This window comes from Tachyglossus aculeatus, chromosome 5 (assembly GCF_015852505.1).
Source record: "Tachyglossus aculeatus isolate mTacAcu1 chromosome 5, mTacAcu1.pri, whole genome shotgun sequence".
NCBI lineage: Eukaryota > Metazoa > Chordata > Mammalia > Monotremata > Tachyglossidae > Tachyglossus > Tachyglossus aculeatus.
This window is the reverse complement of record NC_052070.1, coordinates 23,085,030-23,202,606: the sequence shown is the minus strand read 5'-3', so window position 1 is coordinate 23,202,606 and position 117,577 is coordinate 23,085,030. Positions and strand designations below refer to the sequence as shown.

The 117,577-nt window shown below is 44.9% G+C and overlaps 2 protein-coding genes across 4 annotated transcripts; one reads left to right on the top strand and one right to left on the bottom strand.

The window, feature by feature from the left end:
- Positions 1-16,950: 16,950 nt before the first annotated feature.
- On the bottom strand, positions 16,951-63,761 carry RNMT (RNA guanine-7 methyltransferase). The gene is made up of 11 exons (XM_038746326.1): positions 63,493-63,761; positions 42,947-43,438; positions 39,843-39,978; positions 37,768-37,893; positions 35,417-35,532; positions 32,076-32,257; positions 30,835-30,999; positions 27,958-28,075; positions 21,542-21,643; positions 20,213-20,246; positions 16,951-18,083 (listed from the first exon to the last, which is right to left on the bottom strand). The coding sequence occupies exons 2-11, from the start codon at positions 43,376-43,378 to the stop codon at positions 18,046-18,048; spliced, it is 1,449 nt and encodes a 482-aa protein (XP_038602254.1). The 5' UTR covers positions 43,379-43,438; positions 63,493-63,761; the 3' UTR covers positions 16,951-18,045.
- On the top strand, positions 63,659-114,582 carry FAM210A (family with sequence similarity 210 member A). Of its 3 annotated transcripts, XM_038746328.1 has the most exons (5): positions 63,666-63,792; positions 88,743-88,891; positions 92,763-93,271; positions 107,158-107,269; positions 113,675-113,908. In XM_038746328.1, exons 3-5 carry the CDS (start codon positions 92,796-92,798, stop codon positions 113,906-113,908), a joined length of 822 nt encoding a protein of 273 aa, XP_038602256.1. In that variant the 5' UTR covers positions 63,666-63,792; positions 88,743-88,891; positions 92,763-92,795. The 3 variants fall into 3 exon arrangements, with proteins under 3 accessions (XP_038602255.1, XP_038602256.1, XP_038602258.1); XM_038746327.1 differs by lacking the exon at positions 88,743-88,891 and having other exon boundaries at positions 63,659-63,792; positions 113,675-114,582; XM_038746330.1 differs by lacking the exon at positions 88,743-88,891 and having other exon boundaries at positions 92,768-93,271.
- Positions 114,583-117,577: the final 2,995 nt, after the last annotated feature.

The following is a 117,577-nucleotide window of genomic DNA, read 5'->3' as shown; positions in this document are numbered from 1 at the left end:
AGCGCTTAGAATAGTGCTTTGCACATAGTAAGTGCTTAATAAATGCCATTATTATTATAAATCAATCAAATCAGATTAATCAGAGAAGCCACGTGGCCCACTGGATAGAGCGCGGATTTGTGAGACAGAGGATCTGGGTTCTAAACCCCACTCTGCCATTTGCCTGCTGTGTGACATAGGGCAAGTTACCTAACTTCTCTGTGCCTCAGTTCCCTCATTTGTATTATAAGGATCAAGAAGGTGACCCCATGTGGGACATGAACTGTGTCCAACCTGATTACTTTGAATCTACTCCAGTTCAGAAGCAGCGTGGCTCAGTGGAAAGAGCCCGGGCTTTGGAGTCAGAGGTCATGGGTTCAAATCCCGGCTCCGCCAAGTGTCAGCTGTGTGACTTTGAGCAAGTCACTTCACTTCTCTGTGCCTCAGTTACCTCATCTGTAAAAAATGGGGATTAAGACTGTGAGCCCCACGTGGGACAACCTGATCACCTTGTATCATCCCCAGCGCTTAGAACAGTGCTTTGCACGTAGTAAGCGCTTAATAAATGCCATCATCATTATCATCATCACATAGAACAGTGCTTGGCACACACAGTAAACACTTAACAAATGCCATAAAAAAAAAATCGGACACAGTCCCATCTCCACACCGTTGGGAGAGGGAGGGATCTTGGGAGGCCCAGAGAGTTTGTGACCATTTTAATCCCAGGTCCCCGAGCAGGTCAGAGGCAAAACTGGTTTGGAATTATTTCAGCGCCCACTCTGACGGAACTCATCAGCATCATCATCATCAATCGTATTTATTGAGCGCTTACTGTGTGCAGAGCACTGTACTAAGCGCTTGGGAAGTACAAGTTGGCAACATATAGAGACAGTCCCTACCCAACAGTGGGCTCACAGTCTAAAAGGGGGAACTCGGCCCCGGCCAAGACTACCGGGGCCGTGGGTGACAGGGGCTAGATCATTTTTTATGTAGGTAGAAGCAGGGTGACCTAGTGATGATGATGATGGCATTTGTTAAGCGCTTACTATGTGCAAAGCACTGTTCTAAAGCAGTGGGGGGGATACAAGGTGATCAGGTTGTCCCACGTGGAGCTCACAGTCTTAATCCCTATTTTACAGATGAGGGACCTGAGGCACAGCGAAGTTGAGTGACTTGCCCAAAGTCACACAGCTGACAAGGGGCAGAGTCGGGATTAGAACCCACGACCTTTGGCTCCCAAGCCCAGGCTCTTTCCACTGAGCCACGCTGCTTTGCCCCACAAGCTGCACTTAGTGTTTAGGTTTCACATATCGGGGTTTGATTTTGAGGAGCGAGATCACTGTGTCTGGAAACCCAGTGGTCATGGATTCAAGTCCCGGTTCCGCCAATTGTCAGCTGTGTGACTTTGGGCAAGTCACTTAACTTCTCTGGGCCTCAGTTACCTCATCTGTAAAATGGGGATTAAGACTGTGAGCCCCACGTGGGACAAAATGTTCACCTTGTAACCTCCCCAGCGCTTAGAACAGTGCTTTGCACATATTAAGTGCTTAATAAATGCCATTACTATTATTATTATAGTAAGTGCTTAACAAGCACTTGTACATCTTTACTATTCTATTTATTTTGTTAATGATGTGCATCTAGCTTTACTTCTATTTATTCTGATGACTTGACACCTGTCCACATGTTTTGTTTTGTTGTCTGTCTCCCACTTCTAGACTTTGAGCCCGTTGTTGGGCAGGGACCGTCTCTATATGTTGCCAACTTGTACTTCCCAAGTGCTTAGTACAGTGCTCTGTACACAGTAAATGCTCAATAAATGTGATTGAATGAATAAATGAATAATCCTGGCTCTTGTAATAATTGTAGGATTTGTTAAGCACTTGCTATGTTCCAGGCACAGAACTCAGTGCTGGGGTAGATACAAGATAACTGGGTTGACACAATCCCTGTCCCTCACAGGGCTCACAGTCTTAATTCCTATTTTACACATGAGGAAATTGAGGCACAGAAAAATTAAGTGACTTGTCCAAGGTCACGCAGCAGACAAATGGGGGAGCTGGGATTAGAACCCAGGTCCTCTGACTCCCAAGCTCGTGCTTCTTTCCGTGGCCTAGTCAATGTTCGCATCGATGGAGTGCTTAATTGGGACATGGTGCAGAATAGGACCTGGTGACGACTTGGCAACAGCAGCTGCAGCTTGAGGAAGGAGGGGAAGGTCAACTATCACTAGGATATTTCATCGTGGTAAAGAAAACAAGGTAAAATGGGGACTTTGGTTAGGAAGAAACTGAAAGAGGGAGTTGAAAAAATCAAGGGGCTTAAAAGACACAGAGCAAAATGTGGACCACAGAGTGTAAGAGCCAAAGAGAGAAACCTTGCCTGGATAAATGGTAACCATCAGGAGGGGTGCCCCTCAGAATCAGATGAGATTATACGTTGCCAACTTGTACTTCCCAAGCGCTTAGTACAGTGCTCTGCACACAGTAAGCGCTCAATAAATACGATTGAATGAATGAATGAATGAAATGTCATCATTATTATTAATATATGCAGTTATTATACGTATTATTCTCTTTTAATAAGGTGAACCAATACCGTTACTAATGAATCTAAACATTGAAGAGGCATAACACTCAGAGGATACCACTAATAATAATAATAATGGCATTTATTAAGCGCTTACTATGTGCAAAGCACTGTTCTAAGCGCTGGAGAGGTTACAAGGTGATCAGGTTGTCCCACGGCGGGGGGGGCTCACAGTCTTCATCCCCATTTTACAGACGAGGTCACTGAGGCCCAGAGAAGTGAAGTGACTTGCCCAAAGTCACACAGCTAACTGGCGGAGCCGGGATTTGCACCCATGACCTCTGACTCCAAAGCCCATGCTCTTTCCCACTGAGCCACGCTGCTTCTCTAAACTAACCATACTAACCATACAATCTGAGCGGCACCGATAATTGCACAGTGCTACCGCAAAGCAGGAGGTCTATAAAGAATCCCGGCCCAACTTTTGTTCAATTGAGCCACGCGTACCAGAGGCAGGCTGAGAAGGTAAGGCTTGCAGCTGCTTTCCTGATTTCAGATAGTCCGAGAACTTGCAAATCCAACTCCGCGGAGGAGCGTTAAATTCCCGGCCGAAGCCTTGCTCTGAAATCCCAACCCTTACAAGGAAGGTCCGGCAATCACTGCGAACGATAAAGAGATGACATTCCGGGATTCCTCAGCTCCTTTGAAAAAGCGGGTGGCTACTGGCCTCACTGCGGATGTCAGCTCAGACAAATGCACCGAGACAGTGAACCGTCATTAACCATCAGAGGTCATATTGTCTAAGCGTCCCTGCCGACGCTAGCATTGCAAAACGGTTGCTTGGTAGCACAAAAGAATGAGATGGAATAATAATTGCTCACTCCCTAATTTTAATATAGAATAAAAACTGCAGCGGGTCATATCGTGGAGGGCAGGTGGACCTCTCGTGGTTGACCTTCTTGGCTGGCGGGTTGGCTTCGGGTTATGGATTTGTCCAAATGGTCTGGCAGAGGAACCAAAGGTCTGCAGATGGAAATGAATTCGTTCAGGAACAGCCAACCCTGACCTGATAGTTGAGGGCTGGAGGCTGAAAATGTTGAAAAGAAAAATTAAACAAAACGAAGGAATTATTGGATCAAAATAAACTCGCATGTTATGGGCGGCGGGGAGTGAGGATGGGCTAGAAGAGATAATACACAAGCAGGAGCTTCTGGTATCAGGAGATCTGGGTTCTAATTCCAGTTTTCCCACTTGCCTACTGTGTATCTTTGGGCAAGTAACTTCTCTCTCTGTGTCTCAGTTTCCCCATCTGTATTCTCCCTCCCACTTTGACTGTAAGCCCCATGTGGGACAGGGACTGTGTCCGATCTGATTGTTTTGTGCCTCTCCCAGCACTTATCCCATAGTAAGCATTGAAGTTCATCATTATCATCATCAATCGTATTTATTGAGCGCTTACTATGTGCAGAGCACTGTAAGAAATCTGTAACTGACTGTGATCAATTAATTATAAATTCCACTGCACTCGGTCTACCAGCTGTCGTATTGTACTCTCCCAAGAGCTTAGTACAGTGCCCTGCACACAGTCAGTGCCCAATAATAATAATTATGGTATTTGTTAAGTGCTTACTATATGCCAGGTACTGTACTAAGTGCTGGGGTGGATACAAGTAAATCAGGTTGGACACAGTCCCTGTCCCATGTGGAGCTCACAGTCTCAATCCCCATTTTACAGATGAGGTACCTGAGGCACAGAGAAGTTAATAATAATAATAATGGTATTTGTTAAGCGCTGTGTGTCAAGCACTGTTCTAAGCACTGGGTGACTTGCCAAAGGTGACATAGCAGACAAGTGGTGGAGCTGGAATAAGAATCCATGACCTTAAATAAATATGATTTATTTATCAAGACTGAGCCCCTTCCTCCCAGACTGAGCCCCTTCCTTCCTCTCCCCCTCGTCCCCCTCTCCATCCCCCGCATCTTACCTCCTTCCCTTCCCCACAGCACCTGTATATATGTATATATGCTTGTACAGATTTATTACTCTATTTATTTATTTATTTATTTTACTTGTACATATCTATTCTATTTGTTTTACTTTGTTAGTATGTTTGGTTTTGTTCTCTGTCTCCCCCTTTTAGACTGTGAGCCCACTGTTGGGTAGGGACTGTCTCTATAAGTTGCCAATCTGTACTTCCCAAGCGCTTAGTACAGTGCTCTGCACATAGTAAGCGCTCAATAAATATGATTGATGACGATGATGATAAGATTGACTATCATTATCATATTACTACCTTGTGGGAGCCCCAATGTGCCCGGGCCATGGATTAATCAGAGGAAAGGATTATGAAAGCATAAATGGAGGAGAAATGGACTAGGTGTAAGTTCCTTACAAGCAAATATCATTTGTCTATAACTTGGAACTTTATTAGGCTTAAAACAGTACTCTGCCCAATGGTATTTATCGAGCACCCCTTCATTCATTCAGGTGCTCAATAAATATGATTGAATGAATGAAGTTGATAAATACGACTCATTAACCTCGGACATCAAGGATATCAAAGACGGCAACAATCCCTTGGGGCCGAGGGTCCTGCTGACACTGGCAGGGACACAATTCCGGGCTGGATAATCACGGTCTGTGCCAAGATCATCATCAATCGTATTTATTGAGTGCTTACTATGTGCAGAGCACTGTACTAAGCGCTTGGGAAGTACAAATTGGCAACATATAGAGACAGTCCCTACCCAACAGTGGGCTCACAGTCTAAAGATAATAATGATGGTATTTATTAAGCACTTACTATGTGCAAAGCACTGTTCTAAGCGCTGGGGAGGTTACAAGGTGATCAGGTTGTCCCAAGGGGGGCTCACAGTTTTTAATCCCCATTTTACAGATGAGGTAACTGAGGCCCAGAGAAGTTAAGTGACTTGCCCAGAGTCACGCAGCTGACAATTGGTGGAGCCGGGGCTTGAACCCATGACCTCTGACTCCAAAGCCCGGGCTCTTTCCACTGAGCCACGCTGCTTGAAGATGGCACATTCTTCCTTGATCAAAACCCACAGTGGTTCCTCCTCCCGTGAACCTCCTACTTTGCACCTGATCTGGCTCACCAACTCTAATAATAATAATAATAATAATTGTATTTGTTAAACACTTAGCATGTGTCCCGCGCTAAGCACTAAAGAAACACTGAGTACTAGAGAAGCAGCGTGGCTCAGTGGACAGAGCCCGGGCTTTGGAGTCAGAGGTCAGGGGTTCAAATCCCAGCTCCGCCAATTGTCAGCTGGGTGACTTTGGGCAAGTCACTTCACTTCTAGACTGTGAGCCCACTGTTGGGTAGGGACCGTCTCTATATGTTGCCGTCTTGTACTTCCCAAGTGCCTAGTACAGTGCTCTGCACACAGTAAGCGCTCAATAAATACGATTGATTCTCGGGGCCTCAGTTACCTCATCTGTAAAATGGGGATTAAGATTGTGAGCCCCCGTGGGCCAACCAGATCACCTTGTAACCTCCTCAGCACATAGAACAGTGCTGATATATTTATTACTCTATTTATTTATTTATTTTATTTGTACATATCTATTCTATTTATTTTATTTTGTTAGTATGGTTGGTTTTGTTCTCTGTCTCCCCCTTTTAGACTGTGAGCCCGCTGTTGGGTAGGGACTGTCTCTATATGTTGCCAATTTGTACTTCCCAAGCGCTTAGTACAGTGCTCTGCACATAGTAAGCGCTCAATAAATACGATTGATTGATTGATTGCTTTGCACATAGTAAGTGCTTAATAAATGCCATCATTATTATTATCACTAAGCACTAGGATAGATAAAAGATCATCATAGTCCCTGTCCCCCGTGGAGCTTACAACCTAAGTAGGAGGGAGAACAGTATTCATCCCCATTTTACAGATGAGGAAAGAGAGAAGTTAAGCGACTGCCCAAGGTCACACGGCAGGCAAGTAGTAGAATCAGAATTAAAACCCAGATCCTCTTCTTCCACTGTTCATCCCCCACAGTCCCAGCCAGGTGAATCAATCAATCGTATTTATTGAGCGCTTACTGTGTGCAGAGCACTGTACTAAGCGCATGGGAAGTACAAGTTGGCAACGTATAGAGACAGTCCCTACCCAACAGTGGGCTCACAGTCTAAAAGATAGAGACATCAGAGCCCTGGCCTCCCCCTTCCGCCTCTTCCCCTCCTCACCCCATCCTCCTGCTAGGAGAAGCAGGGTGGCTCAGTGGAAAGAGCCCGGGCTTTGGAGTCGGAGGTCATGGGTTCAAATCCCGGCTCCGCCACTTGTCAGCTGCGTGACTTTGGGCCAGTCACTTCACTTCTCTGGGCCTCAGTTCCCTCATCTGTCAAATGGCGATTAAGACTGTGAGTCCCCAGTGGGCAACCTGATCACCTTGTATCCTCCCCAGTGCTTAGAACAGTGCGTTGCACATAGTAAGCGCTTAACAAATGCCATCATTATCATCATCATCAATCGTATTTATTGAGCGCTTACTATGTGCAGAGCACTGTACTAAGCGCTTGGGAAGTACAAATTGGCAACATATAGAGACAGTCCCTACCCAACAGTGGGCTCACAGTCTAAAAGGGGGAGACAGAGAACAAAACCAAACATACTAACAAAATAAAATAAATAGGATAGCTATGTACAAGTAAAATAAATAAATAAATAAATATGTACAAACATATATACGTATATACAGGTGCTGTGGGGAAGGGAAGGAGGTAAGATGGGGGGATGGAGAGAGGGACGAGGGGGAGAGGAAGGAAGGGGCTCAGTCTGGGAAGGCCTCCTGGAGGAGGTGAGCTCTCAGCAGGGCCTTGAAGGGCGGAAGAGAGCTAATTATTATCATTATTATCCTCAGCCAGGGGGTCCGGTGGGCACTAGACGTGTCTGTTCAGCCCTGCAAGTTGCCATACGAGGAAAACGCTGAAATGATCACCCTCATTGAAGTGGTGGGACGCTGGAGGCCCAGTCATTGTGTCGAGCTCACAACCATCCCACCAGGCTACACATACACACCTACATACACTTCCGTTCACACATCCCTTCCCTGCACAACCAATTCCCTCACGACCCCCATGCCCATTCACCTCTCCATATCAATAAGCATATGCTTTTATATACCGTCACTCACACCCTTTCCCTTTCAACCCATTCAGAAAATGCTCCCAAAGACAAAGAGCAGCAAGCAAGCAAAACTACTTCTCCTGGGGCTGCAGGGTAGTGAGCAGGACTCTTTTCCCATTTGTGTTCCCATTTTTTTTCAATGGTAACTGCTAAGCGCTTACTATGTGTCAAATACTGTTCTAAACGTCGGGATAGGTAACAATTAATTAGGTTGGACACAGTCCCGGGCCCACATGGGGCTCATTCATTCATATTTATAATAATAATAATAATGATGGCATTTATTAAACACTTACTATGTGCAAAGCACTGTTCTAAGTGCTGGGGAGGTGACAAGGTGATCAGGTTGTCCCACGGGGGACTCACAGTCTTCATCCCCATTTTACAGATGAGGGAACTGAGGCCCAGAGAAGTTAAGTGACTTGCCCAAAGTCACACAGCTGATAAGTGGCGGAACCGGGATTTGAACCCATGACCTCTGACTCCAAAGCCCGTGCTCTTTCCAATGAGACACGCTGCTTCTCTTATTGAGCACTTACTGTGTGCAGGGCACTGTACTAAGCGCTTGGCAAGTACAAGTTGGCGACATATAGAGACGGTCCCTACCCCACAATGGGCTCACAGTCTAGGAAGGGGAGACTGACAACAAAACAAAAGTAGACGGGAGAACAGGTATCCATTCATTCAATCGTATTTATTGAGCGCTTACTGTGTGCAGAGCACTGTACTAAGCGCTTGGGAAGTACAAGTTGGCAACATCTAGAGACGGTCCCTACCCAACAACGGGCTCACAGTCTAGAAGGGGGGAGACAGACAACGAAACAAAACACGTAGACAGGCGTCAATATCATCGGAATAAATAGAATTATAGCCATATGCACGTCATTAACAAAATAAATTGAATCCCTATTTTACAGTTGAGGAAACTGAGGCATAGAGAAGTGAAGTGATTAGCCCATGGACACACAGCAAACAATTGGCAGAGCCAGAATTTGAACACAGGCTTTCTGGCTCCCAGATCCAGACGCTTTCCACTAGGCCTGCTGGAGAAGCGGCGTGGCTCATTCATTCAATCGTATTTATTGAGCGCTTACTGTGTGCAGAGCACTGTACTAGGCGCTTGGGAAGTACAAGAAGCAGAAGCAGCTTAGAGAAGCAGCGTGGCTCAGTGGAAAGAGCCCGGGCTTTGGAGTCAGAGGTCAGGGGTTCAAATGCCGGCTCCGCCAATTGTCAGCTGTGTGACTTTGGGCAAGTCACTTCACTTCTCTCTGCCTCAGTTCCCTCATCTGTAAAATGGGGATTAAGAATGTGAGCCCCCCCGTGAGACAACCTGATCACCTTGTAACCTCCTTAGCGCTTAGAACAGTGGTTTGCACATAGTAAGCGCTTAATAAATGCCATCATTATTATTATTATTACATAGAGACCGTCCCTACCCAACAGTGGGCTCACAGTCTAGAAGGGGGAGACAGAGAAACTTCTAGTGGGAAGAGCCTGGGCTTCGGAGTCAGAGGTCACGGGTTCAAATCCCGACTCCGCCAATTGTCAGCTGGGTGACTTTGGGCGAGTCACCTCACTTCTCTGGGCCTCAGTTCCCTCATCTGGAAAATGGGGATTAAGACCTGATCACCTTGGAACCTCCCCAGCGCTTAGAACAGTGCTTTGCACGTAGTAAGCGCTTAATAAATGTTATTATCATTATTATTATTACTATGCCACCAGAATGCTGTATATATGTATATATGTTTGTACATATTTGTTACTCTATTTATTTATTTTACTTGTACATATCTATTCTATTTATTTTATTTTGTTAGTATGTTTGGTTTTGTTCTCTGTCTCCCCCTTTTAGACTGTGAGCCCACTGTTGGGTAGGGACTGTATATGTTGCCAACTCGTACTTCCCAAGCGCTTAGTCCAGTGCTCTGCACACAGTAAGCGCTCAATAAATACGATTGATGATGATGATGATGATGAATGCTGAAAAGCCTCGGCTCCAACAGCTCTACCTGGCTAGAAGCCCGTCTTTGCCACATGTACTGGACGGATCCCGGGGCTCAGAAAGCAGGCCTGGGTAAGGATGGTCTGGTCCCAGGTATCCCATATCCCAGGTATCCCAACCACTCCGCTTCCGGGTCAGGCTCGCCCAGAGGAAAAACTGGGAAAAACTCCTTGAGGCCCAGGTCCCCCGGATTCCCGACTCGGTCGATCCCTGTGCCGCTTGAACAGCGGCTTTCAAAGACTGCGAGAGGCAAATGGGTATTTTCCAACCCATTCTTGAGTGTGTACTATGTGTAGAGCACCGTACTAAGCGTTTGGGAGAATACAGCACTACATCATCATCATCATCAATCGTATTTATCGAGCGCTTACTATGTGCAGAGCACTGTACTAAGCGCTTGGGAAGTACAAATTGGCAACATATAGAGACAGTCCCTACCCAACAGTGGGCTCACAGTCTAAAAGGGAGAACAAAACCAAACATACTAACAAAATAAAATAAATAGGATAGCTATGTACAAGTAAAATAAATAAATACAGAGTTGTTAGACACGTTCCCTGCCCACAGTGAGCTTACGCATCCATTTGGGGAGTCTGAAATTGTGTCCACCAACGCAGCTGTTACCTTCAGCTTAGGGTTGAAATGGGGATTTCTGTATTTGGACTGTCAGCCCTGTTCAGATGACCTTAGGAGGTGATCTACCTGTGCTCAGTACCACTTTAAAATGTGTTAAATCACTCAGACCCCAGAGCACCTTTGCCTTCCAGAAATAAAAATAATAATAAATAATAACTGTGGTATTTGTTAAGCACTTACTACGTGCCAGGCAGTCTACTAGGGTGGATAGAGGCTAATCGGGTTGGACACAGTCCCTGGCCCACTTGGGATGCAGCCTCCGTCCCCGTTTAACAGAGGAGGCAACTGAGGCACAGAGAAGTGAAGTGACTGGCCCAAGATCACACAGCAGATAAGCGGTGGAAGCAGGATTAGAACCCATGACCTGCAATCTCTCTGACCCTCACCCAAACTTGAATAACATGAACAGGGCTGACTGTCCAGATACAGAAATCCCCATTTCAACCCTAAGCCGAGGGTAACGGTTGTGTTGGTGGACACAATTTCCAACTCCCAAAATGGATACAGAAGCTCACTGTGGGCAGGGAACGTGTCTTAACAACTCGGTAGTGCTGTATTCTCCCAAGCGCTTAGTACAGTGCTCTGCACATCGGACACACTCAATAAATACAACCGATTGACTAATCCCACCAAGAAAATGGATTTTTCCCTTCTATCTAATGCAGAGCACTGAACAAAGGCACTTCACAGAGGACACAAAAGTAGACCGGGTCCCTGGCTTCGATGTGCTTCCAATCTAACGGATGGGGTCTCACCCCAGATGGCGTCTTGCCCTCTCTTTCACTCTCTTTGACTGCTTAGGACGGTGTCCTGTGCACAGTAAGTGCTCGGTAAATCAATCAATCAAGCAAGCAATTGTATTTATTGAGCGCTTTCTATGTGCAGAGCACTGTACTAAGCGCTTGGGAAGTACAAATTGGCAACATATAGAGACAGTCCCTACCCAACAGTGGGCTCACAGTCTAAAAGGGGGAGACAGAGAACAAAACCAAACATACTAACAAAATAAAATAAATAGAATCGATATGTACAAGTAAAATAAATAAATAAATAGAGTAATAAATCTGTACAAACATATATACATATATACAGGTGCTGTGGGGAAGGGAAGGAGGTAGGATGGGGGGAATGATCGATTGTTTTCGAAAGGCTATGAAACCACAGGAGAGAGGACTTCAGAGCCAAGTTGACCTCACTTTCTTGCCAGGTTAGTCAATCGATCGTATTTATTGAGCGCTTTCTGGGTGCAGAGCGCTGTACTAAGCGCTTGGGAGAGGACAATATAATACAGCAGACACATTCCCTGCCCATGAGCTTACAGTCTAGAGGGGGAGACAGATATGGATGTAAATAAATAAAATTAAAGATATGTGCAGTATCTTACATGTAACAATATTTTACATAAAATATGTGAAATAAGTGCCGTGAGTCGGGGGGATGTTTAAATAGTAGCGTGGCTTAATGGAAAGAGCACGGGCTTCGGAGTCAGATGACGTGGGTTCGAATCCCAGCTCCACCACTTGTGTGATTTTGGGAAAGCCACTTCTCTGTGCCTCAACTACCTCAGGGGATTAATCAATCAATCAATCATATTTATTGAGCGCTTACTATGTGCAGAGCACTGTATTAAGCGCTTGGGAAGTACAAATTGGCAACATATAACATATTGGATTAAGACTGTGAGCCCCACGTGGGACCACCTCATTTCCTTGTATCTATCCCAGCACTTCGAACAGCGCTTGGCACATAGTAAGTGCTTAACAAATACCGTAATTATTATGAAGGGAGTGGAAGGTAAAGAGGGGTTAGTCAAGGAAGACCTTTTGGAGATGTGTCTTTAATAAGGCTTTGAAGCCGGGGGGGTAATCCTCTGTCGGCTATGAAGAGGGAGGATGTTCCAGGCCAGAGGCAGGACGAGGGTGAGGTGTCAGAGGTGAGAGAGACGAAATTGGGGTAAATCAATCAATCAATCGTATTTATTGAGCGCTTACTGTGTGCAGAGCACTGTACTAAGCGCTTGGGAAGTACAAGTTGGCAACATATAGAGACAGTCCCTACCCAACAGTGGGTTCACAGTCTAAATGGGGGAGACAGAGAACAAAACCAAACATTCTAACAAAATAAAATAGAATAGATATGTACAAGGAAAATAGAGTAATAAATATGTACAAACATATAAACATATATACAGGTGCTGTGGGGAAGGGAAGGAGGTAAGATGGGGGGGATGGAGAGGGGGACGAGGGGGAGAGGAAGGAAAGGGGTAAAGTGAGTAGGGCTGGATTATAGTAGAAGAGTAGTGAGGTAAAGTTGGAGGGGGCAAGGTGATTGAGTGCTTTAAAGCCGATGGGAAGGAGTCACTGATTCATTCATTCGTATTTATTGAGCGCTTACAGTGTGCAGAGCACTGTACTAAGCGCTTGGGAAGTAAAAGTTGGCAACACATAGAGATGGTTCCTCTGCCAAGTTAGCTCTCTTCCTCCCTTCAAAGCCCTACTGAGAGCTCACCTCCTCCAGGCCTTCCCACACTGAGCCCCCTCCTTCCTCTCCCCCTCCTCCCCCTCCCCACACCACCTGTATATATGTATATACATATTTATTACTCTATTTTATTTGTACATATTTATTCTATTTATTTTATTTTGTTAATATGTTTTGTTTTGTGGTCTGTCTCCCCCTTCCAGACCGTGAGCCCGCTGTTGGGTTGGGACCGTCTCTATATGTTGCCAACTTGTACTTCCCAAGCGCTTAGTACAGTGCTCTGCACACAGTAAGCGCTCAATAAATATTTATTACTCTATTTTATTTGTACATATTTATTCTATTTATTTTATTTCGTTAATATGTTTTGTGGTCTGTCTCCCCCTTCCAGACTGTGAACCCGCTGTTGGGTAGGGACCGTCTCTAGATGTTGCCAACTTGTACTTCCCAAGAGCTTAGTACAGTGCTCTGCACACAGTAAGCGCTCAATAAATACGATTGAATGAATGAATGATGCGGAGGTGGATGGGCAACCACTGGACGTTCTTGAGGAGTGGGGAAACATGGATTGAACGTTTTAGTAGAAAAAGGATCCGGGCAGCCGAGTGATGTATGGACTAGAGTGGGGAGGGACAGGAGGTAGGGAGGTCAACAAGGAGGCTGATTCAAGTTGTTGCCAACTTGTACTTCCCAAGCGCTTAGTCCAGTGCTCTGCACACAGTAAGCGCTCAATAAATACGATTGATTGATTGATTCAGTAATGGCCGAGTAGGACGTGTATGAATTAACATGGTAGTTTGGATTGAGAGAAAAGGAGTCTCAGGAGATGCGGTCAAGGAGAATTCTGGTCAAATAGCCCGGAAACCATGAGCAAATCTTCCCTTTGGCTAGAACATTTTAGAGCCTTGGTTCGACCCTTCCTGACACTGAATATCCCAAGTGGGAAAGCATACTGGGAATGTCAGTATTACTAACTTTAGTGATACGGTAGCAGTTTGGATTGAGAGAAAAGGGTGGATTTTAGTGATACTGTGATGACGCTAGGGCGACCAACATTCTTACTGGGGAACCAAAGAGTGCTGCTTATCGTTCTCGCTCTTTGTCCCCAGAGGAGTCAACGGCCCAAGCACGAAGGCGTGTGCCAAAGAGATGGATGACGCTAGGGAGACCAACATCTCCCCCTTTTAGACTGTGAGCCCACTGTTGGGTAGGGACTGTCTCTATATGTTGCCAACTTGGACTTCCCAAGCGCTTAGTACAGTGCTCTGCACACAGTAAGCGCTCAATAAATACGATTGATGATTGATGATGATTCCTACTGGAGAACCAAAGACTGCTTGGCTATCGGCCTAGCTCCCTCTCCCCAGGAGTCAATGGCACGAGCACGAAGGTGCGTGCCAACGAGATGGATGCCCTGTGTTTGCTTTGATAGCTGGCACAAACCAAGTGGGCACTCCAAGTTCATTCACTCATTCAATCGCATTTATTGAGCGCTTACTGTGTGCAGAGCACTGTACTACTACTACTACTAATAATGTTGGTATTAAGTGCTTATGTGCAAAGCACTGTTCTAAGTGCTGGGGGGAATAAGAATAATAATGGCATTTATTAAGCGCTTACTATGTGCAAGGCACTGTTCTAAGCACTGGGGGTATACAAGGTGATCAGACTGTGAGCCCACTGTCGGGTAGGGACTGTCTCTATATGTTGCCAACTTGTACTTCCCAAGTGCTTAGTACAGTGCTCTGCACACAGTAAGCGCTCAATAAATACGATTGATGATGATGATGAGGGGGCTCACAGTCTTCATCCCCGTTTTCCAGATGAGGTAACTGAGGCCCAGAGTAGTTAAATGACTTGCCCAAAGTCACACAGCTGACAAGTGGCAGAGCCAGGATTCGAACCCATGACCTCTGACTCCAAAGTCCGGGCTCTTTCCGCTGAGCCACACTGGTGATGAGGTTGTCCCACGTGGGGCTCACAGCCTCAATCCCCATTTTCCAGATGAGGGAACTGAGGCCCAGAGAAGTGAAGTGATTTGCCCAAGGTCACACAGCAGACTTATCACTCTATTTATTTTACTTGTACGTATCTATTCTATTTATTTTATTTTGTTAGTATGTTTGGTTCTGTTCTCTGTCTCCCCCTTTTAGACTGTGAGCCCACTGTTGGGTAGGGACTGTCTCTATATGTTGCCAACTTGTACTTCCCAAGCGCTTAGTACAGTGCTCTGCATACAGTAAGCGCTCAATAAATACAATTGATTGATGGGGGGGAGGCGGGATACGAACCCATGACCTCTGACCCCCAAGCCCGCGCTCTTTCCACTGAGCCATGCTGCTTCTCTACTAAGCACTTGGGAGATAGATATCCATGGTCTCAGGAGATGCGGTCAAGGAGAATTCTGGTCAAATAGCCCGGAAACCAAGAGCAAATCTTCCCTTTGGCTAGAACATTTTAGAGCCTTGGTTCGACCCTTCCTGACACTGAATACCCCAAGTGGGATATATGTTGCCAACTTGTACTTCCCAAGTGCTTAGTACAGTGCTCTGCACACAGTAAGCTCTCAATAAATACGATTGACTGATTGATTGATTGATTGGGAGAGCGTGGTGGGAATGTCAGGCTCTGCCCCTCACCGCCCCCACCCTGGTCACGACTCCATCCCGCAAGGCGTCAGTCACTGCCACGGACTAACGATGTGCCACACTCCGGAGCGTGGCTCAGTGGAAAGAGCCCGGGCTTTGGAGTCAGAGGTCATGGGTTCAAATCCTGGCTCCCCCACTTGCCAGCTGTGTGCCTTTGGGCAAGTCACTTCACTTCTCTGGGCCTCAGTTCCCTCATCTGTAAAATGAGGATTAAGACTGTGAGCCCCTGTGGGACAACTTGATCAATCAATCAATCATATTGATTGAGCGCTTACTATGTGCAGAGCACTGTACTAAGCACTTGGGAAGTACAAATTGGCAGCATATAGAGACAGTCCCTACCCAACAGTGGGCTCACAGTCTAAAAGGGGGAGACAGAGAACAAAACCAAACATACTAACAAAATAAAATAAATAGAATCGATATGTACAAGTAAAATAGAGTAATGAATATGTACAAACATATATACATATATATCAATTACTCATATTTATTGAGCGCTTACTGTGTGCACAGAATTGTACTAAGCGCTTGGGAAGTACAAGTTGGCAACATATAGAGACGGTCCCTACCCAACAGTGGGCTCACAGTCGCAATCTTAATCCCCATTTTACAGATGAGGTAACTGAGGCCCAGAGAAGTAAAGTGACTTGCCCAAGGTCACACAGCTGACAATTGGTAGAGCCGGGATTTGAACCCGTGACCTCAGACTCCAAAGCCCAGGCTCTTTCCCCGGAACCACGAGCACTTAGAGCTTAATCTGACTGGGCTCACAGTCTAGAAGACTGATCACCTTGTAACCTCCCCAGCGCTTACAACAGCGCTTTGCGCATAGTAAGCGCTTAATAAATGCCATCCTCATCATCAACCACCTGAATATTTCCGCAGTGCCACTTAACCCTCAGCTTGCCGCTGCTGCTGCTGGGCAATCCCTGGGGTGGCGTGGAGCAGGGGACGCAGTGCAGGGTTTGTTCTGCCAAACCTGATCACCCTAAATACCACTCCAGGCCTGGATCTTCTCCTGGCCGGGAATTCCCGGGCCCAAACGTGCCCTTTCCCATCTCCATGCTAGTTCTAGGGAAAAGCCATAGGAAGGGATTACCTGAGGGCCGGCACAATGAGAAGACTTAAGGTTCTCCCAACTGGACTATGCATGGAGGCATTTTGTTTAAAGAAGTGTCTAAAGACCCTCTTTCCCAGGGAGGAGGGAATTCAGAGGCAATTGCACGGCCATTCGCGTGGCGGATGTGATTAAGGTTCTCCCAACTGGACTATGCATGGAGGCATTTTGTTTAAAGAAGTGTCATGAACGTGCAAATCTTCCCGCAGCGAAGGATGTCCGCTGTGATGTGGTCCAGCATGGATGGTTCTCATCATTTATTACTGCTTAATAATAAGTATTATCGCTTATAGCATGGAAAATCAACTTCCAAAACTCCGTTTCCAGACCAGAAGAAACCGACCTTTTCTGATAAAGCCCTAACAGCCCCAAACAGACACACACGCACAAAAGCACGGCACGGCTCCAATGGGTTTATGCCAAGAGACATTCTTTTTAATTGCTATAAAGAAATGAATACGGCATCTTAAATCCACACAAGAAGGATAAGGTTCAAATCACCGCCACGGGAGCGAGACAGTCACAATCTTTAGAGATAAAGGAGGAGACTACTTTCAGCATAACCATGTTTTCTCCACGAGGGGAATCTATAACCCATTATGAGTAACAGTTTGGAAATAATTATTTTGGTAGTTCCACTTCTCAAAACAAATTTAGAAGGCAGTACACATTCCACTCAAAATTACCGCTTTAAAAAAAAAAAGTCACAGACGGTACTGGAGAAAGCCTACAAATTCTAAATCAACTCTAATCTATGCAGCTAAAATATTTTTTAATCCATTTTCAGTAGCATAATATGTCAGCGAACAGTAACTATTTCTCAGCTTGAATCTAAATTGCACTAAGGAAATGGCTAAATGGCTCACCTAGAATTTTAAGACTTTCTAAAATTTATATTTGAAAGCATTCTACTTTTAATCAACACATCCAGAATAACACTAGCTTTTAATTGTACAGAACGCAAATTCATTTAATCTTGAAAACACAACATAACAAGACTACTCCACACCAGCGAGCGCACGTCCAAAAAAAGCGTGGAACTTCCCCCCCGCCGCGTTCAGCAATTTCAATAAAATGAAATACTGTGAACGTACGACATTTCTGAATGAACTGGAGCTTCGTGGTAATGGCTCTCAGCTGGTTAAAAAGTTAGACTAACGTAAATTTTGGAAACTACTGGGTCGATGTAAAAAAATCAAACGATGTTTTCTGAACACTTCTGAAAGCAAGCAGATTACTTAAAAATAGGCTTAAAAAGATGTAGATAGGCCCAGACTCGTTCTTATATATACACACACACAAAGTCCATCTGTCACAGACAGGCAACTGTACCTTAGACACATTTGCTTGCCCTAGTTTTTTTTTGGCAGTGTCCTGCACGCTTGTAGTAATTAAAAAAAAAATTAAAATAAAATAAAGTTGCCACAGCTGATTTCTGAATCATTCATCTCTGTACAAGGATGGAATTGAACTTCTTGTGACATCAAGGATGCCAATATTCACGGTTGCTTTTCAAATGCAAAGACCAAGTAAATACCTAAAAAAGCAAAGAAATAATAGTAGTTAGGAATCGGTCATATTTGAGTGCTTACTGTGTGCGCACCACTGTACTAAGCGCTTGGAACAGTACAATAAAACAGACATATTCCCTGCCCACAACGAGCTTACAGCCTAGATAGAGGGGAAGACAGACATTAACTTAAATAAATTACAGGTGTGTAAACCTCACAACTCCATACCCAAACAGCCCAATTTCAGCCAACTCTACAGCGTGGCTCAGTGGAAAGAGCCCGGGCTTTGGAGTCAGAGGTCAGGGGTTCAAATCCTGCCTCTGCCAACTGTCAGCTGTGTGACCTTGGACAAGTCACTTAATTATTAGAGAAGCAGCGTGGCTCAGTGGAAAGAGCCCGGGCTTTGAAGTCAGAGGTCATGGGTTCAAACCCCGGCTCCGCCAATTGTCAGCTGTGTGACTCTGGGCAACTCACTTCACTTCTCTGTGCCTCAGTTCCCTCCTCTGTAAAATGGGGATTGACTGTGAGCCCACCGTGGGACAAACTGATCACCTTGTAACCTCCCCAGCGCTTAGAACGGTGCTTTGCACATAGTAAGCGCTTAATAAATGCCATTATTATTAACGATAATTTCTCTACTCCAAATAAATTCTGGAAGAGGAAAAAAAAAGATAAACGTTCAGCTTCTTCTGTTTACTAGCACGAACATAGTAACAATCTGCCTTGGACAGAAATTTCCTGGTAGTGAATTTTTCATTACTGAAACATGTAACGTCATCACATTTCAGAATACAATAAATCAGTAGACTAACAGAAAACGCTCCAAATGCAGCTTTTGTGTTTGTGTGCGGCGGGAGGGAGCCTAAATCGCAATGGAAAAGGGACAGTATTAACTGCTTGGGTCTACATTTAGAATCCCTAGAAGGCATCATCACATGGCTACGAAAGTAGGCAAGACACGGATGCAGCAACACCGAGGGACTGTCTCTATATGTTGCCAACTTCTACTTCCCAAGCACTTAGTACAGTGCTCTGCACACAGTAAGCGCTCAATCAATACGATTGATGAGAAAAGGTCCTCAGCACCTCACAACATCAACCCTGAGACCGAGCCTCCTAAGAGGCGTTTCTTACCAGACCAAGCTGAAGCGTCCGGAGTCAGGACGGACTTTTGGCTGGTATCAAATCTATCCATTTTGAGAGGGGCCGAGGACCTCGGGAAAAGCGCGTGGCAGAGACACAAACCCGCGTGCGGAAATAAAGATACTACAGCGAACTGCTCTTTAGCTAAGAAGGCCGAGCCTCCCTCTGAGAACTGCCGTTCCCCTGTTTGAGGGGACCCAACTGATGGCACCAGTCAGAACGAAAGAATAAAGATTCCCGTAACAAAGGGGCGGGAATCAGGGAATCACCAAGTCGATATCGGGAAAAAAATATCAACCTGGAAATTGCGGCTGGTGTGATTAAACCGGTCCTTCCACGGTCAGGTTGAGGCCGAGGAGACTGGATGGAAATCAACAGTCTAGAAAACCCTAGCCTCAGAGGGAGAGGAGGATGGCTAGGCTGCATTAATAATCGGGGCTTTTGTTAAATGTTTATACTATGTGCCCAACAGTGCGCTAAACGCGTGGGTGGATAAAAGATAATCAGGTCCCACCTTCGGTTCACAGTCTCAGTAGGACGGAGAGTGGGATCTGAATCCCTTTTTTGGAGAGGAGGGAACTGAAGTACGCAGAAATTAAGTAAATCGTCCAAGCAGGCAAGTAGCAGGGCCGGGATTAGAGCCCAGTCTTCTGACTCCCAAGCCTGCGCTCTTTCCACTTAACATGCGGCTTCTCCAAAGCATTACTAGGGGATTTTTGAAAATAAACTGAAGATACGACAATCATATTGGATTACTAGTTTTTCAAAGCTCTAAATGGAGCCCCTTTAGACAATTCAACCATTTGTTAAAACGATGGTCACTGTCGACAGCATTTCATAATCTGAAGGGTGGTTAATTGGACATATATCTAGATCCCTCAGACAAGGCAACGGTGAGGCAACAACCTTCAATGGGATGCACTGGACGTAATAGATCAGAATGCTGCTAAGATTTTGATTGTGTCCCCATTTTCAATATTTGCGAAATAAACAAGTGCCCCTAATGACTTACTTGTAGCTTCCCATTCTGATTTGCTCAAGGTACCCTAAAAGATTAAAAAAAAAAAAATTAGGATGATCAAATTGTGAAAGATAAAAGTCAGAGTTTTACAATCTTTAAAGAACCATCCTTTTTCAATCAATGATATTTGAGTGCTTATTGTGTGCGGGCACAGACATCTTAAAACATCTTACAGACTTATCTACGGTGCAGAAGCCGAGAAATAACCGTCTCACTGTGAGTAATCCAAAGCTGAGAGTTAAGAGGTTCTACCGTCATGTGTCCCTACCCTACTGCTACTTTCTTACGCCGGGAAAAAAAATTGGAAAAATTGGAAGAAAAAATAGCTTACACCAAGGAGGTCTCGGTATTTCACTCTCCCGCCCTATTTTCCCAAACCTAGTTCTGATCTGCTTAGCACCACACCAAACCCAGGACAACCTCTTTTGAGTATGGTTGTCCCCAGCTCTGCTCACCCCCAAAATGTCCCGCTATGGGGACTACAGGGGTTCAGAACTATCCTAGCCCAACCTGAACCAAGTGAGCATGTACTTCCAAGTAATTTGTACTTCCCAAGCGCTTAGTACAGTGCTCTGCACATAGTAAGCGCTCAATAAATACGATTGATGATGATGATGATGCACACACATACATTCAAAAACCACTCACGTTCAGTTCCGTCCCACTTGCTGATCCGTCAGTACTAACTAGGCTTGAATCATGAGAAATCCTGCTCTTCTGGCCACAGCTCCCCTCCCTGACTTTGTTACTGTGTGTACTGCTTATCTGTCATCATCCCTTACGCTGCTTTAATATTTGTTTCATTGCTTCCGACGTGTCCGCACCTCCAGCCGCCCCCACGGCCCCCGCATCTGTATTCGTAGACTGTGATCCCCTCCTTGAGGGACGGGGTCCATGCCTGATTCCCACTTGTACATCCTTGCCCGGTGCTTAGCAAAGTGCTTTGCACACAGTAAGCATTTAGTAAATGCTATTACTACTAGCAGGGCATGGGGAGGAGAAAGGGACCGTTGGGGAGCATCAGAGCCGCTTTGCACAGGGTAAGCGCTTAGTAAATGCTATTACTACTAGCAGGACATGGGGAGGAGAAAGGGCCCATTGGGGAGCAACAAAACCCAGCCCAAACGGGGCCGACGGCTTGGTGGGCTTGGCCTGGCCCAGGAGCGTAAGAATTGGGCTGAAGCCCGTGTCTGCTCAGATTGGTTAAAAAGAAACAGTCAAGGCTCCGTACGGGGAAATGGACAGTGGATAATCTTCTCCTAAACCTCAATTCCTGCTTTTTTCATGCCCCAGACAATGCTCTGCTTAAAGGATACTTACCAAAGGCATTCGGGTTTGGCCATTTTTAATATACTTAACTGCATGTTCATAATCTTCCATATTATCAGAAACAAGTTTGGAATGCTCATTCGCGGGGTAGGGCTAGGAAGAGAAATAAATCAACTTATTGAGAGTGATTGCTGCCGCAAAGCTGTTACTACTCACCTAAATTTCAAGACAAAAGAAACTGATGTTAAAGTACCTGGCAATAAAAAGATGCCAACTCCTCCCCTCACCTAAAGTTACTTTCCAATAGACAAAACCTGGTCCCGTTACTCAATTAGAATGGAGATTTTTAAGAAGCACTCATGAGGAAAGGTTTGTTTCATGCCACACACTAATCATAAAAATGAATTTTCTAATCCAAGACAAGAAAACTGCCCGCTATCTCCTTTCAGAACTTCATCAAAGTTTCTCATAAGAGGGGAGGGCTCTCAGATTATGGAGAACACAAAACGTTTTATCCGTGTCAGTGAAATAATCAGCTGAAATCACCTCTCCCAGAACAAAGCTAGCAATTTGTACTTCCCAAGCGCTTAGTACAGTGCTCTGCACATAGTAAGCGCTCAATAAATACGATTGATGATGAGGAGGAGGAGGAGGACACTGACAATCTTTAAATCCCCTTCAATCTCAACCAACAGAAAGTAGCTGTTGTGTTGTGTACAGTGCTCTGCACACAGTGGGCGCTCAATAAATACGACCAAATGAATGTAACCACAAAAAAAAAAAAACCCAGAAAACCCTTAAAGAAAGCACAAGGAATGCAGTCAGAAGGCAAGGCCAAGAAAAATGTAACTGTGACTTAGAGCCTTCCCACCCAAGCATGACCTGGGAACAACTAATCCAAAAGTCAAAACAACTACCCAGATTCTTCAGAATCAGAGGAAGGAAAATCCAGGACATACTGTCTGCATGCAAACAATGCTCAAATCCGGAGCCACGGTTCATAATAATAATAGTAGTGGTACTTGTTAAGTGCTTACGGTGTGCCAAGCACCGTACTAGAACTGGGGCAGAGAGAAGATAATCAAATGCCCCATGGAGCTCACAGTCTAAGTAGGAGGAAGGTATTGAAATGCCATTTTGCAGATGACAGAACTGAATAATAATAATAATAATAACAATAATGATGATGGCATTTGTTAAGCGCCTACTATGTGCAAAGCACTGTTCTAAGCGCTGGGGGGATACAAGGTGATCAGGTTGTCCCACGTGGGACTCACAGTCTTCATCCCCATTTTACAGATGAGGTAACTGAGGCACAGAGAAGTTAAGTGACTTGCCCAAAGTCACACAGCTGACAAGTGGCGGAGCCGGGATTTGAACCCATGACCTCTGACTCCCAAGCCTGGGCTTGGGAAGTACAGAAGCACAGAGAAGTTAAGTCCTTGCCCAAGGCCACACAGCAGGCAAGTGGTGGAGCTATTAGAACCTTCTAGACTGTGAGCCCGGTGCGGGGTAGGGACCGTCTCTATATGTTGCCAACTTGTACTTCCCAAGCGCTTAGTACAGTGCTCTGCACACAGTAAGCGCTCAATAAATATGATTGAATGCATGAATGCAGGTCCTCTAATTCCCAGGCCTGTACTCTTTCCACTAGACCACACTGCTTCTCTATCAGGTAGCTAAAGACAGAACGAAAATAGGACTGGAGGGATGTGGAGACGTTAATTGAGTGGAGTGGAGCATACAAATTCCTTCTCTCGGTTCAAGACTTTTTTCAGCTCTCATTGCCTTGAAAACATTTTGTCTATTAACCTAAGACACGAACTACTACCGAAGAGACGCCAGAAAACAAATTCAGTCAGAAATTAGTTCTTGCTGACATTTTCTAATGTAAGAATTTTTTTCCCCTCAAGGTACTCCATTACTTCTCTTCTCCCACTACATTCCTGTTCACACTTTTTGTTCCTCAGTGTGCCTCATTCCCGCTACTCCCACCTCCGATCCCTTACTAGCTCCCCACTATGCCTCCCTCCCAATCTTCAAAGCCCTTCTGGGATCCAGTCTCTCCCAAGAGAATTTACTGATTAATTTTTCTTCTCTTTGGGTCATTCATTCATTCAATCACATTTACTGAGAGCTTACCGTGTGAAGAGCACTGTACTAAGCACTTGGGAGAGTACAACACAACAATTAAACAGAAATTCCCTGCCCACAAAGGGCTAAATCTCTGAACAAAAGCTTACATCCTCTATTGGCCCAGGAGCGTAAGAATTGGGCTGAAGCCTATGTCTGCTCAGATTGGTTAAAAAGAGTGAAACAGTCAAGGCTACGTAAGGGGAAATGGACAATGGATAATCTTCTCCTAAACCTAAAACCATCAGCACTTATTCAACCACAAAGACATCTTTTCATTCTTTTTCCTATGATTTGAAACTATTTTGTACTCAACTTCCCCACGAGAGTGAAAGCTCCTTGAGGGGTAGGCCCATGTGTCAACCAAATGGGGCTCGCACTCTTATCCCCATTTTGTAGATGAGCTGGGGCACAGAGAAGTTAAGTGACTTGCCCACGGTCACACAGCAGACACGTGGTGGAGCCGGAATTAGAACGGGCCCATCTCTATCCACTAAGTCATGCTGCTTCTCCAGCACTACAGATTGAATCAATTAGTTCCCTTGAATAAGTATTCTCAGAGGCAGAGGGATGGCAAGGTTGGTAGGTCATTCCCTCTCAGAGGATAGGGTCTTGGTGACTGCAGGCCAGCTTCGAGGTTAGGAGCTGGGTCTTCTTCACCTATGCTTGAAAGGAGAAAGGGGGGGAAAACCCCAAAAGTCTGCCATCATGAAGTCCAAGAGAAGAACCTAAGATATCAGAAGAGAATATGACGATGATGGCATTTGTTAAGCGCTTACTACGTGCTAAGAACTGTTCTAAGCGCTGGGGGGGGGGGGGGGGGGATACAAGGTGATCAGGTTGTCCCACGTGGGGCTCACAGTCTTAATCCCCATTTTACAGATGAGGTAACTGAGGCACAGAGAAGTTGAGTGACTTGCCCAAAGTCACACAGCTAAGGGGCAGTCGGGATTAGAACCCATGACCTCTGGCTCCCAAGCCCGGGCTCTTTCCACTGAGCCACACTGCTTCGCCGTCTTCTAGACTGTGAGCCCACTGTTGGGTAGGGACTGTCTCTATGTGTTGCCGACTTGTACTTCCCAAGCGCTTAGTACAGTGCTCTGCACACAGTAAGCGCTCAATAAATACGATTGATTGATTGATTGATTGATTGACCCCACAAGCTGCACTTAGTGTTTAGGTTTCACATACCGGGGTTTGATTTTGAGGAGCGAGATCACTGTGTCTGGAAACTGGGTGAAGTAGGTAGTAACTCAAAGAGAAAAGAACCAGCCACCCATCCACGTTTGCCTCAATTTCCCTTTCTCCCACTTGCGTCTCAAAGGTCACCTTTGCTTTTCCCTGATGAAACAGGGGAGACAAGCTCCACTACACTAGGAAAGAGCTAGAAGGCCTGACAGTCTTAAACAGAGCACACTGAAAAGTTATCATCTGGTCCCGGAGCGGGAAGGAAGTGGCTGCACTTACTGGAAACTCGGTAATGAAAACATTAATTTCCTGGTTTCCTGAATGTTGCTCAAGCCAGGTTCTACTGTTACGAAGGTTAGATTAGAAGAGCAGGGAAAAGGATACGAAGGTGAGGTGAGGGGTGGAGGAAGGGCGGAGAAGAATTTAGATGTCTTCCTCATAAGCGGTTGCTATGCGCCAAACACTATATGAAGCTCTGAGGTCGATATAAGATAGTCCAGGACAGACACAGACTTTGTCCCACCTGGCCCTCATAATCTAAGTAGGAGGGAGAACAGCTGTAAATTCCCGATTTTGCAAAGGAGGAAACTGAGGCACGGGGAAGTTATATGCCTTGCCCTGGATAATATTACAGGGCAGGGCTGGGATTAGAACTTAGATCCTCTGACTTCCAAGCCTGTGTGCTTTCTACATTGGTTCAAGGTGCTCCTCCCACTAAACCCAAACTAAGTCCCGGAGCCTGAGAAATCCTGGCCGCCCTTTGAGTCTTCCACAGCTTGGCCCTCAATTTCTGGCTCCGGCACCAGGCCCTGCTCGCCAAACTAGCTCTCTTCCTCCCTTCAAAGCTCTACTGAGAGCTCACCACCTCCAGGAGGCCTTCCCAGACTGAGCCCCCCTTTTCCTCTCCTCCTCCTCCCCATAGCACTTGTGTATATTTTTACAGATTTATTACTCGATTTTTTAGTGATGTGTATATAGCTATAATTCTCTTTATTCTGATGGCATTGACACCTGTCTACTTGTTTTGTTGTCTGTCTCCCCGTTCTAGACTGTGAGCCCGACACTGGGTAGGGACCGCCTCTATATATTGCCGATTTGTACTTCCCAAGCGCTTAGTACCGTGCTCTGCACAAAGTAAGCGCTCAATAAATACGACAATGAATGAATGAATGCTCAATAAATACGACAATGAATGAATGAATGAGTAAAGAGAAACTATTCCCCATCAGGCCAGGACAGTTGACTTGCTGCAGAATCCCATCCAAGTGAAAGCAAGTGCACAGAAAATGTCAACTCTCTTATTCAGGGGCCATTCTGTTTTGGATTATCTATGTCTGTTGCTTCTCTTCCACCTCACTGCTACTGTCTTCAATCTGACCTCTTCCTAACACATGGGGTCCATTTTCTTGAGAATAAGGATAAGTTAAACTCAGTCAAGGAACAGTATGCACTGAGGGCTTCCTGGGGTCAGAGTCCTCTACTAAACACTTGGAAAAGTACAATAGTACAGAACTGCTAGATGTGGTCCCTACAACAATATCGCTCACCTGCAAACACTGAATGGAAGAGTAAATGACTGACCAAAGTTAGTCACTTCATTCCTGTCTCCATAACCTAGTTGGCTGTGGTTAAAAACGACTATTTTACCGATCAAATTTATTGAGCGCTTACTGTGTGCAGAGCAGTGCCAGTGCACTAGAGCACTTATCACCAAAACCATCTTCCAGCTAGGGCATCTAAAACACACTCAACACTTGGCTCACCTCATTCTCAGGGATGGTTTTAACACTTTCAAAAACAAAAAAAAAAAACCGCTACGCAATTCAGCCGAGTGCGGCGAATGAAATCTAAGATAAATTCACTACACGCATACGTGATCCAACAGGCAAGAAGCTGAACGCCGAAACTGAACGTGATCATGGACGTGTAAACGTTGGGGCCATTTTAAAATAACATCAAATAAGCTAAGGCATACCCTAAGATGCAAATCGAAACTTTTAAGACGGGAACTCAGGACACTAAGTCACCGTGATCTTCAATAAGGGAATTAAGCAGTAAACCTACCCAATTCCGTGCTGATAGAAAGTACGCTCGGCCCTTCTTTGCCTTTTTATGGCACTCGCTGGACAGAACCAGCTAACGGGGGGACACTTTTCCGACAATGTCTGTAAGACATTGTTGACAGAACGCAACCCGACGACCAAGGAAACTGCTGCGTGTATCCATGCGGGGCATGTGAATTGTAAAAGGAATTTGCCATAATGTAGAGTTTAAAATGTTTGTTTTACAGGATGACTGGGTGCCCTTAGGAAACAAGGCACAGAACAAAAATAGTGGAGATTTGATCTGAGCCTCTGGATTCTATATGATGAATAGGAGAGGATAAAAAAACCTATCAAGTACGCTGAGGGCAGGGAAAAGATCTTCAGAACTGGGAAAGGAAAAGGTTTTGCTCACAAGTCTCACTTTCCTTAGGGCTTGGGACACAATACTAAATGCCTTAAATTCCACTCATGTTAGGGCAGAGGTAAAACAAAAGCCTTGCTAGACTGAAAGACGACTGCGGGCAGGGAACGTGTCTGCTAGTTCTGCTGTACTGTACTCTCCCAGGCGCTTAGTACAGTGCTATGCACATAGTAAGCACTCAATAAATACCACTGATAGATTGAAATATGACTGCTTAGTACAGTGCTCTGCACACAGTAAGCGCTCAATAAATACGATTGAACGGGAACTGACACGGAAGGACCTCTCTAAACTGTAACGTGGCTGAAGGAAGGAAATCTCCTTTAGGCTGCAACCCTACAGACCGAAATACGAAAAAATCTCATTTTTATCAGGCCCCGTTCACTGAGTTTGCCATTTTGTGTGCCAACTTATTAACTAGGGGACGGCTCTTACCTAAAAATCTCAAAAATATAAAAATACAAAAAGTCTCCACCTTCTGTACCCTCTCCAGCTGCCATCACAAAACCACATAGCCCTTAAACAGCAAAAAGTCATGCAAATGCTTCATCTAAATTCTTACTGTTATCCAGAAGGTGCCGGTTAAGTTTAAAGTACATCAAGAGCTTGCAAATAACTTCAAAAACTGGCATTAGTTATAAAAGCCCAAGCAAGTCTGTGGTCATTTTCAAAATATTTACCTCCAATGCCTGCATTCGCTTCAAGAGCATTTTATTGTCCACGTTCTTAATCTTTTCATCATAAAATTCCAAAAATGTCTTCTTGAAGACCAGTTTCATGTTGTACTTCTTTGCCATTCTATCAAGAGATGGTTTGGATTAGTTAGTGAAAATATTTTACCTTCCTTCTCAAAATAATTTTAACTAGAAACTCAGAATCACAGAGTCCTCTCATGGTTAACAAGTCAGCACCACCATTGTGCTTATTACTAATACTTTCCATTCGAATTTCCCGTAACGGGGAAAACTTTCCCCCTTTCCTATGGCATACAAGGATCCCTATGTGGAATCTTAAGATGAAAACTAAATTTTTCTTCTAAAAGGACACTGCACAGGTAACTCAGCACGGCAAATGTTAGAAACCCCAATAAGTTTGGGCATAAATTTCTGAAGAGCCAATGTTTACTGTCTGTAATAATAATAATAATGGCATTTATTAAGCGCTTACCATGTGCAAAGAACTGTTCTAAGCACTGGGAAAGTTACAAGGAGAGCAGGTTGTCCCACGGGGGGCTCACAGTCTTCATCCCCATTTTACAGATGAGGGAACTGAGGCCCAGAGAAGTGAAGTGACTTGCCCAAAGTCACACAGCTGACAATTGGTGGAGCCGGGACTTGAACCCATGGCCTCTGACTCCAAAGCCCGGGCTCTTTCCACTGAGCCACGCTGCTTCTCTAATAATGGCATTTATTATAAATGATACATTATATTATAATAGATTATAAATAATATTTTATAATATGTTATAAATAATATATTATATTATAATATATTATAAATAAATAGTGGCATTTATTAAGCGCTTACTATGTGCAAAGCACTGTTCTAAGCGCTGGGGAGGTTATAAGGTGAACAGGTTGTCCCACGTGGGGCTCACAGTCTTAGTCCCCCTTTCACAGATGAGGGAACTGAGGCCCAGAAAAGTTAAGTGACTCGCCCAAAGTCACAGCTGAAAAGGGGTGGAGCCGGGATTTGAACCCATCAATCAATCAATCAATCGTATTTATTGAGCGCTTACTGTGTGCAGAGCACTGTACTAAGCGCTTGGGACCGACAAGTTGCCAGCATCTAGAGACGGTCCCCACCCAACAGTGGGCTCACAGTCTAGAAGGGGGAGACAGAGAACAAAACCAAACATATTAACAAAATAAAATAAAGAGAACAGATATGTACAAGTAAAATAAATAAATAGAATAATAAATATGTACAAAAGCCCGTGCCCTTTCCACTGAGCCACGCTGCTTCTCTACTGCATTAAGGCACGAGGAAAGCTGTACAGATGGGACACGGATCCTGCTCTTCAAGGGCCGGGTGAGGACTGGAAATGGACCCACTGGGAGGAACTGAACACGATCCCAATTTCGGCACAAAGGCTGTCTGGGCTTTCTGAGTCCCACCGTGGAAGCTGGTGTCACCCAAAGCTTCTTGTGTGTTATATATAATTGGGTTGACGAGGTTGGGGGGGGTCTCCTGGTGTGCCGAAATCCCCCATTTGAGAGGGGCGAGCAGTCTGTGGAGCTCGGGAGCATTCCTGTATATATGCATGTACATATTTATTACTCTATTTATTTTACTTGTACATATCTATTCTATTTATTTTATTTTGTTAGTACGTTTGGTTTTGTTCTCTGTCTCCCCCTTTTAGACTGTGAGCCCACTGCTGGGTAGGGACTGTCTCTCTACGTTGCCAATCTGTACTTCCCAAGCGCTTAGTACAGTGCTCTGCACATAGTAAGCGCTCAATAAATACGATTCATGATGATGACGGTTAGTCCCCAGTTCTACGGCTGGCTTCCCAGCAGCCAGAGGCAACTGCTTCAAGGCAGTCACGTCTCTCAGGATGGCCTGGAATCACTCTGGCAACCCAGCAATCACCAGCACCGAGAGTCAGAATCAGTGCTATTTATTGAGCACTTCCTGTGTGCAGAAACATGTACCAACCGCTTAAAGAATGGCTGAGGGGGAACAGAAGGGAACTAAGGGCAGGAAAGACAGGAGAGGCGGTAACGAACTTGCCCAGGGACGCCCAGTTCCAGCCCCAGACAGGGTTCACTCCCTGTCCACTGCCATTCTTGGGTAATGTGAAGAGGCCCAGGCAGGGTCAGGGATAGGGATACTCAAAACCATGTGGGGATCCTCCTGGATCTGCTCTACACATGTCTCTGGACAACCGCAACCGATATTCCGCTAGACCAGATTGGAATTTAGACCAAAATGGCCAAAGCACTGCTTGAGGAAGTCCAGACCAGAGACCCTGGACCCGCAAAGGAACGGACGAAGCCGTATCATCGGCCGAGAGACTGTGGGTGGCCAAACCACTAAGCAGATTGTGCCACAAGGGATTGCGGTGTTGATGAGTGCCATGAGAACCATGTGAGAGTTTTTTTGGATCATGCTGCCGTGAGAAAGGTTGGTTGTTTCAGGATTGAAGTGATGTGCTAGGATTTGCTTAACCTCCTTGGGTCAGGAGCTGCAGACATCACACCAGCACATGGAAATACACCATGTCAGAATCACACCATTGAGAGAATTTCACTTTCAACGGCGTCTATTTCAAATACAAAGTACAACACACCCTCTCCCTCCCTCTCTGATAGACAGGGAGAATGCATTATCCTCTGAGTTTGTGTGCGTCCCTCCCTTAGACACAGAGTGAGAGACACATACATAGTTAAGCCAGCAAAGAACAGATTTCAACTAGTCAAATATAATTTAAGTCTCTTGGAAAACGCTACACTCAGCTGTCCCCACTTGGTGTGCAGAATTCCTATTTGCAAAGTGAGTCTGGCTTTTCTTTTCTTTTGAAGACAACTGTCTGAACATCAGAACACGCTTACTCATTTAGTAGAGGGAAATAAATCAAAAATTCGGGAACATTCACAACCCCTTCCAAATTGAAATCATATTTGCAGCCGAACAGGGGATATTCGCCCTTCTTCTGAAACTTTACGGTGTATACGTCATTCCCAAATGAGTCGGAATCAGAAGCTTCCAGGCGTTTTCTGCGAAACAGATTAAAAATCGGTATTAGGTACAACTGATGGCCAAATGGATCAGTCTGAAAGTACAAAGGACCTGCAGTGGAACCTGCCACACACACAACACTGACTAAAATTAACAGGAGATTCTAATCTAGAACTACTTTCGCCAAGCCTCTCAGGCATCACGGAATACACACGCAGCCCAAACTACCTTTTCAAAACAAAAATAGCCTCAAAGGCAGGGCAGGGCAATTCAAGCGCTTTGGGGGGTTCTTTGTTTTATTCTAATGGAATTGGTTAAGTGCTTACTATGCACCAGGCACTGTACTAAGTGCTGGGGCACATACAATATAATTGGACACCGTCCATGTCCCATATGGGGCTCAGTCTTAATCCCCATTTTACAGAAAAGGTAACTGAGGCACAGAGCAGACAAAAGTGGTCCTCTGATGCTCTTTCCACTAGGCCATGCTGGTTCCCTTTCTCTAAAGATAAATACCAAGTAGGTTCAATAAGTACCATCAGATCAGGCCAGAACAGGTGTTCGCTCTCCTTGTTTTAGCCAAAAAACTAGTTAGGGAATTGGGGAACCAACCAACCCGGGCCTTTTTGGATTCAGGATGCCACAATTTGGCAAGAAATTGCTAAGAATTGCCACAACCTCACCTCCTTCTGAGAATCGATGCTTAACACCTCAGGGGAGCACTGAAGTGCTTAAGGTTGGACAGAGATAAATCTTAACACACAGTAATCCAGCCATAGTGTGCGCAGAACAGGAAAACCAGATGAACCACAAAATAGTAACACAAAATAGTAACACAAAATAGTAACGTATCAGAAGCATCTACAGAATGCATTACATACATTTCTACTAGTAAGATATTAGAAATTACACCTCAGTACGTACTATAACTCTGTGCATTACATATATTTCTACTAGTAAGATATTAGAAATTACACCTCAGTACGTCCTATAACTCTGTGCAACTTAGCTACCTAAAAACATGGCAATGCTTCCAATAAGGTATTTGAAAAGGGGAGTATGGAGCTCAGGCACTGGGACAGATCACATTTTTAAACACAAGAAGAACACTTACATTAACTCAAAACTATTTGGAGTCGTCCCAATAAAATAGCCTCCTGGGCCAAGGCTCTCACAGGCATTTCTAAGCATCATATCAGCCTGTTCGTATGTCTCAAATGCGTAATGGTAGGCAAACTGACAGCTGCAGATGTCGAAGCGCATCTCTGGATCACTAAATTTGTCGGCCAAGAGCTCCTGAAATAAAGTCACAAATGTCATGAAGTTTGAGTGAAACCAAAGGCCGCAGAAAACACACAACAATCATTCTTCAGAAACGTAATACAGGTTAGCGATTTAGATTTAGCTGTGCATTCAAAAATTGTAATTCCTCAAACTTTTGGTAAAAATGCACCGAGAACTGATTTGGAAGTTAAAAAAAATTTCCCTAAACATAGGCTAATCAAGTTGTTAGAATGCATTTGTAAACACCTAAATTGAATATTTCCGGGATCATTGCTTCTCAGCATGATTTTATTCTCCCAAGAAGTCAATGAAGTGACATGTATTTTATTGTGGTTAAATTTGAAAAGCACAAATTAGGGCATAAGGAACAAATGACTCAAAAAATGCACTATTAGAAATGGTAAACATTTATTCAGTATAGAGGACAGAATAACTGAGAAGCAGAGTGACTTAGTGGGGAGAGCACAGGCCTGGGACCTGGGTTCTAATCCCAGCCCCACCCCTTGTTTACTGTGTGATCTTGGGCACTTAACTTCTCTATCATCCTCATCAATCGTATTTATTGAGCGCTTACTGTGTGCAGAGCACTGTACTAAGCGCTCGGGAAGTACAAGTTGGCAACATATAGAGACCGTCCCTACCCAACAGTGGGCTCACAGTCTCTATGCCTCAGTTACCTCATATGTAAAATGGGGATTAAGACTCTGAGTCTCATGTGGGACACAGATTGTGTCCAAACTATCTTGAATCTTCCCCAGCGCCTAGGACTGTGCCTAGCACATAGTAAGAGCTTAACGAGTACTAATTTTTTTTTTTAAAAAAAAAAGATCTGAAAACTGGCACTCCTCTGTCAAGCTGCCATTTTTTCGAGTCTTAAAAAATCCCCACCTCTTCCATGACACCTACTCTAATAATACTAATAATGATGGCATTTATTAAGCGCTTACTATGTGCAAAGCACTGTTCTAAGAGCTGGGGAGGTTACAAGGTGACCAGGTTGTCCCATGGGGGGGGGCTCACAGTCTTAATCCCCACTTTACAGATGAGGTAACTGAGGCACAGAGAAGTTAAGTGACTTGCCCAAAGTCACACAGCTGACAATTGGTGGAGCCAAAGCCTGTCCTCTTTCCACTGAGCCCCGCTGCTTCTCTGATTAGCATATTTTTTTTATTTAACGGCATTTATTAAGCGCTATGTGCAAAGCACTGTTCTAAGCGCTGGGGAGGTTACAAGGTGATCAGGTTGTCCCACGGGGAGGCTCACAGTCTTCATCCCCACTTTACAGGTGAGGGAACTGAGGCCCAGAGAAGTTAAGTGACTTGCCCAAAGTCACACAGCTGACAATTGGCGGAGCCAGGATTTGAACCCATGACCTCTGACTCCAAAGCCCGGGTTCTTTCCACTGAGCCATGCTGCTTCTCTATGAAACAAATTCCCAGTTTATCATTTTCCTTGTGGATCCAGGTGATCCCATCACTAGGGAAGCAGCATGGCTTAATGGAAAGAGCACGGGCCGGGGGCGCGGAGGTGTCAGAGGACCTGGGTTCTAATACCTGCTCTCCCATTTGCATACTGTGTGACCTTGGACAAGTCGCTTCACTTCTCTGGGACACCTCAACTGCAAAATGGGAATTCAATTACCTGTTCAACACCTCCTAGTTGTGCTGTGAGCCCTATTTGGGATGGAGACTGTGTCTGGCATGATTATCTTTGTATTTACCCCAATGCTTACAACAGTACTTTGATGCACAGTAAGTGCTTAATGAATTATCACTCTTCAAAAATGCCTTTGAGTTGCCACTTGGATAAAAATAAAAAAATCTGAGTTTAGGTTTCCAGTCTCTCCGCCAACAGCTCCCCCTTTGCAGTTTATTAAGCACTTTCTGGGTGCAGAGCAGTTATCGGAGGATGCGTGCACTGCCCCAACAAGAGATAAAGCCCAGGTCTGATTTCACCTGATTGCTCTCCCAGCGCTTTGCAGAGTGCTCTGCATCCAGTCGGCGCTTAATCAATACTGTGACCACAAGTTGCTCGAGGTCTCATCATTCCGGCTCTCCTGCTAAGTTAGGTTTCATGCTCTTCTCCTTACTCCAACGGCTCTCTTTCACAATTCCTACATAGCACCCTCCACAAATCATCATCATCATCAACTGTGTTTATTGAGCGCTTACTGTGTGCAGAGCACTGTACTAAGCGCTTGGGAAGTACAAGTTGGCAACATACAGAGACAGCCCCTACCCAGCAGTGGGCTCACAGTCTAAAAGGGGGAGACAGAGAACAAAACCAAACATACCAACAAAATAAAATAAATAGAATAGATATGTACAAGTAAAATAGAGTAATAAATATGTACAAACATATATACATAGATACAGGTGCTGTGGGGAAGGGAAGGAGGTAAGATGGGGGGGATGGAGAGGGGGGCGAGGAGGAGGGGCGGATTACCTTTCCAAAGTAATCCTTTTGCATGTAGCAACGCTAATAAACTCTAATAAACCCCAGAACCGTACTTTATAAGTTTCTGTTGTGTTTACTCTTCCTGGGCCTGCTCTACGCCTCTGTCATTTGCACTCTGTTCGACTTGTCCGTGCATTTGCGCTGCCCGCACCATTTAATCTGAAAAGGCTGGAGGCCTTGGTAACATCCTATGGCAGCTCAGGGGTGGCCCCAATGCAGCTCAAGGACCCTTTCCAGCAGCCGATCTCTCCGCGGAAGCGCGGGCGTTCACGCCTTGGAGGGTGGCTACCTACCTTTGAGGAAGGCTGGACCTTTGAGGAAGGCTGGGTTGGAAGGCAGCTTGGAGCCCAGTGTATGCAGATATTCTGCGGGCAAAGACGGCTGCCCTCTCCCAGGCTGGCTCCCACCCTGGCCTCTGGAAAGACTCTGCTCTCCACATACCGTAAAGCTGCAAAAGTGATCCCCTAGCCCCGCTGAACCCCCTACAACAGAGGTGGCCAACTGGCAAACAATAAATCTCCCCTCGGTGACCAATCTCTTCACCCGGGTGAGATTCAAGTAAGCTGGAACGGTGGGAGACAACCTGCTTGCACAGCATTTCGACACATAAAAGAAAATAAGCACGGATTTACAGATTCAGATACCTGCCCAGACTAAAATGCCAAATATTGGGGCACATCACCAGACCACACTCGGCACAAGAGAGCAGTGTACCTTCGAGCTGTCCGCTGCTACAAATTCCGCGTCGTACATGTAGTCGTTATCACGGAGGCGACTTTTCATGTCAGAATACCGCTGCTGACACTGCTGAACTGAAACATCGGCAATATCTACGGAAAAAAGCCGAATTAAATAAATGTTGCACAGACTGACGTTTCAGCGTCACTGACATCAGACAGAAATGACACAAATTTAAAATGTCATCATGCCCAGAATACCAGCACTAAAACGTACTCAGTTTTATTGAACCTCAACAAAGAAGTGTTTGTCCTGATGCAAGTGCTCCTAACACTTTTTTGGGAGGGGAGGGGAGAAGGGAAGAAGAGAGGAGGGCGGCAGTGCCTGCTGTGTTCTGATGAAGTACTGAAAACCCTTTAAGAAACGAAGCCAATTTGGCTTTAATGGAAAAAATAGCTATAGAAGAAAGTGAATACAAAATAAAATGTAATGAAATAAACAATTTTAAATTCCACAGAGTCACTGAACTATGGATAAATTCATTTTGGAGGTGGAACTCCAATAAGTCTGTATATATGCATATACGTTTGTACATATTTATTACTCTATTTATTTATTTTACTTGTACATACCTATTCTATTTATTTTATTTTGTTAGTATGTTTGGTTTTGTTCTCTGTCTCCCCCTTTTAGACTGTGAGCCCACTGTTGGGTAGGGACTGTCTCTATATGTTGCCAATTTGTACTTCCCAAGCGCTTAGTACAGTGCTCTGCACATAGTAAGCGCTCAATAAATACGATTGATGATGATGTCCATATCATAAAAGGTCTTCAGGCAGAATCAAAATAAAGAGTACTATCAATTTTAACGAGAGGAAAACTAGCTTGCTTAAAAGATCACCTTACATCCTTTCTTACACAAACTTTTTCTCTGGGAAATGGGATTAATGCACACCTCGTAAATGAAGGAAATAATTATAGGATTGGATTTGTGGAGGGAAAAAGAATCGAGGAAGATGACAGAACGGGATAAGGGTGGGAAAGACAAGGAAGTTTCAGACTCAGGAAAACCCAAGCTTCCAAACTCTGCATTCAACGGCAGAGGAAAAAACTTCTCCCTTCCATCAAAATGTGGCCGAGATAGAGTTAAACCAAAACATCAGGTTGCAAATTGATTTAATTGCAGTGCTCTTTATTCATTCATTCAATCAGTCGTATTTATTGAGCGCTTACTGTGTGCAGAGCACTGTACTAAGCGCTTGGGAAGTACAAGTCAGCATCTTTAAAAACTCATGCTAAACTAATTAATCACCAATTAGCCCACAGATCCTGGGCAAACCTGACTCTTCAAAGAACTCCTGACAGAGATGGGAATCGATGGGACACTACAGACGCGCCTACCACTTCATTCATTCAATCGTATTTATTGAGCGCTTACTGTGGGCAGGGCACTGTACTAAGCGCCTGGGAAGTACAAGTCGGCAACATATACAGACGGTCCCTACCCAACGAGCTCACAGTCACAGGGGGAGATGGACAACAAAACAAAACATGTAGACAGGTGTCAAAAGCTAGAATAAATAGAATTATAGATATATGCACATCATTAATAGAGTAATAAATATGTACAAGTAGAATAAATAGAGTGATAAATACGTACAAATATATACAAGTGCTAGCTTACAGTGCTGTCAGAAGAGGTGCTCTAAAATTAAAGACGGCAGGGACAAACCCTAAAACAGAACCCTCTGGGAAAAGCAGGAGGAGATCACACCTAAAATGTCAAGGCCATTAGGATTTACAACGGTCCCAGGAGCAGCATGGCACAGTGGATAGAGCACGGGCCTGGGATTCAGAAGGATCTGGGTTCTAATCCCGGCTCCGCCACTTGTCTGCTGTGTGACCTTTGGCAAATCACTCGTCTGTGCCTCAGTTACCTCATCTATGAAACGGGGAATGGGACTGTGAGCCCCAACTGGGACGAGGATTGCGTCCAACCCGATTCGCCTGTACGCACCTCGGAGCTCAGGACAGTGCCTGGCACACAGTCAGCACTTAACAAATGACGATGACGGTATTTGTTAAGCGCTTACCATGTGCAAAGCACTGTCCTAAGCTCTGGGGGGGGGGGATACAAGGTGATCAGGTTGTCCCACGTGGGGCTCACGGTGTTAATCCCCATTTTACAGATGAGGGAACAGGCACAGAGAAGTTAAGTGACTTGCCCAAAGTCACACAGCTGACAACTGGCGGAGTTGGGATTCGAACCCATGACCTCTGACTCCAAAGCCCGCGCTTTTTCCACTGAGCCACGCTAACAAATCCCACAATCCCGTGAAGCCAGCCCACGGACGACTGCTTTCCCGGAGCGGTCGGTGTCTGCTTACCAGTACAAACCAGTTTGTTGATTTTGCCCTTCTTCCATTTGAGCAGGTCTCCCCCTTTGCCACAGCCCAGGTCCAACACAGTGATGTCCCGCTTTTTTTTCTGCCGCACCCTCTCTATAAATTCCCCTGAAAGAAAGCAGATACAGACTCTCAGCTCTCCCTTAACGTTTACACCAAAAAACTGGGGTATTTTAAGAAGCTAAACTAAGAATAAGTTCTTCAGAAATACGCAGTGTTCAGAGACCACGCTGTACACACCCACAACAAATATTCACCCCAGCCCCACGGCATTTATTTACAGATCCCCAGTCTCCCCTATCTGTAACTTATTTTATCGCCTGTCTCCCCCTCCAGGGATCTTGCCTGCCAACTCTGTCACACTGCGCTTTCCCAAGCACTTAACACAGTGCTCTGCACACAGTGAGCACTCATTAAATCAATCAATCGTGTTTACTGAGCACTTTCTATGTGTAGAGCACGGAATTAACGCTTGGAAAAGTACCCATTTCCTGCCCACAACGATCTTATCATTGACTGAGCAACCACGAGGAGGCAAGAGGTCTCCACCGCATGCTCCTTCAGAAAGTTTAACACGACTTTTTTTTTGTTGTTTTTTCAAAACAGAAGCAGGAAAAACAGTCCCTTGACTGAAAATCCTAAAATTGAGTGCTGGCCCATCCGGAGGTGGGGCAATCTTCCTGAAAGGTGAGTAGAATCAGCCTGATTATAAGCATGGCAAGCAAATCCGAGTAGGTGGTTCGGCACCCCGCACGGAGGGAGTGCTCAGTAAATGCCAATCGTTCGGTCTGAAGGTGCTGCTATGGCTGGCTTCAGATTAACTTTATCTGATTTGTGCTGTAACACATTCCCTGGCTCATAACCCTGGTGTTAGCACCGCCTTATGTGCACTCGGTGGCTTATGCTACAGAAGACAACGCTCCAAAATCACCTCGGAGAGTTTGGGGGCCGGGGGAGTAGTTGTCAGAAGCCATGCCTTTAGTTTTAGTCCCAATCAGCAGCTGAAAGATCCCACTACAGTCCCTGAATCCTACTTATTCTAGTATCTCTCCTGATCTGCAGGTCTTTGTATACGAAGAGCTTATTCTATTCAACTGGTAAATATTTCCAGGTCTCTTAACTGTTCAAGCTCCTTAGGGGCTGGGCGTGCACCTTTATTTGGGAGATGCCAAGGTCTTAAGGCACCCAAAGCAATGTACTCAAGACCCAGACGGAAGCTGGGAACGGAGGGGGAAAAGCGTGGAATGGAAAGTTTCCTCCTAACCATGGATCTGACCATTAGCTCTAGTCTTCAAGCGCTTAGTACAGTGCTCTGCACACAGTCAGCGCTCAATGAATACGATTGATTGACTGATTCCCATCACAACTGCCACCAAGACCTGAGTGAACACTTTCTGAAAAGGGGAAAAAACAAGCAGCCGACCCGGCCAGCGAGTTTCTTTCCGTTTTAAACGCAGAGCCGTTTGGCGTGGCTGGGTTGATTTTCTGTGTGTCAGATTTCATTGAAAAGTTGCAGGTAGAAATGTCCACGGGACCCAACTACTCCTCTTATCCAATATGAAATGCTTTTGATCGCCACAAAAATGTAAGTGATAATCATAACTTGGGTGAAGAATACTGAGAAAAATCAATCAATCAATCAATCGTATTTATTGAGCGCTTACTATGTGCAGAGCACTGTACTAAGCGCTTGGGAAGTACAAATTGGCAACACATAGAGACAGTCCCTACCCAACAGTGGGCTCACAGTCTAAAAGAGAAAAACTTCAACACCGTACAGATTTCCTCCGATTTACAAGTGGCCCAAGAAAATACTGCACGTTTCTGGATAGTTTCTCAAAAGCTTCTTAGCCTCACAAATGAGCTTTAAAAAAAGCGCTTAAAATGAATGCTAATTTCTCATGTGAAGGAGGCTCCCAGTTTGCAAACTGGGAAAGCGCGCATTCCGGTTTGAGGTTTCTCCAGTTCTCACGCACAAACGATCTCCGCGTTAGAACACCCGCTGGCATCGGCCCACCCGACATTTCGCTACGGGCTTCTCGACCCGGCGGGCCTACCGATGAGCACGCTCTTCATCCAGTTGTTAAAGTTTCGCAGGTAAAAGATGCGACTCTGGCTCCGTTTCTCCAGCCCGACTTCCTGAAGCTCGTTGTAGTGGGCGGCCACCGCGGACCCGTGGCCTTCTTCCGAGCCCTGAACAACACAAAGACGCAAAATGAGTCAGCTGCGAAACCTTCTGGGTCACTAACCCCGTCAGCAACTTTCATTTCCTTGTACCTAGTCCTATTTTATGGAATTCTTTTATGGAATTCTGTAATCATCTGCATCGAGGCTCTTACTTTCTGAGGTATGTTTGATAATGACCGTTCACTTGTCCCTCTGAAATGACACGCACTTTAAGAGAGAACATAACTTTTCCTTCTATTGTGTGTTCCCCAATTGCCTTTTATTGTTATTAATAATAATAATAATAGTATTTGCTAATAGTATCAAGTACCACTTGATACTCACCCCACCCTCAGCCTCACTGCACTTATGTACATACCCTTACACTCAGTAACTTATTTTAATGTCTCTCCTTCCCCCTAGACTGTCAGTTCTTTGTGGACAGGGATCACGACAACCAACTGTATTGTATTGTACTCTCCCACTTACTGTGCCCTCTGCACCCAGTCAGCAGTCAATTAACACCAATAATAATAATGGCATTTATTATGCACTTACTATGTGCAAAGCACTGTTCTAAGCACTGGGGAGGTTACAAGGTGATCAGGTTGTCCCACGGGGAGGCTCACAGTCTTCATCCCCATTTTACAGATGAGGGAACTGAGGCCCAGAGAAGTGAAGTGACTTGCCCAAAGTCACTCAGCTGACAATTGGCAGAGCTGGGATTTGAACCCATGACCTCTGACTCCAAAGCCCGGGCTCTTTCCACTGAGCCATGCTGTTTCTCAATGGTTACCAATGGTTGATTGGTTGATCCCCTCGTCCCCCTCTCCATCCCCGCATCTTACCTCCTTCACTTCCCCACAGCACCTGTATATATGCTTGTACATACCTATTACTCTATTTATTTTACTTTACTTGTACATATCTGTTCTATTTATTTAATTTTGTTAGTATGTTTGGTTTTGTTCTCTGTCTCCCCCTTTTAGACTGTGAGCCCACTGTTGGGTAGGGACTGTCTCTATATGTTGCCAACTTGGACTTCCCAAGCGCTTAGCACAGTGCTCTGCACACAGTAAGCGCTCAATAAATACGATTGATGATGATGATGATGACTGATAGTGCCAGCAGAGAGCAGAGACACCTGGTGAATGTTTCTTCAATTTTTTTATTTTTATACAAAAACCAGAACGCCTTTCTGGGCTCCCTTTGTGTTTCTCCCCCGTTCCCCTCACCTATATTCCCTCTCTAACCACAACGTTCCCTGCTGAGTTCTTCCCTCTGATGAATCTCTTCTATTCCATGTCTCCAAACCTTTCGGCTCCTCCTCTTTCCTCCCAGGTTTCAAGGTTTTGCTTCCACACTCACAGGATGCCTGGAAGGCAATGCTCCCTCAGGCTATTTGGGACCACCTGACCTCAATTTCCCCACCTTCAGGCATTTGCTCCTGATTTTCATAACCCCTACATGCACAGCGAAAGAGCAAAACAAGGCGTGAGAGAACTCAGGATACAAAAAGTACCCACGAGGGGGGGGACTCGATTTGAAAAGAGAGAACTGAAATTTCACATTATTTTTGTCAGCAATAGCAATCGTGTTTTGACAAGTGATATCAATGAAGTTTAGTAATATTGTTTTCTGATAAAATATTATGAGGATAAATTATTTTCCGATAAAACATATGAGGATATCTGAGTCGGCATGAATAAACCTGCTGTCTGCATACCAAATGTGTTGCACTGTACTCTCCCAAGTGCTTTGCCTACAAAAAAACTTTGCTTATAGCAAGTATTCAAATGGATTGAATTGATTCAATATTCAGTATTCAAATTGATTCATTCAATCACATTCACATTTACTGAGCTATTACTGTGTACTAAGTGCTTGGGAGAGTACAATGTAACAACAAACACAATCCTAACAATCCACAACAAGCTCAGTCTACAGGGGGAGATGATGATGATGGCATTTATTAAGTGCTTACTATGTGCCAAGCATCATCATCATCAATCATATTTATGGAGCGCTTACTATGTGCAGAGCACTGTACTAAGCGCTTGGGAAGCGCTGTTACTAAGCACTGTTCTAAACGCTGGGAGATACGACTAATTCATCAGGAAAAAGGGGTTTCCCTTCCTTGACCCATATTTCAACTACAGGAAATACGTTTGCAAAAGCTACGTATTTGTTCCTATGCTTAAAATGTTTACTCGAATACCTAAAAGTCCCATAAACCTATGCTTCTTGTGGGCAGGGAACGTGTCAACCAACTCTATTACTTGTACTCTCCCAAGCGCTTAGCGCAGTGTTCTGCACGCAATAAGCATTCAATAAATACCATCCACTGACCAATGCCAAGCAACTTCTGCACGTTTCAGACAGAAGCCCAACGCGTGGCTCAGTGGAAAAAGCCCGGGCTTTGGAGTCAGAGGTCATGAGTTCAAATCCCACTCCGCCACTTGTCAGCTGTGTGACTTTGGGCAAGTCAGTTAACTTCTCTGTGCCTCAGTTCCCTCATCTGGAAGATGGGGATTAAGACTGTGAGCCCCCCCCATGGGACAACCTGATCACCTTGTAACCTCCCCAGCGCTTAGAACAGCGCTTTACATCTAGTAAGGGCTTAATAAGCAGCGTGGCTCAGTGGAAAAGAGCCCGGGCTTTGGAGTCAGAGGTCATGGGTTCAAATCCCAGCTCCGGCACTTGTCAGCTGTGTGACTTTGGGCAAGTCACTTCACTTCTCTGGGCCTCAGTTCCCTCATCTGGAAGATGGGGATTAAGACTGTGAACCCCCCCACCCCGTGGGACAACCTGGTCACCTTGCAACCTCCCCAGCGCTTAGAACAGTGCTTTGCACATAGTAAACATTCATTCACTCAATCGTATTTATTGAGCGCTTACTGCGTACAGAGCACTGTACTAAGCGCTTGGGAAGTACCAGTTGGCAACATATTAAACGCCTAATAAACGCCATTATTACTGTTACGTAAAGACTCACTTTTTCCTTTTCAGAACCCTCCTCGGTTTCAGTTTTTGGCTTCTTCGACGGTGCGCCATCTCCATCCCCATCCCCAGCGGCGGCTTCTTCCTGAACCTCGTCACCTTCCAATTTCCTCTTCTGCGGAGGGACCTCCTCTTCGGCCCCCGCGGCTCCTTCTTGGGGCTCACCTTCGGCGTCCAACTTCCTCTTTGCCGAAGCAGCCTCCTCCCCCGCTTCCTTTTCGGGGACCTCTTCAGACTCCGATTTTCCCTTGTTTGGCGAGTCTCCCTGGTCGCTGGCTGGCTCCTTCTCGGGCTCGGCCGGGGGCTCGCCGCCCGACGGAGTCGTATTTTCCGCGGGGACATCGGGGAGCGCCGCTGCAGGACGCTCCGCCTCTTCCAGGCAGCTCTTCTCTGCTTCCCGTTCTTCGGCTTTGGCGGGGGTTTCCATTTTTTTTCAGACTGCTATGCTTCGGGGAAAACGAGTCAAGGCTCCTTTCACAAATGAGAGCTGCGAAGAATAAACAACATATGGAGGGTTAAACGTCAGTGCTTTTGTGAGATCCGAAACGACTTTGACACCCACAAAATTTCTGCTTTTAACCTTTACCTGTGAAGTGGAGATACTAGGGTAAAACAGAGGTTAAGAAGTTAACTATGGCTGTGCTCGCTTTTTTAATGTCATTTGTTTTGCGCTTACTACGTGCCATGCACTGAACTAAGGGCAGGACGAAGCTGTGGACAGATTTCAAGGCAGCTTTGAAAATCTTTATGCCCCCAAATTTACAGTCCTAGTCACACCACTGATGGTGCAATTGATGGAATTAAGCATTGGTACGTGGAAAAAAAAAAAGTCCATCAGTCCTACAGTGAGAGGGTCTGATACAAGAAATCAAAGGAATAAAAAAAATACAATTAACCCTCTTAGTTGAGTGAAATTAGAGTGTGAAATAAAAAACTGTTAAAGTGTAGCTTCCTATGGGAAATAATGTAATGGTTTAGGTTGCTCCAAAAATCCAAAATAAAAATATTAATGTCACACTACATGATCCACGCAGCGCAGCTTAGTGGAAAGAGTCTGGGCTTGAGAGTCAGAGGTCACGGGTTCTAATCCCAGCTTTGCCGCTTGTCAGCTGTGTGACTTTGGGCAAGTCACTTCACTTCTCTGTGCCTCAGTCCCCTCATCTGGAAAATGGGGATTAGGACTGTGAGCCCCATGTGGGACAACCTGATCACCTTGTATCTCCCCCAACGCTTAGAACAGTGCTTGGCACATAGCAAGCTGTTAAATACCATCATCATTATTATTATTAGTCATTCAATCGTATTTATTGAGCGCTTACTGTGTGCACAGCACTGTACTAAGCGCTAGGGAAGTACAAGTTGGCAACATATAGAGACAGTCCCTACCCAACAGTGGGCTCATCCAAGTGCAATCATCAACATCATCAATCGCATTTATTGAGCGCTTACTATGTGCAGAGCACTGTACTAAGTGCTTGGGAAGTACAAATTGGCAACATACACAGACAGTCCCTACCCAACAGTGGGCTCACAGTCTAAAAGGGGGAGACAGAGGACAAAACCAAACATACTAACAAAATAAAATAAATAGGATAGATATGTACAAGTAAAATAAATAAATAAATAAATAAATAGAGCAATAAATATGTAGAACCATATATACATATATACAGGTGCAATGTAACTATGTACCAAGATTGAGAATTTAAGCAATTAAATGTTAAAATATACTTTAAAAAAATGGTCTACCCAACAGCTGTGCAAACATTGATTTGCTGCTCACGTGAATCCAGACACTTCCGCCCATCTAATTTGTAAATAGCCACAATTAAGCTCACACTAGGCATGCTGCTGCCAGCACCTGACTGCTGCAGACCAGGCTATTCATCCCTGTTGCTTCCCAGCAACATGCCCCGTTATTTTGCTCTGTTCCATTATTTGCGATTTGCTTGAGGTCTCGCAGTATCTACTTGAGTGGTACCCAACTTCAAAACCAAACCCAGCAGCTGTGTGTTTAGGGGCTGCACAGGGGGCTCCTTCTAGACTGTGAGCCCGCTGCTGGGTAGGGACCGCCTCTATACGTTGCCAACTTGTACTTCCCAAGCGCTCAGTACAGTGCTCTGCACACAGTGAGCGCTCAATGAATACGATTGAATGAATGAATGGATGCCCTTCTGCCACATAGGAGGCAGCACCCCTCATAAAAGCCCTACTGAGAACCCACCTCCTCCAGGAGGCCTTCCCAGATTGAGCCCCCTTTTCCCTCTCCTCTTCCCCTCCCCATCGCCCCCTCCTCCCTCTGCCCTACCTCATCATCATCATCAATCGTATTTATTCATCATCATCATCATCAATCGTATTTATTCATCATCATCATCATCATCATCAATCGTATTTATTGAGCGCTTACTGTGTGCAGAGCACTGTACTAAGCGCTTGGGAAGTACAAATTGGCAACATATAGAGACAGTCCCTACCCAACAGTGGGCTCACAGTCTAAAACGGGGAGACAGAGAACAAAACCAAACATACTAACAAAATAAAATAAATAGAATAGATATGTACAAATAAAATAAATAGAGTGAAAAAAATATGTCCAAGCATATATACATATATACAGGTGAGCGCTTACTGTGTGCAGAGCACTGTACTAAGTGCTTGGGAAGTACAAGTTGGCAACATATAGAGACGGTCCCTACCTCCTTCCCCTCCCCACAGCACTTGTACATACGTACGTATTTATTACTCTAGTTTACTTGTACATATTTACTATTCTATTCATTTTATTAATGGTGCGCATGCAGCTATAATTCTATTTATTCTGACGGTTTGGACACCTGTCTACTTGTTTTGTTGTCTGTCTCCCCCTTCTAGATTGTGATCCCATTGCTGGGTAGGGACCGTCTCTATATGTTGCCGACTTGTACTTCCCAAGCACTCAATACAGTGCTCTGCACACGGTGAGCGCTCAATACAACTGAATGAATGAATGAACCCTAGTACTGTCAGGGAGGCGAGAGCACAGAGAGGAATGCAGGCTTTAAGCAGCGGAGAAGCAGCGTGGCTCAGTGGAAAGAGCACGGGCTTTGGAGTCAGAGGTTATGGGTTCAAATCCCGGCTCCGCCACATGTCTGCTGTGTGACCTTGGGCAAGTCACTTAACTTCTCTGAGCCTCAGTTACCTCATCTGTAAAATGGGGATTAAGACTGTGAGCCCCAGGTGGGACAACCTGATCACTTTGTATCCCCCCAAGCGCTTAGAACAGTGCTTTGCACATAGTAAGCGCTTAACAAATGCCAACATTATGATTATTATTATTATTATTTTAAATGTCTGTCTATAGTGCTAGCTCTGAACACTACTGAGAGGGATGGATGGAACGTGTTAAATTGCATTTCGGGGCTTTGCTGTCATTGCTACAGGGTAATTGTCAACTACCTGGCGGGGATTCAATGAGGGTCCATGGAAACAGCAGTGTGGCTTAGTGGAAAGAGCACGGGCTTGGGAGTCAGAGGTCGTGGGTTTTATTCCTGGCTCCACCACTCGTCAGTTGTACGACTCTGGGCAAGTCGCTTACCTTCCCTGTACCTCGGTTACCTCATCTGTAAAATGGGGGTGAAGACTGTGAGCCCCAAGTGGGACAACCTTGATTACCTTGTATCTACCCCAGCGCTTAGAACAGTGCTTGGCACATAGTAAGGGCTTAACAAATACCATCATGATGATTACTATGATCTTGTACCTACCCTAGCATTTTAGATCATGCTTGGCAGGTAGTAAGAGCTTAACACAATTATTATCAGCTCGTCATCCAGACTAAGCTCGTTAGGGGCAGGGTATGTGCCTGCTAATTCTGTTGTATTGTGCTCGCCCAAGCATTTAGTACAGTGCTATGCACATAGTAAGCGAGCAATAACTGCCACTGATTGATTGATGTTGCCCATGAATTCATTCATTCTGTCTGTGAACTTGATATTTTCTCCTCACCCTGGGCTTCAAGGCTGTCCATCCCCTCGCCCCCTCCTACCTCACCTCCCTTCTCTCCTTCTCCAGCCCAGCCCACACCCTCTGCTCCTCTGCCGCTAATCTCCTCACCGTGCCTCGCTCTCCCCTGTCCCACCATCGACCCCCGGCCCACGTCCTCCCCCTGGCCCGGAATGCCCTCCCTCTGCCCATCTGCCAAACTGGCTCTCTTCCTCCCTTCAAAGCCCTACTGAGCGCTCACCTCCTCCAGGAGGCCTTCCCAGACTGAGCCCCTTTTCCTCTCCTCCTCCCCATCCCCCCACCCTATCTCCTTCCCCTCCCCACAGCACTTGTATATATAATAATAATGGCATTTATTAAGCACTTACTATGTGCAAAGCACTGTACTAAGCAGCGTGGCTCAGTGGAAAGAGCCCTGGCTTTGGAGTCAGAGGTCATGGGTTCAAATCCCGGCTCCGCCAATTGTCAGCTGGGTGACTGGGCAAGTCACTTAACTTCTCTGTGCCTCAGGTACCTCATCTGGAACATGGGAATTAAGACTGTGAGCCTGATTACCTTGTAACCTCCCCAGCGCTTAGAACAGTGCTTTGCACATAGTAAGCGCTTAATAAATGCCATGATTATTATTATTATTACTAAGCGCTGGGGAAGTTACAAGGTGATCAGGTTGTCCCATGGGGGGGCTCACAGTCAATCTCCATTTTACAGATGCGGTAACTGATGCCCAGTGAAGTGACTTGCCCGAAGTCACACAGCTGACAATTGGTGGAGCCGGGATTTGAACCCATGACCTCTGACTCCAAAGCCCGAGCTCTTTCCACTGCGCCACGCTGCTTCTCTTTGTACAGATTTATTTAGACTGTGAGCCCACTAGTGGGTAGGGACTGTCTCTATATGTTGCCAATTTGTACTTCCCAAGCGCTTAGTACAGTGCTCTGCACATAGTAAGCGCTCAATAAATACGATTGATGATGATGATTTATTACTCTATTTTACGTGCACATATTTACTATTCTATTTGTTAATCATGTGCATGGAGCTTTAATTCTATTTGTTCTGGCAATTTTGACACCTGTCTACAGGTTTTGTTGTCTCCCCCTTCCAGACTGTGAGCCCGTTGTTGGCTCAATGGCTCTGACAAGATTTAAGTCTTCTGAGTGGTGAGAACTTAAAATTCTGGATGTTTCCCTGGAAGCCTTCCCCTACAGAGAGGCATCTTTTCCCCCAAGGTAATCAAGTTCTCTCTCAAAAACAAATCATTCATTCATTCAATCGTATTTATTGAGCGCTTACTGTGTGCGGAGCACTGGACTAAGCGCTTGGGAAGTCCAAGTTGGCACATATAGAGACGGTCCCTACCCAACAGTGGGCTCACAGTCTAGAACGGGGAGAGAGAGAACAAAACAAAACATATTAACAGAATAAAATAAATAGAATAAATATGTACAAGTAAAATAGAGTAATACGTACAAACATATTCATTCATTCAATCGTATTTATTGAGCGCTTACTGTGTGCAGAGCACTGGACTAAGCGCTTGGGAAGTCCAAGTTGGCAACATATAGAGACGGTCCCTACCCAACAGTGGGCTCACAGTCTAGAAGGGGGAGACAGAGAACAAAACCAAACATATTAACGGAATAAAATAAATAGAATAAATATGTACACGTAAAATAAATAGAGTAATAAATACGTATAAACAAATATACAAATCACCAACTCTCTCCCCTCCCCAGCCCACACTTCACTCTACTGCCAGGATCGGGGATCATTTTTCCCCTGTGCACATCTCAAACTCCTCAACGGCTGCCGGGCCCTCCCCAAGTCAAACAAAAGCTCCTGCTCGGTGGTTTTAAAGCAATCGGCTCTCTCTCCCCTACTTATCCCCCCTCCTCTCCCATTACACCCCAGCCCACATGCTTCATCTCCCTAGCTGGTCTCCCAATAATTCCACCCCTTCTGTCTGGGAACCCCTCCCTCTTCGCACCCAGCAAACCTCTTCCCATCTTCGAAACACTTCTGAAATCACACTGTCTCGATTAATCTCATCTCTTCGGCCAAACTGTCCCCAGGAGAGCAATTCTTCAGCACTTCTGCATCACCTGAGCACTTGGGCAGCCTCTCCTCCACCCCCAGCACTTAGGCACCTATAATTTACACGTGCTAGACTGTCAACTCTTTTTCCCCTATTTCCTGCTACAGTCCAGCCCGCAGGCTTCCCTTCTCCACTGGACTTCAATCTCACTGCTGTGAGCCCACTGTTGGGGAGGGACTGTCTCTATATGTTGCCAATTTGTACTTCCCAAGCGCTCAGTACAGTGCTCTCCACATAGTAAGCGCTCAATAAATACGATTGATGATGATGACTGCTGACCCCTTCTCCCCGTCCTGCCTCTGGTCTCGATCTCCCTCCCCCTTCCTATATGATGGATCACCACTCTCTCTACCTTTAGGGCTCATTAAAATCATCTTTCCTTCCATTCCCTAGTTAAACCCTCATTTCCCCTACTCTCCCTTCTGTGTCATCTACACGCTTGGATCTGTGACCTTTGGGTATCTGATACAATTCACCCCACCCCAACCCCACGGCACTTACACGTACCTTTAAATTATATATTAGAGATTACTTATTTAATGTCTGTCTTCCCCTCTAGACTGTAAGGTCATTAGGGGCAGGGAACATGTCTAATTCTGTTGTAATATACTCTCCCAGGCGCTTAATACAGTGCTCTTCATATAGTAAGTGCTCAAAAAAACACCATCGATCGATTGATATCCGTAATGTACTTTAATGTCCGTCTCCCCTTCTAGACTGTGAGCTCCTGGTGGAAGGGAATGTGTCCACCCACTTGTGCTGCACTCTCCCAAGCACTTACAACACAGTACAACAGAGAAGCAGCGAGGCTCAGTGGAAAGGGCACGGGCTTTGGAGTCAGAGGTCATGGGTTCGAATCCCGACTCTGCCACGTCTGCTGTGTGACCTTGGGCAAGTCACTTAACTTCTCTGAGCCTCAGTTACCTCATCAGTAAAATGGGGATTAAGACTGTGAGCCCCCCGTGGGACAACTTGATCACCTTGTATTCCCCCTCAGCGCTTAGACCAGTGCTCTGCACACAGTAAGCGCTTAACAAATGCCATTATTATTATTATTACTCTGCACACAGGAAGCGCTCAATAAAAGCCAATGATTTTATTGAACACACCCAAATGCTAAACGCCCCGTACAAAGTAGACCCTCAGTAAGTACTGTTGATTGGATACCTAACAAGGGACCCCAATGCTGCCTTTCTCGGAAACCATCAGCAGGCACACACAAAGAAGGGTTAAAAATGGGGCTGCGTTATGAATAACGCAGACTGTGAGCCCACTGTTGGGTAGGGACTGTCTCTATATGCTGCCAATCTCTTGACCCCACCTCACCTTCTAGTTATCGTCCCATATCCCTCCTACCATTCCTTTCCAAACTCCTTGAACGAGTTGTCTACACGCGCTGCCTAGAATTCCTCAACAACAACTCTCTCCTCGACCCCCTCCAGTCTGGCTTCCGTCCCCTTCATTCCACGGAAACTGCGCTCTCAAAGGTCACCAATGACCTCCTGCTTGCCAAATCCAACGGCTCATACTCTGTCCTAATCCTCCTCGACCTCTCAGCTGCCTTTGACACTGTGGACCACCCCCTTCTCCTCCACACGTTATCTGACCTTGGCTTCACAGACTCCGTCCTCTCCTGGTTCTCCTCTTATCTCTCCGGTCGTTCTTTCTCAGTCTCTTTTGCAGGCTCCTCCTCCCCCTCCCATCCTCTTACGGTGGGGGTTCCCCAAGGTTCAGTGCTTGGTCCCCTTCTGTTCTCAATATACACTCACTCCCTTGGTGACCTCATTCGCTCCCACGGCTTCAACTATCATCTCTACGCTGATGACACCCAGATCTCCATCTCTGCCCCTGCTCTCTCCCCCTCCCTCCGGGCTCGCATCTCCTCCTGCCTTCAGGACATCTCCATCTGGATGTCCGCCCGCCACCTAAAGCTCAACATGTCGAAGACTGAGCTCCTTGTCTTCCCTCCCAAACCTTGTCCTCTCCCTGACTTTCCCATCTCTGTTGACGGCACTACCATCCTTCCCGTCTCACAAGCCCGCAACCTTGGTGTCATCCTCGACTCCGCTCTCTCATTCACCCCTCACACCCAAGCCGTCACCAAAACCTGCCGGTCTCAGCTCCGCAACATTGCCAAGATCCGCCCTTTCCTCTCCATCCCAACCGCTACCCTGCTCATTCAAGCTCTCATCCTATCCCGTCTGGACTACTGCACCAGCCTTCTCTCTGATCTCCCATCCTCGTGTCTCTCTCCACTTCAATCCATACTTCATGCTGCTGCCCGGATTATCTTTGTCCAGAAACGCTCTGGGCATGTTACTCCCCTCCTCAAAAACCTCCAATGGCTACCGATCAATCTGCGCATCAGGCAGAAACTCCTCACCCTGGGCTTCAAGGCTGTCCATCCATCCCCTCGCCCCCTCCTACCTCACCTCCCTTCTCTCCTTCTCCAGCCCAGCCCGCACCCTCCGCTCCTCCACCACTAATCTCCTCACTGTACCTCGCTCTCGCCTGTCCCGCCATCGACCCCCGGCCCACGTCATCCCCCGGGCCTGGAATGCCCTCCCTCTGCCCATCCGCCAAGCTAGCTCTCTTCCTCCCTTCAAGGCCCTGCTGAGAGCTCACCTCCTCCAGGAGGCCTTCCCAGACTGAGCCCCTTCTTTCCTCTCCCCCTCTCCATCCCCCCGTCTTACCTCCTTCCCTTCCCCACAGCACCTGTATATATGTATATATGGTTGTACATATTTATTACTCTATTTATTTATTTATTTATTTATTTTACTTGTACATTTCTATCCTACTTATTTTATTTTGTTGGTATGTTTGGTTCTGTTCTCTGTCTCCCCCTTTTAGACTGTGAGCCCACTGTTGGGTAGGGACTGTCTCTATGTGATGCCAATTTGTACTTCCCAAGCGCTTAGTACAGTGCTCTGCACATAGTAAGCGCTCAATAAATACGATTGATTGATTGATTGATTGATTGTACTTCCCAAGCACATAGTACAGTGCTCTGCACATAGTAAGCGCTCAATAAATACGATTGATGATGAATGCCTAGATTATGAGGCTTGGTTCCGTCTGCATTTCCATGATAACTTAAGATCTATTTCAAAAGCTTTGGGGGAAAAAAAACAACTATTGTTAATCTTTGTTAATTCAAATCAGATCACAATGAATGAGTGCTCGAAGCTGCTGATTAACGGTTTAACTTCAGAAACCTGTCCAGTTTAAATTGAACGGCCTTGTTGTGTTCAGAAAGTCCCTTCAAACGGGCCAGCTCGAAACACCACTGGGTGAGACTCGTCCTCGCTCGTTTTTATACATTTAACGCTCCCGTTCAAAAGGGTGCGGGGCTTCGTCCCACCCTTTTATCGTACTTTCTCCGACTAGCTCAACAATTCGTAACGGTGCACTGGATGCCCCGAGTTGGACGAGTTTTTGGTCACCCACTCAGTGGGCAGCTCCTGCCCTGGCCCGGCCTCATTCAATTCAATCCTCTTTACAGAGTGTTTACAGTGCACAAAACACTGTACTAAGCGCTTGGGAAAGTACGATAGAAGCAGCGTGGCTTAGTGGAAGGAGCGCGGGCTTGGCAAGTCAGAAGGATGTAGGTTCTAATCCCGGCTCCGCCGCTTGCCTGCTGTGTGACCTTGGGCAAGCCACTTCACTTCTCTGGGCCTCAGTTACCGCATCTGTAAAATGGGGATTAAGACTGTGAGCCCCATGTGGTACAGGGCTTGGGTCATAGTAAGCACTTAAATACCATGATTATTATTATCCGGCACTTAGAACAGTGCTCTGCACATAATAAGCACTTAATTAATGCCATCATTATTATTATTATTTGCTTCTCTGGGCCTCAATTACCTCATCAGTAAAATGGGTATGAAGACTGGAAGCCCCACTTGGGACAACCTGATTAGCCTGAATCCACCCCAGCAGTTTAGAACGATGCTTAGCACATAGTAAGCACTTAATACCATGATTATTATTATTATTCGCTTCTCTGGGCCTCAGTTACCGCATCTGTAAAATGGGGATTAAGATTGTGAGCCCCATGTGGTACAGGGCTTGGGTCATAGTAAGCACTTAAATACCATGATTATTATTATCCAGCACTTAGAACAGTGCTCTGCACATAGTAAGCGCTTAATTAATGCCATCATTATTATTATTATTATTTGCTTCTCTGGGCCTCAATTACTTCATCAGTAAAACGGGTATGAAGACTGGAAGCCCCACTTGGGACAACCTGATTAGCCTGAATCCACCCCAGCAGTTTAGAACAGTGCTTAGCACATGATAAGCGCTTAACAAATACCATGACTATTATTATCATTCGCTTTTCTGGGCCTCGATTACCTCATCGGTAAAATGTCTTGCTATGCCTGGAAAAAAGATTATGAAATGTGCTGATGTAACGATTGCCATAAAAATACAAGTCGTCAACTCTATGGCGCTTTCGGTGACAATGTATGGATCCGAAAGCGGGACGGTGAAAAAACAGGACGGAAAGAGCATCGACTCTTTTGAAATGTGGTGTTGGAGAAGGCTTTTGCGAATACCAGGGCCGGCCTGAAAAAATAAACAAATGGATTTTGGAGCAAATTAAACCAAAGTGGTCTCTGGAAGGCCAAATGACTTCGATTGGCATAGTTTGGACACACAATCAGGAGGACTAATTCTCTGGAGAAGACACGAATGCTGGGAAAAGCCCCGGGAAAACATGGAAGAGGCAGCCCAGCGGCTACATGGATAGAGACCGTGACAACGACGACAGGAGAATCTTTAGAAAAGTTGCGGATTAAGGCAGGAGACAGGATGTTCTGGAGAAAATACATCCATGGAGTCGGGATGAATGGGAAGCGACTCGATGGCGCTTAATAATAAATAAAATGGGGACGAAGACTGTGAGCCCCACTTGGGACAACCTGATTAGCTTGTAACGAACTCCAGCGGCTTAGAAGGAATAGATAGTCGCGATGAATGGGAAATGACTCGATGGCGCTTAATAATAAATAAAATGGGGACGAGGACTGTGAGCCCCACTTGGGACAACCTGATTAGCTTGTATCCAACTCCAGCGGCTTAGACGGAATAGATAGTCGCGATGAATGGGAAACAACTCGATGGCGCTTAATAATAAATAAAATGGGGACGAAGACTGTGAGCCCCACTTGGGACAACCTGATTAGCTTGTAATGAACTCCAGCGGCTTAGACGGAATAGATAGTCGCGATGAATGGGAAATGACTCGATGGCGCTTAATAATAAATAAAATGGGGACGAAGACTGTGAGCCCCACTTGGGACAACCTGATTAGCTTGTATCCAACTCCAGCGGCTTCGATAGAACAGTGCTTGGCACATAGTGAGTGCTTAACAAGCACTGTCGTTATTCCCGGTGTAGACTGTGAGCCCGTTGTTGGGTATTGTCTCTTTTTGTTGCCGAATTGTACTTTCCCGAGTGCTTGGTACAGTGCTCTGCACACAGCAAGTGCTCAATAAATACGACTGAACGAATGAATGTTCAACCTGATTAATCTAAATCTACCACAACGGTGAGAACAGGGCTTGACATATAGAAAGCACTTAAATCCAGTAATAGTAAAAAGTGCGGTCGTGCCCTTACTTTCCCGATTTGTTATGTAACTAAATGCTTGTCCAAAATCTAGAGGGAACACACCGATCGCTTCCCCTTCAAGAGGTGGCAAGTACCTACCAATAAATAGCTAAGCGCTTAGTACAGTGTTCTGCACACAGTAAGCGCCTGAGAAGCAGCGTGGCTTAGTGGAAAGAGCACGGGCTTGAGAGTCGGAGGTTGTGGGTTCTAATCCCATCTCTGCCATTCATTCATTCATTTAACCATATTTATTGAGTGCTTACTGTGGGCAAAGCACTGTACTAAGCGCTTGGGAAGTACAAGTTGGCAACGTATAGAGACGGTCCCTACCCAACAGCGGGCTCACAGTCGAGAAGGGGGAGACAGACAACAAAACAAAACATATTAACAGAATAAAATCAGCTGTGTGACTCTGGGCAAGCCACTTCACTGTGCCTCAGTTACCTCATCTGTAAAATGGGGATTGAGACCGTGAGCCCCACGTGGGACAACATGATGATCACCTTGTATCCCCCCAGCGCTTAGATCAGTGCTTTGCACATAGCAAACACTTAAAAAATACCATTATTATTATTATTATTACTGGTGGTATTGACTCCTGTCTACTTGCTTTGTTTTGCTGTCTGTCTCCCCCTTCTAGACTGTGCGCTCACTGTCTCTCTTTGTGGCCGAATTGTACATCCCTGGTGCTTAGTACAGTGCTCTGCACACAGTAAGCACGTGGCTTAGTGGAAAGAGCCTGGGCTTAGCAGTCAGAGGTCATGGGTTCTAATCCCACCTCCGCCGCTTGCCAGCTTTGGGCAAGTCACTTCTCTGCACCTCCCTTACTTCATTCATGTATTCAATTGCATTTATTGAGCACTTACTGTGCGCACAGCACTGTACTGAGCGCTTGAGAAGTACAAGTCAGCAATATCTAGAGAGGGTCCCTACCCAACAACGGGCTCACAGCCTGGAACGGCGAGACAGACAACAAAACACCTGTAAAATGGGGATGAATAATAATAATGACGGCATTTATTAAGTGCTTACTACGTGCAAAGCACTGTTCTAAGTGCTGGGGGGGTTACAAGGTGATCAGGTTGTCCCACGGGGGGGGGGCTCACAGTCTTCATCCCCATTTTACAGATGAGGGAACTGAGGCCCAGAGAAGTGTAGTGACTTGCCCAAAGTCACCCAGCTGACAGGTGGCGGAGCCGGGATTTGAACCCATGACCTCTGACTCCAAAGCCCGGGCTCTTTCCACTGAGCCAAACTGCTTCTCTGAAGATGAAGACTGTGAGACCCCGTGGGACAACCTGACTACCTTGCATTCATTCATTCAATCGTATTTATTGAGCGCTTACTGTGTGCAGAGCACTGTACTAAGCGCCTGAAAAGTACAAGGCAGCAACATCCAGAGACGGTCCCTACCCAACAACGGGCTCACAGTCTGGAAGGGGGAGACTGACAACAAAACAAAACATCCGTAAAATGGGAATGAATAATAACAATAATCACGGCATTTATTAAGTGCTTACTACATGCAAAGCACTGTTCTAAGCACTGGGGAAGTAATAATGATAATAATGATGGCATTTGTTAAACACTTACTATGTGCAAAGCACTGTTCTAAGCGCTGGGGGGATACAGGGTGATCAGGTTGTCCCACGGGGGGCTCACAGTCTTAATCCCCATTTTACAGAAGAGATAAATGAGGCTCAGAGAAGTTAAGTGACTTGCCCAAGGTCACACAGCAGACATGTGGTGGAGCCAGAATTCGAACCCAAGACCTCTGACTCCAGAGCCCGTGCTCTTTCCACTGAGCCATGCTGCTTCTCGTGCAAAAGTGCAAAATGCAAAAGTATTTGCATTTACCTCAGCGCTTAGAACAGTGCTTGACCCATGGGGGAAGCAGCGTGGCTCAGTGGAACGGGCCCGGGCTTTGGAGTCAGAGGTCACGGGTTCAAATCCCGGCTCCGCCAATTGTCAGCTCTGTGACTTTGGGCAAGTCACTTCACTTCTCTGGGCCTCAGTTACCTCATCTGTAAAATGGGAATTAAGACTGTGAGCCCCCCCGTGGGACAACCTGATCACCTTGTAATAATAATATAATAATAATGGCATTTATTAAGTGCTTACTAGGTGCAAAGCACCGTTCTAAGTGCTGGGGAGGTTACAAAGTGATGAGGTTGTCCCATGGGGGGCTCACAGTCTCCGTCCCCATTTTACAGATGAGGTAACTGAGGCCCAGTGAAGTGACTTGCCCAAAGTCACACAGCTGACAATTGGCGGAGCTGGGATTCGAACCCAGGACCTCTGCCTCCAAAGCCTGGGCTCTTTCCACTGAGCCACGCTGCTTCTCTTGTAACCTCCCCAGGGCTTAGAACAGTGCTTTGCACATAGTAAGCGCTTAATAAATGCCATCATCATCATCAGTAAGCGCTTAACAAATACCATCGTTATTATTATTATTATTGATGCTACCGATGCCTATTTGTTTTGCTTTCTGTCTCCCCCCCTTCTAGACTGCGAGCCCATTGCTGGGTAGAGGTTGTCTCTATGTGTTGCCAAATTGTGCTTTCCAAGCGCTTAGCCCAGTGCTCTGCACACAGTGAGCGCTCAATACGACTGAATGAATGGAAAGCTCTGCACATAGTAAGCACTCAATAAATACGACTGAATGAATGAATGCTCTGCACACAGTAAGCGCTCAATAAACACGACTGAATGAATGCTCTGCACACAGTAAGCGCTCAATATGCCTGAATGAACGTATGAACGCTCTGCACATAGAAAGCGCTCAATACAACTGAATGAATGAATGCTCTGCACAAAGAAAGCACTCAATACAACTGACTGAATGAATGAATCCTCTGCACATGGAAAGTGCTCAATAAATATGACTGAATGAATGAATGCTGTGCACATAGTAAGCGCTCAATAAGTACGACTGAATGAATGAATGAAGGAATGCTCTGCACCTAGTAAGCGCTCAATACGACAGTGAATGAATGCTCTGCACATAGTAAGTGCTCAATAAATATGACTGAATGAATGAAGGAATGCTCTGCACATAGTAAGCACTCAATACATACGACTGAATGAATGAATGCTCTGCACATAGAAAGCGCTCAATAAATACGACTGAGTGAATGAGTGTTCTGCACATAGTAAGCGCTCAATAAATACGACTGAATGAATGAATGAAGGAATGCTCTGCACATAGTAATTGCTCAATATGATGGAATGAATGAACGCTCCGCACATAGTAAGCACTCAAGAAATACGACTGAATGAATGAATGCTCTGCGCATAGTAAGCGCTCAATACGACTAAATGAATGAATGCTCTGCACATAGTAAGCGCTCAATAAACACAACTAAGTGAATGAATGCTCTGCACATAGTAAGCGCTCAATAAATACGACTGAATGAATGAAGGAATGCTCTGTACATAGAAAGCGCTCAATACGACTGAATGAATGAAGGAATGCTCTGCACATAGTAAGCACTCAATATGACGGAATGAATGAATGCTCTACACATAGTAAGCACTCAATAAATACGACTGAATGAATGAATGCTCTGCACATAGTAAGCGCTCAATACGACGGAATGAATGAATGCTCTGCACATAGTAAGCGCTCAATAAATACGACTGAATGAAGGCATGCTCTGCACATAGTAAGCGCTCAATATGATGGAATGAATGAATGCTCTGCACATAGTAAGCGCTAAATACGACTGAGTGAATGAATGCTCTGCACATAGAAAGCGCTCAATATGACAATGAATGAAGGAATGCTCTGCACATAGTAAGCGCTCAATACGACGGAATGAATGAATGCTCTACACATAGTAAGCACTCAATAAATACGACTGAATAAATGAATGCTCTGCACATAGTAAGCGCTCAATAAATATGACTGAATGAATGAATGCTCTGCACATAGTAAGCGCTCAATATGACTGAATGAATGAATGAAGGAATGCTCTGCACATAGTAAGCGCTCAATACGATGGAATGAATGAATGCTCTGCATAGTAAGCAGTCAATAAACACGACTGAATGAATGAATGCTCTGCACATGGGAAGCTCTCAATAAATACGACTAAGTGAATGAATGTTCCACACATAGTAAGCGCTCAATAAATACGACAATGAATGAATGCTCTGCACATGGAAACCGCTCAATAAATACGACTGAATGAATAAATGCTCTGCACATAGTAAGCGCTCAATACGACAATGAATGAATGAAAGAATGCTCTACACATAGTAAGCGCTCAATACGACTGAATGAATGAATGCTCTGCACATAGAAAGCGCTCAATAAATACGACTGAATGAATGAATGCTCCGCACATGGTAAGCGCTCAATAAATACGGCTGAATGAATGAACGCTCTGCACATAGAAAGCGCTCAATAAAAACGACGGACAATGAATGAATGCTCTGCACATAGTAAGCAATCAATAAATACGACTGAATGAATGAATGCTCTGCACATAGTAAGCGCTCAATACGACGGAATGAATGAATGCTCTGCACATAGAAAGCGCTCAATAAATATGACTGAATGAATGAATGCTCTGCACATTGAAAGCGCTCAATAAATATGACTAAATGAATGAATGCTCTGCACATAGTAAGCGCGCAATACGACGGAATGAATGAACGCTCTGCACATAGTAAGCGCTCATAAATACGACTGAATGAATGAACGCTCTGCACATGGAAAGCGCTCAATAAATACGACTGAATGAATGAATGCTCTGCACATAGTAAGCGCTCAATACGACGGAATGAATGAATGCTCTGCACATAGTAAGCGCTCAATAAATACGACTGAATGAATGAATGCTCTGCACATAGAAAGCGCTCAATAAATATGACTAAATGAATGAATGCTCTGCACATAGTAAGCGCTCAATACGACGGAATGAATGAACGCTCTGCACATAGTAAGCACTCAATAAATACGACTGAATGAATGAACGCTCTGCACATGGAAAGCGCTCAATAAATACGACTAAGTGAATTAATGTTCCGCACATAGTAAGCGCTCAATAAATACGACTGAATGAATAAATGCTCTGCACATAGTAAGCACTCAATAAATACGACTGAATGAATGAATGCTCTGCACATAGAAAGCGCTCAATACGACTGAATGAAGGAATGCTCTGCACATACTAAGTGCTCAATACGATGGAATGAATGAATGCTCTGCACATAGAAAGCGCTCAATACGATTGAATGAATAAATGAATGCTCCACACATAGTAAGTGCTCAATAGAATTAATGAGTGCTCTGCACATAGTTAGCGCTCAGTACGACTGAATGCTCTGCCCACAGAAAGCGCTCACTAAATACGACCGAATGAATGAATGCTGTGCACATAGTAAGCGCTCAATATGATGGAATGAATGAATGCTCTGCATATATTAAGCGCTCAATAAACACAACCGAATGAATGAATGCTCTGCACATAGTAAGCGCTCAATACAACGGAATGAATGCTCATAGTAAGCACTCAATACGACGGAATGAATTTATTGAGTGCCTACTACACATAGTAAGCACTCAATAAATACGACAATGAATGAATGCTCTGCACATGGAAAGCGCTCAATAAATACGACTGAGTGAATGAAGGAATGCTCTGCACATCGTAAGCGCTCAATACGATAGAATGAATGAATGCTCTGCACATAGTAAGCGCTCAATACGACAGAATGAATGAATGCTCTGCACATAGTAAGCACTCAATACATGACTGAATGAATGAATACTCTGCACATACTAAGCGCTCAATAAATACGACTGAATGAGTGAATGCTCTGCACACAGAAAGCGCTCAATATGACTGAATGAATGAAGGAATGCTCTGCACATAGTAAACGCTCAATACGACGGAATGAATGAATGCTCTACACATAGTAAGCGCTGAATAAATACGACAATAAATGAATGCTCTGCACATAGTAAGCGCTCAATAAATACGACTAAATGAATGAATGCTCTGCACATAGTAAGTGCTCAATACGACTGAATGGATGAAGGAATGCTCTGCACATAGTAAGCGCTCAATAAATACGACTGAATGAACGCTCTGCACACAGAAAGCGCTCAATAAATACGACTAAATGAATGAATGCTCCGCACATAGTAGGCGCTCAATAAATACGACTGAGTGAATGAGTGCTCTGCAAATAGTAAGCGCTCAATAAATACGACTGAATGAATGAACGCTCTGCACATAGGAAGCGCTCAATAAATACGACTGAATGAATGAACGCTCTGCGCATAGAAAGCGCTCAATAAATACGACTGAATGAATGAATGCTCTGCACATAGTAAGCGCTCAATACAACGGAATGAATGAACGCTCTGCACAGAGTAAGCACTCAATACGACTGAATGAATGAACGCTCTGCACATGGAAAGCGCTCAATACAACTAAATGAATTAATGCTCCGCACATAGTAAGCGCTCAATACGACTGAATGAATGAACGCTCTGCGCATAGAAAGCGCTCAATAAATACGACTGACTGAATGAATGCTCTGCACATAGAAAGCGCTCAATACGACTGAATGAATGAATGCTCTGCACATAGTAAGCGCTCAATACGACTGAATGAATGAACGCTCCGCACATAGTAAGCGCTCAATAAATACGAGTGAATGAATGAATGCTCTGCGCCTAGAAGGCTCTCAATAAATACGACTGAATGAATGAATGCTCTGCACATAAAGCGCTCAATAAATACGACTGAATGAACGAATGCTCTGTGCATAGTAAGCGCTCAATAAATACGACTGAATGAATGCTCCGCACATAGTAAGCGCTCAATAAAAACGACTGAATGAATGAATGAAAGCTCTGCACATAGAAAGCGCTCAATAAATACGACTGAATGAATGAATGCTCTGCACATAGTAAGCGCTCAATACGACAAAATGAATGAATGCTCCGCACATAGTAAGCACTCAATAAATACGACTGAATGAATGAATGCTCTGCACAGAGTAAGCGCTCAATACGACAAAATGAATGAATGCTCCGCACATAGTAAGCACTCAATACGACTGAATGAATGAATGCTCTGCGCCTAGAAGGCTCTCAATAAATACGACTGAATGAATGAATGCTCCGCACATAGTAAGCGCTAAATACGACTGAATGAATGAATGCTCCGCACATAGTAAGCACTCAACAAATACGACTGAATGAATGAATGCTCTGCGCCTAGAAGGCTCTCAATAAATACGACTGAATGAATGAATGCTCCGCACATAGTAAGCGCTCAATAAAAACGACTGAATGAATGAATGAATGCTCTGCACATAGAAAGCGCTCAATAAATACGACTGAATGAATGAATGAATGCTCTGCACATAGTAAGCGCTCAATACGACAAAATGAATGAATGCTCCGCACATAGTAAGCACTCAATAAATACGACTGAATGAATGAATGAATGCTCTGCGCCTAGAAGGCTCTCAATAAATACGACTGAGTGAATGAATGCTCTGCACAGGGTAAGCGCTCGATAAATACGGCTGAATGAATGAACGCTCTGCACATAGAAAGCGCTCAATAAATACGACTGAATGAATGAATGCTCCGCACATGGTAAGCGCTCAATAAAAACGACTGAGTGAATGAATGAAAGCTCTGCACATAGAAAGCGCTCAATAAATACGACTGAATGAATGAATGCTCTGCACATAGTAAGCGCTCAATACGACAAAATGAATGAATGCTCCGCACATAGTAAGCACTCAATAAATACGACTGAATGAATGAATGCTCTGCGCCTAGAAGGCTCTCAATAAATACGACTGAGTGAATGAATGCTCTGCACAGGGTAAGCGCTCGATAAATACGGCTGAATGAATGAACGCTCTGCACATAGAAAGCGCTCAATAAATACGACTGAATGAATGAATGCTCCGCACATGGTAAGCGCTCGATAAAAACGACTGAGTGAATGAATGAAAGCTCTGCACATAGAAAGCGCTCAATAAATACGACTGAATGAATGAATGCTCTGCACAGAGTAAGCGCTAAATACGACTGAATGAATGCTCCGCACATACTAAGCACTCAATAAATACGACTGAATGAATGAATGCTCTGCGCCTAGAGGGCTCTCAATAAATACGACTGAATGAATGAACGCTCTGCACATAGAAAGCGCTCAATAAACACGACTGAATGAATGAATGCTCTGTGCATAGTAAGCGCTCAATACGGCTGAATGAATGAACGCTCTGCACATAGAAAGCGCTCAATAAATACGACTGAATGAATGAATGAATGCCCTGCACATAGTAAGCGCTCAATAAATACGACTGAATGAATGAATGCTCTGCACACGGTAAGCGCTCAATAAATACGACTGAATGAATGAATGCTGCGCACATAGTAAGCGCTCCCTGACTGACGGACTGACTGACTGAAGAGGAAGGCCGGCGGTGGGGGTCTGTGAGGGGAGGCGTCGCGCGGCGGGCTCCGCAGCGCGGGAAAATCCTCGGCGGGCGCGCGCATGCGCGGGCGCACGCGCGGTGACCACGCGCCCGCCGCCGACCAACGGCTGCCCCACGCGCACGCGCGCGCGCGCCAGCGCCGACCCCGTGACCCCCCGGGCGCGCGCGTCGAATGTCCGCCCCCCCCCCCCCGTTACCACCACACCCCCCCCCACTTCCCGCGGCCCCAGCAACCAACTTCCACGGCGCGGGCGGCAGCCCTCGCTCCCTCCCTCCCTCTCCCTTCCCGCGAGGCGGGCAGCGGCGTCCGGCCCCCGAGGCCCGACACAAAGGGCGGGAGCTCCGGCGGCCGCACTCACCAGGCCCAGCGGTCCGCCATGCTGTCGGCGGAAGCGACGTCCTCGCGCGCAGGCGCGCCGGGGCGCGCGACTTCCGGTCGGGCCGGACGCGAAGGGGGGGCGGACTCCGGGAGCGAACTACGAGTCCCGGCGGGCTTTGCGCGGAGCGTGCGCAGTGGCGGCCGGGCACGCTTTCTGTGGGCGCGGCCAGCGGGCGGAGCTGGTGGCGGAGGGCGGTCGGGGCTGCAGCCGGCCTTGGGTCCGGCCGATGAGGCAGCCCGACGGACCAGCGCCGGCAGAGGAGGCCGGACGCCCCCACAGGTGCGTGGGGGTCCGAGGCCAAGGACGGCCGGAGGGAGCGGGTGGGGGGGGGGCGGGGGAGAGGGTGCGCGCGCACCGCGCATGCGCCCTGACACCGCGCGCCGAGCCCGCCGCCTGCCGACTGTGAGGCGCGCGCGGAGGGGGACGGGCGACCCGCGCATGCGCCCTGACAGCGCGCGCCGAGCGGGCCGCGTGCGCGCGAGGGGCAAGCCGCGCATGCGCCCACAGGTGCGCGCCGAGCCCGCCGTCGGCCAATTGTGAGACGCGCGCGCGGAGGGGGACCCGCGCATGCGCCCTGACAGCGCGAGCCGGCCGGGCCGCGTGCGCGCGAGGGGCAAACCGCGCATGCGCCCCGACAGAGCGCGCCGAACCCACCGCCTGCCCACTGGGGGGCGCGCGCGGAGGGGGTGGGGGGGCGACCCGCGCATGCGCCCTGGCAGCGCGAGCGGAGCGGGCCGCGCGCGCGCGAGAGGGGCAAACCGCGCATGCTCCCCGACAGCGCGCGCCGAGCCCGCCGGCCCCCGGCCTCGAGCGCCCCCCGTCGGCCTGCGGGCGCCGCGCGCGCCCCCTCAGTCAATCAATCATCAATCGTATTTATTGAGCGCTTACTATATACTAAGCGCTTGGGAAGTACAAATTGGCAACATATAGAGACAGTCCCTACCCAGCAGTGGGCTCAATCAATCAGTCGTACTTATTGAGCGCTTACCGTGTGCAGAGCACTGTACTAAGCGCTTGGGAAGTCCAAGCTGGCAACATATAGAGATGGCCCCTATCCAACAGGCATTCATTCAATCATATTTATTAATAATAATAATAATGACATTGATTAAGCGCTTACTATGTGCAAAGCACTGTTCTATGCGCGGGGGCGGTTACAAGGGGATCAGCTTGTCCCTCGTGGGGCTCACAATCTTCACCCCCGTTTTCCAGATGAGGTCACTGAGGCCCACGGAAGTGAAGTGACTTGCCCAAAGTCACACAGCTGATAAGTGGCAGGGTCGGGATTTGAACCCATGACCTCTGACTCCAAAGCCCGGGCTCTTTCCGCCGAGCCACGCTGCTCAGTGAGCGCTTACTGTATGCAGGGCACTGTACTAAGCGCTTGGGAAGTCCAAGTCGGCAACATATAGAGACGGGCCCGACCCAACAGGCATTCATTCAATCATACTTATTAATAATAATAATAATGATGGCATTGATTAAGCGCATACTATGTGCAAAGGGCTGTTCTAGGTGCGGGGGCGGTTACAAGGGGATCCGGTTGTCCCCCGGGGGGCTCACCGTCTTCAACCCCATTTTACAGATGAGGGAACTGAGGCCCAGTGAAGTGACTTGCCCAAAGTCACACAGCTGATAAGTGGCGGGGCTGGGATTTGAACCCATGACCTCCGACTCCAAAGCCCGGGCTCTTTCCACTGAGCCACGCTGCTTAGTGAGCGCGTACTGTGTGCAGGGCCCTGTATTAGCGTGGCTCAATCAATCAATCAATCAATCAATCGTATTTATTGAGCGCTTACTATGTGCAGAGCACTGTACTAAGCGCTTGGGAAGTACAAATTGGCATCACATAGAGACAGTCCCTACCCAACAGTGGGCTCACAGTCTAAAAGGGGGAGACAGAGAACAGAACCAAACATACCAACAAAATAAAATAAGTAGGATAGAAATGTACAAGTAAAATAAATAAGTAAATAAATAAATAGAGTAATAAATATGTACAACCATATATACATATATACAGGTGCTGTGGGGAAGGGAAGGAGGTAAGACGGGGGGATGGAGAGGGGGACGAGGGGGAGAGGAAAGAAGGGGCTCAGTCTGGGAAGGCCTCCTGGAGGAGGTGAGCTCTCAGCAGGGCCTTGAAGGGAGGAAGAGAGCTAGCTTGGCGGATGGGCAGAGGGAGGGCATTCCAGGCCCGGGGGATGACGTGGGCCAGGGGTCGATGGCGGGACAGGCGAGAGCGAGGTACAGTGAGGAGATCAGCGGCAGAGGAGCGGAGGGTGCGGGCTGGGCTGGAGAAGGAGAGAAGGGAGGTGAGGTAGGAGGGGGCGAGGGGATGGACAGCCTTGAAGCCGAGAGTGAGGAGTTTCTGCCTGATGCGCAGATTGATCGGTAGCCATTGGAGGTTTTTGAGGAGGGGAGTAATATGCCCAGAGCGTTTCTGGACAAAGATAATCCGGGCAGCAGCATGAAGTATGGATTGAAGTGGAGAGAGACACGAGGATGGGAGATCAGAGAGATCTAATAAAATAAAATAAATAGGATAGATAGGTACAAGTAAAATAAATAAATAAATAGAGTAATAAATATGTACAAACATATCTACGTGTGCTTTATATGTGCCAGGAACTGTGCTTAGTGCCGGGGTAGAAGTAGGCTAATCAGGTTGGACGCAGTTCGTGTTCCACGCGGGGCTCACAGTCTGAATTCCCATTTTACAGATGTGGTAACGGAGGCGGCGTCTGGCCCAAGATCCCTTAGCAGATGTGTGACAAACCAGGGATTAGAACCCAGGTCCTCCGTCCCCCAGGCCCGTGCTCTTTCCACTGGGATTTATCCAAATGGGCTCCCGGGCGGTGAATTCGGCTCGATTGAAGTCAGGGATCATTCCCTGGGCTTTTTGGCAAGTGCTCATTTGTGCCGATCAAACTTCAGTGAGGTTCGTTTGTAAATTAAATGGTTGAGCAACAATTCCGTGTGTTTGGCGAATGGTCTCACAAACATTAACCGGCTCCAGGGAAAAAGTTATCTGACGGCTTCCTGAGTAAATTTAGGATGAAATTTCTGCACAGAAGAATAGGTATGTCATTCCTACTGACATTGGCCCTACTGAGAGCTCACCTCCTCCAGGAGGCCTTCCCAGACTGAGCCCCTTCCTTCCTCTCCCCCTCGTCCCCCTCTCCATCACCCCATCTTACCTCCTTCCCTTCCCCACTGCACCTGTACATATGTATATATGTTTGTACATATTTATTACTCTATTTATTTATTTTACTTGTCCATATCTATCCTATTTATTTTATTTTGTTAGTATGTTTGGTTTTGTTCTCTGTCTCCCCCTTTTAGACTGTGAGTCCACTGTTGGGTAGGGACTGTCTCTAGATGTTGCCAACTTGGACTTCCCAAGCGCTTAGTCCAGTGCTCTGCACACAGTAAGCGCTCAATAAATACGATTGATGATGATGATGATTCAATTAGTAGATAATATCGTAGACAGCCTCAGAGTAATCAGAAAATGTCAATAGTTGTCTCAGTCCGGGGCAGATTTGACTGGGCCTCTAGAAAAGACAGAGATAATATAGAATGAATCTTTTTTTTCTGGGAAGAGGAGGGGGATTAAGTAACTTTCTTCAGTAACTTCTTGCTGGGCACCATCTGAATCTTATTCCACGAAGAAAACGAATTTACGGTCATTTTGACTTTATTTAGCACTGCGGTTCCTTATTACCTTGCTTGCAACCGGGACTCCCCAGAGAGTTGAAGTAGCCTGGGCCTGCTCTTCACATGTCAAAGTGGAAATTCCTTATGGACTGCTTAAAACCCTCATACAGTGCTTCTGCTATGTGATCTTGTCTGGTGATTGACCTTAAAATTCAAATTGTAGACAGCAGTTGTTATGTAAACAACTCAAAGCAAAAAGAGCAGAACTGGGATGTTTGCTCTGTGTGTTTTCTGGGTTTTTTTATATTTGTTTTACGGGGGTTTTAATGGTATTGGTTAAATGCTTACTATGTGCCAGGCACTGTACTAAGCGCTGGGGTAGATTCAAGCTAATCAATCGTATTTATTGAGCGCTTACTGTGTGCAGAGCACTGTACTAAGCACTTGGGAAGTACAAGTTGGCAACATAGAGAGACAGTCCCTACCCAACAGTGGGCTCACAGTCTAAAAGGGGGAGACAGAGAACAAAACCAAGCATACTAACAAAATAAAATAAATAGAATTGATATGTGCAAGTAAAATAAATAGAGTAATAAATATGTACAAACATATATATAATCGCAGTGTAATATAGTCACAGTGGAGGACGCAGTCCCGGTCCCACATAAAGCTCACAGTCTTAATCCCCATTTTACAGATGTGGTAACCGCGGCATTGAAAAGTTAAGCGACTTTCCCAACATCACATAGGTAACAAAACTTACTGCCGAGGCTCCCACTGATCGCGCTCACTAAACATCTGCTTTTTAGACAGTAGAACAACCAAAAACATTTCCTAAAGTAGCCGAAAGACCCCAGCCGTAGTTGGGGAAGTGTCCCTTCTGACGCCGCGGTTGTCTGAGGAAGCTTGGGAGCGAGGGAAGCTGGAGGAGGAAGAATGGGAATATTTTAGCAGAGCTTGACCCATTTCAGAGCGGCCTTTGAGAAGTCTTGCAGCAAGGAAGGACAGGAAAAAGACAGGAGTTTATCTGTGTGTGCTCTTGAGAAGTCCGGATGGTTGGGGAGAAAAGTGAAACCTAGTGGAAAGAGCTGGGTTCTAATCTTTCTCTGCTAGCAATGGGCTCTGTGGCCTTGGGCAAGGAATTTTATCTCTCGGGACCTCAGGTCCCAAACCAAAAAGGTCGATGACGCCGATAAAAAACCTCCCCACGCCCGCTCGAGAACTGAAACTTGGTTCCAAACTCCACGGCAACTCCCTGGAGTTGTCGAGTGTGATTTTTCCGGTCATACTCAGCATCAGGATCACAACCGATGAAGTTCGGGAGCGAAGTCGGTCTCTATAGCAATCAATCAATCATATTTATTGAGCGCTTACTCTGTGCGGAGCACTGTACTAAGCGCTTGGGAAGTCCAAGTTGGCAACATAGAGAGACAGTCCCTACCCAACAGTGGGCTCACAGTCTAGAAGGGGGAGGCAGAGAACAAAACCAAACATACTACCAAAATAAATACGATTGATTGATTGATTGTGCTGTGATCAATCAATCAATCGTATTTATTGAGCGCTTACTATGTGCAGAGCACTGTACTAAGCGCTTGGAAAGTCCAAGTTGGCAACATATAGAGACAGTCCCTACCCAACAGCGGGCTCACGGTCTAGAAGGGGGAGGCAGAGAACAAAACCGAACATACTACCAAAATAAATACGATTGATTGATTGATTGTGCTGTGATCAATCAATCAATCAATCGTATTTATTGAGCGCTTACTATGTGCAGAGCACTGTACTAAGCGCTTGGGAAGTACAAATTGGCATCACATAGAGACAGTCCCTACCCAACAGTGGGCTCACAGTCTAAAAGGGGGAGACAGAGAACAGAACCAAACATACCAACAAAATAAAATAAATAGGATAGAAATGTACAAGTAAAATAAATAAATAAATAGAGTAATAAATATGAATGTACAACGAGAAGAGTGGGGCACCAAGAACAGAGCCTTGTAATAATCATAGTAATGATGATGATAATAATAATATCCCCCGCATCTTACCTCCTTCCCTTCCCCGCAGCACCTGTATATATGTATATATGTTTGTACATATTTATTACTCTATTTATTTATTTTACTTGTACCTATCTATTCTATTTATTTTATTTTGTTTGTACATATTTATTACTCTATTTTACTTGCACCTATCTATTCTATTTATTTTCTTTTGTTAGTATGCTTGGTTTTGTTCTCTGTCCCCCCCTTCTAGACTGTGAGCCCACTGCTGGGTAGGGACCGTCTCTATATGTTGCCAGCTTGTACTTCCCAAGCGCTTAGTACAGTGCTCTGCACACAGCGCTCAATAAATACGATTGATTGCTTGATTGATTGATTAATAAGTCCGAAGCTTTGCTTACCTCAACAGAGCTCCGCCGAATGGGGTTCGTGAGGCCCGGGAATGATAAGAAGCTTCGGGAGAGCTGAGAGACGAGGCAAAAACAGAAATTGTGCCAAGTGGATGTAAATATGACACCTGGCAACACAAAGGGCAGTTTTTTTTTGTGTATACGATGCGCCTGGAGTTGTTGGGCCCTTAATGGTCTTTTCCATCATACTTCGCAAGATAGCATCTCCGTCGGTGAGGTCTTCTTCTAGTGTGAAGGCCAACTGTCATGAGCTCCATTTGTGACAAGGACTCTGCTGTGATAATTTTGAACGTACCCCCATCGTCCCCCTCTCCATCCCCCCATCTTACCTCCTTCCTTCCCCACAGCACCTATATATATATATATATATATATATATATATATATATATACACACACATATGTACAAGAATAATATATGTATATATATATGTGTATATATGTATATATATATATGTTTGTACATATTTATTACTCTATTCATTTTACTTGTACATATTTTATTCTATTTTATTTATTCTATTTTTCTTCTATTTTATTTTATTCTATTTTATTTTGTTAGTATGTTTGGTTTTGTTCTCTGTCTCCCCCTTTTAGACTGTGAGCCCACTGTTGGGTAAGGACCGTCTCTATATGTTTCCAACTTGTACTTCCCAAGCGCTTAGTACAGTGCTCTGCACATAGTAAGCGCTCAATAAATACGATTGATTGATTGATTGATTGATTGATTAAAATATCAACTAGCTTCCTGGTTCTGGCTGTGTTCTCTTTAAAATCCCAAACGGTGGCACCCAGACCACCGTGTCCCCGGCCAAGGAAAATGGGGCAGAAATAGCCTAAAAGATGGCAGTTGATTATCTTGCTGCTAGTATTTGTTTTTCAAATCGTTTTCGTCATAAAAGCAGTGATTTTTCATTCATTCAATCGCATTTATTGAGCGCTTACTGTGTGCAGAGCACTGTACTAAGCGCTTGGGAAGTCCAAGTTGGCAACATCTAGAGACGGTCCCTGCCCAACGGTGGGCTCACAGTCTAGAAGGGGGAGACAGAGAACAAAATGAAACGTATTAACAAAATAAGATCAATAGAATAAATATGGACAAATAAAATAAATAAGTGATTCCATTTTCATTTTGGGTAGGCGCTTTCAACATCTTCCCTGGAGATATCGAGAAGATCTCCAGAGCAATTCATAAAGGCTGTAAAACATTGCAACTCAGGCTAATGTTTGTCTAAGCCAGCACCTGTATATATGTATATATGTTTGTACATATTTTTTACTCTATTTATTTATTTATTTATTTTACTTGTACATATCTATTCTATTTATTTTATTTTGTTAGTATTTTTGGTTTTGTTCTCTGTCTCCCCCTTTTAGACTGTGAGCCCACTGTTGGGTAGGGACTGTCTCTATATGTTGCCAATTTGTACTTCCCAAGCGCTTAGTACAGTGCTCTGCACATAGTAAGCGCTCAATAAATACGATTGATGATGATGATGATGATGATTCTGGCTCCAGCTGTGGCAGCAGGATGTTGGAGGAATTGTGGGATCAATCAATCGTATTTATTGAGCGCTTACTGTGTGCAGAGCACTGTACTAAGCGCTTAAGTACTTAAATGTTTGGTTGTTTTTTAATGGTGTGTATTAAGCACTTACCATGTGGCAGATACTGTTCTAAGCGCTGGGTTAGATGCAAGGAAATCAGGTTGGACACAGTCCGTGCCCTCCATGGGGATCACAGTCTTAATCCCCATTTTACAGATGAGGTGACTGAGGCACAGTGGACTTGTCCAAGGTCCCACAGCAGACAAGTGGCGGAGCCGGGATTAGAACCCAGGTCCTTCTGACTCGGAGGCCCATGGTCTATCAATCAATCAATCGTATTTAGTTATTACTCTATTTATTTATTACTCTATTTATTTATTTATTATACTTATTACTCTTTATTTTACTTGCACATATCTATTCTACTTATTTTATTTTGTTAGTATGTTTGGTTTTGCTCTCTGTCTCCCCCTTTTAGACTGTGAGCCCGCTGTTGGGTAGGGACTGTCTCTATATGTTGCCGCCTTGTACTTCCCAAGCGCTTAGTACAGTGCTCTGCACACAGTAAGCGCTCAATAAATACGATTGATCGATTGATTGAGCGCTTACTGTGTGCAGAGCACTGTACTAAGCGCTTGGGAAGTACAAGTTGGCAACATATCCAGTAGACCTCACTGCCTTCCCCCGTTGCAGTATATTTTGGGGATCTTACGGCCTTACAAACCTTTCCCCTCTACCTCTAGTAATTTATCTTAGACCGCCCAACTGTTCGTTTATCCAAATTCCATTTGGATCTACAGATATTTTCTTCCATTACCCTTTCCTTGGGAAACAAATTCCAAATGTTTGGCTTGTGTGTGTTGGGTAGGGACTGTCTCTATATGTTGCCGACTTGTACTTCCCAAGCGCTTAGTACAGTGCTCTGCACAGAGTAAGCGCTCAATAAATACAATTGATTGATTGATCGATTGATTGATCAGTCACTCAGCAGTATCTAAGCAGTGCGGCTTAGTGGAAAGAGCACGGACCTGGGTTCTAATCCCGGCTCTGCCATCTGTCAGCTGGGTGACTTTGGGCCGTGATGACATCAGCGAGAGACGTTCGTAATTAATATTCGATGGGGATAATAAAATAAGCAGACGATGACGTCGCAGAGAGCAGTTAGCGTGCAGAAGCGACCATGAATTGTCCATAGGTCAGTCCAATCAGGTCAAAGAGGTTAATGGCAAGCAGAATCCCGGGGCTCTTGGCAAATCAGTCAATCAGTCGTATTTATTGAGCGCTTACTGTGTGCAGAGCACTGTACTAAGCGCTTGGGAAGTACAAGTTGTCTCAGAGGTGGAGGAGTCCTATGGATGGCAGCTCAGGAGCAGGGTGGAACTGTTATGGGGGGTCAGGGAGCGGAGATGCCTGGGGAGAGGAGTGAACAATCAATCAATCAATCAATCGTATTTATTGAGCGCTTACTGTGTGCAGAGCACTGTACCAAGCGCTTGGGAAGTACAAGTTGGCAACATCTAGAGACAGTCCCTACCCAACAGTGGGCTCACAGTCTAAAAAGGGGAGACAACCACATAGGATGAGTGGGGGGGGCTGACTAGGTGCGAATGAGGTTGTCCTTAAAGTAACTTGGTGATAACAAGGGCCTTTTTCAGGGGGGGAGATGTGTGGCTCAGTGGAAAGAGCCCGGGCTTTGGAGTCAGAGGTCGTGGGTTCAAATTCCGGGTCTTGTCAGCTGTGTGACTTGGGGCAAGTCACCTTCATTCATTCGTTCAGTCGTATTTATTGAGCGCCTGCTGTGTGCAGAGCCCTGTACGAAGCGCTTGGGAAGTACAAGTTGGCAACATCTAGAGACGGTCCCTACCCAACAGTGGGCTCACAGTCTAGAAGGGGGAGACAGAGAACAAAACGAAACATATTAACAGAATAAAATAAATAGAATAAATATGTACAAGTAAAATAAATAGAGTAATAAATACGTACAAACATATGTACATATATACAGGTGCTGTGGGGAAGGGAAGGAGGTAGGGCGGGGGGGATGGGGAGGAAGAGAGGAAAAAGGGGGCTCAGTGCGGGAAGGCCTCCTGGAGGAGGTGAGCTCTCAGTAGGGCCTTGAAGGGAGGAAGAGAGCTAGCTTGGCGGATGTGCGGAGGGAGGGCATTCCTTCCCAAGCGCTTAGTACAGTGCTCTGCACTCAGTAAGCGCTCAATAAATACGATTGATTGATTGATTCCAGGCCAGGGGGATGACGTGGGCCAGGGGTCGACGGCGGGACAGGCGAGAACGAGGCACGGTGAGGAGATTACCTGGATTTTTTCTTTTAATACCCCAAAATCTGGATGTAGAGGCAGCAGGCCTGGACTACAGGGTGACTTAATTGCTGTCATCGAGGGTATGAAAGGGCCTCTTTGAGGAGGCTGTCCTTTGGGCCTGGGAAGGAAATTTTATTTCGTTAATATGTTTTGTTGTCCGTCTCCCCCTTCTAGATAGTAAGCCCTTTGTTGGGTAGGGACCGTCTTTATATGTTGCCAACTTGTACTTTCCAAGCGCTTAGTACAGTGCTCTGCACACAGTAAGCGCTCAATAAGTACGATTGAATGAATGAATTAGCGGCAGAGGAGTGGAGGGTGTGGGCTGGGCTGTAGAAGGAGAGAAGGGAGGTGAGGTAGGAGGGGGCGAGGGGATGGACAGCCTTGAAGCCCAGGGGGAGGAGTTTCTGCCTGATGCTTAACTGAAGTTAAGTTACTTAACTTCTCTGGGCCTCAGTTCCCTCATCTGTAAAATGGGGATGAAGACTGTGAGCCCCACGTGGGACAACCTGATTACCTTGTATCCGCCCCAGCGCTTAGAACAGTGCTTGGCACATAGTAAGCGCTTAACAAATGCCAACATTATTATTCAAGCGCTTAGTACAGTACTCTGCACACAGTAAGTGCTCAATAAATACGATTGAATGAATGAATGAATGAATGAAAGTCACTTAACTTCTGTCTCATTTACCTCATCTGATTGCCTTGTAATAATAATAATAATAATAATAATGGTATTTGTTAAGCGCTTACTATGTGCAAAGCACTGTTCCCCAGTGCTGAGAACAGTGTTTGGCACATAGTAAGTGCTTAACAAATACCATTATTATTATTATTATTACTGAGTGTTTACTAGGAGCATTTTGTTTTGTCTTCTGGGCCTAAACTCCAAAGCTTCAACGAGCCTCCCCTCTTCCTGGCATTGCGGGATTTACTGAGAGCTCACCTCCTCCAGGAGGCCTTCCCAGACTGAGCCCCTTCCTTCCTTTCCCCCTCGTCCCCCTCTCCATCCCCCCCATCTTACCTCCTTCCCTTCCCCACAGCACCTGTATATATGTATATATGTTTGTACATATTTATTACTCTATTTATTTTACTTGTACATATCCATTCTATTTATTTTATTTTGTTAGTACGTTTGGTTTTGTTCTCCGTCTCCCCCTTTTAGACTGTGAGCCCACTGCTGGGTAGGGACCGTCTCTATATGTTGCCAACTTGTACTTCCCAAGCGCTTAGTACAGTGCTCTGCACATAGTAAGCGCCCAATAAATACGATTGATGATGATGGTGATCAGCATTTCCATGTTTGCCTTATCTGCACGCTTCATGGTTCTGTAGTCTTCCCTTACCTCACCCCTCAGCCTTTGAGGAGACATAATCTTTCCAGTTTATCCTCCTAAGAAAGCTTCCCCCCATCATCTTGGCTGCCTTTCTCCTTACTTCATCCTTATTCTGTCCTTTTTACATGGTGTTTATTAAGCGTTTAGTACGTGCAGAGCACTTGGGAGAATACAATTAGCAGACACATTCCCTGCCCATAACCAGTTTGCAGTCTAGATACAAATTAATCTAATCGGATGCAGTCCCTATTCCATATGGGGCTCACAGGCTAAGTAGGAAAGAGACGAGCTATTGAATCCCCACTTTACAGTTGAAGAAACAGGCCCAGAGAAGTTAAGTGACTTGCCCGAAGTCACACAGCAGACAAGTGATGGGGCTGGGATTAGAATCCAGGTTCTCTGATTCTCTTTCCACTTAGGCCATGCCGCTTCCCTAGATAGACTGGGATTAAGGGGAATTAGGGAACGTACACGGGCTCTTCACGTCACATCACGTCACGGAAACAGCGTGGCTCAGTTGGAAAGAGCCGGGCTGGGGAGTCAGAGGTCTTGGGTTCAAATCCCGGCTCTGCCAATTGTCAGCTGTGTGACTTTGGGCAAGTCGCTTAACTTCTCTGGGCCTCAGTTACCTCATCTGTAAAATGGGGATTAAAACTGTGAGCCCCACGTGGGACAACCTGATCACCTTGTGTCCTCCCCAGCGCTTAGAACAGTGCTTTGCACATAGTAAGCTCTTAACAAATGGCATTATTATTATTATTATTATTATTACATGACTGAAGAGTCTGCTTGTGCACACGTGCACAACATTGACATGGTGGTGTTTGAGTGCCACAATTCAAGATTTCCTTAAAGTGAGCTGCCTCAAGAATGCAAATCTCATATTCCCGGGGACCTGGAAAAGAGCCCTGCCTTAGGAATCCGACAACCTGGGTTCTAGTCCCAGTTCTGCTTGTAGTGACTGGCTTCTAGACTGTGAGCCCACTGTTGGGTAGGGACCGTCTCTAGATGTTGCCAACTTGGACTTCCCAAGCGCTTAGTCCAGTGCTCTGCACACAGTGAGCGCTCAATAAATACGATTGAATGAATGAATGAACGGCCCACAAAGACTGCACACGTGCTTCACAATGTGTCGCATCCCTCTCCGACTCATTGCACTGCCGGAACATGAAATACGCAGTGTGAGCACATCAATCAATCAATCGTATTTATTGAGCGCTTACTGTGTGCAGAGCACTGGACTAAGCGCTTGTAATAATAATGACTGAGCCCCTTCCTTCCTCTCCCCTCGTCCCCCTCTCCATCTCCCCTTTCATCCTGGGGAGATCCACAGCAACTGTATACATCCCCACAGCAACTGTATATATGTATATATGTTTGCACATATTTATTACTCTATTTATTTATCTTGTACATATCTATTCGCCGACTGTTGGGTAGGGACTGTCTCTATATGTTGCCAACTTGTACTTCCCAAGCGCTTAGTCCAGTGCTCTGCGCACAGTAAGCGCTCAATAAATGCGATTGATGATGATGATGATTTATTTTATTTTGTCAGTATGTTTGGTTTTGTCATCTGTCTCCCCCTTCTAGACTGTGAGCCCGCTGTTGGATAGGGGCCGTCTCTATGTGTTGCCAACTTGGACTTCCCAAGCGCTTAGTCCAGTGCTCTGCACACAGTAAGCGCTCAATAAATACGATTGATGATGATGATGATTTATTTTGTTAGTATGTTTGGTTTTGTTCACTGTCTCCCCCTTCTAAACAGTGAGCCCGCTGTTGGGTAGGGACTGTCTCTATGTATTGCCAACTTGGACTTCCCAAGCGCTTAGTCCAGTGCTCTGCACACAGTAAGCGCTCAATAAATACGATAGATTGATTGATTGATTGATGTGCCTTCAATAAGGCTTTGAAGTCGGGAGAGAGTCATTGTCTGGTGGATTTGAGGAGGGAGGGCATTCCAGGCCAGAGGTCCATCTTGGCACAGCGAGAAGGTTAGCAGGAGAGGAGTGAAGTAGTCCGCATCTCCATCTGACATTTTCCATCTTCTTGAACTCTTCCTGAACTCTAATTTACCTCCATCTTCGTGACATTTCACTACCCAGGAGAGCCAAATGCCGACCCCACCATTTATCCATCGTCATCCAGAAATGAGGATACTTAACCCGACCTTTTGTTGCCTAACTTTTAGCCCGTCTTCTAACCCTGACAAAATGTTCTAGCCGACCTAATGATTCTTACTCTATTTATTTATTTATTTCATTACTCTATTTATTTTATTTACTCTATTTTATTTGTACACATTTATTCTATTTATTTTTTGTTAATATGTTTGGTTTTGTTCTCTGTCTCCCCCTTCTAGACTGTGAGCCCGCTGTTGGGTAGGGACCGTCTCTAGATGTTGCCAGCTTGGACTTCCCAAGCGCTTAGTACAGTGCTCTGCACACAGTAAGCGCTCAATAAATACGATTGATTGATTGATTGAGCCCACTGTTGGGTAGGGACCGTCTTTAGATGTTGCCAACTTGTACTTCCCAAGCGCTCAGTACAGTGGTCTGCACACAGTAAGCGCTCAATAAATACAATTGAATGAATGAATGAATTCTTCAGTTTTTCTAAAAACCTTTGGTGAGGACTCCTGTCAGAAGCATTTTTAGAACAGTGCTTTGCACATAGTAAGCCCTTAACAAATACCAACATTATTATTATTTTGAAAACCTGAATATGGCATGTCTCCCTTCTAGCCACCTATTGCTGACCCCATTAAAGAAACTGTAATTCTAACATGATCTGTGACTCATTCCCAAGCCCTTAGTACAGTGCTCTGCACACAGTAAGCGCTCAATAAATACGATTGATTGATTGATTCCCAAGTGCATAGTACAGTGCTCTGCACACAGTAAGCGCTCAATAAATACGATTGAATGACTGAATGAAGACACCACAGTTTTGGAGGGATTGTGTCTACAACTATTGTTTTGTACTCAAGAAGCGGCGTGGCTCAGTGGAAAGAGCCCGGGCTTTGGAGTCAGAGGTCATAGGTTCGAATCCCGGCTCCACCAATTGTCAGCTGTGTGACCTTGGGCAAGTCACTTCACTTCTCTGGGCCTCAGTTCCCTCATCTGTAAAATGGGGATTAAGACTGTGAGCCCCCCGTGGGACAACCTGATCACCTTGTAAGCTCCCCAGCGCTTAGAACAGCGCTTTGCACATAGTAAGCGCTTAATAAATGGCATCATTATTGTTATTAGTAAAGTGCTCTGCATACAGTAAGTGCTCAATAAATGCCATTTATTGTTTGATTTATCTGGGCTAATAACTTGTCAGACTTTCCACTTCCAGCCTCTGACTCTTTGTCAGCCCGGAGTGCTATTTAAGAAGGTTACCTTTTAGACTGTGAGCCCACCGTTGGGTAGGGACTGTCTCTATATGTTGCCAACCTGTACTTCCCAAGCGCTTAGTACAGTGCTGTGCACACAGTAAGCGCTCAATAACTACGATTGATTGATTGATTACCTACTCACTAAATTTTACCCACTTCAAGAAACACTTTTGTGCCTGCGTGATGTTAAATTGCAATGAGTTTAACAGTGCTTTGCACATAGTAAGCGCTTAATTAATCAAGGGATAGTGCTATTTAAGAAGGCTACCTACTCACTAAATTTTACTCACTTCAGGAAGCACTTTTGTGCCTGCATGGTGTTAAACTGCGATGAATTTAACAGTGCTTTGCACATAGTAAGCGCTTAATTAATCAAGGCCTTCCATTCAGCCATACAGGCCTCCAGTAACTTCGTCTTATGATTTAATAATAATAATAATTGTGGCATTTAAGCACTTACTATGTGCCAAGCACTGTTCTGAACAACAGGTTAGATACAAGGCTCACAGTCTTAATCCCCATGTTACAGATGAGGAAACTGAGGCTCAGAGAAGTTAAATCCAAGGTCACACAGCAGACAGGTGGCAGAGCTGGGATTAGAACCCACACCCTTTGATTCTCCGGCCCGTGCTCTTTCCACTAGACCTCATTTCAATCAATCAATCAATCGTACTTACTGAGCGCTTACTGTGTGCAGAGCACTGTACTAAGCGCTTGGGAAGTACAAGTTGGCAACATATAGAGACAGTCCCTACCCAACAGTGGGCTCACAGTCTTAAAGACTGTCCTCTTCCAGGTTCCGGCAGGCTGGCCTGCTTTTTTTCCCCTCTTCAGATGTATCAGTCAGTGGCATCTATTGAGCACTTACTGTAGGCAATAAATGGTTGGGAGGGACTATATATTTAGTAGTCCAGATCCCTGCCCTCAAGGAGTTTACCACCTTTGATGGCTGCTTCTGGTGTGACGATAACATGGAGCTCACCTCCTCCAGGAGGCCTTCCCAGACTGAGCCCCTTCCTTCCTCTCCCCCTCGTCCCCCTCTCCATCCCCCCCATCTTACCTCCTTCCCTTCCCCACAGCACCTGTATATATGTATATATGTTTGTACATATTTATTACTTTATTTTACTTGTACATATCTATTCTTTTTATTTTGTTAGTATGTTTGGTTTTGTTCTCTGTCTCCCCCTTTTAGACTGTGAGCCCACTGTTGGGTAGGGACTATATATGTTGCCAACTTGTACTTCCCAAGCGCTTAGTACAGTGCTCTGCACACAGTAAGTGCTCAATAAATACGATTGATTGATTGATAACAGACCACTCAGTAAACTGCGGGAGGGTTTGCAAAGTAGGGTGTGCCCTCACTGGATATTTGCCCGTTTTGTTCCAGCTTAAGTTGAAAATTCAAGGGAACGGCCCATCTCCAGGATGTGTAACCCACAGTACAGGGAATGCCAGGGATATATGTATGTATATATATGTATATATGGTTGTACATATTTATTACTCTATTTATTTATTTATTTATTTATTTTACTTGTACATTTCTATCCTATTTATTTTATTTTGTTGGTATGTTTGGTTTTGTTCTCCGTCTCCCCCTTTTAGACTGTGAGCCCACTGTTGGGTAGGGACTGTCTCTATGTGTTGCCAGTTTGTACTTCCCAAGCGCTTAGTACAGTGCTCTGCACATAGTAAGCGCTCAATAAATACGATTGATTGATTGATTGATTGATTTGGAAAATGGTGAAGTACCTCGCTGCTCCCTCCTACTGTAATGTATTTTAGTGTCTGACTCCTCCAACTACATTGTAAGCTCCTTGACAACAGGGATCGTGTCTATTGCAGTCTCCCAAATGTCCATAAGAATAACTGTGGTATGTGGTAAGCGCTTACTATGTGCCAGGCACTCTACTAAGCATTGGGGTGGATACGAGCAGTCAATCATATTTATTGAGCGCTTACTGAGTGCAGAGCACTGTACTGAGCTCTTGGGAGAGTACAATATAATAAAATAACAAAGTCCCTGCCCATAACAAGCTTACAGTCCAGAGGGTGTTTACAGTCTAGTTGGACGGAGTCCCTGTCCCACATGGGGCTCACCGTCTTTAATTCCCGTTTTACAGATGAGGTAACTGAGGCACAGAGAAGTTAAGGGACCCAAAATCAGACAGCAGGCAGGTGGCAGAGCTGAGATTAGAACCCAGGTCCTTCTGATTCTCAGGTCCATGCTTTGTGTGAGCCCATTGTTGGGTCGGGACCGTCTCTATATGGTGCCGATTTGTACTTCCCAAGCGCTTAGTACAGTGCTCTGCACACAGCATGCGCTCAATAAATCCGATTGAATGAATTACGCCAGGCGGCTTCTCAGCATTCTGCTTGCACATAGCAATCGTTCAATAAATACTTTGAAGATGCAAGCATTTTGACTAAATTCGACTTGGGGTAAAGTTTTAAGAAACGAAAAATTATCCATTTCTCCAGGATGAGATTGCGTCTACTAACTCTGTTGTACTCTACCAAATTCGTAGGGCAGTGCTCCTTGTAATGTTATGGAATCAATCAATCAATCAATCGTATTTATTGAGCGCTTACTGTGTGCAGAGCACTGTACTAAGCGCTTGGGAAGTACAAGTTGGCAACATATAGAGACAGTCCCTACCCAACAGTGGGCTCACAGTCTAAAAGATGGAAGCAGCGTGGCTTAGTGGGAAAAGCCCGGGCTTTAGAGTCAGAGGTCATGGGTTCAAATCCTGGCTCCGCCAATTGTCAGCTGTGTGACTTTGGGCAGGTCACTTCACTTCTCTGGGCCTCAGTTCCCTCATCTGTAAAATGGGGGTGAAGACTGTGAGCCACCGCGTGGGGCAACCTGATCACCTTGTAACCTCCCCAGCGCTTAGAACGGTGCTTTGCGCATAGTAAACGCTTAATAAATGCCATTATATTATTATTATGTAGACTAAGCATTGAGTAAATACTTTCTAATGAGGATAAGCTGAATTTATAAACTATCTTAGGCCACTGGAAAATTCAGTATATGCGATTCAGAAGATAGTAGGGAGCATAATTTCACCTAGTCAAGGTCCCCGTGGCAAACATTTCAAATTAGTTCTTTTATGGTGGCAGTTTGTACCGTGAAGCCGAAAAACGTTAATAGCAAGAAGAAGGTGGATTAAATAGCCTGCAATAAAAATGTAATTGAGGCTATTGAATAAAATAGGGTGGGGTGGGGGGGGGAAAAGAGCCCAGAGAACGCCATAAAGGGTGTAATATAAAGAAAAATGTATGTGTTTGCTTTTTTAAAGTAGTGGAGTAAGTGGGATTTAGTTTAGTAATAAGGGGGCAGTCGAAGATGAGATAAATGACTAAATATCTCACTCTGGGTATTCTAAAATTATGGGAAGAAGGGAATTCAAAGTGAGACTTGCCCCCTTCTGCTTCTTGAGAAATTAATCAGTCAGTGGTTTTATTTTGTTAGTATGTTTGGTTTTGTTCTCTGTCTCCCCCTTTTAGACTGTGAGCTCACTGTTGGGTAGGGACTGTCTCTATATGTTGCCAACTTGTACTTCCAAAGTGCTTAGTACAGTGCTCTGCACACAGTAAGCGCTCAATAAATACGATTGATTGATTATTGAGCACTTACTTTGTGCAGAGCACAGATCTAAGTGCTCGGGAGGGTCCAATACAAGTGACTTAATCTACCAGTTCTGTTGTAGTTTCCCAAGCACTTAGTTCAGTGCTCTGCACATGGTAAACGCTCAGTAAATGCCACTCATCAATAAAGTTTCCTTGGTAGAGAAGCAGCGTGGCCTAGTAGTTTCCTCATCTGTAAAATGGGGATTCAGTTCCTGTTCTCCCTCCTATTTTGACTAGACTGGGAGCCAACTGTTGGGTCGGGACTGTCTCTATATGTTGCCAACTTGGACTTCCCAAGCGCTTAGTACAGTGCTCTGCACACAGTAAGCGCTCAATAAATACGATTGATTGATTGATTGATTAATTGACTATGAGCTCCATGTTGGCAGGGACTTTGTTTGACCTGATTAACTTCTATCTATCCCAGTGCTTAGTGTTTTAAGTCTTGTTGGTCTTGACATGTAGGAAGTGCTGAAGAAATATAATACTAGTAATAATAAATTGATGATGATGATGATAATGGTATCTGTTAAGCGCTTACTGTGAGCCAAGCACTGTTCTAAGCGCTGGGGCAGATACAGCGTAAGCAGGTTGTCCCACGTGGGGCTCACAGTCGTAAACCCCATTTTACAGATGAGGAAATTGAGGCCCAGAGAAGTTAACTGACTTGCCCAAAGTCACACAGCCGACAAGTGGTCGAGCCGGGATTAGAACCCACGACCTCGGACTCCCAAGCCTGTGTTCTTTCAACTAAGCCACGCTGCTTCTTGCGCTAACTATTCATTAAGTTAAGTACCTACTAGCAATGCCTAAAGAATGCCACAAATCACATTTTTTTATACTGACCTGCCAATTCATTCAGTCGTATTTATTGAGCGCTTACTGTGTGCCAAGCACTGTTCTGAGCGCTGGGGCAGATACAGCGTAAGCAGGTTGTCCCACGTGGGGCTCACAGTCGTAAACCCCATTTTACAGATGAGGAAATTGAGGCCCAGAGAAGTTAACTGACTTGCCCAAAGTCACACAGCCGACAAGTGGTCGAGCCGGGATTAGAACCCACGACCTCGGACTCCCAAGCCTGTGTTCTTTCAACTAAGCCACGCTGCTTCTTGCGCTAACTATTCATCATTAAGTACCTACTAGCAATGCCTAAAGAATGCCACAAATTACATTTTTTTATACTGACATGCCAATTCATTCAGTCGTATTTATTGAGCGCTTACTGTGTGCCAAGCACTGTTCTGAGCGCTGGGGCAGATACAGCGTAAGCAGGTTGTCCCACGTGGGGCTCACAGTCGTAAACCCCATTTTACAGATGAGGAAATTGAGGCCCAGAGAAGTTAACTGACTTGCCCAAAGTCACACAGCCGACAAGTGGTCGAGCCGGGATTAGAACCCACGACCTCGGACTCCCAAGCCTGTGTTCTTTCAACTAAGCCATGCTGCTTCTTGCGCTAACTATTCATCATTAAGTACCTACTAGCAATGCCTAAAGAATGCCACAAATTACATTTTTTTATACTGACATGCCAATTCATTCAGTCGTATTTATTGAGCGCTTACTGTGTGCAGAGCACTGTACTAAGCGTTTGGAAAGGACAATTGGGCAACAAATAGAGATAATCCCTACCCAACAAGGGGCTCACAGGCTGTGTTTCTGTGGGACAGCCTGATCGATCACCTTGTATCCCCTCAGCGCTTAGAACAGTGCTTTGCACATAGTAAGTGCTTAACAAATACCATCGTTATTATTATCTTCGTTTTCAGTTTGCTTGTGTCAGAGAATCCCTTAACAGTCCTTCATTATACCTTCCAAATGCTTAATCATTTGTGTGCCAGTTATTGCTTAACAAAAGCTGCCGCCAATTGGAGACAACTGCAGATTTCAGTGGACATTCTAATCAGTCAATCAATCATCATCATCAATCGTATTTATTGAGCGCTTACTGTGCGCAGAGCACTGGACTAAGCGCTTGGGAAGCACAAATTGGCAACATATAGAGACAGTCCCTACCCAACAGTGGGCTCACAAGGGGAGACAGAGAACAAAGCCAAACATACTAACAAAATAAAATAAATAGAATAGATAAGTACAAGTAAAATAAATAAATAAATAAATAGAGTAATCATCATCATCAATCGTATTTATTGAGCGCTTACTATGTGCAGAGCACTGTACTAAGCGCTTGGGAAGTACAAGTTGGCAACATATAGAGACAGTCCCTACCCAACAGTGGGCTCCAGTCTAAAAGGGGGAGACAGAGAACAAAACCAAACATACTAACAAAATAAAATAAATAGAATAGATATGTACAAGTTAAATAAATAAATAAATAGAGTAATCATCATCATCAATCGTATTTATTAAGCGCTTACTGTGTGCAGAGCACTGGACTAAGCGCTTGGGAAGTACAAGTTGGCAACATATAGAGACAGTCCCTACCCAACAGTGGGCTCCAGTCTAAAAGGGGGAGACAGAGAACAAAACCAAACATACTAACAAAATAAAATAAATAGAATAGATATGTACAAGTTAAATAAATAAATAAATAGAGTAATCATCATCATCAATCGTATTTATTGAGCGCTTACTGTGTGCAGAGCACTGGACTAAGCGCTTGGGAAGTACAAGTTGGCAACATATAGAGACAGTCCCTACCCGACAGTGGGCTCCCAGTCTAAAAGGGGGAGACAGAGAACAAAGCCAAACATACTAACAAAATAAAATAAATAGAATAGATATATACAAGTAAAATAAATAAATAGAGTAATCATCATCATCAATCGTATTTATTGAGCGCTTACTGTGTGCAGAGCACTGTACTAAGCACTTGGGAAGTACAAGTTGGCAACATCTAGAGACAGTCCCTACCCAACAGTGGGCTCCCAGTCTAAAAGGGGGAGACAGAGAACAAAACCAAACATACTAACAAAATAAAATAAATAGAATAGATATGTACAAGTAAAATAAATAAATAAATAGAGTAATAAATATGTACAAAATCAATCGTATTTATCTAATCTCTATTTTATCTATTTTGTATTTTATATCTTATATTATATATCTAATGTAAATATATATTTATATTTTATATCTATTTTATATCTTATCTATTTTATCTGATATATTTTATATCTTATATTATATATATGTATCTTATATAAATATATATTTATATTTTAATTTATGTTTTATTTCTATTTTATATTTTATCTATTTTATCTAATCGTATTTTTTCTCATCTCTGAATATCCAAGCCCAGTTTTTGTCAGATAGGGGAAAAGTTTCTGTGAATAGCAACGGCTTCCCCTCAAGTCTCTGAAAACCGAATGTGGCTAATAATAATTTTATTAAAAGTCCAGGCCCGCAAGGAAGAAGGAAAAGTCCAAGTCCTGTTTCTGACTTGGGGTGGGGGGGAGGTTGAGGGGAAAGGGTGGAGCAGGAGCTTGGGGGGCACAAAGTCCAGGGAGACACCCTTCCCTGCCTCCCTATCCCAGGAATTGCCCTCGGATGGGAAGCGGGCCTGGCACGAAATCCGATTCAGCCCGACTTCTCCCTAGCCCAATTTGTCAATTATTTTGAGCCCCTATTGAACGTGTTGCCAAGCGCTGTACTAAGTGAAGGTTTGGGAGAATACCGAAGAGTTAAGACATTCACACTCTCACCAATAACAATGTTATTTACAAAGCATAAAGAAGCCGCGTGGCTCAGCGGAAAGAGCCCGGGCTTTGGAGTCAGAGGTCGTGGGTTCAAATCCCGGCTCCATCACTTGTCAGCTGTGTGGCTTTGGGCCAGTCACTTAACTTCTCTGGGCCCCAGTTACCTCAACTGTAAAATGGGGATTAAGAATGTGAGCCCCCAGTGGGACAACCTGATCACCTTGTAACCTATTACTGTATTTATTATTATTACTCTATTTATTTACTATTACTCTATTTAGTATTACTCTATTTATTATTACTCTATTTATTTATTATTACTCTGTTCCTTTTACTTGTACATATCTATTCTATTTATTTTATTTTGTTAGTATGTTTGGTTTTGTTCTCTGTCTCCCCCTTTTAGACTGTGAGCCCACTGTTGGGTAGGGACTGTCTCTATATGTTGCCAACTTGTACTTCCTAAGCGCTTAGTACAGTGCTCTGCACATAGTAAGCGCTCAATAAATACGATTGATGATGATGATTACTCTGTTTATTTATTTATTTATTTTACTTGTACATATCTATTCTATTCATTTTATTTTGTTAGTATGTTTGGTTTTGTTCTCTGTCTCCCCCTTTTAGACTGTGAGCCCACTGTTGGGTAGGGACTGTCTCTATATGTTGCCAATTTGGACTTCCCAAGCGCTTAGTACAGTGCTCTGCACACAGTAAGCTCTCAATAGATGCGATTGATTGATTGATTGATAACCTCCCCAGTGCTTAGAACAGTGCTTTGCACATAGTTAGCGCTTAATAAATGCCATCATTATCATTATTATTTGCTGTGTGCTGAGCACTGAGGTGAATGCAGAGTCATCAGCTTGAACGCAGTCCCTGACTCATATGGGGATCACAGTCTATGTGAGAATAATAATAATAATGATGGCATTTATTAAGCGCTTACTATGTGCAAAGCACTGTTCCAAGGGCTGGGGAGGTTACAAGGTGATCAGGTTGTCCCACATGGGACTCACAGTCTTAATCCCCATTTTCCAGATGAGGTGACTGAGGCCCAGAGAAGTGAAGTGACTTGCCCAAAGTCACACAGCTGACAATTGGCAGAGCCGGGATTTGAACCCGTGACCTCTGACTCCAAAGCCCTTGTTCTGTCCACTGAGCCGCGCTAGAAGGCTGAGAAGGCTCCCGACTGTGACTGTGAGCCCGTTGTCGGGCAGGGACCGTCTCTATATGTTGCCAACTTGTACTTCCCAAGCGCTTAGTACAGTGCTGTGCACACAGTAAGCGCTCAATAAACACGACTGAATGAATTGAATGATTGAGAAGCAGTGGATAAAGCCAGAGAGGCCTGGGAGCCAGAAGGACCTGGGTTCTAATTCCGGCCCCGCCGCTTGTCAGCATTGTGACCTTGGGCAAGTCATTTTGCCTTTCTGGGCCTGTTGCCTGATCTGTAAAATGGAGATTAAGCCTTTGAGCCCCATGTGATACATGAGCTGTGTCCAAACTGATCAGCTTGACTCTACCCCAGCATTCAATACAGTGCCGGGAACATAGTAAGCATTTAACAAATACCATTTAATAAAAAGTATTTTATCCCCAAGCAGTGATATTTAGTAATGATGGTATTTGTTAAGCACTTACTACGTGCCAGGCACTGCACTAAGCGCGGGAGTAGATACAAGCAAATTGAATTGGACACAGGCCCTGTCCCATGTGGGGCTCAGTCTTGGGCCCCTTTTTAAGGACTGGGTAACTGAGGCACAGAGCAGTGAAGTGACTTGCACAAGGTCACCCAGCAGACAAGTGGAAGAGCTGGAATTAGCGCTCATATGTATATATGTTTGTACATATTTATTAGTCTATTTACTTATTTATTTTACTTGTACATATCTATTCTATTTATTTTGTTTTGTTAGTATGTTTGGTTTTGTTCTCTGTCTCCCCCTTTTAGACTGTGAGCCCACTGTTGGGTAGGGACTGTCTCTATATGTTGCCAACTTGGACTTCCCAAGCGCTTAGTACAGTGCTCTGCACACAGTAAGTGCTCAATAAATACGATTGATTGATTGATTGATTGACCTTCGGCCTGGACTCTAACCACTGCACCATGCTGCTTCTCTTCTAGACTGTGACCCCTCTGTTGGGTAGGGACCGTCTCTATATGTTGCCAACTTGGACTTCCCAAGCGCTTACTACAGTGCTCTGCACACAGCGCTCAATAAATACGATTGAATGAATCATCATAGATAGAATAGATATGTACAAGTAAAATAAATAAATGAATAAATAGAGTAATAAATATGTACAAACATATATACATATATACAGGTGCTGTGGGGAAGGGAAGGAGGTAAGATGGGGGGATGGAGAGGGGGACGAGGGGGAGAGTCATGAATGAATGACTACTGAGCATATGCAGTGTGCAAAGCATTTTACTGAAAGTTTGGGAAAGGACAATAGAATAAGAGGAAACTGAGGCACAGAGACATTAAGTGACTTGCCCAAAGTCACTCAACAGGCAAGTGGTAGAGCCGGGGCTAAAACACGAATTTCCCGACTTCCAAAGAATCAATCAATCAATCATTCGTATTTATTGAGCGCTTACTGTGTGCAGAGCACTGTACTAAGCACTGTACTAAAATAAAGAAGCAGCGTGGCTCAGTGGAAGGAGCCCGGGCTTCGGAGTCAGAGGTCATGAGTTCAAGTCCCGGCTCTGCCAATTGTCAGCTGTGTGACTTTGGGCAAGTCACTTCACTTCTCTGGGCCTCAGTTCCCTCATCTGGAAAATGAGGATGAAGACTGTGATCCCCCCAGTGGGACAACCTGATCACCTTGTAACCTCTCTAGCGCTTAGAACAGTGCTTTGCACATAGTAAGCGCTTAATAAATGCCATCATTATTATTATTATTATTATTCCAATCTCGTCTTCCCATTTATCAGTCTTGCCTCCCTATTCTCACATTAGAGCAGGTGGGCTAATATCGTGGATTTAGATTATTTTTCCAGTGTATTACTGCAAAATAAAGGCTGCTGAACAATAATCTGAATTCAGGTAGACGATGGATTTTCCTAGTGCCTCAAATGACTCCCTGGTAGTGGTTTTGAGCATTGGAGAACGGCGAACTTCCTGCAATGAGTGGCTCCTTAATGGTCAGAGAGAATGAATGCTCCTCCCAAACTGCCTAACTCGCTTCTAGGGAGTCACTTGAGGTACTGGAAGAATTGAGCTCATTGGTTTTTAATTATTCTTTATGTGATTTTCTTTTCCAGGGACTCCCCAGCTAGCACTCTTAATTTGATTTCACCAAGACGGTGTTAAGCAAAAGCACTAAAGTACAGTTTCCCTTAGGAAGTGCAATTCAAAGAACCGAGTTTTCAACAAAAACAGAGTAAATGTAGTTCCTTGGTAAAAGAGCTAGGTAAATATCCGTGATTATTTTAATTAGATTTTGGGGGCACCCGGAAATATATAATTTTCAAAGTGTTACCTTTGACATTCTGTTCAGCAAATAGACCTTGTGCTAACCCACTGATGATGTTTTAACACTGAGCTTATGCCGAGTAGAGAATAAAGAGTTTTTGGACTGTTATATGGCCCTCTCCTAAGAGTTTAGTACAGTGCTGTGCACATTCATTCATTCATTCATTCAATAAATACGATTGATTGATTGATTCATTCATTCATTCAATCATATTTGAGTGCTTACTATGTGCAGAGCACTGTACTAAGCGCTTGGGAAGTCCAAGTTGGCAACATATAGAGACGGTCCCTACCCCACAACGGGCTCCCAGAAATGCACAATAAATACGACTGATTATATTAGGTTTTTAATCTCTATTCAAGTCTGTTCAGCTGTAGTAATGATAATAATTATGGTACTTAAGTGCTTACTATATGCCAGGCACTCTACTAAGCGCTGGCTAGATATAAGCTAATCAGGTTGGACCCAGTCCATGTCCCACATGGGGCTCACAGTCTTAATCCCCATTTTCCAGATGAGGTAACTGAGGCACAGAGCAGTTAAGTGACTTGCCCAGAGTCACACAGCAGACAAGTGGCAGGGCCGGGATTAGAACCCAGGACATTCTGACACTCAGGCCCATGCTCTGTCCACTAGGCAATGCTGCTTTCCTCCGGTGTTAATTATTATGTTAATAATAATAATTTAATGATCACGTTAAGCACTTACTCTGCACTAAGCACCGTATGTACTGAGAGCAAGGGTAGATCTAAGACAATTGGCCAGATTTTTGCCATTAGGCCCCACTTTTTCCCAGTGCCTTCACTCAATCAATCGTATTTATTGAGCGCTTACTGTGTGCAGAGCACTGTACTAAGCGCTTGGGAAGTCCAAGTCACTTGATGTATATTTGGTCGTCCTTCATATTCAAAAGTCTCCACTGCTTGTGATATTGTGACCTGGCAGGGGCAACAAGCTGTGAATGTCTGGAGCCCGTCCCAACCCAACCCAAGAAAAGGATCAATCATTTAATCAATGGTATTTATTGAGCGCTTACTAGGTGCAGAGCACCATACTAAGCTCTACAATGCAACAGGATTAGTGGACATATTCTAGTGGAGTCTAGAAGGGTGGCCTGAGGCCATGGCGTGAATGCTGAACACGTTTACAAGGAAGGGGGAGGAGGGGAGAAAGAATCAATCAATCAATCCATCGTATTTATTGAGCGCTTACTGTGTGCAGAGCACTGTACTAAGCGCTTGGGAAGTCCAAGTTGGCAACATATAGAGACAGTCCCTACCCAACAGTGGGCTCACAGTCTAAAATATGAGAATGAGCATGTACACGTGTGTGCACACGTGAGCTGCTTGCAAGGACTGAGGCTGGGCTTGCCTGCTGCCTGACAGGCGTTCGCGTTCCTAGTGGAAAGGGCACCAACCTGGAAGTTAGAGGACCTGGGTTCACTCGATCGTTCAATCGTATTTATTGAGCGCTTACTGTGTGCAGAGCACTGGACTAAGCGCTTGGGAAGGACAGGTCGGCAACATCTAGAGACGGTCCCTACCCAACAGCGGGCTCACAGTCTAGAAGGGGGAGACAGACAACAAAACAAAACATATTAACAAAATAAAATAAATAGAATAAATATGTACAAGTAAAATAAATAAATAGAGTAATAAATACATACAAACATATATATAGGTGCTATGGGGAGGGGAAGAGGAAGGAGGGGGCTCAGTCTGGGAAGGCCTCCTGTACATATTCACTACTCTATTTTATTAATGATGTGCATATAGCTATAATTCTATTTAATCTAGCTTTTGACACCTGTCTACATGTTTTGTTGTCTGTCTCCCCCTTCTAGACTTCTAGACTGTGAGCCCGTTGTTGGGTAGGGACCGTCTCTCTGTGTTGCCGACTTGTACTTCCCAAGCGCTCGGTACAGTGCTCTGCCCACAGTAAGCGCTCAATAAATACGACTGAATGAATGAAATGGTAGGCACATTTGTAGAGTCCCATCGATTCCTATCTCTGTCAGGAGTTCTTTGAAGAGTCAGGTTTGCCCAGGATCTCTGGGCTAATTGGTGATTAATTAGTTTAGCATGAGTTTTTAAAGATGCTGACTTGTACTTCCCAAGCGCTTAGTGCAGTGCTCTGCACACAGTAAGCGCTCAATAAATACGATTGAATGAATGAATGAATGAATGGAGGAGGTGAGCTCTCAGTAGGCCTTTGAAGGGTTCTAATCCCAGCTCCACCACTCTGTGTGACCTTGGGCAGGTCGTTTCTCAGTGCTTCAGTTCCCTCATCTGCAGAATGTGGTTTCATTCATTCAATCGTATTTATTGAACGCTTACTGTGTGCAGAGCACTGGACTAAGCGCTTGGGAAGTACAAGCCGGCAACATCTAGAGACGGTCCCTACCCAACAACGGGCTCACAGTCTAGAAGGGGGAGACAAACAACAAAACAAAACATGCTGGCGGGTGTCTCAATACCCATTCTCCCTCCTGCTTGGACTGTGAGGCCCGTATGGGTCCTGGTTATCTCCTATCTGCCCCAGCCCTTCAATCAATTCAGTTCATTGCCAGAGCCCTGCACTAAGCACTTGGGAAAATACAACACAACCCTATAACAGACTCTTTCCCTGCCCACAGTGAGCATATCGCATAGTACTTGGCACATAGTAAGCACTTAACAAATACCGCAATTGCTGTCTTCTAACCACGAGACTCTTTAGCTGACAGATAAACCTTACTGAAACCCACCTGGGACAACTGTCTTTCGAATTGAAGAATTGAGACCGACGCTATTCCTACTCTCCCCTCTCTTCTAACCCTTCCCTCCCCCTGGAAATCACCCCAAGTAGTTACCCTTCTATAGTGACTAAATCTCCTATTACGATTTGGGGCTGCAGTATCTGCCGTAAACGGGACAATCTCCTTAGTTTCGGTATGTCGCCTTAGTCAAAATCGGCTTTTATTGAGTGCTGTCTACTTGAGCGTAAAGCAGTGTGCGTTCTCTAGCTGAGGTTTGTTCGAGGATTATTATTATTATTATTATTATGGCATTTATTAAGCGCTTACTGTGTGCAAAGCACTGTTCTAAGCGCTGGGGAGGTTACAGGGTGATCAGGTTGTCCCACGGGGGGCTCACAGTCTTAATGCCCATTTTACAGATGAGGGAACTGAGGCACAGAGAAGTTAAGCAACTTGCCCAAAGTCACCCAGCCGACAGTTGGCGGAGCCGGGATTTGAACCCATGACCTCCGACTCCAAAGCCCGTGCCCTTTCCACTGAGCCACGCTGCTTCTCACGATGTGAGCAGTGAGAAGGATGTGAGGTAGATAAGAATGCAAGGGGGAGGAAACCAGCATCCGGCTAAGTGTCTGTCTCTAAAACTGGCGTTTTTAAGTCTGCTTCGTTTTATTTAGTAAATAAATTTAGTAATTTAATTTTATTAATTTGTACTTCCCAAGCGCTTAGTACAGTGCTCTGCACATAGTAAGCGCTCAATAAATACGATTGATGATGATGATGATGATTTAGTATGTTCAGCTTTTTATTACAAATGGTTCCAGATGACTAGTGATTGCTCCTGAGTTAGAGAAACCCAGTGGGGAAGCGAAAATGGTATTTAGATTATTGACCAGATGAGTGCAGCGGGTATTTCCTGATCGCATTGGCCCTTAGAGCCAGGAACCCTTGGTAGTGGAAAGAAGCCGAAGCCTATAATCACACATTTTGTATTGTTAAAATTTTTCTACTTTTAAAGCTTTTTTTTTTTTTTTTGGTAAATCCTTTTTCTGCTTTATTTTCTTTTTCAAACAGCGCAGGAGCCGAAACTAGCAGCCGTTCATCAAAATGCAGTGGAATTTAGTTCGGACTGGCTCTCAGCTGGCAAATAGGACATGTTTGACGGGACACCGGGCTGGTTCCTTCTGGTTCTGCCAAAGCGAAAAAGGACATTCGGTCTTAGACGGCGCTGGACGCAGGTTAGTTTGGGTTCACGGCCCTCAAAGCCGGAGGCTCCACGGAGCTGCGGCCTTATACATCTCGAAGGAAAAGAAGCCACTGGAGGCTCATCCTTCCCAGCCAGACATCTCTCAACAGAAACAACAAGAGGAAGCAATCTCAAAAGGAAGACCTGACCTTCCTCTCAACAAAACCCGCGGAGCTTCAAAAGACGCAGGAGAGGAACTCGATCCTTTACAAGACAAATCCATCAGTCTCTTCCAACGATTTAAGAAAACGTTTAGACAGTATGGCAAAGTTATGATTCCAGTACACCTGTTGACTTCCACTGTGTGGTTTGGAACGTTTTATTATGCAGCCATGAAGTAAGTTATCATTGGGTGAAGCCTTCTCCCTGTTATATTGAGGCTAAGAAATTCCCCATTGCTAGATTTGCCAAGTTTTAAATGCTCTAATTTAGTCTCTCCCTTCACTCCAAACACATTTTATTGACTATTAGGTATACAGCCTTCACTTATTCTAATAAATATTCAATACGTTGGATGCCCCCAAAATAAGACAATTGTTCAGTCTCCTGGCATACAGCTATATTAGTGAACGGAACTGATCTGTATGTCCTTGCATGGCTGAAATCCATTATTTAGGAGCGAACTGCTTTGTAAATGCAAAGAAATGATGTGGCAAAAATACATTTCTCATTTGATCAGGCAGTCTCGGTGAGCCGTTGATTTTTGAAGTGTAAATATGTTGTACTGGTATAATTTGTAGGTCTTTCTCAGCAAATGCCAGGAACTGTTCTAAATTGAGGCATTAAAAATACCAGGACTTCCGTAATAAACTTAGAAGGAATGTCCTTTTTTGGTGCCTTTTCCAAAAGCCCAGGGCTTAATTATGTGGTTAGTTGTGGGGAGTTATTTATTTGGCCATGACGGGCTAAAAATAGGTCACTGCCATTTGGAACATAATTCTCCCAGCCTTCCTCAGACTGCAAATGTCCTTTTCTTTGAAATTGCAGTTGATAAAGATGTGCATCAACAGAAGATTTAATATCAATTAGTGGTATTTATTGAGGTCTTACCGTGTGCAAAATACCATACTAAGGCGCCTGGGTTAGTATTCATTCATTGTCATATTTATTGAGTGCTTACTCTGTGCAGAGCACTGTACTAAGCGCTTGGAAAGGACATTTCGGCAACAGATGGAGACAATCCCTCCCCAACAACACAACAGAGTTGGTAGACACAGTCCCTGCCCACAAGGAGCTTACAGCCTGCAGGATTTAATAGAATTGGAAAAAGGCATTAGGAAGCAAGTGAGAAGGCTGAGACTGTGAACCTTAATTTTAGTATCTTCACTGTTTGAACCACTAGCCGTACTCTTTTTTTTTTCTTCCTGAAGGTCACTTTCTCGGTCACCTTTCTTTATCAATTTCTGCTTCTTCATAGTTTTCGGCTGTCTTTCTTGTTGCTTCCTTCCTTGATCTAATTCCGCCACACGTTCTGGTTGGTAGATTAGGAATCTCGAGAGCTAGTTTCCTCTCCCGCTTACCCTAGGCGAGACTAGTGCTGGATCAGATCCGTGATCTGATCCGTGGAGCCAGTTTTCTGGGTCCACCGGCGGTAGCAAAGGCCACGGGGACTAGTCAGTCCATCAGTCAATCATATTTATTGAGCGCTTATGCAGTCTAGAGATGGAGACAGACATTAATGTAAATAAATAAATAAATTACAGATGGGTACCTAAGTGCCGAGGGATTGGGAGGGGAGATGAATAAAGGGAGCAAGTCAGGGTGACGCAGAAGGGAAGTGGAGAAGAGGAAAGGCGGGCTTAGTCCGGGAAGGCCTCCTGGACGAGATGCACCTTCAGTAAAACTTCAAAGTGGGGGAAATGTAATTGTCTGACGGATATGAGGAGGGAGGGCGTTTCAGGCAGGAGGTCGGCGGCGAGTAGATGAGATCGAGGGACAATCAGAAGGTTAGCATTAGAGGAGCAATGGACTAGTCATATATTGCTTGCCCTTGACCCCTCCACCCTCGAGGGAATGGTGTGCCACGTTTCCTAATATTTTCCTATAATCCCACAAGGGCCCGTTGTTCGTTTGTCGATCGAATTTTTCCCCAAATTTTGCAATGTCGTACTGTTTCCCATTAACAATTCTCACACTATCTGTGATCACCCATTTCAGACCCATCCAGAATTTGCTTAAATGCTTCTCAAGCCTATCGGTAGTCATAAAAACTGAAAAAAGTAACCATTCTTTTTACACCATCGTCAAGGAATGAATACATGTTCTTTCTGAGTAAAAAATGGATCTTCGGGCTTTCACTCTGCCCCGCCGTTCTAAGCCGCAATTCTCCCCTTAATTAAATATCCTTTTAGAGCTGCCGAGTGAACTCTGTGATTTTTGTAGCACTGAGAAGCAGAGATAAGTGCACTCTCATTTTACAGCTCTTCCTGAGTATGCCTGAGGTGTATTGATGCACTGCAGTGGACTTCTGTCTAGAGTTAGGAGAAAAAATTATCCTGATAGTCTTTGGGAACTCTTGAGTGTCTGAGCATTGAATTGTTTCTTTATCCTGTCTGTTGCCTTTTACCTCTGTCCTACTTTGCTTCTCTGGAGAGGGCTTTGTATAAAAAGAGGCTTCTGAAGGAGTAACAGAGTGGGGCCAAGCAACATGATTCACATGTGGCCATGAAACTTTGCAGAACAAGAATACTTTGGCAAGAAAAAGGGAATACCGTTCGAGAAATGCCATTAGAAAAGCAGACCAGTTGTCCGTGTGGCCTCATATTCTGTCTCCAACAGCGGCAGTAGGAACCCTTGGAAAAACTGTTGGGTTGCCCTCTAGACAACGACCCTCGTGGTTTGGGATGGAGTAGGAATTGTGGTATTTTCAAACAATCAGTCGTATTTATTGAGCACTTACTGTGTGCAGACCACTGTACTAAGCGCTTGGGAGAGAACAGTACAGCAGAGTTGGTGGACACATTCCCTGCCCATAACAAGCTCACAGTCTGGAGGGGTATTTAAGTGCTTAGTATGTGTCAAACACCGTACCAAGTGCTGGGGTAGTTACAAGATAATCAAGTCCCACATGGGGCTCACAGTCTGAGTAATAAAAATGATGACATTTATTAAGCGCTTACCATGTGCAAAGCACTGTTCGAAGCACTGGGGAGGTTACAAGGTGATCAGGTTGCCCCACAAGGGGCTCGCAGTCTTCATCCCCATTTTCCAGATGAGGGAACTGAGGCCCAGAGACGTGAAGTGACTTGCCCAAAGTCACACAGCTGACATTTGGCGGAGCCGGGATTTGAACCCATGACCTCTGACTCCAAAGCCCGGGCTCGTCTCCACTGAGCCACGCTGCTTCTAGGGGGAAGCTGCTTCTGGTAGGAGGAAGAATGACTAGGTATTGAAACCCCATTTTGCAGATGAGGGAACTGAGGCACAGAGAAGTGACTTGCTTGAGGTCACACAGCAGACAAATGGTGAAGCCTGATTAGGAGACAGATCCTCTGATCCCAGGCCTATGCTTTTTCCACTAATAATAATAATGGCATTTGTTAAGCGCTTACTATGTGCAAAGCACTGTTCTAAGCACTGAGGAGGTTATAAGGTGATCAGGCTGTGTCCCACGTGGAGCTCACAGTCTTAATCCCCATTTTACAGGTGAGGTAACTGAGGCCCAGAGAAGTTAAAAGTGACCTGCCCAAAGTCACAAAGCTGACAAGTGGCAAAGCTGGGATTTGAACCCATGACCTCTGACTCCTAAACCCGGGCTCTAGGCCACACACTGCTCTCCCTAGACGTAACACTGCTTTCCCTGACTTTTTCCTCTGTCCCCTCATTTTCCTCTAACCCATTATTGGCCATGTGTCCTGTCAATCAATCAATCAAAATATTTATGGAGCACTTATTAAGCCCTTGGGAGAGCACAGTCCCCCTTTTAGACTGTGAGCCCACTGTTGGGTAGGGACTGTCTCTATATGTTGCCGATTTGTACTTCCCAAGCGCTTAGTACAGTGCTCTGCACACAGTAAGCGCTCAATAGATACGATTGATGATGATGATGATGATGATACAGTGCAACAGAGTTGGTAGACATATTCCTTTGTCCACAGGGAGCTTGCAATCTACAGGGGCTTAGAGTCCAAAAATCTGAAAGCTCAAAGCAAAAATTTCAGTGGTGTTTGAGACAGAATATGAGGCCAAATGGTTAGTGTCACTCATTTTGCATTCCCTTAAAAACTGGTATCCCCCGTATAGTCGAATTAAAAAGTCGTCCCCTTTTTTTTTTTTGAAACCTAATGTGCCTTGTAATACCAGTAATCCAGAAATTACAGCTACGAATAGTCGTTGTATTCGTGAAAGCCCTTGTTGTTTCAAAGGTCAATAAGGGATGGGGGAAGATGGTTAGGAATAGGGGTTAAAGTAAAAGATAATTCGTACTAACATGGCCTCTTCCTCGTCCCACCCCACGCCACGTCCTGGCATTCACAAAGTACAGGAGAGTCAGAAAAGCAGGAGCACGAACGGAATCCCACCTTCCCAACTGCACGTAGGAGGGGAAAGGAAAAAAAAATTCTGTTTCTTCCTAAGGAATCATCGCCTTCAAGTGCTGTTTTATGCAGGGGAGCATTTTGAGTGGTTCCTCTTTGCTTTCACCTGGTTAGGAAATAATAATAATGGGATTTATTAAGCATGCCAAGTGCTGTATTAAGCCTTGGGGTGGATACAGACAAATCATTCATTCATTCAATCGTATTTAGTGAGCGCTTACTATGTGCAGAGCACTGTACTAAGCGCTTGGGAAGTACAGGTTGGCAACATATAGAGACGGTCCCTACCCAACAGTGGGCTCACAGTCTAGAAGGGGGAGACAGAGAACAAATCGGGTTGGGCGCAGTCCCTATCCCACATGGGACTTACGTTCTCAATCCCCATTTTACAGATGAGGTAACTGAGGCATCGAGAAGCCAAGTGACTTGCTGAGGTCACACAACAGGCGAGTGGCGGGGCTAGAATTAGAACTCATGACTTTCTGGCTCCCAAGCCCATACTCTTTCCACTGACTGTAGGACCTAGAGCCAGTCGCGCTAGATGAAATTCAAAAGGTTTTGGAAAACCAAAAGCGTTTCCAGCAATGTGTTTTGACACTTTGATACCCTCTGGCACTTGTCAGTCGTTTCTTGGGTCTGGCCCTGGAACTAATTTGCAGTTTCCATTAAATAATGGTGACAGTGGTGCATTTGGTTCCCTGGGCAATGCTAATGAACTGATAAGGCTTCAAAGAGCATTCCTGCAGACTGAAATTCATTCATTCAATTGTATTTATTGAGCGCGTACTTTGTGCAGAGCACTGTACTAAGCGCTTGGGAAGTACAAGTTGGCAACATATAGAGACGGTCCCTACCCAACAGTGGGCTCACAGTCTAGAAGGGGGAGACAGAGAACAAAACAAAACATATTAACAGAATAAAAGAAATAGAATAATTATGTTCAAGTAAAATAAATAGAGTAATAAATGTGTACAAACATATATACAGGTGCTGTGGGGTCCCATTATAACCAATTCACAGCCATGTTATGAGCATCTTCCTTCCCACTTTCTGATCGACGCCGTTAGTTTGCTGTAGTCCCTGGATTTGACCTGGAGGAATGGTCCGGTGGCCCTTGTTCAGTCAATTCACCAGCCTTTAGTGCTAAGTGCTTAGTACAGTGAATGCTCAATAAATGCCTTGGATTAGCCTTGTCTCGGTTATGTTGCCAGTCCAGGTTTTGGGTATGTGAGTAGATGGGAACTAAGTCAATCAACTAACTGTATTTATTGAGCGCTTACTGTGAGTAGAGCATTGTACTAAGTGCTTGGGAGAGTACGATATAACAGACACGCTCCTTACCCACCCTCCGCTTCTCTGCCAGTAACCTCCTCACCATACCTCGTTCTCGCCTGTCCCACCGTCGACCCCCGGCCCACGTCCTCCCCCTGGCCCGGAATGCCCTCCCTCCTCACATCCACCAAACTAGCTCTCTTCCTCCCTTCAAATCCCTACTGAGAGCTCACCTCCTCCAGGAGGCCTTCCCAGACTCAGCCCCTATTCCTCTCCTCCTCCCCGTCCCCCCGCCCTACCTCCTTCCCCTCCCCACAGCACCTGTATATATGTTTGTACAGATTTATTACTCTAGTTTACTTGTGCATATTTACTATTCTATTTATTTTGTTAATGATGTGCATCTAGCTTTATTTCTGTTCATTCTGACGACTTGACACCTGTCCACATAATAATAATAATAATAATGGTATTTGTTAAGCGCTTACTATGTGCAAAGCACTGTTCTAAGCGCTGGGGAGGTTACAAGGTGATCAGGTTGTCCCACGGAGGGGGCTCACAGTTTTTTAATCCCCATTTTACAGATGAGGTAACTGTGGCCCAGAGAAGTGAAGTGACTTGCCCAAAGTCACACAGCATGTTTTGTTTTGTTGTCCGTCTCCCCCTTCTAGACTGTGAGCCCGTTGTTGGGTAGGGACCATCTGTATATGTTGCCGACTTGTACTTCCCAAGTGCTTAGTACAGTGCTCTGCACACGGTAAGCGCTCAGTAAATGCGATTGAATGAATGAATGAATACCCACAGGGAGCTTACAGTCTGGAGGAAAAGCTGGAATTAGGGCTTGTGGCTATGAGTAAAGCTAGTCCATTTCATCTTTACCTCCTTCCTCCCTTGCTCACAAGGCCAGCGGTCGAAAAGCAGCATGGCCTAGTGGAAAGAGCACAGGTCTGGGAGTAAGAGGACCTGTGTTCTAATCCTGACTAGCTTGTAATTACCCCAGCATTCATTCATTCGTTCATTCAATTGTATTTATTGAGCGCTTCCTGCACTTTTCATTTGTTCATTCAGTTGTATTTATTGAGTGCTTATGGTGAGCAGAGCAATAAACGGACACATTCCCTGCCCACAACAAGCTTACAGCCTGGGTTGTGTGGGGGGAGTCAGATATTAATATAAATGTATTTAAATAAATTATAGATAGGTACATAAATGCTGCGGGGCTGGGATGGGGGAAGAATAGAGGGAGCAAGTCAAGGCGACCGAGAAGGGAATGGGAGAAGAGCAAAGGGGAGCTCCTAGCTAGGGAAGGTCTCCTGGAGGAGATGTGCCTTCAGTAAGGCTCTGAAGAGGGGATAAACAATCAATCAATCAATCAATCGTATTTATTGAGCGCTTACTATGTGCAGAGCACTGTACTAAGCGCTTGGGAAGTACAAATTAGCAACATATAGAGACAGTCCCTACCCAACAGTGGGCTCACAGTCTAAAAGGGGGAGACAGGGAACAAAACCAAACATACTAACAAAATAAAATAAATAACAAATATCTTTTTTTTGTTGTTTAAAGGCCCTCTAAACCCTTGATACCAACATAGTGACCAACGAGTGGCTTAGTGGAAAGAGCACAGGCTTGGGAGTCAGAGGATGTGAGTTCTAATCCCGGCTCCGTCACTTGTCTGCTACGTCATCATCATCATCAATCGTATTTATTGAGCGCTTACTATGTGCAGAGCACTGTACTAAGCGCTTGGGAAGTACAAATTGGCAACATATAGAGACAGTCCCTACCCAACAGTGGGCTCACAGTCTAAAAGGGGGAGACAGAGACCAAACATACTAACAAAATAAAATAAATAGAATAGATATGTACAAATAAATTAAATAAATAAATAGAGTAAAAAAATATGTACAAACATATATACATATATACAGGTGCTGTGGGGAAGGGAGGGAGGTAAGATGGGATGGAGAGGGGGACGAGGGGGAGAGGAAGGAAGGGGCTCAGTCTGGGAAGGCCTCCTGGAGGAGGTGAGCTCTCAGCAGGGCCTTGAAGGGAGGAAGAGAGCTAGCTTGGCGGTTGGGCAGAGGGAGGCCATTCCAGGCCCGGGGGAGGACGTGGGCCGGGGGTCGATGGCGGGACAGGCGAGAGCGAGGTACGGTGAGGAGATCAGCGGTGGAGGAGCGGAGGGCGCGGGCTGGGCAGTAGAAGGAGAGAAGGGAGGTGAGGTAGGAGGGGGCGAGGGGATGGACAGCCTTGAAGCCGAGAGTGAGGAGTTTCTGCCTGATGCGCAGATTGATCGGTAGCCATTGGAGGTTTTTGAGGAGGGGAGTAATATGTCCAGAGCGTTTCTGGACAAAGATAATCCGGGCAGCAGCATGAAGTATGGATTGAAGTGGAGAGAGACACAAGGGTGGGAGATCAGTGCAGATGGTGCAGTAGTCCAGACGGGATAGGATGAGAGCTTGAATGAGCAGGGTAGCGGTTTGGATGGAGAGGAAAGGGCGGATCTTGGCAATGTTGCGGAGCTGAGACCGGCAGGTTTTGGTGACGGCTTGGATGTGAGGGGTGAACGAGAGAGCGGAGTCGAGGATGACACCAAGCTTGCGGGCTTGTGAGACGGGAAGGATGGTACGTCAGCTTGTGCAAGTCACTGAACTTCTCCGTGGCTCAGTCACCTGAACTGTAAAATGGGGATGAAGACTGTGAGCCCCACGTGGGACAAAACTGATTACCTTGTATCTACCCCAGTGCTTAGAACAGTGCTTGGCGCATAGTAAGCACTTAACAAATACCATAAGTATTATTATGTTACAGTTTCCCTTTCAGTATAGCTTCTAGAACAAACTTGCAGAAAAAGATTGCATTTCCACTGTCTTTTAAATAGTTTCACTACAACTTTTTACTTTGCATTAACTGTTTCTTGGTAAAAGTAATTTTTTCCCAAATTCATTCATTCAATCATATTTATTGAGTGCTTACTGTGTGCAGAGCACTGTACTAAGCGCTTGGGAAGTACAAGTTGGCAACGTATAGAGACGGTTCCTACCCAACAGTGGGCTCACAGTCTAAAAGGGGGAAATTCAGGATCTCACCCGTGTTGATTAAATAGTGACACAGAATTCGGATCCGTTTGGAAGGTTGACTCACAGTGTATCTTTTTTTTTTTTTAAGCAAACGCTATGGTCAATGCAAATTTTTATTTGAACCTAGAGGAGACTTAAATTAATGTTTATTTAAATCTAAAAAATGCTTCTCTTTGGGCTCAGGGCATAATTAATCATAGAAAATCTGAAAGAAAGACAGTTTGACTGGAATGATGGACCCTCGATACATTAGGACTGAGCTCCTCAAACAGTGTTGGTTTTAATTATTCCAATCAGCTGGCGTTATTGTTTTTTACAGGAGCTCGAGATCAAAATTTCATTCTAAATATAGAATAATTCAGAGCAATTAAGAGCCCAAGCTATTAAAATACTTAGTTTTGGAGAGTATTAAATTCATAGTTTTCCTACATAGTTTACCATTGCCAATCAAAGTTTAGAAACAGCTTCCACTTCTAAAATTTGGGACAAGACACTTGAGCGTGGAGTTACCATTTTTTGTCCAGTCCAAAATTGTGAATTTTTTTTTCATTGAAGCTGCCCAGTGCTCAAAATCAGACCGTAGTTAGTCTCCTACATTTAAATAATGTTTAATTAAAAATACCTCTTTTTTAAAAAAATCAAGCTAATCGTCACAAGAACGAGGCTAGAAAATATCATTTCCATTTTAAAACTGGGGAAGCTGAAGCCATATAGTGGTTATGTGGTTTGTGCTAAGTATCCCAGAACCTTCATAAATAAAACCCAGACTGCTGATTCTGGCTCCAGTATTTTTTTCTGCTAATCCCTGAGGAAAATAATACTGAAAAACAAATCTTGGATAAGAGCAGGTTTTCACTTTAAAATGTACATAGCCAAATCAAAAATGGAGTGGAAAGACGTCTCCATTCGTTTAGGTGTTTAAGAATATCCATCAGGAAGACTTTTAAGATCAGTAATCCATCCAAAATTGTTTTGTACAGTGGCATCAGAGGAGATCTGGAGAAACAGTGCAGTGGTTGTTTATTTTGGTGCCCATCTAACAAACCCCAACTTTTCCTCTAATGACCCATTCTAGACCTATTTGCTAGTTTGCCTATTCAGGCGTCTATCTAACAGCCCATACCTTTACATCTGATAATCCGTGTTCTCAGCATGCCTTTCCAGCCCATCTTCTGGTTGTTCACTATGTTTGCATTTTCCCACACCCTGATAATTGAGTGCCCATTATGTGTCCTGGAGGCTTATTCATTCCGTCATCAAGTAATGTTGGTGGAATTTAGAATGAATCAATCAGCTGAATTTAGTGAATGCTTACTGTGTGCAGAGCACCGTACCAAGTGCTTGGGAGAGAACAAGAGCCCGCCGTTGGGTAGGGACTGTCTCTATATGTTGCCAGCTTGTACTTCCCAAGCACTTAGTACAGTGCTCTGCACACAGTAAGCGCTCAATAAATACGATTGAATGAGTGAACAACAAGGCACTATAATGGGCACATTCAAATATCAGAAAGGGCTGATTTAAGGTTTAAAATATTTGTAACGCTAATCTCCGACTCGGGCCAAACAGTTTGGGTTTTCGACTTTATTTTTAAGCTCCTGAAGAATTTAGAAGGGGGGAAATTTTAGAAATTTAGAAAAGGGGAAAGCGTTCAGGACATATCATCCCACTCCTCAAAAAGCTTCAGTGGTTGCCCATCCACGTCAAACAAAAACTCCTCACCATTGGCTTTATAGCACTCCACCACCTTGGCCTCTCCTACCTTACCTCACTTCTCTCCTTCTACAACCCAGGCCCCCCACTTCACTCCTCTAGTGCTAACCTTCTCACTGTACCTCCATCTGATCGCTGACCCTTAGGCCACATCCTGCCCCTTCCTCCTCAAATCTGGCAGACAGTTACTCTCCCCCCGACCTTCAAATCCTTATTGAAGACAACATCTCCTCCAGGAGGCTTTCCCAGACTAAATTCCACCATTCCTCATCTCCCACTCCCTTCTGTGTCACCCTGACTTGTGCTGTTCCCCCCCTCCCAGGCCCACAGCGCTTATGGTCTTCATTCATTCATTCATTCAGTCGTATCTATTGAGCGCTTACTGTGTGCAGAGCACTGCACTAAGCGCTTGGGAAGTACAAGTCGGCAACATATAGAGATGGTCCCTACCCAACAACGGGCTCACAGTCTAGAACGGGGAGATGGACAAAAAAAAAACTTGTAATTGTATTTATTTGTATTGATGTCTGTCGCCTCCCTGCCCCCCGCAACTGAAAGCTCATTGTGGGCAGGGGACGCATCTGTTTAGTGCTGTATCGTACTCTCCCAAGCGCTTAGTGCACTGCACTGCACATGGTAAGCAGTCAATAATTAAGACTGAATGAATGAAATTGCGCCCAACGTTCTTTTTTATCACAAATTTCTGGAGCAGCTATTCCTCTGGGTGGAGATAGTGTGAAAATTGTTTTCATTCTTGTGTAATAATAGAATCAATCAGTAGTGTTTATGGAGCACTTATTCGGTGCAGATCACTGGACTAAGTGCTTGGGATAGTACAATACAACAGAGTAGGTAGGCAAGATCCCTGCCCACCAGGAATTTACAGTCTGGAGGGGGAGACGAGCGTTAAATTATGGATAGGCATATAAGTGTTGTGGAACTCAGGGTGGGGTGAATATCAAGTGCTTAAAGGTTACAGATCTAAGTGCCAAAGTGACAGAGAAGGGAGAGAAAGTAGGGGAAATCAGGGTTTATTCAGGGAAGGCCTCTTGGACATTTGATTTTAATAAGACTTTGAAAATTGGGAGAGTGGTGGGCTGTCGGATATGAAGAGGGAGGGAGTTGCAAGCCAGAGGAAGAAGGTGAGCAAGGGGTTGAGCAAGGGGTTCCCCCTTCTAGACTGTGAGCCCACTGTTGGGTAGGGAGTGTCTCTATATGTTGCCAACTTGTACTTCCCAAGGGCTTAGTACAGTGCTCTGCATACAGTAAGCCCTCAATAAATACGATTGATTGATTGACGGTGAGATAGATGAGATCGATGTACATTGAGTAGATTGGGGTTGGAGGAGTGAAATGGGTTTCACTGGCTGGGTTTTGGTAGGAACTCAGCAAGGTAATATAGGAGGGGGCAAGGTGATTGAGTTCATTAAAGCTGGTGGTAGGGAATTTCAATTTGATGCAGAGGTGGATGGGCCACCACTGGAGGTTTTTGAGGAGTGGGAAGATGTGAACTGAATGTTTTTTATAAAAACATGATCCAGGCAGCAGAGTGAAGTAAGGACTGGAGTGAGGAGAGACAGGAGGTAAGGAAGTCGGTGAAGAGGCGATGCAATAGCCAAAGCAGGATATAAGTGCTTGGATCAGTGTAATAGCAGTTTTGATGGAGAGGAATGGGCAGATTTTAGTGATGTAGTGAAGGAAGACTGGGCAAGATTTGGTGACAGACTGAATTTGTGGATTGAATGAGAGAGATGGATGGAGGATGATTGCCATTGTTATAAGCTTGTCAGATAGGGAGATTAGTGGTATTGTCTACAGCCGTGGTGGGAAACACAGGGAGGACAAGTTCTGGGTGCGAAGGTAAGTTCTCTTTGGATATCGTCATCAATCGTATTTATGGAGCGCTTACTGTGTGCAGAGCACTGTACTAAGCGCTTGGGAAGTACAAGTTGGCAACATATAGAGACAGTCCCTACCCAACAGTGGGCTCACAGTCTAAAAGGGGGAGACAGAGAACAAAACCAAACATACTAACAGAATAAAATAAATAGAATAGATATGTACAAGTAAAATAAATAAATAAATAGAGTAACAAATATGTACAAACGTATATATATATATATATCTCCACTGGGCCATGCTGCTTCTCATGAAATGAGTGAAATATTAATGAAGAGGGTAAAGGCTTTGGATATGTTTAGTTTGAGGTGTCAGCAGGACAAGCAGGTAGAGATGTCCTGAAGGAAAGAGAGAAAAGGTCAGGACTGGAGAGGTAGACTGGGGAATGAGATGCATAGAGATGGTGGTTGAAGCCGTCAGAACAAACAAGTTCTCTAGGAGAGCGAGTGCAGGTGGAGAATGGAAGGAGACCCAGAACTGAGCCTTAGGGAACACCACCAGTGGAAGGTGGGATGCAGAGGAGGAACCCATGAAAGAGACCGAAAAGGAGCGGCCAGAGAGTTTGGAGGACCAGAGGAGGTCGGTGAAGTCAGGGTTAGACGTTCCAGGAGAAGGAGATGGTCCACAGTGTTGAAGGAAGCTCAGAGGTCGAGGAGGATTAGGATTTCTTCGAGGCCGTGGGATTTGGCAAGAAAGAGGTAATTGGTGACCTTTGAGAAGGCACTTTCTGTGGAGTAAAGGGGGCAGGAGCCGGATCAGAGGTCTCAGATTGAAAGATTTTCACTAGGGAAAAACTGGGAGCGATTTTATTTAAAAAAAAAAAAAGAAACAAAAAACAACATTTTGTATAGATTATACGTGGTCTATACTGTAGCCACTGTTTATGTACTATAAGAGCTGAGAGCCTGAGATGCTGATGCGTGAATCCTAGTATTCTACGATACAAGGCAAGCTGCCAGAGAAATAGAAGAGCAGCTAACGAGTCCTGTCATTCTCCTTTTTCCCTATTTAGACCAAATCAGGAGCTTAGGTTCTGGTGAGAGTTACAGGACTGTGATGGTTGCCAAATCTGATTCTTTATGTTTTTATCCCAATATAACTACCTTTCTCTTCTAAATAGGGGTATGGACAATGGAGTAAATTGGAAGATGGAGGCAAATTAGGTGTCGTATGCCATCCGCTTCCCATGTTTCAGTTCCTTTTGATGTGCGCATTGACTTCCATGCCAGAAAACTTTTCTAAGACATGATCATGTATAAACAAATTCTGGGGAATAAAATTTAAATGTATTACAGATTGGGATAGTTTTTTCATGTACATGTCTATAAATAATATATTAGACATTGTTTATATTAATGTCTGTCTCCCCCTCGAGTCTTTAAGCTCACTGTGGGTAGGGGCAGGACATATGTGTTGCCAATTTGCACTTCCCAAGTGCTTAGTACAGTGCTCTGCACACAGTAAGCGCTCAATAAATACGATTGATGATGATGATGATGTCTACCAACTCTGTTGCATTGTACTCTACCAAGCACTTAGTACCATGCTCTGCACACAGTAAGCTCTCAATGCATATCATTGATTGATTGATTGAACAATATAAAACTGTTAAGAAGACAGGTTTTTAATTTAATCAAGTTTTCAGCTATTCATTGGAATTTTTTGTCTGCATATATGTAAATTGTCTTTTTCTTTTTTTCTTTTTTTTCCCCTTTTTTTAATAGAGGAGTGAATGTCGTTCCTTTTCTAGAACTCATTGGGTTACCGGACAGCGTAGTAAACATTCTGAAAAATTCCCAGAGCGGGAATGCATTAACTGCATATGCCATGTATAAGGTAGGTACTTTAACAAACCGATTGATTCTCAGTGTTATCAACTCATGATCTGTACAGTTTTCAATAAGCCTCTTTTGTCCTGCTAAGAGAATTAGCACTGCACATTACATTACACTTTTATGGTTGGAGAATGCGGTTATTTTTGAAAACGCACTGTCCATGCCAGTGTTGAGAATAATTGGGCAGGAGGCCAGTCAGGGCATGCCATGGTGATCATTGCTGAACGTTCAGCTAGGCTTGGATTTCGGAGGGTGCCTTTTTAGTCCGTAGAGTAGAGGAGTCTCCCTATCCAAACTGAAACATTGACCTTCCACTGACTTTTCTAGTACAGCCTGCCTTTACATACCTCAGGTCATTTTTGTCCTGTGCTGAAGGAATTTTTAATGGCACGCGCACCTTTTTCTTTTCCTCCCTAAGTTTCTAAAAATGAAGACCCTGTGCACAGAAATAATGTTGTGCACATTTTCAAGAGTTGTGCTTTTTTCTTAATAGTAATTTCAAGGTTAATATTAAGACTACAACAAGGTAAGTAACCTTGTTGAGTCTGGACTGGTTTTGCCGATGTGCTCTTCCTTATCGAGTGGTGGAAAAAATGTGGCACTGTCAGAATCCTCTTGAGTTTTGTGCCTTAGAAAAAAGAACTAGGTAAAACAAATGCAGCCTTCCACCTCCAGGTTTCTTTCCTGCCAAGAGTGAAGAGGAGAAATTGCTCAGGGAAACGAACCATTTTCATTATTCTTTTTAGCATTTACCAGAGAATCAAAAATCAGGTCTTTGAGGGGAGCAGAGTGGGGGGACGCACTGTAAACTTTTTTGTGTGGCTTCGGCTTAGGAAAGGTCCCTTTTCAGAAACAGGCAAAGCAAAGTTGCTGTTCTTGAAAGCCTCAAGAGAAGTAATGTCTCTTTCTTACGCATCGCGCCAGAATCTTGGCAATGGGTACTTACCATATAACTCTCATTGCCCATATTTCCCCTGTTTTGGAACTCTCTCCTTTCCCAAATCTGACAGACTACCTCTCGCCTCTATGTTCAGAGACCGTTTAAAACCCCACCTCCTCCAAAAAGCTTTCCTAGATCAATTCCCGAACAGTCTAAACCATACAAACCCATCAACCAACTCTAGCATTTTTGGCTGATTTTTATCCTTCCTCAGTACTCAGGTATGTGTGTATATATATATTCAATTCAATTCATTCAATTCTTTATTTTGAACTCTGTAATTACAAATGTTTTTATATGTCCCATTGGAGTGTAATGGGAGAACTTGGAGAAGACAGTTTCAGTGAAGGCAAGGTTGGATAGTGTTTCCAGGAGAAGGGGCTGGTACGTAGCGTCGAAAGCACGTGAAAGGTCTAGGAGGATAGAGTCGAGTGGGAGGAAACCTGATTGAAGGGGATCAAGGAGAGAATTGGAGAAGCAGAAGTGGAGACATCGGGTGGAGACAACTCGTTCAAGGAGTATGGAGAAAAATGGTAGGAGGGAAGTAGGGGAGGGTTTTTTTATGGTAGGGAATACCTGAGCGTGTTTGAAAGCAGCAGGGAAGAACCCATTGCAAAGTGAGCAGTTGAGGATGGCATTCAGGGTTGAAAGAAGAGAGCCCACTGTTGGGTAGGGACCGTCTCTATATTTGCCAACTTGTCCTTCCCAAGCGCTTAGTACAGTGCTCTGCACACAGTAAGCGCTCAATAAATACGATTGATTGATTCAGGGTTGAAAGAAGAGCGGGGGCAATAAGGTATGAAGGGATGGGTCGGAGACACAGGTGGCGGGTGCAGATTTTGAGTGGAGGCGAGAGAGCTCCTCTTGAGATAGTGCTGGGGAAGTTGGGGGAGCCAAAGAAGGAGCGGGAGGAGGGAGGGACTAGAGAGGAGCAGGGGAAATTTTAGGGAGATCATGCCTGAGGGTTTCAATTCTGTCAGTAAAGTCTGGGTCAGGTCACCAGGGGCAAGAGATGAGGAGCAAGAGGACAGAAAATTTAAAGAAGGTCTGGAACAGCTGGGAGGGGTGATGGGTTTGGGAGTCTTACATAAATATCTGGTGGCAATGAGTATTGGTTCCATTCACTGCGTGGTGATGGGTTGAATTGATTTTGCATACTTGATATACAGTATTTCCAATCTGACTTTCACTCCCAAAGTGTGATATGGTTGAATGTAATAGCTGTAAAGGGACAATCCTATCCCCTCTCCTCTTCCACCCACCACCTCCACGAATGGAAATGGAGCCAATCTGCACATGGGGGTGCCCGTCAGTTCCAAGAGGGTGGGGCTCTGAGGCAGGTCACTGGAGAAGGGACCTTAAATTGTATTATATTAGAAGCTAGAGAAGCAGCGTGGCCTAGTGGCTAGAGCACGGGCCTGGGAGACAGAAGGACCTGGGTTCTAATCCCAGTTTGGTCACTTCCCCTTTTAGACTGTGAGCCCACTGTTGAGTAGGGACTGTCTCTATATGTTGCCAACTTGTACTTCCCAAGCACTTAGTACAGTGCTCTGCACACAGTAAGCGCTCAATAAATATGATTGATTGATTGATTGATTGTCTGCCGTGTGACCTTGAGTGAGTCACTTCACTTCTCTGGGCCTCAGTTCCCTCATCTGTAAAATGGGAATTAAGACTGTGAGCCCCTTGTGGGTGAAGGACTGTATCCAACCTGATTGCTCGGTATCTACTCCAGCGCTTAGAACAGTGCCTGGAACATAATAAGCACTTAACGGATACTATAAAAAAAAAAAAAAGCTGCAGCTGCTTGTCATGATGATGATGATGATGATGGCATTTGTTAAGCGCTTACTATGTGCAAAGCTCTGTTCTAAGCGCTGGGGGGATACAAGGTGATCAGGTTGTCCCGCGTGGGGCTCACAGTCATCATCCCCATTTTACAGATGAGGTAACTGAGGCTCCGAGAAGTGACTTGCCCAAGGTCACACAGCAGATGTGGTGGAGTCAGGATTCGAACCCCTGACCTCTGACTCCAAAGTCCATGCTCTTTCCACCGAGCCACGCTGCTTCTCTATCTGGGGTCAAGTTTACCGACTCTGTGTTGTCCTCTCCCAAGCACTTAGTACAGTGCTCTCTACACACAGCAAGTGTTTAATGTTCAATCACTGATTGATCGATTGATTGATTGACACTAGATGCCCCTGAGATTCTCCGGGGACCATTTTCCAGCTCTCCTGTATTTCAAGGAGGAAGGGGATGGCCGGTTACGTGTGCACCCCAGTTGTTCTGGAGGACATCATCATCATAATCAATCGTATTTATTGAGCGCTTACTATGTGCAGAGCACTGTACTAAGCGCTTGGGAAGTACAAATTGGCAACATATAGAGACAGTCCCTTCCCAACAGTGGGCTCACAGTCTAAAAGGGGGAGACATAAGGAGAAAATTGTGGGAAGGCTCTTCTCCCACCAAGCCTGGGAGCGGGCAAAGTGAATGCCTTCCTGAGAAATGAAAGTGTTACAGGCGTCTTCAGGAAAGCTGCATGTGAAGCAATGTGTGTCGTTGCTCCCCACCCATTGAAATGGCTGGGGGAGTTGGTTTGAGGCAGAAAAGAGATTTTAAATTGTCTTTGAAGAAAAATAAATTACTAATAACTGACTTCCAGGCATGTGTGGGAGTTGAAGTTTAATTGTTTTGATACGAAGGCTTTTTGATTGCGTTTGTATGTGATGTTCTGAAAAAGAGCCTTGAAATCTGACATGAAAATCCGAAAAACCAAGTGAGTTCCCAAGACTTTCAGGTGTGTTAAAGTATAGAAACTGGTGTACTCCTCAAAGTTGGTAAACCAGAAATCTAGACTTTTTTTTAGGAAACAGCAGCTTCAAGGCTGCTGCAACTTTTCCGTGCATGCAGTATGTTTCATCTTCTTGTAGCCACTGTATATTCTGTGTTACACTTGGGAAAATTGGGTGAGGAGATTGAGTTTATTACCAAAATCAAATCAATCAATCAATCGTATTTACTGAGCGCTTACTGTGTGCAGAGCACTGTACTAAGCGCTTGGGAAGTACAAGTTGGAACAAGGGTTAGACAATCCCATTTTTAGACCTGGGATTGGTTAATTTTATTGCTCTTCCGTCCAGTGATTATTTATCCAGGAAAATGTCAGGGTTCAATTAATTCGCTAGAAATTTGAGATTTCCAGTTTACAGGGAATTTCATCCTTTTTTCTGAAATTATGATTTTGGCTCATCTTGTCTCATCTTGAACCTGGATTTACTGTGTTTGACTCTGGGCTCTTTAGATCCTAGTGAATTTTCATAGCCACATTTTTAAGGGACTTCCTCTGAGAAGAGAAGGAATTAGTTTGAAGAACCAAACCATCCTCTGGGCTAAAGAGATGGGGCATAGAAGACAAGGCATTCGCCTCAATCATTTCTTTAATTTTCAGGCCATGGTCAAAAGAAAGCTTTTGCTGTCCTCTAATAATCTTCCTTGATGTCCGGAAGCAGTGTGGCCTAGTGGAAAGAGCATGGGCCTTGGGGTCAGATGAACTTGGGTTCTAATCCCGCTCTGCCACCTGTCTGCTGTGTGACCTTGGGCAAGTCACTTAACGGCTCTGTGCCTCATTTTCATCAGCTGTAATGAAAATTACATAGTAAGCGCTTACTATATGCCAAGCAGTGTTCTAAGCACTGGGGTAGATACAAGATGATCAGGTTGGACACAGTCCATATCCCTCATGGGACTCACAGTCTTGATCCCCATTTTACAGATGAGATAACTGAGGCACAGAGAAGTTACGTGACTTGCCCAAGGTCACACAGCAGACGTGGCAGAACGGGATTAGAATTCGCGACCAGGCCCGTGTGCTTTCCACTAGGCATTCTGCTTAAACTGTGAGCCCCAAGTGGGACAGGGACTGTGTCCAACCTGATAAACTTGCCAGCGCTTAGAACAGTGCATGACACACAGTAAGTTCTTAACAAATACCATTAAAAAAACCCCAAAAGTCTTGGCATTTTTGACAATATTTGCTGATACTGCAGTGTCACAGAAGTAGTCTTCCAGAGCAGCCATAAGCCTTAGTATGTACAGAAAGTTCTTTGTTCCTGTTTCCCTGGTGGGATCACATCACTTGTGTCATGAAGCACTTTTATTTTCCGGACACTCTGCTTTGGAATCATCTTGCACTTAAGGTTTAGGAGTTGTGAAGTGCCCAGAAAGTTGAATTTTTAGTTTTCTAGTAAAAAAAAACTTTCCCCACTGTGATTAATATTTTCCTCATTTGTGTCCCACTTAATTGTTGAGATGCTCTATACTGTGGATTATATATTAAGAAGAAAGCAAAGTGTAAGCTCAGAGAAGGTTGACTTTGAGCAGTCAATCTCCTGTGGCGCGACAGTATCACTGAGTCAAGTGGCCCCAGGGACACATGTACATTAAATGTGCTCTCCATGAGTCAAGCAAAGAATCTAAGGGATTTTTTTGTTTTAATGCTTATGCAGGAAGTTGGAGCCCTAAAGTGAGGGTTTTAAGTAAAAAGTGGGAACACACATTCCAACTAATTAGGAATCGGTGTTGGTAAGCTACCTTTAATTTAGTTTTAACGTATTTTGTGCGACCGAGAAAGAAATTTGAATTCCGATCTGGTAGTTTTGTCGCCGGCACTGGAAAACTCACCTAGCGGGCCGTAACTATTAGCCTGACAATCACAGGCTTCAGGTGATTGGAACCATGCCCAGAGCGGGGTGGAGTTCTTCCACTTTGGACGGGACCGCAGACTCCTCTCAGACTCCTCTTAGAGAAGCAGCGTGGCTCAGTGGAAAGAGTCCGGGCTTTGGAGTCAAAGGTCGTGGGTTCAAATCCCAGCCCCGCCACTTGTCAGCTGTGTGACTTTGGGCAAGTCACTTCACTTCTCTGGGCCCTCAGTTCCCTCATCTGTAAAATGGGGATGAAGACTGTGACCCCCCCCCCCGTGGGACAACCTGATCACCTTGTAACCTCCCCAGCGCCTAGAACAGTGCTTTGCACAGAGTAAGCGCTTAATAAATGCCATCATTATTATTATTAAAGCCCCTGTAGATTATGGGTGGGACAGGGAAAACCAGCACCTTTGTGCTCTCGGTTAATGTCGTTTTTCCGACTAATTCCGTCTCTGTGGTTCTCTTCACCTGCTTTCAACCAGACCTGTTCCGGAGAATTTTTACAGCACACCGCTTTGAGTGTGTTCTTGTTAGATTAACAAGAAGACGACACACCAAGCCCCCTACAGACATCCCCGTGGGCATGATGAGTGCTCAAAGTCTTGCGTGCCTGGTCCTGTGGTTCTGATCTGTTTTCACAATTAAAACTCTGGAAGCCTAGCTCTCGTTAAGGGCTAACTTCATTCTTCAAAGGCCTCTGATTCAGGAGTAACGGGCTTCCGCTCACATTTTTGTTTGATTTTTCTTCTTTTCTTTTCAGATCGCAACCCCTGCCCGTTACACCGTGACCCTGGGGGGCACATCCATTACCGTCAAATATCTGCGGAGCCGTGGCTACATGTCAACCCCGCCTCCAGTAAAGGAGTATCTACAGGACAGGATGGAGGAGACCAAGGACCTCATCACAGAGAAAATGGAAGAAACCAAGGATAGACTGACTGGAAAATTACAAGAAACCAAAGACAAAGTTTCTTTTAAGAAAAAAGTGGAGTAGGAAGTTCTGTGCACTGTAGAGAAGGAAAGTCATGCACTTTCACCCTTTAGAGACTGTGTCCTAAAGCTCCGACTCCTGAATATTCATTTTGGCTGCCTGCCTGCCTTCCTCCGGGGGTTAAAGGCGCCCATTGATCCTGTTGTCAATGTCAGGTGGAAACTGACAAAAATCAGTGTTTTATGCCAGAGGGAGTGAATCCAGGGTTAGACTTGCACATCTGCAGCAGCAGAAGTAGTGGTAGGGTTTGATAGTCTGGATGCTTGTCCAAAATCTGTAATATCACTTTGGCTAACCGCTCTACCGCCGTCAGTACTTGGGGCACGCAAGGCACGCGCGCGCTGCTAGGATATGGACTTCCCTCATAGGGTGGGGAAGCTGGGTCTTGCTCTCCCAGTTATCCACTGGTCAGCCTTTAACTGCGTCCAACTCTCAACTTGGAGGGGACCCTACGAGCGGCAAAGCTGCCAGTGAAGTCGTGGTGTGTGTGTGTGTGTGTGTTTTCTTTTAATTGTGTCTCTAAAATCAGAATTCCTTCAGCCTAAAAAAAAAAGCCCTAGCAAAATGAGGGTGCTCTAATAGCCATAGATCATTAGAAATTTTGATTTTATAATGAAGGATGAAATAAGATCAAGAATGTATATGTGATCAAATAAAATACCGATGCTGGACGGAGAGAACTGTGTCGAAACAAAATTGACCTTTTGCGGAATAAGACATTTTAATCAGAAGACCCGTTTTTATCCAACCTTCAGAATTAGGAGCGGCGTGGCTCAGTGGTAAGAGCACGGGCTTTGGAGTCAGAGGTCATGGGTTCAAGTCCCGGCTCCGCCAACTGTCAGCCGCGTGACCTTGGGCAAGTCAATTAACTTCTCTGGGCCTCAGTTACCTCATCTGTAAAATAGGGATTAAGACTGTGAGCCCCCTGATCACCTTGTACCCTCCCCAGTGCTTAGAACAGCGCTTTGCACATAGTAAGCGCTAAATAAATGCCATCATTATTATTATTATTATTAAGTAAACACGATCGTAATCCTTTCATAAGTAGACCTGAGGGAATGACCTGGAGCAGAAGGCCTTGCCGTATGTCCTTCTCACCCTCTTCAGGTCAGCGCTTAGAACAGTGCTTTGCACATAGTAAGCACTTAACAAATACCGTCATTCTTATTATAGTTAAAAATGGAAAATAATAAGCAGCAGTAGCAGCGTGGTGAGTATAGAGCGCTGTTCTAGGCACTTGGAAACATACACAAGAGGAAGAGTAAAGGACACCATTGCCGCCCTCGAGGAGCTTCCAGTCGAATGACTCACACCCAGTTAAGGTTGTTTCTGAGATCAGACTTCTTAACAGGAAAACTCAAGCTTGAAGTAAAGGTTGGAAGCACAGAGAATGTGCACCTGGGTTGGAGAAATATGGGTGGCATCCGGGATCTCAGGCCAGGGCTAGAAAAATACCCGGACACCCTGCCAAAGGCTAAGGGAGACGAGTCAGGTAGCAGAAGAGGAGTTTGGAGCCCCAATCTGCACCTTTCTGGCCTGCCCACAAACCCTCTGCCCTCCATCCCGCGCTGCTACTCATTGCTGCTCCCCTTCTGTTTCAGCTCTGCTGTCTGGAGGAAGAAGTGGTAGCTCTTTTCATTTAACATCACTGATGGAGTGGCTTCTACCCACAAGAAACGAAGGGTTGAGGCACGGGGGGTTTGGAGGAGGACTTACTGCCGATATCCCTGGGTCAGGCCATCTATCATCCCAGCAGTTTCCAGGCAACTGGTTTCCAAGGTTTGATTTAGCGGACAGTTGATGAAAGTGGTCTCCTTGAAAAGTCACAAGGGACGGATTGTTTATACACAATACATCTATTCACTGAACCGGTCTGTTTTCTGATTCATGAGCCAAATGTGCTACCAGCCCCTTTGGGCAGGTGAAGTGGAGAAGAGGCTGCTGGGATTTCTGCTTCGGTCAACCACGTTTTGGGTCGGATGGGAAGGAGAGCTCACGTTATGTTTTAAAAGGGGTATGTCTGCCAAAAAAGCATTCTGGCGTAACATTTTATTTGTTTTCCTTTGATATTTACTATTTAGCCTTCTTTGAGGTGCCAGCATGTGACCACCATTAGTCCTTTGTGCATTCTTAGCTTTAATGAATTAATTCCTTGGCATTTCTGAAGCATCTTCTGTAGCCCTCAAAGCACCCTAAAAATTTCTTCTTACAATCACCGCAGTTGCTAAGTAGGGGGTCGATGTTTCAAGGTCTTCTGAACAGTGAATCTGCGAGTCCATGCCTTTCCTAGGTCGGTTCTGTTTTCTGCTACTAGCCGGTACCCAACTCTGGATTGGCCAGTTTTCATGAGTTTACCGTTTGCCATCTAATAAATGTCATTTCCCTACAAAGTCCCTTGCAAAAATGCCTGGCAGTATGTGTGTGACATTGTTGTCAGTCCCTTAATGATGGTAAATATGAAATCCGTTTCCTCTGGTGAGTAGCCCTTAGCATATCCTCGAGTGTAACCCCCTTTTTTTTAAAAAAAAGGTATTTGTCAAGTGCTTACTATGTGTCAGGCACTGTACTAAGTGCTGAGGTGAATAGAAGATCATTAAGTTGGGCAGAGAACACGGCCCATAAGGGGATCACAGTCTTAATCTCCATTTCATAGATGGGATACCTGAGGCCCAGAGAAGGGAATGTTTCCACCAACTCTTATATTGCATTATCTGAAGCGCAGGTCGTATATTTTTCCTAGATAAATTCTAGTGTGTTTTTTCCATGTGCTTGCACTGGGCTAGATTGTCACCAGAAATTATTAGCTTATTCATACCACCTTAACATAGCTACTGCTAGGTCAGGTAAAGTAGATCTTGAAATTGGCATAATGGGTAAAAAGCACAGCAATTTTAGTAATTTTAGTCAGCAATGCTTCTGTTCTGGTTTTTATCAAAATTGGAGGGACATGTCCTATTTCCTGAACGGTAACTGTGATGTATCTCGAGGTTTTTTTTAATTTCCCAAATATCTTCCGAATCTAAGCTTCCCTCCATTATTATGAAAATGTACCTTGTTCGAGAGCAAAATCAGTAACAAGCCTGCTAATCAGATCAATTTAGTAAATTGCAGCTCTACGTGTCACAAAGCGAAACACGTTTTAGTTTCTGAGGTCTCATTAATATTTTCAATTTCCAGCTATTCCACCCAAGTTACCTCGTTCCGGTTTGCAAATGAGACTAAATTGAAGCCGTGATAAACGGTTAAGAGTGTTGTCCCAGCCTATGAAAGCATCAATAGTAACAATATTAAGTGCATGTTGGGTGCAAAGTACTGTACTAAGCATTTGAGAAAAGTACACTGGTTAAAATTAGGCGAGTTTCCTATCCGTTAAGGGGCTCTCAATTGAAGAGAAAAAGGAGGGCCAAGGGAGAGTTGCTGACGGACCCACAGGAAGGTGAAACCAAAAACAGAAGCTACAAGGTCAGTCGTATTTATTGAGCATGCAAAGTCTCCCTCTAGACTGTAAGCTCATTGTGGGCAGGAAATGTGTCTGTTATATTGTTGCTTTGCACTCTCTCAAGCGCTTAGTACTGTGCTCTGCACACGGTAAGCGCTCAACAAATACGATCGATTAATAGTTTGTGCAGAGCACTGTACTGAGAAGCAGCGTGGCTCAGTGGAAAGAGCCCG

Coding starts and splice junctions, on each gene's coding strand:
- RNMT (XM_038746326.1), bottom strand. CDS start 43,378: ATGGAAACCCCCGCCAAAGCCGAAGAACGGGAAGCAGAGAAGAGCTGC. Junction 35,533..37,767: donor CAACAAACTGGTTTGTACTG/GTAAGCAGACAC, acceptor TTTTTTCCGTAG/ATATTGCCGATGTTTCAGTT. Junction 20,247..21,541: donor GCCAAACCCGAATGCCTTTG/GTAAGTATCCTT, acceptor TTAATCTTTTAG/GGTACCTTGAGCAAATCAGA.
- FAM210A (XM_038746327.1), top strand. CDS start 92,796: ATGCAGTGGAATTTAGTTCGGACTGGCTCTCAGCTGGCAAATAGGACA. Junction 93,272..107,157: donor TTTTATTATGCAGCCATGAA/GTAAGTTATCAT, acceptor TTTTTTTAATAG/AGGAGTGAATGTCGTTCCTT. Junction 107,270..113,674: donor CTGCATATGCCATGTATAAG/GTAGGTACTTTA, acceptor TTTTCTTTTCAG/ATCGCAACCCCTGCCCGTTA.